This window comes from Melospiza melodia, chromosome 3 (genome assembly GCF_035770615.1).
Source record: "Melospiza melodia melodia isolate bMelMel2 chromosome 3, bMelMel2.pri, whole genome shotgun sequence".
Lineage (NCBI taxonomy): Eukaryota > Metazoa > Chordata > Aves > Passeriformes > Passerellidae > Melospiza > Melospiza melodia.
Window position 1 is genome coordinate 898,210 of NC_086196.1, and position 144,179 is coordinate 1,042,388.

General features: G+C 40.4%; 2 protein-coding genes and 1 long non-coding RNA gene across 6 annotated transcripts; 1 reads left to right on the top strand and 2 right to left on the bottom strand.

Moving 5' to 3' along the window:
- Positions 1 to 17,815: 17,815 nt before the first annotated feature.
- LOC134416646 (uncharacterized) lies at positions 17,816 to 20,242 on the bottom strand. Its single transcript, XR_010027305.1, has 2 exons — positions 19,703 to 20,242; positions 17,816 to 18,361 (listed from the first exon to the last, which is right to left on the bottom strand). It is a non-coding gene; the product is annotated as an uncharacterized LOC134416646 (long non-coding RNA).
- A 9,638-nt stretch (positions 20,243 to 29,880) lies between these two features.
- On the top strand, positions 29,881 to 45,169 carry MRAP2 (melanocortin 2 receptor accessory protein 2). The gene is made up of 3 exons (XM_063150599.1): positions 29,881 to 30,046; positions 35,258 to 35,357; positions 39,217 to 45,169. Exons 1-3 carry the CDS (start codon positions 29,920 to 29,922, stop codon positions 39,566 to 39,568), a joined length of 579 nt encoding a protein of 192 aa, XP_063006669.1. The 5' UTR covers positions 29,881 to 29,919; the 3' UTR covers positions 39,569 to 45,169.
- CEP162 (centrosomal protein 162) lies at positions 44,421 to 87,438 on the bottom strand. 4 transcript variants are annotated; one of them, XM_063150596.1, is made up of 28 exons: positions 87,315 to 87,438; positions 86,602 to 86,778; positions 85,668 to 85,771; positions 80,919 to 81,057; positions 73,390 to 73,542; positions 72,949 to 73,135; positions 71,949 to 72,001; positions 70,688 to 70,755; positions 69,657 to 69,687; positions 69,172 to 69,294; positions 68,257 to 68,448; positions 68,008 to 68,089; positions 66,888 to 67,152; positions 65,452 to 65,710; positions 63,644 to 63,786; positions 62,615 to 62,842; positions 61,861 to 61,995; positions 60,851 to 60,963; positions 59,968 to 60,073; positions 59,079 to 59,205; positions 58,010 to 58,173; positions 56,505 to 56,609; positions 55,244 to 55,468; positions 53,483 to 54,153; positions 52,515 to 52,656; positions 51,441 to 51,539; positions 48,515 to 48,649; positions 44,421 to 46,808 (listed from the first exon to the last, which is right to left on the bottom strand). In XM_063150596.1, the coding sequence occupies exons 3-28, from the start codon at positions 85,725 to 85,727 to the stop codon at positions 46,599 to 46,601; spliced, it is 4,215 nt and encodes a 1,404-aa protein (XP_063006666.1). In that variant the 5' UTR covers positions 85,728 to 85,771; positions 86,602 to 86,778; positions 87,315 to 87,438; the 3' UTR covers positions 44,421 to 46,598. The 4 variants fall into 4 exon arrangements, with proteins under 4 accessions (XP_063006666.1, XP_063006665.1, XP_063006668.1 ...); XM_063150595.1 differs by having other exon boundaries at positions 70,640 to 70,755; XM_063150598.1 differs by lacking the exon at positions 85,668 to 85,771 and having other exon boundaries at positions 70,640 to 70,755.
- Between the last annotated feature and the right edge of the window lie 56,741 nt (positions 87,439 to 144,179).

Here is a 144,179-nt window from a genome sequence, read left to right on the forward strand (position 1 = left end):
TTTATTGGACTTGAAGTTAGAAAAGGATCTGGTTTTCAGTTGTTGCCCATAGGTCACAAGTTATTTCAGAAGACTGTGGTTGAGAGCAGTCATAATTTGGTATCTACAGTGCAGTTAAGTGAAGGGACACTTTTCCAAGTTCCAGAGTGAACTTTCTGCTGAGATAAGCAGAGTTGTGTGTTTTCCCCTGGACTGGCTCTCAAAACAGTAGGCACTTTGAGGATTTTTCAAATGTAATTTAGGATTAATTGTCATACTTCCAAAAGCCTCAGATGTTCTTTGGAGTTTTGAATAGATCTGTTATTACTGATAACAGATCTTTGTGTGAGTAGCTCAGCAACAAATGGTCATTTGACTTCAATTTGCTAATCCAGATATGATAGAATTTGTTAAAAATGCCTGAACTGGATCTTTTAAGTTTTGCTTATATTGTTCAAATACTTGAAAGACTTGTTGCAGGTCATAAATTTTATAATACATTCCTAAAGTGATGGCCACCAGGCTGAGCATCTAAAATAAAGGTGAAATGTTTTTTGAAGGCAGCAATGCTCATGGTCTGGCTGCTTGCATTAGGAATTATCCCAGCCTTAATGCTGATGTCAAAATGGAGCTGCTGGCAGCCAAGGTTTTTTTCTTGTAATTAACCTTTTTGTGGTGAGATCAAGCAGACACAAGATGCTTTGGCTGGAGAGCAGGCCAGTGCAAAAGGATGTGGAGGTGCTGGGTGACAGTGGCTGAACAGGAGCCAGCTGTGCCCAGGTGGCCAAGAAGGGCAGTGGCACCTGGCCTGTGCCAGCATTGGTGTGGCCAGCAGGGATTGTCCCCTGCACTCTGCAATGGTGCGGCTGCATCTTGAGTGCTGTGTCCAGTGCTGGGCCCCCTGACTGCAAGGATGAGCCTGAGGTGCTGGAGCAAGTCTGAAAGAGGTTAACAGGGCTGATGCAGGGTCTGGAGAGTGCCTCACTCATATGAGGAGCAGCTGAGGAGGGAGCTGGGCTTGTTAGCCTGGAGAGGAGGCTCGGACATTCTCACTGTACAGCTGCCTGAAAGGAGTGCAAGCCAAGGGGGGTTGGCCTCTTCTCCCAGGCAGCCAGTGCCAGGATGACAGGGCAGAATCTCAGGCTGCGCCAGAGAAGGCTCTGGTTGGACATCAGGAAGAATTTCTTCAAGGGCTGTCAGGCATTGGAATGGACTGACCAAGGAAGTGGTGGAGTCGCCATGCAATGGAATGTTCAAAAAACAACTGGACATGGCACTTACTGCCACGGTCTAGTTGACAAGATGTGATTGTTCAAAGGTTGGACTTGATGATCTTAGAGATCTCTTGCAACCTAAATGATTCTGTGATTCCTGAAAGTTTTCTGTGTTAGTGTGTGAGCTGGTGCTCACACCAGGTGTATCTCACAGCAAATTGTGTGACTTAAAAAACAAGCAAGAGAAACAAAGTACTTAAAATATTCAGTTGACTGCTTCCAGTACTCAATACCGTGTTCTGTGGTTAGGTGAATATCAAAATGTTCTACACACAAAGCAATTATCTCTGCTCATATAAGCACTACCTTATAGCTTTTCTTTATTCCTTTAAAGGATGATATTGAAAGTACCATGACTGATCTTGCTGAGATACTTTCCCACTCTTTCATTCCTTGCATTACGTGTGCAAGGGGTGAAATGACAGGAGAAAAAAAATCATAAAAAAGTATTAAACACCTTGCAGTTCAATGCTTTTTTCTATTTGATCTCCCCAGAGCAGGATTTAGGTTGAAAACAAGATGTCTAAGATGAGCTGCCTGCAGCAGAGCTATGTTTCTGAGCTCTTTGTAATCGCTAGAATTCAAATCAGCACAGCCTGTGCAGGTCTTGAGAGCTGGTTCAGCTGTGCTGGATGTGGGATTAAGGATGCCCAGGGCCATTTGAAATGTTCAGTGACAAGCCAGACCTGTCAACATCATCCTTTTTGTTTGTCTCTCTGTTTTTCCTTCCATTTATGCCTGTCAGACAATGTTTTCTATACATCTGCTGCCTAAATCTGTCTCAATATCTGTGTCTTTGATCACTAGTAATGTAAATACTACTAATAAATAGTCACAATAGTACTGTGACAGTAGTTTTTTTTAGGTTTTGGTGGTTTTGTTTTTTAACTGCCTTTAGGCTTTTCCTGTATATGTTTTTTTAAAAAATATATCCGCACTCCTAAAGAGTTAATATATTATTTTCCTGATCTTCTTTTAAATGGTCCTATTAAAATAGCTGTTTTCACACAAATGGCAGCAAGAATAAGTTTACTTCATTTTGTATTCTACAGATATTTAAATCTACTTGGAGAAGGGGTTATGTAATTTTCCTAGGCTAGTCTGGAGAAATTGGGATTGACAAAACCCCAAACTCTCTGTACCACAGCCCTTTCAACTTCTTTAGCAGATATTATAAATATTAAAGCTGCCAATCACTGAGGGGTAAAAGAAATCATATTTTTACGTAGCTGTCCTAGAGTGTGTGATCAGTGGCTTAACACTGTAGTCAGAGTCCAGATTTACTTAGTTCTTGCCCAGAGTAAATGTTCTGTGGTTGTCTCTCAGTACAGTCCTATGAGTATGCAATATGCAGATTCTCTTAGTTAGCTACCTGCCTTTCTTTCTTGTTATTGGATAAATGTCATGTTTTCCCAGCTGAAATTTTAGGGCAGGCCTGCATGTATAGTTCCCATAGAAACATATTACTGTCTTCACACAAACTGGACATGCTGAGTTGCTGTGGCAACACAGGTAAAAAATTCTGGTAGGTGTGGAGAATTGTCAAGTCCATGCTGGCTGCCAAGCCTGAGCATCTGGCATCTGCCAGGAGCTGCTGCTGGGTGCCCCAGAAGGGAGTGACACGCTCCCTAGGGTGCAGATGATGGTGTCAAACCTTAAAATAGCATAATACTCCTCCCAACTTGCATACATTTCTGCATTTAATCATGAGAAATACGCTTCCCTTGTGTGTTTTGTAACTTCTCAAGGGATGCATTGATTCTGTTATTGATGATGGGGCATGTAGAGGTCAAAGAGGAATGTCCGGATTTTGTCACCAACTTGCAAATGTTTCTAACTGATTATGTACCTGGTGGTAATCCTGAGTGTATTTGCATCTTCCCATAGGAAAGGTGGTCCTGTTGGAACTATTTTCCCCTATTGGAATTAAGAAATCAGTTTAAAATGCAGTGAGATGAGGTAAGGAAGATCCACTTAGTGTGCATTTAAAAGCAAGTAAAACAAGAAGTTTGAATCAACTTGCAAAAGATACAAAAATATTTACCTGTCAGAAAATGGAGAGGTGGGAAAGCACTTGAGATTATGTGATAGAGGAAAAAGTGACTTCATGCTAGCTGGATTGTAGTCATACAAGAGCAGCTTTTGCCAAAGTCTGTAAAGACAGGTATGTTAGTTAAAGCACAGTATGATATCACCTTTCTGCTCACTGAGTCAGGAGTGGTGCCTGGCTCATTCTCAGTAAAGTGGAAAAAAGTTGCTAAACCAATTGACCAGCTCAGGATGGGGAGAAGGGGCTCATCTTGTTTCCCTTTTGGTCTTGTTGATCTGTGCTTTGAACTGTGTCCCTCTTGATCAAATGAAGGTCAGTGCAGAGCACAAAGTAAAATGTTGAGCATGAGCTCCATAGAAGATGAAGAGGAGACAAACCATTTTAGAGAAGAGCTACCTGCTTCAGTTAAAGTAAGGCCTTATGATGTATTTTATTCATATTAAAATAAATAAATAATTCAGCTGTTTTCAATGTGAACCTATAAGACTTTGGTTAACTTTTGAACTCATCTCCTAGACTCTATATTTGAGACATAACCTCTCAAAAACTCCACTCAGGAGACGTTTGATCAGGCCTTTGCAAAGGTGTTCTGCACAGCCACAGATAGTCAGTGAACAAGGGCAAGGGAGGGAATTCTGTATTGATAATATACCAGATGTTTGGTGTATTATTTTTCACACTTGTGTATACATCAGTTTGTCCAGTGGCACTAATCTCTAGCATAGCTTGCCTTGCTGTTGTCTCAAAATGTCTCTCTGCCCTACTCCCTTCAACCTAAGGTCTCAAACCACCTCATATGCATGAACCTATATTCCTTGTGTACTGCACAGGACTCCTGACTGGTGTGTGTGTGTGTCTTTGTCCCCTGTGCCTAACACTGTGCTCACCATTCTCCTGTGCTCCATGCTGCTCTCTTTCCTTTCCCCTTAAGCTGAGTAACTGAGGAACAGAATCAAGTTAAATTCAGATCAACCATCTCAAATTGCAGCTGGAAATCTTTCTGTTTCAGACACAAAGGTGGTGTGCACTCCTTTTTTTTTTTCTTATTTCAGTTTATCTAAGACAAGAAATAGCATCTCCCAGCAAAACACATCTTGTTAAGATTATAAAACCTCAGCACAGACCTTTAGGATGTGTTTAGGACATAGGAACACGGTGTCTTGCATATGTAAGGGAGACATTTGCCAATCTTGATAAGGCCTTGAGCTAGGGTATACCTTACCTTGGTTAGCATTTAATTCTGTGTAGCACTTCCTTACATGCTCTTAGAAAAATAAGAATAATTTAGTAATAAAATATGCCAGTGTATCTATAACTAAAAAAAAATAGCTTCTCCCAGCCTAGCACATAATTGCCTTGAAAAATAATTTTTAAAACATTCATAGAAAATACAGATCTGGCAACAAAACTTGCACATAAGGGCCAAACGTTTATGTAGTCTCTTTCTGATGATTAGTATGACTACTTCAAAATGATTACAAAGAAAAATTGAGTGCAGCTCCTTTCCTTTTTCATCCTTTGCCAGAAGTCAAGAAAATGCATGAATCCTGTGCATAACTGCTTACTTTTTTCAACTAGGAATTATAATTTTGTATATTCTTCAAGGTAGCAGAAAAAAAAATTAAATTTCTATACTACAAGCTAAGGACAATTAAAAAGAACTGCTTGAAATGAGTTTTCATCAATTATTAACCTTTTATTGTCTACAAGTAGTAAACACACTGGTTTCAGCTCCCTCAGCCTGTCAGTTGCCATGGAGAGAACTTAGAGTGAGCTCTACTTTGATATCCCAATATGTTCTCCAGTAAAATTGTTCAGCAGATTTAATGCTCCTAGTTTTGCCTGTAATGCATCATAGAGATTGGTTTTGTGGTACCTTTGAACCATGGTTGTTATACCAGAAGCCATAAACTGAGACCAATGGACAGCTTAGACTGTGGTAATAGTTAAATCCATTAAAAAGCCAAGCAATGTTTTAGAGCAAGGCACTGAGGTGTCCTGATCTGACGCACAAGCTGAAAGCACCAGAACTGTTTTCTTTCAGGCACTTTGATTCTCTGCATCAGTTTCTCCGGTCCAACTCTGAAAACGGTGCTATGCCATGGAGGTGGAACGTGCCTGTAGCCTTGCCTCTCTGCATCTGGCTGAGCTCCCTCTGGCAGTGTAAAGTGTGGCCTTTCGACAGTGGCAGGTGTGTGATTTTCCGTTTGCAGGTGTGGCTGTAAAGAGGTTCAGTCATCAGTGAATATCCCTGCTCCCCAAAACATAAGTGGATATAGCAGAATAGGCACGAGTTCCCTTGGATCTGGGGAACTGAGAAATAAAGGCCTGAACTGATTTCCTACCCCAGTCATGTAACAGCTGTATAGTTACCATAGTAATGAAAATGTTGCCCAGCATAAGAGAGAAATTAGCTGGACTGATGGACCATGCCATGGGTGGTTTGGAACAGCACTCGCTTCAGATTCCATTCACTGGGAATAATGCCAACAGAACAATGTCACATTTAATAAAACAGGAAAATAACAAGACCACAGTATGTCTCAGGTGAATAAATTGTACAGAAAAAGACACAGGATACAATTTTTGTTTGCATTCCATGCACAGTCATATTTATAATGGCATGCAGCAATTTTGGCAGTCCAGACAGCTTCCTAAGTGAAAGTGTGTTTGCTTTTATTTCTCCTTTCAAATAGTCTGGTATCACGGCACTGTTTGCAAATAAATTTTATGTACTCAAGGGAGAATGAGTGTGAGGCAAATTCAGAATTTGTATCTTGTTAGGCTGTGTACAGTGAGAGCCAAAGACAGTGGAATTTTACTCAATAAATAATTACATGTTTTTATTAAAATAATAAATAATTATTATACACATTTTTTAATGCAGTGGAATCTCTTCCTATTAAAGCTCTTTAATCAAATTCTAAGTTTGGAACAATGCTTGTGAATTGTGTATTGGGATGCTCACACAACCTGAACATTTGAAAAAGGAGCTGGCAGATCAAGACCCTGAGAAGTGGGATTTTCTGGAGGTGTCTGTTAACGTGTGTTGCTTGACAGGAGAGCAGGATGAATGCATCACTCAGGCACAGGTTACTTCTTTACTGTTAGGCATTGGAGGTGACCCTGCCGCTGCAGAAAGACCCCAGTGTAGGCTGGGGCTCTGTGCACTCTGCTCAATGCATATTGGGTTAGGAAGCAGGGTTCCTGTGGAGTTTTCTGACCTTGCTGGTCTTCTGTGAGGGCACAGCCTCAGCAGGACATTCCTCTTTCATGCTCAGTCCTAACCTTCTGCTCTCAGCTCACATTTAAATCTAGGTTGAAAATTTGGTATAGTGAAGATGCTTCAGTCTTGTCATATTTCTCTCATCAAATTGGCTACTTGTTCCCACAGAATGGAAAACTGCTGGCCATCCCTTGCCCAGTAATGGCTGGGGAGCTTTGCCAGGAAGCCAAGAATGTAAAAGCATGCAGGGCACCAGTGGTTTAGCCCACTTCTGTGTCCCCTGGTCATGCAGGGTGGACCTGCACCCTGCCAGTGAAGTGGCACAAACACCTTGGGAACCAAGTGCAAGTCAAAGGTTGTAGTAGAAAGAAGATGGATGAAGATGGGTGGTCTCTTGGGAAGAGCATCCTCAAAGGCAGCCCTGTTGTAGAGAAGGTCTTTCTCTAGGGCTTGCAAAAGAATTAGCCCATTAGCCCAGAGGAGACGGGTAATGCTTAGCAAAGCTGCCTGTCCTGTTTCTGCTGGAAACAAGCATTTTTCAGTACTTTTGCCGAGCAGCTGTCACTGTACTCATTGCTCTGTATGGTGGAAGGGAGGTCCAGCCCACCCTTCCTTGGCACTGTTTTCAGCAAGGGATGGGCCTGGCCAAACACGGCTGCAACCTACGTGCCAGGGCCTCAGCGCTTGCTTTGGCATCACGCCCTTGGAAAAGCAAATTGAGGTACAAGTGGCTTAGCCCACTTCTATGTCCACTACTCACCCATCCCCTTGGAACTTAGATGCTCCTGATCATAAGGTTTAGTGAGAGAGCTCTTCTTTCCAGCCTAGGTTTTTGTGTTGCAATGTGCTGAAAATAGTTTTAGCAGCAGTTTTGTCACCGGCAAGGAGAGTGTGAACTCCTAGGCACTGACAAAAACCCACTTCTGGCTGATCCTGTGATAGTGTCTATTTTGGTACACAATTGGCTGTATAGATGTCTGTGCTGGGAATGAATGTACTGCCTAGCCTGGGTGGTGGTTAAAACTGGAATGAAACAACAATGAGAACTGCAGTTCTTTATCTGAAGTTGACTTGCGCTCTTCAGTATCTGTCACTTACAAAAATGTCGACTTGAAAATAGTGCCTGCTGTCTTTTTATTAACTTGGGATGACTTCATGTGTTGGTGGAAATGAAGGACAGCAAACACTTTATTCCTTCTCTCTTCCTCACCTCAGCCTTTACTGAAGAGAAGAAATGGCAGCATAATAGAGAGACATGGGTGTTGAGGAGGACATGAACCTGACACAAGAGGCAATGTCAGAATGCCTCCGAGTATGCCTTGAAAAAATGCCAAGAACCAGGGAAAACAGACGAGCTAAATGTAAATGTTTTGACCTGTGAGTGTTATTCTACTGACATGTTCACAAGGGTGTTTAGAGATGGGAGTGTGATGGCTAAAGAAGTGCTTGAAAAAGAAAATGAAACCAGCATGAAATTCTGCAATGCAGAAATCCAGGGGTGATGTCAAGGAGCAAAGCGTTACCTTTTGTTTCCTTTGATATCAGTGAGCCCGAGGTCAGGCCCTGAATGCACATTCTCCTGCTGTCACCTGGGCTTGCAGGGGATGAACATAAGCAGTAAATGTCTTCTCCTTCCTTGCTTCATATTGGGAAAAAAATGTTTGGCACAGACAGAATTTAAGTGCTAATTTGTTTCAGGTCTCCCCTGTTTCTCCAGTAAACATGGTCATTTTTTCAAGTCTACATTGCTGTTGAAAACAAATCCTGAAACTGTTTTTTAATAAAATCTACATCATCTGTGAAAACAATCTGTTATGAATTGAAGAGGTATAATTACCACAGTCACTGTCAGAATTGCATAATTTAAATCCTTTATCCCTTTCTTCCATGGAAGAAAAGGAACTAATTATTTCAGGGATTCCCATTATTTAGGAAGAGCAAGATTCTTAAAAGAAATTAATTTCTTTGGTGACAAGTGACTTGTCTCATCCCAATGAGCACTGCAAGCTTGTCTGTGTGACCCCCAGGGAGATGTGGGTGTGAGGCCTTTGTTTCAGCTCCTGTGTTAGCTAAGGGCAGGCATCTGAATGTATATACTTAATTTGCAGAAAAAAGTCTCTGAGCACAACATCTTCTAAAGCAGAGTCTCTGCTAGTGCTCTGAGGTGAGAGTAAACCATGTCCTCCTGGATCATTGGCAGCCAGTGCTGCTGGGGATGCATGTTTAGGCTGACAGATGGAAGATTTATTTACAAAATATGTCCCATCTTCCTTTCAGACATATTCATGGATGTATTATTTTATTGCCATTGCCAAGAAATTCCGTTTTAAGGACCTGGAAGTCTGTGGGGAGGATCTTGTGTGTCCTGCCTGCCTGATCATTGGCCTCTTTGTCTCTTCAAGGATCTAAAACATCTTTATTTTGCCTAATGACTAAATTTCCTGGCAAGCTGTCTTATATTTATTCCAATTACTGTCTCTGTCTTACATGCTTCTCACTCTTGGTAAGGTACTTTACATAACAGAGCAAATGTCTCAAGACTTGTTTACTCTGTTCTTTGCTTCTATAGTCGGCCATCAAAGAATTATCCTGGCACTATGGACCTATCTTGTCTGTGCAAGTCACTTTCTGAAATAGCTGGTAAAACATATTACCTGGCTGCTGTTGCCATTAGTTCTGTTAAAAAAACCACCAACTAAGTATTTCAATTGTTATTTTATCTGCTATGCAGCATGATACTCTTTTAAACCATACTCTGGTAAGTTGGCACTGAAGAATGGCATTGTCAAGAAGTTACCTTTTAGCTATCTTTTTCTGTCCTCTTTAGACATGAGATATTTTTTCCAAAGTGATCATTGTCCTGTAGTGTGGAATACTTGAAGTGTCTCCATTGAGTTTTGCTGAGCTGGAGCTCACTGTTCTGTCAGTCTGGTCCTCAGCAAGCCTTCAGTGACAAGGTGAACCTTAGCTTGGGGTAGATCCTCAGCAGTCACAGTTTTCCCAGAGCTTACTGCTAATTTACTTAAGTTTTCCCAGAGCTTACTGGATCTGATTTCCATGTTTCCTCCCCAGCTGTCATCTTAACAATCTTCTCCAGAGTGGAAAAGGGTAAGGACAAAACAGACCAGTCTCGATAGGAGGTGGGATGTGTGCAAAAAAAGGCTGAAGAAGTGAAAATGTGCCAAGACACAGCTTTTTTTCAGCTAGTTTTATATAGAATCATAGAATGGTTTGCATTGGAAGGAACCTTAAAGATCATCTAGTTCCACACCCCCATCAAGACTTTTCTTTTTTGTTGTGGGTTGTATCCTGTGGTTATTTCTGATACTTATGAATCTGACATTCCTTGTACATTAGGCAGACCCAAACACTGTCCATTAAGTTGGTCGATAAATAATCAAATTCAGCAAGAAGACGTGCACAAGTGCTCTTTACTGTTAAATTGGATATAAAATCTTTCTGTATTTTTCTAATAACTGAAAACCCCGAGTTTAGGATGGGAAGATTGTAAGCTGTACAACCTACCCTATTCCTTTTTAAGTTATGACATCCATAACAGCAGGGCTTATCTAGAAGTAAGCCTAGTGTTACTCTCTGCTTTTGGGAGGGTAAGAGTTGAACTTAAACACTTCTTCAGGAGCTGCATAGCAATGGAATTTGCTTGCTCTCACATGGTGTATGAGCCTAAATTTTTCCTTCAGCTTCTGATAAAGAGCATCTCAAAACTGGGACAATCCTTGTTAAGCCTGCTGTAGGAAATGGAATTTCTTCCATTCCAGGTGTTTGTTTTTTCAGTAACTGCCATTGTTGATCCACCTTCAAACAAAAGCATCAGTGAACAGGAAAGTGTTCTACCTTAATATGTAGTGGGGGTGACAGAAAAGTGAGATGCATGAATCACTTTCCTTGACTACCCAGAAATCAAGCGTAGGATGTTCAGCTCCCTCCCGCTTATGGTCAGGGGGAGAAGGACAGGAAAGGGCTCCTACAGGGGATGTGTCAATTGCAGAGAGATGTTCCCACCAGACCATGATTCCCATCCTTCCCTCCACTTTCCCTGGACTGATCCTGGCTGGAATGCTCTTTATTGCTTTCATAGCAGCTCATATGGTGCTTTGCTTGGGTTTGTGACACAGAGTGGTGATGACACAGTGATGTTTTAGCTAGAGATGAACAGTATCTGCATGTTTTATCTGCAGATGAACAGTGTCTGCACAGCATCAAGGCCTTGGTTTCTCTTCTTGGGAATAGATTGAGGGTGGGGAGGGCACAACCAGGCAGATATCCCAAACGAAGCAAAACGATATGTCATGCTCAGCAATAAAATGGACAGAAGGGTATTTGAAGAGATGAGCCATCTTTTTTTTTTTTTTTTTTTTTGCTCATGGCTGGCATCAGTCGACTTGTGGGAGGTGGTAAGTTAAGTGATTGGTTTGGTTTGGTTCAGTTTATTTCCTTTCTTTCTTCTTTCACTTCTCATTTGCTTATTAAGCAAATTTTATCTTGCTTTTGCTCCTCTTTTCCTCTTCCCCCGCTCCACTGTGGGTTGAAGGGGGATGCAAACGAGTTGTGTGGTGCTTAGTTGCCTTCCAGGGTGACCCACAACACAACATTTCTGCATTGAGAAGACAGCTCCGCTTCCAGTCAAGCTGTGTGAGTTTCTGAAGCCTTGGTTGGAATGGTAATTGTTAGCACATTTATATATAGCAGGTCGCTGAGGCCACTAAAGCAAAGCAGCTCTTACAGGATGGATCTTAACAGTGAATGCAGTAATCAGCTCTCTTTGGTCAAAGTCAGAGAGCTTCTGAAGATGCACAGGCAGGAGCATCTGGGAACACCGGTATGAGTCTGGGTGTTCTCCACAGCTGTCACAAGAGCTTGCAAAGCCCTGGTTGTCCTCTGGTGCTGCTTGGGGATGACCAGCTGGCCATGCCAGTGTGTTGGCCAGGCCCATGCAGCAGCAAGAAAGAATGGTCTCAAGCACCAGCAGCATTGGGCTCACGGCTTTTCCAGTGTCATCTGGCTTTGGTTCCAGGCTTAGCCATGGACTGCTTGGGTCACATCTCTGCTAGGGGTCCCCTCAATCTGCTTCAGTACTCTGGCAGTAAGAGAGTGTTACAGAAAAGCTTATTATCAGGCTCAAATAGTGATACACACAAGTAGCTTTCTCCCATGCTTTGAAGCTGACTTGCCCAAATTGGATGATAGAGAATGAAGGATGAAGGAGAGCTCTTTGTCTCTTTTCCCCTGTACAATGATAAATGTTCCTCCTGTGGCTTCATTTTTAAATTAAAGCAATTTAAACCCATTGTGCTTTCCCTGCACCTTTATTTAATTTTCAGCCTCTTGGCATTTTGCTTTCACTCTTCTTCCAAATTTGTTATGATTTTTCCTGTCTGATTAAATTATTTTAGGGCTCTACTTGTCACTTGTTTATTGTCTAATTCCCTAGCTCCCTTCACTCTCCTACTGTTTAATACTTAGTACACATTGTATTTCTCAGCTTTAGCAATCTTTTCTCCATCTTCCTTGGCTGTTGTCCAGTATTTTGCTCATGAGTAGCTTTCATGACATAAATTCTTCCCATTGTTATCCATCTATTACTGCGCCCTGAGTGGGTCGCTGGTGGTGAGAGAGAGACGGTGAATCTTGTTTCTTGATCAGAAGGCTGGATTTATTGATATATCATATACAATACATTATGACTATACAAAATAGAGTAAAGAGAGAAGTTTGCAGAGCTGCTGCTAGCCTAAGAATCGATAGAAAGAATTTACAACAAAGTTGTGCCCAAGGACTGAGTCCCTGGCTTACACTTTGTGATTGGCCCTTAATTATAAACAAGAAGCATGAGCCAATCAAGGTGCATCCCATTACATACCGCAGCAGCTGATAATAATTGTTTACCTTCTCTTCGGAGGCCTCTGCCCTCCAGAAGACGCAGAAATCCGAAAGAAAGGATTTCTGTGAAGAAATGTCTGCGACATCCATCAACTTTGGAAAGCTTCGAGTCAGCTTCTCAGCAAGGGAGCAGATTGTGCCACCAGTCCTGCACTTTTCAGTACTAGCTAGTAGCACTGTGAGTGGTTCAGCCACAGCATTTGTTTCTTTTCTGATACCAGTTGTAAGTTTTTGATAATCTGAGAGTGGTGTTTTTAACCATGAGGTTGTGCTGGTATCTCCACCCTTATGTTCTCCTGACATACCTTGCTTTTGTGCCCTTATTGCTTCTGTGAAGATGGTAAGAAAATTGAATTCAATTATGTTTTACTCCTGTAACTGACTTGTTGGTTGGATTTTTCCCCCTCCTGAAAAGTCATAGAAATATTTGAAGCCAAACAATATGGCAGGATACTCTATCCACAACTCACCAGAATATACTATCTCACTGCTCATGATGGAGGATTTAATCATAGTGACAAAGGTAAGAGTTGGGAACAAGCTTTTTGTGCACTTTTATATTTCCCCTCAGGACTGATAGCTGGGGTGTTTTCCCTGGACACAAAGTGTGAACATGTTTTTATGCTTTGTGTTTCTCAAATCTCCTTTTGAGCATCTTGCTATAACATCCCTCCCCTCCCATTTGCCCTCTATCTGCTTCAGGACAGAGCTGCCCCATTATATGGAATTGTACTCTGCTTCCTACTATGAAGCGTCAAGATGAGGATTTTTTCTTGGATGTTATAATCATAGAAACATAGAACAGTTTGGGCTGGAAATGACCTTTCAATGCCATCTAGCCCAACCCCTCTGCAGTGAGCAGGGACATCTTCAAGTTGTTCAGACCCCATCCAATCTGACCTTAAAACCCCATTTCCAGGGTTTTACCACCCTCATTATAAACAACTTCTAAATTAGATATAAGGATTGTTGTATCCTACAACCTCAGAGGACCTCTATCACTCTTCATAATCATAATGGAGTTATCAAATATATACAAGAACTTGCTTACTAGGAGCTTAAGTTACAAGAAAGATATATGGATATTATAAGTTTCATTTTCATTCTCTCCCATGTAATCCAAAAATTGTTCTTGAAGACACAGAAAGGCAGCAAGAAGTTAATAATCAGCTCTTGCTGGAGAGAAGCACTGCAGCATTATTTGTGTCTCTCATGAGGAGGCTTCAGGCATATCACTTCCACTCACACTGATCATAAAACCAGCACTGTGAATTGTTTCACATTTATATCCATATCATGCTGATGCCAATTTATGACTGTTATGTTCTTTTTAAGTACTAAAATCTAATTTTGTTTTGATCTGTACAGATAAGGTCCATTAGTTTCATTACAAGGTGTACAGTACGATTTCAAAAAGCTGCCTATTATTAATATTACTGAGCTGTTAGAACCTCACTCCATTCTCAAACACCACCCTAGCAAGAGGAGTAGCATATCAGGCCTATTGTCACTGAAGGGCTTTATCATATTTGACAGTTTAAACATACTTGGTGTTCTCATTTTAGCTTAACTTTCTAAACCATTTGCTTAATTACAGCATGTTCTTGTAGCACTTTGTTTTGCTCTTCCTGGGAATACTTGTGCCCTGTGTTTGCCCAGACTCCAGGGAGGGCTGAGTGCTGCTTGAAGCTGGTGGCACTCACCTCTGCCCTTTTCTTTGTCCCACTGAGTTTCGTTTGAGAACAAGTTGTCAGTGGGGATTTCAGGAACAGTGTGGACTTCAAAACACAGTGCGGCTTGGGTTAGGCCTGGCAGAGTCATTAGACTGTTTTTGACCTAAGGGAGCTCAAAAGAGTTGGTATTTCTCTGACTAAGAAAGATTTCGGATGGACACCAAAAACCTTTTCTGAGTACCGACCTATAAATTCCATACTCACACAGCCTCTGACCCAGGACTCTCACTGAAGCAATGCTACCCAGCAATGCTGTAGAGAAAAACTTTTCCATACTATAAAATAATCTTTGAACTGTTGGAAGCTACAACTGCCAGACCCTCAGGGAAGGAAGGCCTGCAGGTTAGCAAGTTCAGCCTTTTCAATTTACCAGCAAGACCTTTTTGATGGGGGCGGCCTCATTTAAAGGTGAAGGAATGAGTATAGCTCACCTAGTTGCTGGGGAAAAGTCCTGACCTCCTGTCCTTGTGCTGGCCAGAAGGATTCCTGTATTGATTGTCCTTGTTCTCCATGCTCTCCAGCCACAGAGATTATTTGGCCTCTGGAGCACTTTAAGTCTGATTGTGCAGAAGATAAAAGAGCCCGAGACCTTTTCTGTGACACAGGAGGCAGCTCAAACCACTCTGTGGAACTCAAGAATTGGATTTGAAGCTGGCCTAAAGTTTTGAGACCTCTGAATGAAAGGTATTTTGCTATACAAGCAGCATGTACTTAAATATTAATACCTATTTCCAAGCTCTATCCTAGCTCAAGCAGAAAGATTATTTCATTGAAGAAATATGACTTAAGAAGATTAGATGTTGTTTGTAGTGCAAGAATATCTTGCTTTATCAAGGAAAACTTTTCAAAGCTGAAGAGGGCTAAAAGCCAGTTACATGCAGATTTCAGGGAGCTGTGGTTTTATACAAACTGTGTGTGCAAAATTATTTTTTTAAAACAGCAAGCCCTTTAAAGAGCTATATTTTCACTGGAGGTTAAATGAGAGATGTTCTAAAGTTATGTTTAGTATTCAAAGTGCCTAACAGAAATGGAAACTCTTAAAATTTTAGGAGTCTCTGCTAACCATCTTGAAGAAAGCAGTCAATTCCTTCCCACCAAGAATCTTTTCTGTCTATAGATGGTGGGTCACTCTTGGTTGTGTATTTCTTCCATACACTCACCAGTGCTGGTGCTATGTGACAACTGTGCATGTCTTATATCCAGGGGCTGTTCCTATAACATACTAAGGTCTATTTAAGGGGGTCCCCAATCCCATGATGTTTTAAGAAGGAACATCCTTAAATGAATGTTGTCACTGCAATGACTGTTCAGTATCTAAGCTCTTTATGTTGGACTGTAGCTGTATTTGTAGAAGTGGGTATGTTGGTCTATGAATTTTGAAGAAACCAAACTGCTGCTGTGCCATAGCAAGGAACAAAGACCTCCTTACAATACAGTCATATTGTCAGCATTTTCAGAAAAGTGCTCCTTTTACCTCTCTCATGGCCCTCAAAGTGCTTACTTTCACCAGAAGAGTCTGGCAAGCATCCTTCAGTCTGTGGTTTTCAGTATGCAGCACAGTCATGAAGAAGAATGTTGGTTTCTGCCTACTTCCCATCCTTGATTTACCTTTCCAGATCTATTCTGTAAGGAGTAAACTACTTCTCTCTCCTTTTTTGGAGCTACCAGTCTTAGAGCTGTATGTCTCTCTAATATCAGCCTCTGCTTTACAGGTTTCAATCATATATTCTTTCAAACCATTTACAGATTAACATAAATCAAGTTAACACCTCATTCAAATTGCACTTGGCTTTGAGGATGTAGGTTCTCCTTCAGACCACAAGTACTGTGTGCATGTTAGTCTGCCTGTCTGATTATATGAGTTTCTCCTGGTTTATCTAATAAAAGAAATTGGCTCCCAGCAAACAATGCCCCACAGAAGGCAGTGTAATAACTTTTTATGGCGAGTTGCCTGGTAGTTCAATGACGTGATTTCTGAAGCGGTGCAGACCTGGTTGATCGAGATCCTCTCTGCAGCAGTGAATACAGGACTATAAATCTTCTGTGAGCAAGCATGCCTCTGGCAGAAGGTGATCCCTGATGTCAGTATCCTCCTCTACTATGGAGGAGACAGCAGGAAGGAAAATATGACAAATCCTAGGTTAGATTGGAGCTTCACAACCTCCCTAAGGGTTCAGCATAAAATGAGAGCCTTTATAGAGGACCAGAGAATGAATATCTGAATGTCGTCTCTCTCATATCTAAGGGATCGTGGAATTATATTCATGTCCTGCCTTTGCAGTCTCCAGCTGTCTGATCACATCCCATTTACACACTCGTGATATCCAGCAGTTGACATGACTTACCGATTTCAGTGGGTGAGCGTGGCCTTCTGGAAAGGCTTTGTGTCACGTAGCTTACCAAATCTCAGTGACATGGAGCACATTTCTGTTTCATTGCTTACTAATGCTGGGCTTGGCAGGCACTGCAGGTTATTATGATAAATTATGACAGAACTGTCATCTGCAGGATAAACTAGGATATAATGCCTGTGACTCATGAGTAGTTTTGTTGGAATAAGTCTGCTTCATATACAACACAATATTTAGAAAACAATACCTGGAATTTATCAGAATGAAGTCTGCCTGTCCCTCTTCCCTTGTGTGGCTTACAAGATTGAACCAGAAGCCTTTAAAGGTTTTTTCCCCTCTACTCCTCACAGAAATAGGAGCTGTTCCAGGAACAAGGCTCTTCATGAAATAGGGTGTAAAATGATACCTCAAAAGAATTCATTCTGTGATCAAAACACCAAGGAAAAATAATGCTGTGCTAAGGCATTACCAAAAGGACCAGATGAGAGGATCTGTACAAGGACAACCTTGATAGGTTGCCACAGGTGGACAAAAGATCACAAAGTTTGGCACAGGATGAATCAAATTAAATTAAAGCGAAGACTGCAAGCACTGTGGGTGACTTATTCTTTCTTTTCAGGATTTAAACTTTTCTGGAGGTAAATGTTGGGGAAGTTGGGACAATTATCCAAGAATCTGATTATGGATATTTGCTGACTGTCAGAGAAACTGTTTTAACCCCTGAGAGTAGAGAGGTGAGCTTATTCAAAGCCTGACTAGCACCTCGTACTTTTAAGGGAAGTAGGGTATATCTAACAAGTATAAGTCAGTTTTTAAATTGGATTATGAAAGTGCCATTTCCCCATTGTTTTTCTGCAGCTTCCACTTAATATTAATTCCACCTTAAAATTATCCCTTGTGAAAGTGATATCACTGCAATGATATGAACACAGTGTGTGAGTTATCCACTTTTTATTAATTATTTATATCTGCAGATTCGCATCAAACTTGAACGTGTGGCTTCTGTTAAAACTTCACTCTGCATCCATAAATGTTTTAGTCTAAGCTTCTAATTTAGTTTCATCTTGACAGGTATATAAAATATGCTTTCCAGTTGAATATTATTTCTTTTAAAACGTGACAAACAGAGTTTGAAGGAAAATCAGAATCCATTTTTGGCAACTTAGAACCCTGAATTTGTAAGTACCACTGCCTGTCAACAACACCGTTGAAAGTCAGCTTGGACAGCTGGTTTGTAGATCTGCAACCTTGAAAAGTTTTTTTGAGAGTGTAGTACAGAAAAATGACGAAAATTCAGAAGCTTGTTTCTTTATATCATTTTTATTAACATGCAAATGCAACCATACAGCTTTATTCTTATAACACAGTCCTAATTGTTGTAAGTGGTGCAGGAAAGCTCCACTCTTTCTTTCTGTTTAAACCACCACAGATCTGGAAGGAATTCAAAGCTTTTAACTCTGTAGTAATGTTCCCTTCAAGGCTGTTGTTCTGTTGTTGCTTTGTTGGTTTTTTTCTTTGTTGTCAGTTCTAAATCAGCTGCAGTGAGTGGTGTTGTTTACTTTCCTTTGCTTTCTAGGTGTCTGCCAAACGTCAGGCAGCTGCTAACTACACACAAATCTAAAGATTTGGGAAGTGAAAAGGACTGGTGGAATGAATTCCCGCAGAATTTGTGCTCTAATTGTAAATGCAGTTTCTGGCTGCGTGTCACTAAACGTGGGGCTGGTGCTGCAGCTGCTGCAGATGAAGCTCCATCCTCATTCTGCTCAGCCACAATACGAATTTCTGTGCTACCTCTCCTCTTCCCCCAGCTGAATTCCTTTGCATTTTAAAAATTCCCACTGCTGTCCCTGTTAGGAGGAAGAGGCAGTAATGATGAGCGTAAAGAGTCAGAAAACCAAATGACAGGAGGAATGGAAAAAACATTGTGCAGCACCCTTATCTACACTTGCAGTTGTGCACCTGCAGTTCCACATCTCATCAGGCAAGAATATTGTGTTTCTTCTGCTGTAATCTCATCTGCATTGCTATTACTGAACAGTCATTAATTCTGCATTTTCACTAATAAGAAATGTTAGAAACAAAATTTAGAATCTTTAGAAAAATGCTACAATTCTGGTTCATTATTCTGTGGTTTGGTTTTGTTTGGCTTCTTTGCATTTGGTATAAAAGCTCTAAAATATTTTCTTACAGGACAGAGCAGAGATGTGTTGGAGGTGGAGTATTGGCTACTCAAGGCTTCTTCTTTTTAGAGAGAATTTGAATGCCAATTATTTTTTAAGGCTCAGAAAAATGAGCAAAAGCGTGAGTCATTCTGTGTTTTCAACAGCAGTGCAAATAGCAGGAGATGGGAAGTTCCTGACTTGCCATTGTGCTTATTCACATTTCTGATTACAATCATGAGCATGCATGAGCATCAGTTCTGTGCTTTTGAGAGGAAGATGACAGTATTGGTAGCTTTTCTGATCCCTGCTGGAGAGGGACAGTACAGTCCAAGACCCAGGTCCTGCCCATAAAGAACAGATGAAGACAGTGCTAACAAGGCTCAGAGCACTGGCAAAGATCCACCATACCGTTAAAGGGTGGGTATTGCAGGGGGCTGGCTGGCTGCTTTGTTGGATTGGTGATGTTTCAGACTTGTTTCCTAGCACTGGATTGAAAAATGAAGCCATGTGATTCCTTACAACACTTGGTTTCCGTGAAGATGATTAAAGGCCATAAAGATGATGAAGAGCCTGGGTGTGTGACTAGGGGATCCGTGATCCCTTAGCTTAGAGAAGGCTCAGGGAGCTCTTACTGATGGGGATGAAGACCTACGGCGGGAGCAAAGCAGATGGAATGGGATTGTTCTCAGTGGTGTCCAGTGACCGGACAAGAAAAAACGGGCATGACTTGGAATAATAGACACTTCCATTAAACATGAGATTTTTTTTTTTTTTCCAGTGAGGGTGATCAGGGTTTCTCAGACAGATTGTGGAGTCTCCATCTTTGGAGCTACTGAAGACCCAACTCATGTCCTGAGCAAAACACTCTAGGACTTATAAGATGACCTAGCAGGCTTAGATGATCTCCACGTCCTACCAACCCCCAGCGAGTCTGTCAGAGCAAGCTACAGACATTATGTTCCAAAAGGTCCCTTTGTTTGAAGAAGCAACAATTCATAGGTTTGGAAGTCCAGATGATTGGTTTACCTCATCAGTGTGCATAAGCATCTAAACAGGGATTTCAACAGGATGGAGCCAGGCTCTTCAACAGGCAGAAACTTATGCACAGGAAGTTCCTCTTGAACATGAGGAGGAACTTCTTTACTGCGCTGGTGACCACACACTGGAACAGACTGCCCAGAGAAGTGGTGGAGTCTCCCTCACTAGAGATATTCAAGAACCATCTGGACGCAATCCCGTGCAACGTGCTCTGGGATGACCCCGTTTTAACAGAGAGATTGGACCGCGCGATTTCACTTCCAACCTGATCCATCCTGTGCTATGGTTCCAGAGACCCGAACAGGTCCCTGAAGATTTAGGGCACTGCCCTCCACCTCCTGGCGGCTGAGACGGCACCTAAACAACCCTCATTGCTCCGCGCCAGCTCCCGCTCGCAGACTCCCCTTGTGCAAGTGCGCGGGCAGCTCAGCCCCCAGGCGGGAACGGGGGAAGGGGACGCCATCCCTCTCCCTCCAGAATCGATGTTTCCCCTTGGATGTGCGAGCTCCGGCCCGGCCAGCACACGCAGGTGTCGCTCCCCGCCGCTGCTCCGCCCGGAGCTCGCCGCTCCCGCCCCTCGACGGCCGCGCCCGCCCCGGCCCCGGCCCCGCTCCGTGCCCCGGCCCCGCTCCGTGCCCGCACCCGCACCCGCGCCCGCCCCGGCCCCGCTCCGTGCCCCGGCCCCGCTCCGTGCCCCGGCCCCGCTCCGTGCCCGCCCCGGCCCCGCTCCGTGCCCCGGCCCCGCTCCGTGCCCCGGCCCCGCTCCGTGCCCGCCCCGGCCCCGCTCCGTGCCCGCCCGCCCCGGCCCCGCTCCGTGCCCCGGCCCCGCTCCGTGCCCCGGCCCCGCTCCGTGTCCGCCCCGGCCCCGCTCCGTGTCCGCCCCGGCCCCGCTCCGTGCCCCGGCCCCGCTCCGTGCCCCGGCCCCGCTCCGTGCCCCGGCCCCGCTCCGTGTCCGCCCCGGCCCCGCTCCGTGTCCGCCCCGGCCCCGCTCCGTGCCCCGGCCCCGCTCCTTCCCGCACCCGCGGCCGGTCCCTCCTTCCTTCGCTCGCTCCTGCCCGCGCTGCCCATTGGAGCGGCAGCGTCACGCGGCCCATCCGTGCCGCCCGCGCGGGCCGGGGCAGCGCGCCCGCTGCTGATTCATTGGCTCGGCCGGAGCGAGCCCGCGGCGGCATCCCCGGAGCTCCCGCCTGCCTGACTGCTCCCGCCCGCTCCAGCCCGCCCGCTCCATCCTGACTGCTCCAGCCTGCCCGTCTGCTCCATCCCGCCCGCTCCAGCCCGCCCGCTCCATCCCGCCCGCTCCAGCCTGCCTGCCGGCTCCATTCCGCCCGCAGCGCTGGCTCGGCTCGGCTCGCCGGAGGGCTGCGCCTTTCGGCCGGGACCAAGCGGCGCTCTGGGATCTGCCCGGGCGGACGTGCCCGCTCGGTAAGCGCGGTGCGGGACCGGCGATGGGGCGGCGGGTGAGCGGGCGGAGCGGAGACGGGCGCCTCCATGTCCCGCCGTGTGTCCCTGCCCGGGGCTGGGTGTTCCCGGCCAGGCGGGGCGGTGCGGGAGCCCCTGCAGTTCAGCCCGCGGGTAACGGGTGCCCCAGGCCGTTCCGAGCCGGGACAGGCGGCTCCCGCCAGCCTTAGGGTCTGAAGCGCTCTGCCAATTTTTTCTTTCATTTTAAATAATAATAATAATAATAATATGCAGGAGGTGGCATTGTTCATTTGGGTGATGTGGAGAACGTCAGCTGTAGAAAAGCTTGTGTCTCCTTTCTGAGTTTCTAACGGAGTGATTCCTTCTGTATTCAAAAGCAGAACAGCTGGAAAGCACACCGGCTGCTGAGCATTTGAATGGGTTTAACTGAACCGAAAACGTTTGAAAAAAATATGATTAGGGAAAAAAAACAACAAGATAAGTTTGTTTTGTGTTTATTGTGGGGTTTTTTGCCTTTTTTTCCCCTTCCAGGTAACATCTCTCTTCCTTTGTGCTTTCAGACTGAAGTGATGAACATCTCTCCTCCATACAGCTTTAGATTACTTCTCCTGCTCTGTCTTGCCTTCTTGCCTTTCTCTGTGTGCTCTTCCCTAGTCTGTTGATTCTCATACTTTCCCCCTGCCCCCTCCCTCCCTTCCTTTTCCTTTAACAATCTCTGTTTTTAGCAGTTGTCATCCCAGTGGTTTCTTCCTCTGGCCTCAGCCTCAGTTGGCAGTGACTGGTGTGTAAGTTCAGGGCCCTCTCCTGACCTGTCTGCCATTCTTTCTTTGCTGGAAACAATCACCTCAGTGCCAAGCTCACAAGCCTTCTCTCTGAGCAGTCCCTGTTCCCTGACATTTGCCTTTTCATCCTGCCTTGTTTGGCACCTGAAGCTGCACAGTGACTGCAGGTGCAGACCCACCACGGGTTTGGCCCTTCTGTGGCAGGGGCACTGGCAGAGATGGGACAGCAGCGGCAATGCTGCCTCAAACCGCCCCTGCAGGGCTGGCTGGGCTCTGTAGGAGGGAGCACTGAGGCACTTTTATTTCCAGGGCTGTTTCCCAGCCCACTGCTCTGTCTTGGAGGGTCTCCCTGTTTTGGTCTGTTCCTCTCATTAGAACTTTGCCAGAGGATGTGCACACAGGGGTGCAGAGTTACGTAACCGCTGTGGAAACAAACAGATTTTTGGTTTCCACTCAGAGATAATCAGGTAATAGTCCCCAATTCTGGCTGCTTTTCTTGTCCATTTGTGGCTTTCTGTTCAGGTTCTGAATCAGAGAGTCCAGATAATTTTAACCACAGGAGTAAATGCCTGGAAGAATGCCAGGGGAATGGCAGCTTTTCATTGACTGAGGACAGCCTGGCTCCATTCTTGTCAAAATAATGAGACATTCTGGGTGTCGCAGTCACAACCAAATATATATAAAATAAATCAAGCTATTGCAAGACATTTTTTTTAAGGAAAAACCCCCCAGAATATTAATAGCTGGACAAAGTAATTTACTGCCTACTCTTTCCCTGGTCTCCCATGTACACTTTGCCATGGAAAAGGTTTTGAGTGAAACACAGATTATACACTTGCAGCTTGTTCAAGAGTCTAAATCAAATTTAAAGTCTTTGTACCTATAATAGCAGCGCTTGCTGGCAAAATTATACCACAAATCTTATTACAAAAAAATGAAGGCTTTATTCTGTGTACACACTGCAGTGGGTTGTGGTTGTATTGGTTCAGTGATGTTTTCTTGTCATCTAGTTACTTATTTATAACACAGAGACATGGCAGGGATAAGAATGGGAAAATTCAGACATGTGCCTGTGAGTTGTGTACTGCTGTCTGATTTACCTGAGGAGAAATTTGTATTTGAAGTACCACAATAAATTGTTTGCTTCTTCAGCAGTGCTGGAGAGAAGACTTAAAGACTGGGGGAAAAATCCCCCAATTCTTGTTTGAAACAATCCCAGATCTGTTAGACTTTGGATGAACAGCTCCATTTCAGTGAGTGCCTAAAATTGTCACTGAACAATTAAGACAATATTTCTACATTATGTTGTAGGATAACTAAAAAAGTTAAGAAAATATTTGTCATGTAGGTGTGGACATTTTAAAGAAAATCTCTATAATTTTGTTTTATTCTTCTAACTTCTTGAGGAAATGTAATATGTGATTCAAATGAAAAAGCTCATATGTTATTTTGCATCTGAAAGATTATGGCTTCCAGTGTCAGAGCCCAGCTGTGATGTACCCAAGTGTGGGAGTAGCTCTGATAAATGGTCTACCATACCTGTGGTGTTTGGGCTTTTTTCATCCCTGCCAGCTGGTTTATCTTGCTCTGGCTCCAGCAGAGGCTGGGAACAGAACTATATTTGCAGGGAAAACATTGAGAAGTGAAGAGGCGCCATGGGAAATGCGTCGTGTCCTGCGCTTCAGACCAGATGAATGCTGTGTGAAGATTAGGGAATTATTTTGTAACGGAGAGAGAGCAAACTGACATTGGCTTCCACTCTGCTTGTCAGCCTCTGTGGTGACTTTTTCAGTGGTGCAAAGCCAAAACAGAGCTGTGAAACGAGGCCTGATCGCTCCCATCCATTGTCTGGGCTGTGCAGCAGCAGCAGCCCTGCGTTCATCTCTGCGTCTGACACCAAGGGAGCCCAGGTGGTTTTAGCTGGCAATCACTGCTGAGTTTCCCAGGAGCGATCACGCAAGGGCAGTCCCTTCCTTCAGTCTGCCCCTGTCACAGATGGTTGGTTTACGTGGGGCTATTTGAAGCACGCCTGGGTGCCTCTGTTCCTGGGCTCACTTGGGTTTTCTGGCTGCACACAACGCTGTGCTTCCAGTGTTTCTTCTTGGCTTGCAGACTAGGCAGTTTGAGTCAGTCTAGTTTGGTAACCCTCTGCACTGAAATAATTTCTCAGTGAGTTTTTTTTTGCTTTCAAATTGAATACCATCTTTTAGTTATTAAAAAATGGCAGTGTTTGTTCTGTTCCTCCTGCAGAGACTGTATTTTTGTTTGTTTGTTTGTTTGTTTTGAATAGGTTCTTACATGGTACCAGAAATAGGAGGTATTTTAAAAGCAACTCTTACAGGTAGGTCATATCCTGATGGAGCCATTCCAATTGAGCTGCAGTGTGCTGATCAGTAAGAGCAAATGGAGAGAGCTTTCCTTTCTCTCTGCTCAGAATAAGGTATTGGATTGACAGACTTCAGGCTAGAAAGGAATTCAGAACATTCCCATCTCAGCACAGAGCTTTCTGTGAGAATAAAGCTAATAAAAATTAACATTTATTAAAACTTGCTTTACAATTTAATCTTACCTCATTAGTAGATAGGCCAGGGCTATTTCACTTTCAGGGTTTTCAACAAATCAGCCTGAGAGGTTAAAAAATGGCAGTGAGAAACGTTAAAATAGGCATTATTATAAATAGCTAAGGGAAAGGCAGCCTTTCTCTTGGGAGATGTTGAATATATGTATATATACTATTGATGTCAGCATTTATAACATTATAGGACTGAACAAGGGTCTGTGCTTTAATGCTTACTGATAGGGCTTCTTCTGGTCTGGTTGGTCTTGAGGGAGTTTGGGTTTGAGGCTGCCATACCTGCTCATCTAAGAGGAGGTTGGCTTTTAGTGGGGAGAGGAAAATAGGCTCAGTACTGTTGGTGTAATCCTGCCCTAGATGCAGGAAATAAATGGAATTATGGCTGATCTTTAATACTTTAGAAAATGCCGTTTCTTAAGACTGGCTGCAGTATCTAAAACTCTTGGTTCTGGAGTTAAGCTTCAGTGTGTGTTGGGAACAAGTCCCAGCAGCTCCCACTAACAGTTCCATGTCCCTTTACTGTCAGTGCAGGCCTGAAGATTTTAAGAGAAAGAGGAATGCAGTTGTTCTGTGATACCATGTTAGGTATAATTCATCTGCCCTCTCAGACAAGGCTAATGAGTGGGCTTGTGTAGTATTTGCTTTATTCATTTTTAGAACCACACAGTTATCATAGCATGGTATTATTTCATATTAGTTTCTGCCTTAACTTCCAGGTGGCGCCTACTGAGTTGGACTGCTAAGTGGGCATTATTGTTTGATTATATTGTTACTGTCTGTAGGAAAATAGTTGGCAAATCTCTTTAGCCTTTATTAAATTTCACTTTGAATTCATAATGTCATCCCTTTTTAACTAGGTACAAACAGCAGCTATACAGTTAGCAAGCAAATTGTATATAATGGTGTGGAGTTTGTGTGGGGTGCATAAGAGAAGTTTGTTGTTGGAGTTTACGTTGCACAGTTATAGGATAATAAAATGCATTTTATATGATGTGTAATATGGTGGTGTGAGGCACAGATGTCTGTAACTGTAACCCCTCTTCCTTAGTTCACAGTTTAAACAGTGATTAAACCAGCTTTTTTCCTTTCCATTGTTATAAACTCCTTTTGTGGTGAATCCAACATTATTCTTGTTACTTCAGTGCAGCAGCTCAGACCTTGCTGTTTGTGAACATCAGTAACAAACATAACCACTGTTAAAATTGCACTTTCTTTTTTCTCCAAGAAAAGACTTAGGTATCAGCGTTGGCATTCATGATTGATTTTTAATTGTAAAGTCAGTTTTCAGGTATCTTTCTTCTTCTTTTTTTTTTCCCCTAAATTTAACTCATTTTTATCGCTTGCTTTCTTCTCTTTTATTGCAGGTGGAATTGGGTATTCCCCTGAAAAGATCACAAATTTGAACTCAAACCCTGCCCACCTAGGGTACTGAGAGTTAGCAAGAAACAAGGACCCTTAGGTGAGTGTTTCCTGCAGACTTTCCTGTCCTGTCTTGTTCAAAGCCACGTGGCAGGGCTCTAGAAGAATGGGGTCTGTACTGCTTTTCAGCTGATGCAGTGCAGCAGTGTACAGAAGTTTGTGGTTGGTTTTCTCCTTTGTTTTTTTCTGTGACTTCACCTCCTGGTCTTTGGGATGGAGTAGAAAGGAATGTGGGGGTGGCTGACTCCCTTTTCCCTCATGCACGATGTTGGTGCTGGTATGAGAACACAAAGATATGGGAACAGCCTGAATTGTTAATTTCTCATAGCCTACAACTTCTGGGTTAACTGTACTGCCCAGCTGATGCGCCAGGGTGTAGTGCTAAGCTTTCTCAGCCTGGGACTTCCCACAGTTTGAAATGTTCCTTCTTTTTTCCCCTGTGCGGGCCTTGGGATCTTCAGAGATTGCAAGCGGGCAATGGTTTGTTCATTTTTTCTTTTGAAAACCACTGAGTGCTTAGAATCTGTGGCACTAAGCAGAGCAGAAGTATGTGGAAAATAGATGTAGTTTGTGACTGAAAATTCACCAATCTCTGTGTGTCTACCATACTGGGAGTTTCTCTTGCTCCAGAAGCAAACAGTACATTAACAATCCACATGTTGTTTTGTTTTTGTGCATGCAGGTCAGCTTTGGAGGGAGTCGCTGCAGGTTACAAGGACAGTTTCAGACTTACACAAAACCAGATATACCTCTGTGGTCTCAGTGCTGGAAGCCATGAAGTTGTGTTGCAGATGTGGTGTGTGTTCAGTTTTGCTTTCCTTTTGAAAGGTAAGTGGCTGAGAGCCTCATGCAATGTATCAGTGATGTTCAGATTGGAGAAAATAGTCCAGCAGCGTGGAGTTTGATATCCTGCTGCTGCTGTTCAAGGGCATGGGATTTATGCAAACACAGACAGCCAGGCTAGCTTGCCCAGGTGCCACTGGCAGCTGTCAGGCCAGCTGAGACCTTACAGACTTTCATACAGATTATAAACAAGTTCTCATGAAGGCATAATTCAGCTCCAAGAGTTGCAGTTGGGTCTCCATGAGGAACATCTGGTTACATTGATCTGCAGAGAGCAACCCAATGCTTCAGAAGAAAGCCCTGAGCACTTGCCCTTTTTAGGATGCAGTCCTGCCTAAATTTCGGCTTGGCAGCACTGAACACAAGTCCTGCCTTGAGGTTTCTCAAATAATCAAAGTGAAGCTTTTTGTTCCTGACTTGCTCCTGAAAGAAGAGAGCTGGAGTGAGGAAAGCCTGGCTGCATCCACACACATCAAAATCAATGGAGGGGCTTTCATGTTTGCCTCAAAAGGCTCCTGTACCTTCCAGAAAAACCCTCAGCCAAGTCAGTTAGAGGAGGTCCCTGTGAGGCTCCGGAGCTGTGGGATGAATCATGGCTCTCTGTGTCTCACAGAAGAGTGTCTGAGAGCATCTCCTGGAGGAGTTCCTTCTTAAAGGCTCTTACCTGAATGCCTGCATGACCTGCTGCAGCCAGGCAGATGCCCCTGAGAGGCTGCAGCCCTGCCAGCTCAGCCTGCCTTGCTCTTCCCAGGAGATGCAAGGTCTAAACAGCCACCTCTTCCACTGTGCTGGTCCTTGTACCACCATGCTAGGCTGGCTTTCCAAGTAGAGTAAAAGCTTTTCACATGTTTGGGGCTGAGTTTTTGGAGCTATTCAGACAGACAAATCTTACAAGTGAGCTGAAACTTGGTTTGGAGCAGTGCTCATGCTTAGCCCCGCTGGTTGATTTAGAAGCATATTTATGTGTCCTTGAAAGCACAGATTAGCCAGAGAGGTGGTGAATCAGCTTTTGCTAGCACCTCTCCCTCTGGCAGTGGCTTGTCTACAGTGAAAGCAAGTCTCCACATGCATGCAGTCAGTGGTGAAAGGCTGGAGCTTCTGATCCTAACCTAATGCTATTAGGACACATATTCTTTGTGTCCTGGAAGTGGCTATCCTCCCCATAAATCATAAATGGACACTAGTGACCAGAGTGGGACACTCTGTGTGTGGCCCAGTCTGCTTTGAGGTGGGAAGAAACGCTTAAGGTGGAAGAAACAACATTTTTCAGATTGTTCCCATACTCTATTCTGAAGTTTTCTACAAGTGGATTTCAGCTCTTTTTGCAATACTAAAAGGAGGGAGGAGACAATGGCCATTCTTGATGCCGTGTGAGGAATATTGAAATGAAATGCTTTATTGGAAAGTTATAAAAAAGAAAAACAGCCTTTAAACAAGACTAATGTTGTCAAGAGACATGTCATCAACAAAACTTTGAGGAGAAGGGGGAAGAAGATGGTGGGAACCCTGTGTGGCTCCATGTTTTGTCCCAAAACAAAACACAGGGTCTTGTAACAAACAACTGGCAGAGCTGAGATGGGAGCAAACCAGGACAGGGATCCTAGGGTCTTCTCTGTGCCACCTCCTTCTCCCAGAGGCAGCAGTTGCTTTAGTTGATTAAAATAAGAAAGCTTCTGTCTAAAGCTTAATCAGGCATTCTCTCTTTAATTTGAAGAAATGGAAAAACCTAGGAAGAACTTTACTGTTACAACACAGGCACTTTTAGTTAGACTTACCTCTTCCTCTCTGTCCATTTTGAAAGGGTTGGAAGTACAAGATGGGAAACATCCTCAGCCATGAACTGCACTCTCAGTGATATCCATGTTTTTTTTCCTTCTCCTCTGTGCTTCAGGCTATTTGATAATGCTGGAGGCTTTCTAAATGGCTAAGGGGAGGGTGAAGATAATGTGGTGAAGCTTCTTATCCTGATCCGAGAATGGGGTTGGTCACTTCTCTCCCCAGCCCACCCCTTCACCTTTCTTGCTGTCAGGTTGCTCATTCTGAAAACTCAATTGGTTTGGGTTGAAAAATAGATCCATTTATTGTTTTAAAAGATTTATAACTTGCCAGTCAAGTTTTTTGGCATGTGTTTAAAGTTCTGAACATTGTATTTAAGTGTGAAGTTTACTGCCAGCATTTGGTCATGGTAAAACAGCTGCAGAAAGAACTATTTTACAAATTTGAAATGCTGTTCATATTGCCTGAGTGAAAGTGTTTCTTATTTTGTGCCTGATTTTTTGTTCTTTATGATGGCTCTCCGAGCACATGAAGCGTTAGTCAATCCTGCTCGGGTTTAATTGAATCCAGAATTACCCAAAGCTCAGCTTGCTCTCACAAAAAGTATTTTGAAATATGTTTCAATTTGGGTTTCCTGACTCCAGCTACTGCAGCACGTTTTGTGCAGAGATGGGCTTTCTTTTGGTGTGCATAAAACTGTCTCATATTCTGAAAAAAATTACTCTGCAAAATGCAAGACTCCAGTAGAGAATGGTGGTAATGACAGAGATATCTATCAAGATAATTTCATCATGCTCAGCGTTGCTTTGCAGTTTTTTGCTAGTCTGTGAGGGAAATCATTCCTGTTTTCTTTTCCTTCTGTAGTGTCATATTAAGCCCGTTTATCAGCATAGAGAAATTTAGGTTGGAAGGGACCCCTGGTGGTCATCTGGTCCAACCTCCCACTCAAAGCATGTTTGACTAGATCAGGTAAGCTTTTCCTTTTATCTAATACGAATTTCTTGTTGTCCAATTTTTGTCTATTCCTTCTTGTCCTCTTACCGTGCACCTCTGAGGGGAGCCTGGCAGTGGCATCTCGGCAGCCTCTGAGTGAAGGCAGCACTGAGGTTTCCCTGCAGCTGTCCCTTCTCCAGGCTGAACAAACATTTAGGCTCTTTTACCTGCCTAAACATCTTGGTTGCCTTTCTGTGGGCCCCGCGGTCCGTGTCTGCAGTTAGGGGAAGGAATGGGAGGGGATGGGGCGGCCTTGTCTGAAGAGGCAGCGCTGCTCTCGGAGCAGGGGTGGGGAAGGGATCCAATAGATGAGAAAGAGCAAAAACCCAGAAGCTGTGCTGGGTGTATCTCCATTAACACATTTCATCTCCACAGGTCTGTGTTTGCTGAGGCGCAGGATGTCTGCCCTGAGGCTGATCTCTAACAGGACCTCCCAGCAGGCCTCGTCCCACTCGGATTACACCTGGGACTACGAGTACTATGAGTATGGCCCTGTGTCGTTTGAAGGCCTCAAGGCTCATAAGTGTAAGTTCAGTGGAGACACAGTTCGTGCAGCTCAACTCCCTGTGTTCCTGTTCTTCACTTGTGACTGCATATTGTACAAAAACACTCCTCTCCTAATTCCTAGGAGTCTCTGCAATTAGCAGTGTCCCTCTATTAGATCATCATTGTTGTTTATTATTCTGTATCCTTTTGTTGACTTGTACATGAGAGAACCATGGATTTGTTGGCTGTGGTAGGAATTTGTCAATACTGAGGAATATCTCACTGTCAGGAAAAGTTAGCAACAGCAAATACAGATACACTGCTGCTTCTGGTGACTACTTGTTAGATCAGTGTTGCTTTGTTTTGGTTCTGTTTGTTTGTATTAATGGTAACATTTGATTCTGTTAATGGTAAAAAGGCAGTGGTGGGGAGCCGTACCTGCATTAGCTGTGTTTGGTTTTCCTGATAGAAAATAAATTTTTGGTTTTTAAAACGTTGAAAATAAGAGAAGAATTTTCTCCTTATGAACAAACTTGCCATTGGTACTTTCTTCATAGGAGGAGTGTGCTAAATTCACTTCTGTTAATACTGGAGTTGTTTTAGAGTAACAGCAAAAAATGGAAAATGGGTACCAGAAAGATGAAAACTGTGGATTGGAACTTGGAGAAGGTGTAACTAGGACAGGCTCATACAGCTGGACTAACATTTTTCTAAAAAGTAGACAATGGATTTGATGATATTTCCTTTTAGAGGAGATGATTGTGAAGGACAAACAGTAAAAGGGAGGGGGAAAGTAACAGAAACCGACTCAATTACCTGATGTGTCTTGCAAGCACTTTGCAGAAGAGAAAAAACCCGTCCTGTTTCTTTGTTCCTGAGGCAGATACACTGTGGAACGGTTTGATTCCCAGACTTTAAAGCTCTGGGGAAGGGTTCCCATCCAGTGCTGGAGCCCTGGTCCAGGATGAATTTCGTACTTTGTCTCATTTGTCCCAGTGAGCATTCAGCCTGGGAAGAAGTAGTGCCTGCACTGGCAAACAGCAGCCCAGAAAGGAAAATCTCCCTTTCCTCTACACAGTCAGAAGGTTTTGGGGAGGCTCTGCAAGGGATAGAAGAAATTTGTTGAAATTACTAACATGTTTGAAAAAACAGTAGAGTAGAATTTACTTTTTATTTTTTCCCCTCAAAAAAGTCTGCTGATTACTGTCTGTATTTTTACAAGTGATAGGTAATTGAAAAATGTGGGCTAGCTTTCATCGTGTTTTTAATTTATCTTCCATTCTTACACTTAATCAGAGGTTAGACCTGATTGCAAAGATTACTGGTTGCAAAGATCAGCTGGAATGTTATGTAGACTTCTTCTTTTCATCTCGGCGTCTCAAACAGCATGATGGGACAAAAAGGTACAAATGACATCTGCCTCTGGATTGCAGAAGGCACAGCTGCGAGTCAGGTCTTGGATTGCCACCAAAGTTATTGCCATGCTGAGCACGGCAGCTGAGCTTCCCCGTCTGCTGTTCATAGAGCAGAAGGTCCTGAACAGGTCCAAGAGAATGGGACAGATGTAAAAACTGCTTTTCAGGTGGACTTGATGAAAGATGTCATTAGTAGTACTTGAATCAGTGATCTAGGCAGTCCCTCTAGTTAGGGTGGATTTTCTTTAGTTTTTGTTTGTTTCTTTGTTTGCTGTAACTGATAGATTGGAGTTGCCTCTGTTTCCTTCACTGTTGTTGCATGCATTCTCCAGAGGGCAGAGTTTAATCTGCTAAAGGAATAGTCTGTGCTGTGCATGGGATGATACTTCTTGACGTGGTGTGTTCTTGTTCCAGCTGAGCTGGGATTGTTGTGAAATGTGGAGGCAATGTGACCAGACGTGAACTTCTCTGAAATCCTAAACTGGGGAGGAGGACAGGAGATTAAACAAGGGTTGTATGAGGAGGGAGACCTTGAAAACTTACAAAGAAAAGGTGTCAATGAATGCTTGTAACTTATGTTGGAAAGCTCAACAGGGAATGGACTCCAGCAAAGGTGATTTGATTTTAATATAAAGAAATTCAGAAGCCTGTTTTCTGAAAGCAGAGAAAAATGTATTCAAAGTGACCTGTGAGAAAAAGGATTGACCAAATAATCTACCAGACCAAAAAAAAAAAAAAATAAAAATGCCACAGTGATGTTTCAAATATATGACTGCAAAAGGAGAAAAAAAAGGCAAAAAGTATGTTCTGCTGGAAAAGAAGTGAAGGCATGTAGTGGGATAGAATATAAGAAAATAAAGATAGCGTAGAAAGTAATCTCACCCCTAAGGAGTTGCAGCTGGGCCAATTATCAAAGATTAGGAACAGGCCTGACTGTACCAGGCCAGAGCTGTAACCAATGGGAAGAAGATGCTACAAAAGAGTGGAGTGGCTGGGTGAGGTGGGAATTGGGGTTGGTGGGTGGCTTTGTGAAGAATGGAGAGTTCATGCTCTGAGGAGCTGCCCACGAGAAACACCAAGAAGGTATGGAATTTTTGTGATAAGGAGACAATGGTATGGAACCCCTGTGATAAGATGAGAACAAAGGCAGGAGCTAGAAATCAAAAAATCTGGAAAAGTAGGGACCAAATATCTTATACATAGAAGCTTTAGAAAGCAAATAGACAAAGATAGTGAGGAGATACTTGTGACTGGCAGAGATAAGAACAAAATGACATTTTGAAGCCTCAGCATGTTAGTTATGCTAGTGAGAGGAAAAATAGGTAGCAGTGATCAGAGGATTGGAACTGCTGCCAGGATGTTATGAATCTGTGTAATGAAGAAAAGAAAGGTCAAAACTGCAACTTGATAATGCAAAAGTATCGTATGAATATCTGCTTGTAACTTTGGGCAGCATAAATGTCCTTCATACCATATTTTTTGAACAAAAGTTAGGTTATGTCCTGTTAATTTTGAATAAGTGTTTAGAATTTAGTAGGTTTGAATAATTTCCACTGAAGTGAGTGAGACCTAAATCAAATATTGAAGAGAACTCAGGATACCTGCTTGAATTTTAAATTAATTCAAACAATGTAATTTATGCAGCAGAGAGTTGGAAGTGTGTCGGGGGCACAGTAAAGCAAGGAAGGTGTAGCATTAGGCTCAGTAAACTTAAGAATTCTGTTGGGAGCAGGGGCACCAAACCAACCAAAAAAAGACTTGTTATTCAGCACACAATAGCAGGTGTGATTTTTGTGGGGAGCAGTAGTTTACTGGAGCCTTGACTTTCTTTTTTTTCTTTCTTCCTTTTAGTTAAGTTTTGCAGCTTGATTGAAATAATCTATGTGCATATTTTTTTAGTCATCTTGATTGCATTTTACATTCTGGTTGTTAATGCAGCTGCACACCATCCAAGCATATCTGACTAACTGGAAGGTACTAGTAGCTATAAATGCTTAAATGGTATTTTTTAAAGGCAGTACTTATTTTTAGATTAAATCTTCAGGTACTACCAAGTCTAGTAGGATCAGCTATTTTGTATTAGGAAGGTAAGGTACATCTTTAACCAGTGAATACAGGCTGTGCTTACAGAATGATTCTGAAAGTAATTTAGTGCACATAATATATGGAATTGCAAAAAAGCTCATGGCAGAATGCTTTAAGCAGAAAGGGGTATTAAAATCTCCTCACCTCCATCACAGAGATCTATAGTCAAGCCACATTCCAGTTATTTTACACAAGGTATTGAGAGGGGAAGATATGGCATAGGAGAGATGGAATGAATATTGCAGTGGGAGCCTTGAAACTTAACCTCCTTAGCTACCTAAGAGAGGGATTAAGGAGAGACTTCATTGTGATGGAGTATTTTCTCAGGGAGAAAATCTCAAGTTGCAGCAGGCATTTTGACTTTGCAGAAAAAAGAGAGAATGGCTTGAGTTGATTTCCAGTTTCCACATCTGCCTTTTAGCATGGGAGATATTCCACAGTGGGAGCATGATTAGCAGCTGGGGCCAAGCACCAGGTAGGATGGCTGATTCCTTGTTTTTTCAGTGCCTTTAATTAGTCCTGTAGGAAATTCAGCAGTGGAGTGCTGTGCCTGCTGCACTGGGTCAGACACTACAGCCAGTGAGATCTGAGGCTTGGTAGGGGCTGTGTCATGGGAGCTGAGGGTAGGAAGGATTCCCGACCAAGCCTTCCCTCCTGAATGTTTGTATGTTACTGTTTTCTATCTTCTGCAGTGCAAGTGGTGAATACTTGTGTAGGTAAAGAACTGAAATGACAGGTGAAAAAAACCAGAGTGCTGATGGGTCCTGGGCCAGGTAATATTGAGCGCTGGTGCTCTGTAACTTTGGTCCATGCTAATCAGTTGGTTGTGTCTGGAAATATTTTTGTTCCACTTGAACCTCTCTAAATCCAATTCCTGGAAACTCTGAACAGCTTGGAGCAGCTGTGGACCCACCTTGAAGTTGTAAGTGGACATAGATTTGTTCTTAGTAGGGCTGGCAAATTGCCTACATCCATTTGCTGTAAATGAGAAGAGCAGTTGGAGTTTAAGCACACAGGTAAAAGGCCCTGCTCTTCCCAATGGCTGCTGTATTTGGCTACTGCACTGGTTTTCCTATTGCTTAACTGCTGGTTTGACTTTTTTGTCTAAATCTGTTGTGCTCCTTTGACACTGTGTTGCACTTTTCTGTACTTAAGTTGGAAACCCAAATTGAAAATTATTCAAAAACATCTGGTATCTGTTGGTTATTGATATTTATTGAAGTAGGAAATGGTTTTACCTGTGGTTCTGTTTCTTGCAGAACCCTCTGTCTTGCCACTTAAAGGTCTTCCTAAACATATTTTGTCAAAGAATTATATTTAAATCCAGAAACTTAATGGTCTGGGGCAGAAATAACTTAAAATAGCAAGAGTTCAGTCCTACAGAGACAGAGGATTTTGAGGAAAATCAAATAATCCTCCCTTCCTAGTTCTAGCACTGAAGTTCCAAAGCTTGGAAATGGGCCTGGCATCACAGAGGGAGCTCCTCTTATTTTCCTTACCAAGAGAATTGTCTTCCCTCTGTTATCTACTGTCTGGTTTGCCTAGATATCAGTAAGATTTGGTCTTGAAATGAGATTTTCAGTGGCAGCTTTCTGTTTAAAAATAGATAAAAATAAATTCGATTTTCCCTTTGTCACCCAGAAATAAGCTGCAAATTGTTTTGGGTTTGCACTCATGCTGCCTGTAGAAGGCAACTTTTTGCAAGTGCAAGTAAAATATTGATCATTTTGTTTCTTTTTCCTTTCACCAGATTCCATTGTGATTGGATTTTGGGTTGGTCTTGCAGTTTTTGTCATCTTCATGTTTTTTGTCCTGACCCTGCTGACGAAGACGGGAGCACCACATCAAGAGTGAGTCTGGAAATGGGAACAACAAATCCAGGCTGCTGAGTGTCACAGCTGGGCTCTCGCAGCCCCCAGACCAGCAGTGACAGTGCTGGCCCTCCACCACCTTGCTACAGTCTGTTCTGACCAAACAGTGCAGCCTGTCTCCATTGCAAGAAATTCTAGCATTTTCATTCTGAAAGGTCGTTTTGGGTGGGCTGCCAAACAGGTGCCTTTAGTGGCATGGTTCTAAGTAGGCTCAAGTTTTCGTGGAGTGATACTGTGAATATCAACAGAGTAGGTACAGATAAAATGCAGTGCAGATGTTGAGTTTGGATGGTTTCCAAATGTTTGTTTGTTCAAGTCCCAGGATAGATTTGGGTAGTGTTTGCAAAATCTTCCCTTAACCCCTGAGACCGAGTGTCAGTTTCTGCTGAGAAATTGCAATAGATGCTGAAGTAGAGACCAGCTCAACATTTCTTTCTTTCAGGTTTTTACTCTTTCTGGCTGATAAGTATGTGCAGACCATGCCTTGCCTCAGTGGTTTATCTGCATTTGCAGAGGATGCAGGCTGCCAGTGTCCCTTCCTCTGACAAACTGTGAGCCCACATCTCCTCTCAGGCTTGTGTGCCATAAAGTGGAAATAAAAAGCCTCTCTGGAGTGTGAGATTGCTTGCAGGCAGGTAGCAATGATGAGAAGATGATTGTAAAAGGCAATTGCTGGTGCTTATCACTTCCTAAAGCAGCGTGTCTCTGCCTCCTGGAGCCCCTTTGCTATTTAATCACATGTAAATGGATCTGGAACTCTGTGTAATAGCACATCTCCAGGACAGGCCCATGTTAGAGATGGCTGATGGACATCCTCAGCCTCCTCTGTGCTCCTCAAGTTTTGCTCCTGTGAGAAAAAAACAGAATCAGAAGAATCCAGTTTACCAGAACTGATGTGCTGGTGTTTTTGCTTCCCCTACAGAGTGTTATGAAGTAGCCAGACGTTGGTCCCAAACAGATTTAAAATCCCTGTAATTGTTGGTGTGCTGCCTTTTCACAAAGATCTCACTTGTTAGCTGAGCATGAGTCTGGATCCCATGTGGACAATCTGAAAGGGAAAACATGATGAAGTCAAAAATACAGTGATAGAGACTATAGAGAGAATTTAATATGGATATTTGCCAAAAATTTTACACTTGTAAAAATTTACTTTCAGGTAGCAGAGGCCTGCTTGATATCTCCCACTTTTTTCTGCTTTTTACATCAATTTTCTCAGAACACTGTCCTTAAGAGTTTGTGAAATGTCCACCTTTGGTCATCTTCTACACCCAGATAATGTAATCAGGATTCAGACTTGCCTTTCTTGAGACTTCCAGAAGTCCCTTCTACACCTTATTATAATTTTTCTTCAGTTGCTGGAGTGAGACCAATTATTCCTTTTTATATTTGTTATGGATCTGTTTGCAGCTTTGGGAGCTGTGTGCCTGAGTGCTTGCCCACTTGCCATGCATGCTGAGCTGGCACCTTTAACAAATTCGAGCAGCTTTTTGACATTTGGTAATGAAATTCTCATGGTACTGAACATGGATCCTCTGGGAACATGCTAAGGGCAGGGAATACAGTTGGGTTCTCTTATTCTTGGTACATGTGTATAAAAACTGGAGAACAGCTACCTGTAAACCACTTGTTTTAGTTTGCCTGCACCTTCTATTTCCATGCCTGAACTGGATTCTTCGTGGCTTGGTGTTTCATTGGTGTGCTGCCTTGAGCCCTCCTAGGAAATAGGAAATAGATGTTAACAGGATTCCCAGGTCCCTGACTTCAGGAAGGCTGTTTGGCTGCTCTTTGAAGCACCATTAATGTGAGAGATTAGGTGTGTCTGGGCTCAGATGGATGGATCCAAAGTAGAATACTCTGATTTATTTTTTTTTCCTAGTGGTAGGCTTTTCTTGGCTCAATATAAGGGGCCATGATAGGATGTACTTTTCAAAATTACACAAGATGTTCAGAATTAGGTACATTCTCAGACCAGAATGGACAGGGTATGGATGGGGACTGGCAGAAATTTAAAGAAGTTATGGAAATTAAGTCTGTTGCATTTATCTTTTGTTTCCTTGCATGCATGAGTATGTGTGGAACATTAGCTATTGCAACTGAAAAAAAAAAAATTGGCAATATCTGAATTTCCAAAAAAATGTTTTTATTCATCACTAGGAGAGGAAAGCATGCCATGTTTGTTTCTGCATTTGAACACATCCTTAAGAGCACATTTGTGCAACAAATGCAAGAGATCACGCAACCGATTTGTAGAAAATAATGGCTGGTGTAATCTCAAAGCAGTAAATGTTAGATAGCATTTTTTTTTAAAAGATACCTGCTGAGGAATTATTGCAGATTGTAATGAGCAAGACTATGCTAGTTTCTAGTCTAGTTTAAAAAAAATGTAATGAAATTGCACTCAATTTCAAAGATGGTGTTTGTGAATTTCAAAATCCAAAACCATCGCTGTATGTTAGACCATGTCTTCCCTGCTCATGAACACAGGTTTATACTTCATTATATAGCCTTGATATTCTGAGGCATTGTAAAATTTATTTTACATCTTCCATTGAAGTTAGGTTGCCATTGCCAGTCTTGTGTGCCCCTCTGCATGGTCAGCCTTGGCTCCCTCACACTTCACTGGGTTATGAAGCCCCTTCCACACCTATGAAGTAATTCTGCTCCTGCCGTGGATGCATTCTAAACTTTCTTCTGCAGTCACTTCTTCCTGGGCTTACAGTGCTTGTCCTTCTTTCTGTCCTTATTTGCCACTTCTGTTGCCTGTGCCACCACACAGGCAATTTGCGAAATTATATATGAAACTTAAACTCAGAGTGGTGCTTTTTACTGCATTATAAATACATAAATGTCAGTTTTCAGCTCAGAATTATTCCAGGCTGTTTGGCCCCTGCTGTGTATACAGTAGATTATTACTTGGTTACTGGTCAGTCTTACAGTAATTGAACATTATTCTTCTACCTGGTTCACTTTGAAATGCAGAGTGAGCCAATACAGTTTTGACAAACGAGAGAACTGCTTTGATTTCTAGGCTGGTGGAAGTGATTTTGTGAGGACAGCATTCCCCCCATCATGTAATGGAAGTAAATTAGCTTTTGAGAGGCAGGGATCTTTAACTGTGCCTGAAAGACTAATGCTAGGTATCCTGTGAAAATTTTAGTGGGTGGATTTCTGAAGGTGCCATCTGAGGCACTTACCTCCCTCTGCGGGCTTGAGGAAATGAAATTTCACTGAAAAACTCTTCAGTGCTGGGTGGACCTTTAGGTGTCCAATTATCTGACTCCAGCATCATTTGCTACACCTCCAGATGTAAACAGTATGACTTATTAGTTCTTAAAAAAATTCATATTCTGAGAACATGTTTCATTGCTCACTCTCTGAATATCTCTACTAAATGCAAATAACTTGCATTTTGTGATGATAGCATGTAAATTCAGCCTGACAAAGAATGAATCTGTAGAACTGCTTTCTTGCTTGAGCTCTTCTCACCCCCAACTGCAAATGGCTCCTGCATGAGTCCATGCAGATTGGTGCTGGCTTGAGCTAAGGCTTATAAAGAAAACTGCCAAAAAACACGTTAAACTGTCCTTCCTGGCTGCTGGGATTGTTAAGACTGCCAGTGTCTAAACCAGTCTTTAGTTCCAGCTCTCCTGATCTGGAAATCTGAATGTCACTGAATAATAAATAAAGAATAAGTAGTGCTGGCTTTCAAAGTCTGTGGTAGATAAACTGTAGGGTTTCCTTTTCTCCTGATCATAATGGTTCCTGAAACCAAGCTACTTGATAAGAATTCAAATAGTTTTACTTTTGTGTTTACTGCATTTTTCTTTTTCCTCTATAGCAATGCAGAGCTTTCTGAAAAAAGATTTCACATGAAGAGCTTTGTGGCAGAATTTGGAAGACCTCTGGAGTCTGAGAGGGTCTTTTCTCACCAAATGGCTGAAGAATCCCAGTCACTTTTCCATTTCTGCATTAATGAAGTGGACCATATGAACAAAGAAAAAGAGAGCCAGAAAGGTCCAAGTCTGGAGGGTAATACCCACTTCCAGGAGGTTCCCAAGAACAGTGCAATGTTTGAGGAAGACCTACATTGTCTTACAAAATTTAACATTCCTAACTTTGTGAACACTGAGCAGAACTCTTCATTAGGTGAGGATGATCTCCTCATCTCAGAGCCACCAATCATTTTATAAAGCAAACTGGTTATGCAATCTTAACATTGGATCCTTGACTGAAGAATCCTTTACTTTAAGGTAAACATCTCCATTATTGTCCAGTTTGAAGCCTTTCTTGGCCTCCTGCTCCTTTGACAGAAAGCATTTCAGACCTGTGCTTTTTATTGTATGTAAGAGTGGCTGTACTGATAGAGCTGACTTTAGCCAAGAAGAAAGACACTGAATGCTTTATTCTGATGCCTTCTGTGGTCTAAAACTTCTGCCCAGTATTATTTTTGCTTTTTGATTTTATTTTTTTTTTTTTTTTGTTCTTGCACTGTTCTTCATTTTTTAAACAACTACTCATGACCAGCTTCTGAAGGATAATAATTCACAAGGACTGTGAAGGCTGAGCCGGGCATTGGGAGGTCTGTGAAAATTCATTGGCCAAGTGTAAATCTCCAAGGAGACTGAAGAAAGGAATAAACAGCCCCTGGGGATGCTCTGTAGTTTCTGCTGCTCCCAACAAGGATGCCTGAAGCTGAGCACCACAATAAATCCTGCTTGGGACTAACTTCACTTTCTGATCCCTAACTGCTTTTTGGTGCAGGTTAAACCCAATTTTACAAAGCTTCCAGAGGGAATACCTTGCAAGTGAAATTGTTTGGTTACAGTGTTTACAAAATGCTATCACCACCTGCTGCTGAGCAAAAAAAATTGATGCCTGTAATTATAACTCAGAATGACACCTCAGCAGCTGCCCCTGATGACGTAAATTAGTATTCTACACACAAACTGTGATTTGACTCCTTTTTTTTTTTTTTTTTTTTTTCCCTGCTAGTTGCTGATGTGAAATTCTAGTTCAGTAATTACAGGATTCAGTAGCTAAATCATAGGAAATAAGAAAAAACCTATTTTTCTTCTGCCAATAAAGTTACTACATGCAAATGGTGGTGGTATGTTAATCTGGAGTCATGTGTTGCTAACAGGCTGAACCTCCCCATGCTTTTTGCCTTTATAAAAGGTCATTTCTTTATTATTTCTTTATTCATTGGCCACTGAAGTGCTAGCAGGCTTTGAGCTGAGAGGACCAACTCCAAAAGTACAGCTAAGCTATGCCTGCTTCATCTTCTTTTTGTCCTCAGCTGGGCTAGTGTTGCAACCCCAGCTGTTCTCCAGTGAAAGATTTGGTAAGGATTTGAATAGGTATAGTTTCAATCTTTATTTTTTTAGAGATGGAATTAAGTTCTGAACCTTTGAGAGTACTTAAAATTGTATTTCAGCTTTCTTCAAATGACTGAATGGTTTTAGAGCAAGCATGTAAGATGCAGAGGTACCAGGTTCAAACCCTTTGCTGGATTTAGAGTGTGCTCTGCAGGAAGTCCTTAATTGAAATGAAAAAGAATGGATTCCGGACATGCCTAACTGGATTTTCTTGAAATTAACATGCTTTGTATCCAACACATCTGTGTTCCAGATTAGAGACCTGCTGATGCATTCTTCAGTCACTAAAATGCTGATTAATTCATCCCTTCTTCACCTTACAAATAGGAAAGAGTGAATGGGTTGAGCATTTAAAGAATACAAATTGTGTAGGAAGAGTACAAGGAAATGTTTTTTGTTTTTATGTCCCATGCCCTTATTACACACCACTTACAGCACAATTTCCTGTTTTCAAATGTGATTTTTGCAGGACTTGCTGGTGTTTAAAGCAGCAGGATTACACTTAAAACAAAGCAGACACTCTTTAAGACTAGCAGGTTATTGCTGAAAATAGTTCCCTAAGAGTGAAATGAGCCCTGCTCTGAATGAGCACAGCTCCAGTAAAATGTCTCCAGCGCAGAAAAAGCCTTGTTTCACAGGAAGTGCATAACTACACTTTCCTTTTCCTGAATTTGGGAAATCTGTCTCTGAATATGGCATCTACTTCCTGCTGAGGCACCTCAGTAACTATCGGCTATCTGATGGTTAAACTTTGCAGCTCAATATTGTTCTTGCTAACATGTTGTGGGACTTGTCCTAATGGGGTTTTTATAGCTGATTTCTGGATGTTAGCTGCCTTCAGTAATGTTTGAACTATTATTTTTCTTTTATTTTTTTATTTTATTTTTTCCTTTGCTGTGCTTGAAAACAGCAATGCTGCCCGAAGGAAGGGCAAATCTATATGGAATCCATCTCCTTTGCAACAGAGAAATTAAGGGTATTTTTAAGCCATTTAAGACCATTTAGGTTGGAAAAAGACCTTTAAGATCATAAAGGTCCAACCATTAACTCAGCACTGCCAAGTCCCCATCTAAATCACCTCACCCTGTGGCACAAGGCTTTTCAAAGCCTCTAGGTAGGGACGGTGACTCCCCTGCATCCCTGGGCAGTCTGGGGGGAAAAATTCTCAAAAGTTTCACAAGTTCCCAAATAATGCAGACGGGGTTTTAGGAAAAGAAAATGCTGTTATTCCCTGTAGGCTAGCCTATGCTTTTCTTCTGCTGTCTTAAATCTCAGTGGCTTTTCTTTGGGTACATAACTACTACTTTGGGGAGAAAAAGGAAGCATTCTGCATATGGATATTGGCAATAATGCCTAGATGAAAGGTACTAGATAAAATGACCCAGAGATGACGCCAACTTAAATTACAACACATTTGAACTCCATAGTTAATATCCTTCTGCAGCATGTATTAATCCTGTGGAGCTATTTAAGTGTTTGGTTCCTGCTTCTGTTCTTTCCTGATGACAGATCTACTTTTTTCATCTTATCCCCCTTCTATATTAAAGTCCTTCATGCTGCTGTTCTCAGAAAAACAACCTGCCAGTCCCCACTGTAGAGCTCCCACGCCACTCCAGAGACACTGTGGCAGCAATATCTGATTCAGACTTTTGCGCTGCCTCAAAGCAGAGCCAAAGGCAAACGCAAAAATGTTCTGCAGTCTTCAGAAGCAGCTATTTTAAGGCTGTCCTTCCTTTTTTTTCCCTTTTAAATAAAAACAGACATATTTTGCCTCAGGGGAAAGGGCAATATGTAACCTGTTAAAGAAATCATCTTTTCTCAGAAAATCAACTCATTGATGCACTAGAAACAGAATAGAAAGTGTTCTAATCAGAGTAATCTTCAAAAGGAGTACTTGGAATATAATGGTCTTTGAAAATGAAATTTTTGTGAGTTTTCTCAGTGCTTGGCCTCAAGCCTCTTCTCAAAACTCAATACAAATGCATCGCCTGCAGCAGATTTAACTGCAGAGATAGAGCTCCTCTAAGCCAGCTATATATGTTTGTTTGCCTAAACATGTCTTGTATTCTGGAAGAACTTACTAGGTCAAGTTATTTATCCCAGTTTTCAAAGGTAAATACTTGCAAATGATCTTCTATATAAACAAGTTTTAGTTGTGTATTAAAAAAAAAAAAAAGGCAAAACCCCAAAACCTATAATGTAAAATCAGTAAATGCCTGCTCATAGAGAAGAGAAAGAGAATGGTAGAACTGTGATTGTTTCCACTCCAATCCAGAGCCATTCAGCCTCTGAGACTACCAGGTGAAGTAAACAGGATATATTTGTAATAAAATTAAGTATTTATGCACCTGAGCCCTGAACCTTGAATACTGTAACACTGACATTTTTGGCCAATTTTTAGCCTTGGATATTGACAGGTAGCAAGGACAGCAGAGAAGAACCTTCTACCACACATTCTGCAATGAGAGCAAGAGAGGCCTGTGCTTTCTTATTTTTGGATGAGAGATAGGTGGTTAGCTATATGAAAAGCTACTTTCAATTCAGATTTATCACTGCAGTTCTGTTCAAGAGCCAGGGCAGCACTTGATACATGACCCCCTCATTCCCTGCAGAAGTGGATTTGCACAGCTAGTGCTGGTGTCTTTGTCCTTTTTCCTTGTACTTTCCAGAACAGGTTAAATATGGGACAGAGGGGCAGACTTGAAAATGTATTATGTGCTATCACATAAAGTCTTCATTCACAATAACATGTTGAATTTGTTAATGAACAATTCTGACGTGTATTTCAGAGAACTTGAAATGGAATACACTGCTGCCTCAGGTGCCATGATGAAATCTGATCTTTTTCTGCACATCATGTTTCCTCTCTTGAAGCAGTGTAGGTCACTGAGTCACCTAGCCAGCTGTTCACATGATTTCTTAAAAACTTCAAACAGGACAATTCAAATTATTATACTCCAGCTCTTTGCTGTAAACAGATGAAGTCCAGCTAAGCATTAGGCAATGTTTTACAGATACTACATTTAACTCTTTAACTCCATCCACTATGCCTCCTGGAAATGCACGATGAAACAGGATGGCACAAGAAGAGGAAAAATATACATGAGGAGTATATAATTATGTAACTCCTTAAAAGATCACACTGAAATCCTCAGAGAGTCAGTAACAACTTTAGAAGAGAACTTAAAGCTTGCACCTTAATTCTCTACAAGGACACCCAAACTGCAGCCACTGAAGCCCACAGAGTCTGTCTCAGTGCAGAGTGACCACTTCATGGTAAATGCCTAAAAACTGAAGACCATGCTTCAGTGAGTGTACAACTGCATAAATACTTGTAGGAAAATGGTATAAACCATCTCATAGCTTACAGTAATGGTAAATAACACTGTCCCTGCTCAGTAAAACACGCTCAGAGAGAGAATTTAATTCCAGCTATGTAAGAAAGCAGCAATTGCTGAGAACTGACTGTAAGAATTGTAAGAAGTGTTTGAACGAACTGCATGAACAGTAGGGCAACCCTCTGTTGGTGACTTAAGCACCACACACGTGAGAGAGTTTCCAGTAACTAGAAATGCTTCCTCCAGGATTCCTGTCCTAGGAACCCCCATCCAGGACCTGGCCTCTCTGGGAACACAAGGCTTGCAGTAGCTGAAAAAACATCTCTCACTTCAGGTCACACAGTTTAATACAGTATTACACACACAGTAAATTATACAGGAAATAAATTAGTTGAAATGATTCAATTTTTGTCCTTTTCCTTTGCAAAACAGACCCAAATCAAGAAAATCCATTATATTTATACATAGCTGATATTTTATATACAAAGCATTTTTATATTTACACATTTTATGAATGTAGACTAATACTTTGTCAGATGGAGACAAAATAAAAATACTGATAATACCTGAACGTGAAACAATCAAGATTACCATATTAACTGGCAACTGACCATCCTTTTAAAATATCTATATATATGTGTATACAGGCTCATTTTATGTTTGTGTATGTGCCAAAAAGAAAAAACCTTGCACTTAAGCACTGTCTGTGTCTATATGGTATGATTTGTTGTACTCTTTTGTTTTTTATGCATGCTATGCCACATGCTTGTATGAGAGAAAATGCAGGTTTACTTCTGGTCCCTGAAGAATATACTACATAAATAGACAAGCACAGACCTGAAGTATTTCACATCTGATTTAAATGCTAGGTTCAACCAATACTGCAGGTTCTCAGGGGTCTAAGGAGTACAGTCTAGCTTTCATCTTCTCTTTGCCCTAAATAAGTAGAGTTGATTGAGATACAACCTCAATATATGTGCTTGGGAATTCTTAAGGACTCGCAGCCACTGAAACTTCAAACTAATAGTGTACTGATTCATTGGGAAAGCATGCCTTCCAACCACCAAATAGTTATCATCATCTATTTTAAATTTCCTTTATTTTTAATTGCTGCTTCTTGCTTTTAGCAGCAGGTTTTTCATTTATGTCAAGTGCAATAGCCATGCTCATCATCCGCCGCAGGCTCCTCTCTGGAGCAGTGCAGTTCCTAGGGCTTCACAGGTTCCTTGCACTACATTTCCTGGAGTGATGAGTCTTCCTTCCCTCCACTGGGTCCATCTCTTTCGTTAAAGAAGAGACCAAAAGTGCAGCACCCTCAGCTGCACATTTGTGCTGCAGCAGGAACTGCTCCTGTGTGCCAGCTCTGCAGCACAGGTGTGTAAGTGGCAGGGCCCGAGGAGAGGGAGAAAGCAACAGCCTCCAGCATTCAGGGTGTTCCCTGCCATGATGCCTGTCAGTTCAGCAGAAAGTCACTTCCCTGTTTGGTGTTTTCGTCTGGTTTTCGGTTGGGTGTTCTTGTTTTTTTTTTTCCTTTTCTGTTTTTTTTTTTTTTTTATTTTTCCCTGGCTCCTTTCCTAGCTTGCTCAATATTTTAACTCTAAATTTCCCCACCTACACATCCCTGAAGTCTGAGCTTTATCCCACTGTCTTCACATCTGACTGGTCTCTTAGCCTGTCAAGATCACCTAAAGAGGTACTTACTATGTCAGATCCTGAACAGCCCATTGTACAAACCTTATCAATACAGCCTCCCCTTTTAAAAGGGACACCAATAACTACACTCACACTGTATTTTATAGTTTTTTTTTCTGTATTGGCCCTGTAAGAATTCAGCCAGACCCACTCTGCCATCAGTCTTACCAGCACAGCTGGAATAATCTGAAAAGGAAACAAAGAACAGCTTGAATGTGAGCACCACCAGGAATGCCTGCTCTGGTCCAGCCCTCCAATCATTCACTAAAGTGGAAAGAGGCCTCAAGTGAAGGAATATTATATGAATTGGAGGGAGAGAAGCAAATGTTGGAAAAATACACTTTTCTTGCCCTATGGAATGAAATACATCAATGAAATGTAAAAAATGCAATACATCAATGCTATACAACAATGCTATATAACCGAACAGCTTAGTACTAAAATTTTCACAAAGGAATCACTATAAGTTAAGTTAGAATCACTATAAGTTAGAAATCAAACTTAAAAACATTCAGGCATGTTCTACAGTCTGTGAAAAAGGAAATTTTCAATGGTAGTTGAATTTACAGAATAACCTAAATATTTCTATTATTAAAAAATTATGTAAATTTATTACTAATAAAATAGAAGACATACATTATGACTAGAGTATTGCTCATTGCAAATCTGCCTCTGGACATGAGAGATTCCAGAGAAGAGCAAAATGCAATGCAATTTATACGTGGTGCAATAATGATTTTCAATAACATTTCTATACCATAACTTTGAATATTAGAATTCTGCTGCTCTGTTTAACTACTACCTAATCATGCCTTCTAACAGCTGCCTGTCACTGTGAATCCAGTGGAATCAGGTGCAGGAATCACAACCCCTTGTTTCTGCAGTTCACGTAAAACATCGAGAATTGAATCCAACTCCATTCGGAATTTCTCCAGTTCCTGATTCTTCTCCTGGGCCAGCCTTCGCCACCTCTCAACCTCCTGGGTTTGCCTTACTGCAGAAATGTGCTGTCTTAGTTGGGTAGCCTGCAAATTAGAAGAAAGCATTGTGATTTCCCATGCCAATACTCAGCCAGTGCTGCCACTTGGCAAAAATCTGCCACGTCATTTTATCTGATGCTCAGTCTCAAAGCTGAATGCTCACATTAAGTGGAAACAATTTGTTCTGAATATCACAAAAATCATTCTGATAGCAATGAATTCCTTTAAATATTTGCATTAATGACAGAAGGGTAGAATTGATTATTGACTAATGAGCCCCAGGAGAATTTAATTTATCCTCCCCAAAGCAGCAATTAAATTTGAATATTTAAGGCAAAGCTGAGCATATAACATAAAACCCTCTATAAATTAAAATTAATTTTTAAAGTTTCCACTTAAATGCGGTAATTAAAATAATGCTCTGCAAAACAAAATAAAATCTGAATGACATGTTGTAGCCTACTACTCTACTTTTAAAAACCACAAATTCTATGAATTATCAGAAAATGTCCTGTAATCACAAAGATCTGATGCTGCTGCAGATAAAGGTATGAATAACTTTAATGAATCCCGAACATAATCCTATTAAGTTACACAACATAAGAAGTATCATAAGATATCAAAAGCTCCACAATTAATTTTAATAGATCCTTTAAAGAGAGATTATAATTATCATATTAATGATAGGCCACAAATTATCACATTTGCAGTTTGATACTAAGGATAACCTGTTAACTTCATGCTCATTAATTTCCTTTTCATTTTGATATAATTCATTTGGGCAACTGTTCAATGCCCCAGTGCTGATGGTTAATGGAGAAAATCTGGGACAAATCAAAACCCAAAGCATAATACATAACAAGGACAGGAGCACCACAAAAAGATGAAATTGTTTAGTACTAAATATGTATACTATTATTTCTTAAAAAAAAACCCAAACATGACAAAATATCTTAGTAAATACTATTGGTATTCAGTGGAGCTATATCACAGAATAGGCAGCACCAAACACTTCACAGAAATGGTAAAGACATCCTCACATCATATAAAAGCAAATTAATAGCAAAAAAATGAACTGTATTACAGTCACCTTTAGCAGGACAGAATGTGAACAAAAATAACAAAAAAAACAGTGGCAATAGGATTTATTTTTAATCCAATGACTTGTTTTATGCATGGGTCTTTTTTGAAAGAAAATAAAGATCTGATATAGGAATGTACAAGAAGAAATCCTTCTACAGCAAAAAAAAAATCTGTACATTAAAAGCATATTCCTTGAGATCTGGTTTTAAAATTTAAAATAAAATAAGATATTACTATACTTTTAATGTAGCTTTTCTGAATAGGGCTGCAAGGACTAGATAATCACAGTTCCATTGAGGAATATATCATAGGTTAGACTCTGCACTCCAAACTCTTTGTCAGTTTTCAGTAGGTTGCTTTCATTGTGAAACTGAAGCATGAAATAATGATATTGACTCCAAAGGTTTGTCTGGAGTCCAACCCTCTGGGACACCAAGAGCTCCTTAGAGCAGGCAGCAAGGAAGTTACCCAAGAAATCCTAATTAGCACAGCAGGGTCAGACCAGCACCTACACTCACTTGCATTGGAGGCAAAGACAAAACCATGGCTGCATAAAAACTACTTTCCTCCTGCAGTGTGAGCTAAATAAGCCTGAATAAATACAGCAAAATTACATTTAAACCAATAAATTGCTCTTGAGAAGTAAATGCAGCTATGAACTGGTATACCTTTTGGATCTCATGCTCCCTTTCTGCATGTCTGCTCTCTATATGCTTGATTTTCTTTTCCAGGCACAAGAAATGTTTCATTTCAGGACTCTGGCTCTCCCTAGCCTCTCTCAGTTCTTCCAACAATTTTGTCACCTACAGTCAAAAAGAGAATTGATGAAAATTGTTATAATTGTGTTAGGCAGTGTATAAACCAGATTCCTTTAAAATGTATTTAATTAAAATGTTGTTTAATTGTTACATTCAAAAGCTGTAGAAAAAAAGACATAAAAGAGCAATCTCCTTTGTTCAAAAGCTTTAACAGGGACTCGGGGATTTATGTTAGGATTTTTCATTTCTAAGAAGTAGCTTGAGGACATGAAAGTCTAGTCCTCTCTGATAAATCCAGTGCTATTAATAATGTTATGAAGGGATTGTGTTCTGTCACATTTTTTACTTCATACAACAAAAGTTAACAGAGAATATGATTAGATGTTCTTACACTTTCCCTTCTCACACCCAAGATAAAGACCAAATATAAAAGATACCAATGTATTTCTAAGGACTAAATTAATTAGATATGCTGTTGAGAGAGATGATTACAAGCCTGCATGTAAGCTTAATAATTGCCTGGTAAAATAACTTGACAATGACTTAAAACTGATTTCCTAATCCTCCAGAAATTCAGGGAAGTTTTCTTATAAAGCCCTACTGGTTTATTCTCATTCTTTGCCTGTTCTCAGTAACTTGATACTCCTTCATCCAAAGTATTTTTTGGTCACTCTTAATGTATATAAGTAAACCAAAGTGACAACTTTGATATCTTTATCCTTTATGATAGTCCTTAGCTTCCCTTAGCCAATACATTTGAGAGCTGCTACCCCTCTTCAGGCACTCAGTCATCCTTGGCTCTCTGCTGTGAATTCAGGTAGCTGGCAGCTTTGTGTCTTCATAAGATGTTATCACTCTTACTTAGAAGTGACTCTGAGGCAGCTTACTATTACTTACACATTTCAAGGTGGCTTTCTAAAATAACAAGGCCTCTGTCAGTATGTTTTTGCCTGTCCATTACTCCAGCAGACAAAACTTTTCAGCCACGTTTTTCAGAGGAGCAGAAGTCTTAGTTTCAAAAGATCTGTGCAAATGAGTGTCTGCTGCTTGGCTGCTGAGTTGCTCCACTGAAGGGAAGGGCTGATGTGTGGTCTCAAGTATATAATTAAACACAATTTAAAAATCATAGTGGAAAGATCTCATGAGGGGAAAAAAGCCCCAGGAGAAAAGAGGCTCTGTGTATTTTGCCAGCGACAGAACCACGTCAAATACAATGCAGTGCTATGTGCAAGCTGTTAAGGGAAGGAAGCACTCAGTTAATGGAAAACATCCATTAACAGCATTTCTGAGATTAGTATTCAAATAACAATCTTCCAAGAAGCCACAGGAAAAACTGCCTTTTTGGATGTTACCACCATTTTAGACACAGGACTCAACCCTATTACCAGTGAGGTGCTTTCCCCTATCACTGCTATTTTCATTTGCAGGTCTGGTTGTCTTCTTTTCTCAGCACAACTTATTGAACCGTTTAATGCCAAAGATGTATTTTAAAAGCAGCACAGAAGTTGTGCTAGAGGGCAAAAGCAAGGCATAGACATTTCTCTCTGTACAGTCTTGCAATGATTTCTGTAACAAAGACACTCCTTTCTTTACATTTTCTTAAATACCAGCACCTTGAAGTTGGCCTCTGCCATGTGGGTCAGACTGGATGATCTCTTAAACCATTACTGTCAATAACCTGGAAAGCAGTCATAGAGGAAACAATAACATTTGTCTCATTGTACTCTTGCTCCGTTTTTCCAGGAAGAAGTATTACATAAACTGACACCACTGGAATGAAACAAGCTTTGTAAGGAAAGCCAACATCTATATGAACCCAAAGTCTCAGCCCCTATTCTGCAAACATAGAACTTGTTTAATAGGACACCTTTTTTCTCCCCATACAGACCCACAGTTTTATAGAAATACTTCACAACAGAGGTGGAATATTGCACATGTAAGAGAAATACCTGGATGAGTAGCAAGATTAAGATTAATCACTTTTAATAACCCTTGCAAGTTAAAGTATTACCAAAATTAAGTTAAAATAGTGATCTTCATACATCAGGGAGATGGTGAATGAAGCACAGGCACAATGCTGAGACAGGCTACATCCTCCTGAACAGGAAAGGGCAACAAAGACTGGCACTACTTCAAGAACAAAGAATGCATAGCCAGTGATTCTGAAAGCTTGAGCTAAAAGGTGGACAGCAATTTGATCCAACATTAACCCAAATGCAAAGATAAGAACAAGTGTAAATTTTAGATTATTTGCTATTGAATGAAGTAGAAGATTAGAAAAAAAAATCAGCCTATATACTTCTCTCAAAACCCATTGAATTTCACAGATTTTATAGTTAACTCTCCCTTCTTAAGACACATTAAGTTTCAGAGACAGCAGAGGAGAAAGCCAAGAATACAATTGCCTAAGTCAGTTTTACAGCAATGGAGGATGAAAAAAGAAAAGCTTTTGAAAACAGTAATAAAAAATCCCCTTAATTAAGAGGAATAAAGAATAAGTCCTGTGGTCTATTTACCACTACCCACCATAAATCTCAGAGGATATGAAAACCTGGATTAACCTACTGATCAAACTTCATACAAATGTCAGACATTTCAAACAAAATAATAATAAAAATATCAACATCAAAAAAGGTCAAAGTTCTGCATTCTGTTCTGTGTTGTTCTCCTGGTCACACTAGAGAAACTTTGCATTCTCAGGGATAATTGATGTAGAAGCAACTGGCAAAGATTTTGTTTGTAAGACTTATTTTACTACATATTATTTCAGGCTTGACATGAATTATGATGAAAACTCTTATTAGACTGAGGTGCCCCCATTGAAATTTAAATATACCTCTTTTTGCAGGAGTTGCTCTCTTATCTGTGAAACTAAAAGAGCTTCTTGATGTCTCTCTTGTTCACCAAGTTGTTCTTGAAGATGTTTGATTAATATCTAAAAAAGGTTTAAAAATATTTTGTCATTAGCATATACCCCCATGAAAACATGTGAAAACCAATGCAGGAGAAGTACAGAAAAAAATAAGCAGCACTGAGAAATTGGGGCCATTCAGCCTGGAGAAGAGAAGGTTGTGTGGAAACCTCACAGCAACCTCCCAGTATCTGAAGGGGCCTACAGGGAATCCAGAGAGACTCATGATCAGGAACTGCAGTGATAGCACAAGGAATAATGGGTACACATTAAAATGGAGGAAGTTTAGGTCAAATATTAGGAAGAAATTCTTTATTGTGAGGGCAATGAAACACTGGAACAGGCTGCCCAGGAAGGCTGTGGATGCCACTGTTCAAAGCCAGGCTGAATAAGGCCTTGAGCAACCTGTTCTAGCAGAAGGTGTCCCTGCCCATGGCAAGGGGGCTTGTGAGTATGATCACAAGTATGTTCAATGATCTCTGAGGTCTATTGAACCCCTTAACATTCTATGATTCTGTGATTGCAGCACTGCAGGTGTAAGTGCTGTGTGCATTAACAACACTGCCTCCAACACATGTGTGTGCATGGGCTGTTAAATAGCACACATATACCACATATGTAGTATGTGAAAACAAGCCTCAATCTTCAAGTTACTCTCCTCATTTTTAAATGTTAAATAATCTGAATGAAACAGCTCTTTCTACCCTTTATACCATGTGTAAAATAGCCCAGAGAAGTGGTGGAATTACCCTCCTTAGACATACTCAAAAGCCATCTGGATATAGTCCTGGATGATCCTCCTGAGCAGAGCAGTTGGACAAGATGACCTTCAGAGGTCCCTTCCAACCTCAGCCATTCTGGGATTTTATGAATACTGTGGCACAGGATGATTTTTGAAACAACAGGTCCTACCTCCAAGAAAGTAAGCTTATAGTAATACAGAAAGAAATAACTTTTAAGATACATCTATATGTAAGTAATGTATCTACTATATCTTACCTCCTGTGCTGAAATTCTGTTCTTTAGTTCAGCTACTTTAGAAGTAGAATGTTCCTTTGCATGCTGGCAAACAATCTTCTCAACTTCCCTCTGGTGGGAAGCTTTCAGAGATGCAATGTATTCTGCTGTGTCTTCCTGTATCCTGAACAGAGCAAGAGAAAAGTGAGATGTAGTAGTGCAGCTACAGACAGTTCTTCAAAAATGCAGCAGCTTCTCACTTGAACACACAAAATAACCAAAATGTTAAAGGCAGCAGATCTTGTATATTTCATAACAAAACCTTGCAAGACAGGATCATCATTACTTCTATTGCTCTGAAGGGAGAAAAGGGTGGGAAACCTACAGTGGTGGATATGTGCATCATCTAACTAGAGGCAGTGAGGATACAAAAAATTCAGTCAATCATCTTTGCTGGTTCCTCTTATTAAAACAGTGGCAAGAGAACACATGCTTTTTAATCATAATGCAGCTACCTTCTTTCAGATATCTATTTTAGAAAAGAATGTGTTGTAATCTAAATTGCATGTCCATTTCTTCTGCTTTGATTGTCAAGGGATGTAAGGGAGACTAGGTAAAGTATAAGGTTTCTACTGTTGGCCAAGTAAATTCCACTGAAAGCACACTCCAGGTTTGAAGGAAAGAACATGGACCAAGTATTAATGCCGTACAACACAAAGCATGTAAGATACGATGATTTAAACTGAGATATTTTCTTAAAAGCGTAAGAAATTGTAGCATTAATAAAAGCATTAACATAGGTTTGCCTGTGGAAAGAACTGTGACAGTGCACTGCTTTTAAAAAAAACCCAAAGTAACAAAAGAACTCCCAAAAGCCCTCCCAAAGCCAGAAACAGCACAAATGAAGGTATAAGCAACCTTCACACATGGCTGAATGCTAATATGCTACTTCAATCCTATGTTTGCCAACACTTTAAGAAGGTTTTTAAAGGAATATGTTGAGCATTTACCTTCGCATGTTGCTTTCAGAATAAGCCAGAGCTGCCTGAGACTTCACCCGCTGCTGGCTCATTTCCAGGGACAGTTTCTCCAGCTCCTCTTTCAGATGGGCATTTTCTTGCACAACTTCCAAGAGATGAGAATCAGAGAAGGTATGTGGTTGCTGTGTTTTGTCATCATTGAAAATGCTTAGACAGGCTTCAGTGTTGTTGGAATTCCTTCTATCTGCGGCTGAGGTATTCTTTTTCACGACCTCTGTAGAATTTCCATTAGTGTTTGTTTTATTTCTCAAATTATTATCAGACAACATCACCATCCTTTCTTTTTGAAGTTTCTCAACAGTTTTTGTGAGGTCTTGTATTTCTCTATTTTTGGTGACCAGTTCTTCATTTAGTTTTAACAACCTGTCTTTTGTGCTTCCTTGTTTCATCTTAGAGTCCATGGAATCTAAGTCTTTATTATCATTTTTGCTTCTGAGTTTTAATTGGGAATTTTGACTTTTAAGATTTTCAATTTCTGTTTGGAGGTTTCCAACAGTGATCTGATGGGTCTTCTTTAGATTCTGAAGCTCCTGCTCAAGTTCTGCAGAAGTGGCTTTATCACCATTCAGTTTTGGTGGTTCATTCATAAATTCATAGGCAAGTAGTTGCTCAAGCTCTGCAAGTCTTTGTTCATACTGTATCTAGGAGGGGAGTAAAAAGTAGGGACAAAAAAGCAGTTTTGTAAGTGTACTGTTATTATTAGCTCTTCCTATTATTCTTTAAAGTTATTGCCCTTCTGAAGAAAGACTTCAGAAGACAAAATACGAATCAGGATTACTAACAAACTACTCAATCAGTTCAGAAATTAGTGAGTGAAATAATTAAGTCTGCTGTAAAATAGAATTACTTGAAGAATTTACTACAAAAGACTCTAATCACTCTAATGGATGCAAGTAATTATGGGATAGACAATTATATTGACAAGAAAATATTTCATTTCTATGCAACTGAGTTCTCTTCAGATGCTACCAATGTTAATTTTGTCATTATGTACTTGGTATATGTCAGCTGGCAAACATTCATGTCACATGTTCAAAGCTGTATTTCACATTTTTCAAAACATCCTAAATTTTAACAGAACAGATCTTTCTTTTTATGTATTTCTAAGTATGAAGAAAGAAGTATGAATTCAAAGAGAGACACAATCTTTCCCCCTAATGAGCTGAGGAAAACCAAATCTTCTTAATAGCTTGGATGGCCTTTGAGGAAAGTATGATGAGTGACTTATGGAGAAAAGGTGGAACAGCTGGCCAGTGCTTTCTTTTCTTGCTCATTAAGCACCTGTGCAGTTCACCTTTTCTCAAAAGTAAAATTCCAGACTTCCAGGCTTCCTAACCCAAGTCTTTAGGCTCACTATCATGTAATTTTTGGACAATGTTCCCTGCAGAAATGCTCAGCCAGTAGACCTCTGAAATCACAGCGTTTGGTACAACAAGGAATTAGAGAAGCAGCTCTACTCTGACCCACAGGGTGAAAACTACTTATCTTAATTATAAGAATTAAATTATTATGCCTTGAGAATATGTCCTCTTCATTTCAACACTACCCTAACAATTTCAATGCTATTTTTATTTATCTTAGGCGCTGAAGGTACCGAAATTCCGGTTCTGAATTCTTTGAATAATTTTTTTCCCTTGAATGTGGTCTTTGCCTTCAGTTTTAACCACTACCCTCTGTTACACTTAGTTGACTTGTGACTGTTACTTTCAAAGCGGACTACTCAACTTTTACCTTTATTTTTTGAAACTGTTGTTCCATGGCACGAAGGCTTTTCTTAGCTTCATCATCTTTACCTTCAAGTTCTGTTTCTAATTTCTTTATTCTTCTCTCCAAAAATTCAACTGTGTTTGTTTTAGCTGAAAGATCATTTGTTTTCTCAGCAGCAGCAGCAGCAAAAATCAAAGCAGGCAAAGAATTTGGATGCCTTCTTTTTAGAATTCCTTCCATTTCTCTGATCTATTCATAAGAAAATTAAGTCAAAGGTTAAAAATAATAAAGTTCTAATAGAAAGGGAACAAAAGTAAGTGACAGAATGTTAACAAATTTCATTCCCTTAAGGTGGACGAATGAAAACCTTAGATGCATATATTGAGACTTACTTTATATTCCTCCCATTTATGGTTTTGTTTACAGAAAAGCAAGACTCATTGTCTCTTACTGACTAACTTACACATGATCTTAAACACAATATTGCTCGGGTCTTCAGATTACCTTATATCAATAGTCTAAAGAAAGTCAAAAAACACGATTTAAGAATGGCTTTTAATGCTGTGAATATGCTTTTTTTCCTGGATTTGCATTCACATTCTACTTTTCCAACTGTTAAGGATATTTCATAGCAATATCGGAATTATTCTCCCAATAACACATTAGAGGTCTTTTATTTTGTAGTATGCAATCATGTAAAACTAACACTTTGCATTCAGCATTAATAACAAGTCCCTCTCTTATCTGTAGATAAGATATTCATATCAGAATTCTGCAAAGGCTCTTGCCCATGACTCCCACATCTCTAACCAATGCAACTGCTACCTCCTAAAATTCAGGAAGGCTCACTTCCACTTGATGTTTTTTTAGTAGAAATATGGATTTTAAGGTCTCCACTCCCCCAGTTTTCATGATTCTTGTATGAACCCAGCAGAATTTAAGCCCCTACTCTTGAATCAACTTGGCTGAAATTCATCATACTGTTAAGGAATTACTGAATGTGGACAGGAGTCTTAGCAAGCTTTGGCTTTTGCCCTCTTGCCCCTTTTAAAGAAACTCTGAACAGTTATTTTAAAAGATTTTAAAAGGGATACCAGCTTGTTGAATATAGTAGCAAGAAGATTTACTTAGTCTAAGTAAATAATTACTCTTGTGTTGATGAGTGTCCAATAACATGAGTTACTTTATCACAGAACTTCATGCTATACTTTATCCTTATCAAGGCACTTTAAGAGACTTTATCTGAAACAAAATTTAAATGAGAGAGAGTTCTTTTATTGCATACTTGTCGCTCAAGATCCTGAATTCTTTTAGCATCTGTTGCTCTGTCTCGCAAACGTTTCTTCTGTTGCACACACTGATCTCCTGCATCAGCTCTGAGCTTCTCAACCTGTCCAATTTATGAGAAAACAAACTGAAACATGTATTCAGAGACACTGTCCTGTAGTACAAAAACATTTCAAACACACATAGTACAATGGAAGTATGCTGCCATTTCAAAACTCGTAATGGTAATTTCTGTACTAACTGATTCTTCAGACTCTAAACCTCCATGACAGCTTCCTTCTCCAAAGCAACTGAAACTAGATATGGAAATCTAAAAGAGAATTTCAGCTCTGGGACACTCTTGTCTTTATACCAGAAATACTGGTCCTTTCTTTCATACTGCCAGTATACAGGCTTGATTAGTAAGCTGTCATATCAGGAGCTACAGTGCATTCCATGATTTCAGGATGAGTTTAGGAAATGGTTTGTGATTTGCAATGCTACACTATGCCATGAGATACAGAAGCAGCCAAAAGGCAATGTTATGCCTAAATAAAAGCTGAGTCCCAGCTGAGAATGAGGGCCTGGCTAACTCATGTTCCTGCATTCCTGTGATGCCTGGTCATGAGGACTCAAAGCTATAATCTAAAATTGAATTTCCTAACTTTATTAGCCACTATGATCTCTGTACAGGGATATTATATCCTGGATATTTAAAAATATTCCTATCTTGAATTCTCTCCCAGATTGGTAATATTACCAAGTCATGCTAAGTCATGCTTTTATGCCAGCATTTTATAGTTTGACTGATTTGATTATTTCTGTGAAGTCACAGCTTATGGTACCAGAATTTTTAGACACCAGTCCAGCCCAGAGAAAATGCCAATAAAAATATTTTCTTTCACAGGAATGGTATCTTGAACAAAGGTTGATATGGTGGTGTCTGTCCCTGGCTGCTCCTTCAAAAACATCTCCATTCATCTGTGATCTCTCTAATAAAAGATCATAAAAGATTCCAAGATCAGTTGTATTTTAACACTGGTAAAATGTTTGGGTTTTTTTGTAACTCCCAAGTCTATTGTACTGACAAATAGACAATGCAAATCTCACCAGTATTCAAGATTCATGTATTGATTTTGTTTAGATTTCAAGTGTTTTGGGTTTTCCCCCCCTACCACAGTAACCAGGGAGCTTTTCCTAAGAAAGAATTTAGAACTGGTACTTAAGAGAATAAAAAAGTGTTGTCTAAGTTACTATGGAGAAAAAAGGAGGAAAAGAGAATGAGAAGAAAGGTGTTCCTGGTTGTTAACATAACAATATTCTTTCCCTTAGGTCAAGAAATGTGAAGACTTTAGGGAAGCATGTTACTTTTGTTCCCAGAAGCACTGGCAAGATGTCCAATAGAACCAATCTAATATACCAAAAAAAGTAATTATTATGAAGGAAATAATTACATTACACTCATCACTGGAAAAAGAAACAATTTTCAGTTCCAACTTCTTACATAAAGCTAGATATTATCACCTCTAGCCTTAGTTTCTCAATTTCTTCTCTTGCATCTCTAAGACGGGCTGCATCTTTATCCAGAAGATCTTGATTTTCTGCATACCACTGAAGTCTTTTTTTTAAATGAGTAATTTCCTGTTTGTACGATTCTTCCATAACTTTAAATTCATAAGACTTCTCACCTACAAGAATAAAACATTCTTAGAATTGTTTTATTAGTAATTATGTATTGAAGAAGTAATTAGTCAACACTGTCTTCCTCAGCAGATTTCATACATTTACCATTTTTAAAACACTGTTACTGCAGTAGTTTTAAAACCAGATCCTAACTGGGATTTTAAAAGCAACAGTATTTGTAAAAAAACCCTGTATTTTTCTCATACGCAGCAATACTCAATGGCTTACAGTTCACTACAGAACGTATTTAAGACAGAATCTCAGGGAGATCTGTTCTTGATCGTGCTCTAATAAACAGACCTTCATCATCAAGATGAATGACAACATAGAATATAAGCTTTGATGTTTATTGATCATACTCCTCCCATTTAGGGATCAAGCATTTTCAGAAGAGACATGGAGGTAAGTATTACTGCACTTAGCATTTGTGATGCCTGACACTGGAAATGGGAGAGTCCAATTTTGAGCGTTCTCTCATTAATTCAAACTGGAAAAAGCTCTGATAAGAATGCTGAAAAAAGTCCCAAGGTGTAAGTTATAGGCAAAAAATGGGGAAGAACTAAATAGGAGACTAAGATGTAACACAGTAAATCTTTTCTTTTGAACAGAGTTGTCACATAATTGAAATAATTTTTTTTTCCACATCCAGTGAAAGATTGGCAAGAAATCAAACCTAACAGGTCACAACAAAGAGTTTGGTTGGATACAGGAAGATACTTTCTAACAGAGTACCAAAAGTACTGCAGCATGTCCTTGACTGTATGCTTTTGTTAGAAGTTTAGACAGTATTTGTAAATGGTCTAGATGCATTTCATTAAGTAATACTTTAATAAGAACAAGCTTTTGTTACATATTTATTTACTGAAATGCAAAGTAAGCAAAATTATTCAACAAAATGAAGGTGCTTTACTTGATGCAGATGCAATCTGGACTTTGGCTAAATCTCTCTCTTTCTTGGCTTGTACCAAGTCTACCTCAAGAGCTTGCTTATCTTGTTTTAGACGTCTTATCTCTTCTTGTAATTTAGCTTCTTCTTTCTAGGTTATAAAGAAAACAGTAAAACATGAAAAACTAAACACATAATATCACACAAAACCCCTGAGCATGCTTTTTCATCACACAAAGATTAAATCACAACAGTGTTACACCCAACCACAGCAACAATGAGGTATTTTAATTTTGGTATTATTGTCAGGCCCTGCAATAGAAGACCATGGGAAAACATAAGCTAAGCATTAAAAAAAATCCAAACTCCAGATTTTTTAAGCCTTACTTAACTGCCATAGAAGTAGAAAATCTCTGCCTTTTGAAAGGGTCAGTAAAGAAAATGGCTTGACTTACTTCTGAGACTGAAGACTGTAGGATAAGTGGTCAAATGTACTGTCCAACAGTTCACCCTACTACATTCTACTTCTTGCCATTTTCTGCAGGCAGTCTCTCTTTTTGCTACACACAAACACTAGGAAACTTCAAGACCAAGTAGGACAAAAGGTCTTGGTGCCAGAACCACCTCTAGAGATGGAGCCCCTTGGTCCTAGGTATGCACAGGTACAGCAGAAAGCAGCTGGGGGGGCTGAGATTTTGGGAGCAGCCAGTTAACAGACCGAGTGTCTAGGCATGTACATGTAGGTGTGTCACTGCTAGTGAGCTCCTATCCTGAACTGCTAAGCAGGCCACATCAGGCCCGTGTTGCATTGGGCCACACGTGCTCCTTGTGTTTCCAGGGGTATTAGTTGTATTTCTGTGCTACATGCAAAGGCACTACGCTCTGTTATCTTACAGGCTTGGTATATACCTACCTGTGCTACTCGAAGCTCTGAAATCAATTCTGTGAAACTCTGATTTCTGGCTGGTTCAGAATCCTGCATGACTCGTGACTGGTTGTTAATCTTCTCTAGCTTTTCTCTAAACAACAGAAAAGCAGTTATGCAATGTGGTGATTCAGCATACTATCAGTGGCCACTGAAAAACAAACACAATCCCCTGCCCCCCAAACTGTAGCACACAGTCAATCTGAGCAGGTTCAAAACAAAAAGATAAACAAACATACACAGCATTTATACACAAACAAAATTCACTGTACGGTGAAGTCTTCTCACCTCACACGAACTAGTTTATTTAGACTAGGAAGGAAAGGGAAGGAAATAAAGTTCTACCCTGCATCAGTGGAACTCATTTACAGGCCTCTCCATAGCAAAGATCTGTAGATTAGGAGTACACACAATTGCTAGGTTGTTTCTCCTTACTAGCACAGGATGCAAATCTCACAGGACCAACAATGCAGGGAATAGAATTGTTTCTCCACTAGCAGAACCTCTTGTGCCCCCTGATTTACTGTGTGTCTTACAACAGCATCAAAACATCTTAACAACATCAGCAGAGCCAAAATATCAGAACAAGTGCAGTGTAATGTATTATGTATTCTGATATGAATAAGAACACTGAAATATTTCCCAAGTGGAAGTCTCCAGTCTTCCCACAGGTTTGCAACACCATCAAGAAAACAAAGAATTAAGTGTCCATAATCAACACAAATCAATTCTCAAAAGAAGAAACAAGACCACAAACCTGAGAAACATCAGAAAGCATGCACCTGATAGACTCTGCAACGGTTCTTCATTTAAAAAAAAAAAACAGCAGAAAATTCTAGAGATTTTAGGTCAGATATGCAAATGAGCCTACCTTAACTGTATTAATTCAGACTTTAAACACTGATTCTCCTTAAACATTCGTTCCTCATTTTTTTTGTTTTGGATTTGTAGCTCTTTCATTTGTTTGTATAACCTCTCATTTTCCTAAGTTGAGACAGACAAAGTTAAAGAATATTCACAGATTACTGTTTTTTTTCAGTTATAAAACAATTTTCTATGAATCACATAGTTTACCTGCTGAAACAGTGGAAGAAAACACTGAATATTTAATTACTGAGCTTCTAAAATGGATATCTACTTTCACTATCTGCAATCTCCTCCAAGTGTCTGCTCACTCTGCAGGAAGGAGCTAAGACAGATCCTCTGCTCACTACCCCAACTATATTCTAGAAACGTGTTCAGGGGTGAGTGTTGATAGATCAGAGCTCAGCCTGCCCATGCTCCAGTCCTGGGGACACAAATCATCATTGTCTGGGACGCTCACAGACATATGTTGGAAAGACACTGTGTTTATATCAGGGAATCATGCTGAGCAACAGCTGGAAGCTGGTTGAGCTAACCACTGGATTTTACAGCTGCAAGTATTCAAAAGGATTATCAAGCCTGAATTATCTATTTCTCCACTTGACTAAGTAATACAAATCAGGCATGCTAATAAGGTTACCTTGAAATCTGCTGCTCAGATCTTGAGAAAAACATTTTAAAAACCAAATTTTTTCAGATTTCAAATGCTGATTAAAAGTACTAATTTTCAGCTACATTTGGGAAAAAGTTTGTGGTTCTCATTGACCATAAAGTTCTCAACTGTAAAGTTACTGATTTTTACAATTTAGAACATTTATATGGATCTGTGGAAAAACTTAGTCCAAACTAGGTGTGTGAAAGACTTTTTAAATCTGCAATATGTTTGCCTTTCACACCCAAATTTCATCCACTTTTCAGAAAACAAGATACCTTTTTTCAACAGAAAAGTAGTAATCATTAAACAATTTTGTTTCTGAAACTGGACAGAACACAGGTCAACATGATGTGTGGTGTTACCTGTTGATAACCTTGAATAATGACCTCTTGATCTTCAATCTCTTTTTGTATTTGGGCCAGTTTTTCCTCAGTTATAGGAATTGTTGCTGCATGGGTCCACCTCTTTTCTTGGGTAAGCTCTTCCATACTTCTTAGCTTTCAGAACACACAAACAATAAGAAAGTTTTGTTAGCAACATGGACTTTTCTACAAGACTTACAAGACTGTGGTCTCTTGATTATGGTATGAGAGCAGACCAACGAGTGGCTCTAACTGGAGTTTTACAGAAGCATTATGAAAGAGAGAATGTTTGGGAAAAGCTAGAAGTTTCTGTTCTTATGTCTCTAGACAGGAGGGTATGTTATGATGCAGGGAGTTATTCTCACCAAGGGTATAGTGGAATAAGTCTGGGAACATTTCATACAGACAAAACACAACACTGAAAGATGCATCAAGAACTATAAACAATATCTCAGCATATAGTACTTACCAGTAACAAGTGGTATCTGTGGGAGTGAATCAAATCTTTGCAAAAACTTGCAGCAAGACTCTCAAAATAGCAAAGTAAAGGAACTCAGGATAACATGGTTTATCTCCAGGAAAAAAAAATCATGTCTTACAGGCACTAAATGTAACAGCAGGCATGCATTACAGGGTGTCTGTGTAAATTTGGATTTTCTCCTCATCAACACCTCATCTGAAGTAACATTGATTCAATTTTCAGAAGCAATGTTTCCTCTCTTCTATAGGCACAGGATACAAGATGATAAAGTACCTTACTCTGAAGAACATAGTTTTCCTGACCCAGACGGGAGAGCTCCTTCTCATGCTGTGTTTTCAGTTCTACTACCTTGGCCTCCATCTCCTTCTCTTTTTGTGAAAGCTTGCTGGCCAGCTGCTGAATCAAATCCCGAGCTCTGCTCAGGTCCTCCTCTGCTGTTTGTAGTCGTTTTAACAAATACAGCTCTCTATCACAGCTTTTGAAAGGGGAAAATGATAAGTCCTAGGGCAGACAATTCAGGGAAACATTACACTGAGCTGATCGTTTAGCAGAACTCTGCTCATCAGCTTTGTTTAACTGGTTTGTCTAGCTCTCAGCAACAACACAAGGCACTTGAAAAAACAACCCAAAATACAACCCCCCCCAACACTTCAATAGCAAAACATCCTATATTCATTGTAATGAGTGACCTCATTTGCAAAATATATACGAGGAAATCAAGACAAAAAAATCCAAAAAGAAACAAATACATCTCATACGACAGCCACTATATTGCTACCATAATTATTATATTATGCATCATCTTACTTTTAGAAAAGCAGCAATGCTTTAGGTATTCAATGAATAGCTTTTTTATGCAGTTGATAAGGGAGAGGGAGAAATCATTATGGTACTGTAAATTCAGTCATCTTGAGAAGTCAGAAGGTACTATTAAATATTTAATGCAATGCAAATAGGAAAAATCCCTGAACAGTAGTACTGTTTAAACATTCATAGCAGAATATTATAAGTAGAAGTTATATTTAACCTTCTTTTACAATGAAATAGTAATTCTTAGAATTTAATAAGAGACTTTAATTATATAGACCCACCAAAGCAACAGCACTATCCAAGCAACTGAAAAGCAGTATAATTATATTTGCATATTTTAAAAGCAAAAAGTAGTATTCGACAAAAGGGAAGTCTTCAGTCACTGTTTCAGTATTTTCCAACCTTGTGATAATTGTTAAAAGCCTTGAAAAAATAGGCTTGCAAGCCAAGTTGTGCATGCTAATATTAGGAGCAACACTGGTTATTACTCACATGGTGATATTGCTTGTTATAATCCTCAGCCTGGTGTCCAAGATTACTAACAACTGATTGGCCAGACAAAACTCTGTTAATACTTCCCTCCAAAGTTGGTTCATTTGCTGCAGATCTTATTATCCTAGTAGCAAATAAGGCTTCTTCATTTAGGCAGAAAGTAAAATAGAACAAATTATATTCAGAATTTCATGTCCTTTAAGAAAAATATGTATTCATGTGATCCAGCCTGTAGGTATATAAAGTATTCTACAACCTGAATTTTGAATGAAATATAGAAAGTTGAGAACAATGATATACTACGGAAAAGCTGGAGGGTTTTTTTTTAAGTAAGGAACTGATGACAAGATGAACAAAACCAAAGAGAACAACTGAAACATGCAGCTGGATAATAAATCCTTCACAAAACAAGGTTAATCTCACTCCTCCACTTTGGAAGCAGCCAGTTATCTAAGTATATATAAACACAAAATATTTCAAGCTACGGGGAAGATAAGACACAGCAATTTTCAAAACAGACTTTGGAGTGCAGACAGTATAGAAAGAAATGCAACGTTTATTTGTTGCATCAAATAAATGTTGACTGGAGTAAGAAATCAGGCAAGATCCCTCCAGAGTCACTAACATACATGGAACTGTTCACATCTCAGCCTTCTGACAGTAACTACAACTGCCATTTCAACTGCTCCTGCTTAGGAATGTTACACCTGAATAAAAACCCCACCAGACAATGACTCCTTTCCAAATCTCATGCCTTTTTAGTGTCACACACCCCTCAGAAAGGTACCCCTTAGCACTGATGACTTGGTAATTGCTTGATTCAATGCTATCCTCCTCCTAGCTATAGAAGAGGCCCCTGCAGAATACAGCCAGGTGAGATTAATTTTCTAAAATCACATAAAATTGAACTAACATGAACAGTTATAGCTAGAGAGGGAAGAGCAAGTGTGAAAGAAGCCTGTAGTCTTATTTTCTCAGTACTTGTCATTCACTTCACCACCTTCACCAGGCTGTAAATCCTCTTCCTCAGGGAGAGACACATCAATGTACTGAGGAACTGAGGTCCCTCAGTTCAACAGCTGCCACTGAAGCACCTCCCTAAGACAGGTGAATAATCCTGAACTGCTTTTCCTGACACTCCCTGCAGGGCTTTTAAAAGCCCTGCATGCTACAAGTGCATTAAGCCTGGGTACCTGTAGTGTTACTTGCTCATGCCTCAGGGATAGTAAACATTGTCTGAATTGAGCTGAATAAGCTTAAGATGAACTATCTCGTGAAACTCTTTGGGCTTCACCCCAAAATAAGAAGTTTCCTTGCAACCCAGCTTTCACAGGATTACATTGGTATTCTCCTTTCCATAGTGTTTCCAAGAGACGTGAACAGAAAATAGGACTTCCTTTTTAGTACCTCTTTTGTACTCTAGGAAAGCAAAGATCAAAAGAAGCTCAGAACAGGAATTCAGCCTCAAACATATAAATTAGTGAGTCAGCAAATCTTTGCATTTACTGTAATGAAAAATGTCAACTTGTAGATATTACTTTTTGAACACCAGCTTTTTTTACTCTTTCGGTCCTGCTGGTGAATAATAGATGTCTCAAACATAGTGGTGGTAAATGTGAGTGGAAAAAAGATTCATATAAAAGTCTCTCTCACAGCTATTTCATGCTAATACAGAAAAAATTCAGTATTTAACTACATTTGAGTTTAGATGTCTCTATGACATTTGGGGTTTTTTTAATGTGAAGCATAAAATGCAAATCTCTCTGGCTCTTAAACTCAGAATCAAAACTCTCAAAACTTACAATTACCTTTAGATTTTGCTCTATCTGCAGGACTTTTGGCTTTCATAGAGGTCTTTTTGAAAGCTTCTTTTGGTGTTTTCTTTTCACTGACTGAAAAAGATTGCTTTGAAAGTAAACTGGGCTTCCCATAGCCAGAACTTCTAACCAGTCCATGAGGACCATGTGACGGTTTCTTTTTATGTACAGGTGCTGGACTTCTAATATTCTTTGGTTTGGTTGACATTGATTCTGATCTTTCATTCTTCAAGGAACAAGACCGAAGAGCCTGTGACAGAGCACATTGGTTTAAAACAAGTTTTAGGCTCTGCTGTAAACTGAGGGTAGCATTCACCAGTGAAAAACACAGAACCAGTTACCAGAATTACACAACAATAAGACTCAGGGTGATGGCAAGCATTGTTTTTAAACAAATTAGTAGTAAGTAATTTTGCAGAATTGTACTACTTCAGAACTACACAAGGCAAGTACTTTGTACTGGCTCTATTTAATTGATCTGGGCAAATGTATCTTTATTTTAATTGTACTGTACATTACAGGGTCTTTTGCTTACCAAATAAGGTAGGTCATGACTAAAGGCTAATAATCACAGTGGATACAGAAACCCAGCCATGAATAAAGGAACAGTGGCAGGCAGAGGAACTCTGCTAAACTTGATCATCAAAAACAAAGCACACAACTCCCAAGGCTAACAAATGAAAAAATTTAACCTGTTTGCCCTAAAGGGCAATGCACCAGGATAAATCAGCCAAACCTCTGTCCCTACAATGCCTCACACACACAAAAGATGATTGCTTAAAGGAATGTGAAGCTAATTTAGGGGATGCAAGAAGAAAATAATTTGGGGATACAAGGAGAAGATTTGGGATTACATAAATCTTGTCCTGGGATGTCTGAGATGATTGCAAGAATATGCAAAATTTACAGGATCTCTAGGGAAATAACAAAATAGACGTAAGAAACAAGTCTGGGAAATAGAGGAAAAAAACAGATTAAAAAAGCTGGTGACATGAGCAGGTTGCTGGTCAGCACACTTGTCTGACCCAGCTGGACACGGACCACTGCAGCCCCTCCTATATTCTTACTGAACTGCATTTCTAACTGTTCTCTCTGTACAAATGCTCCCTGTTCAGAGCCTGTTGTGCATTTACACGTGTCCCTCCAATGCTCACGTGCTCAGAGACATCACTGTCCTGAGCTGGAGACATGGCATTGCAGCAGCCTTCCACATGTTGGGCTGGGACAAGAAGAATCCCACTGGACCCAATGTACACTGGATTTGGTGACCTCTAACAGTAGCAATGGCAACATGAGAATTTCAAGGAAAACAAACACAGTCTCTCAATTTCTTAACATCAGAGCATAATCAAGTGACAGGCAGTCTAAAAATACATACCTTTAAAAATTACTTCCATACAACAAAAAATCTGGTTGGTAATACTTACTTTTTTAGTTTTGTTTCCTTGTGAAAGCAGAGAGTTTTGTCCTATTTTTTCTCTTAGTAGATCAGGCTGCACTTCACTGGTCTGAATTTCCTTCTCAGTCATCCTCTGAAAGTTACTGTCATTGATGCTTGTCTGTAGAAAGATGCTTTCTTCTCTGCTAAACTTTTCAACTAAGTTTTTCTCCCAAGATGTATTATTCTGGGGGTCTTCCAAGGGTGAGTGGCTAATGAGGTCATTGTCTGTGCTGCCTACCAGTTTCACAGGACTGCAAGAAAAGAGAAGTCATATATAATAAGACATTTGCCTTTTGCTTTTCTATCACTCTGGAAAAAGCAGGACATTTTTTCCTTACGTATCAGCTGTAAAAACTGCCTGAATTTCAAAGAGCTACTAAGCCTCTTTTAAGACCCATCTTGCAGATTTAGTCATACAGATTCACTCCCATGCTGTGTAAAAAGAGCTGCTTCTCAGCAGCAACTGTTTTTGTAGAGGTAGCAAAATTATCTACAAGATAAACACCTGTAAGCCTGCAATTAATGCTAATTAAAAAGTGAGCAGTATTTCTGCTGAGTGCAGTTATATGATAAGCTCCCTGAACTCATCTGCTAAGCATAAGCTGTATTTCTGACAGTTGCCAGGCCTGTGCTGTCTGCTCTAGACAGAACAGTTGCAGCAAATAAGGGGGAGGTAAGGAGCATAGGTTAGTAAGAATCACAGCAGTGAGGTTTGATCTTAAGAGAATTTGAAATTAAGATTATGGAGTTTGGAGAGCTAGAATAGGATGTGGGCTGAAATGCTTGTATGGGGAAGGGGAAAGAGCAAAAGACTGGGAAGGCAGAGATCCTAGCTGTGAGAGTGATGAACACTCCTCCAAATGATTTGACAAACATTGCTGCTTATTACCTGAAGTAAGTATGGGAATCCCTGGTCTAAACCTACTAACACTGTATAATTAATTTAACAGTTCACTGCAAATGCCATAATGCCTATGCAGGATATAACAAAATTTCAGTATGTAATTAGAGAAAGATACAGATAAGTTATTTAGTGAGCTATTTTTCACAAATTGTTAGCAGCTTTAGATTGCTACAAGTCTTAAAATGCATCTTGAAATAAATACCGTTCAGGGTCCACATCAAAATTTCTGGTATTAAACATATGTCCTGTAATTGTTTTCATCAATTCTTCCACAGTAGGTAAATCTAAATTATGAGAAATAGATACAAAATAAATTAAAAAACAGCCTAGAAAAAAATATTTGTTACAAGGACAACATTTAAAAATGTTTCATAAATGGACTATTATAGATATTACTGGTTCACTCATTTTACAAGCTTGTACAACACATGCCTTCCTTTGAGCTATTTACCTGAACCGACAGTTGACATGTTTTTTGCACAGATGTCATTATTTTGTGCAGTGCTTTGCCCTAAGCCTTCTGAGACTGCCACTGCAGAACGGTGCAGCTTCTGCTCGCCAGTGTCCCCCAGGGACTGATCAACGCGATGATATTCCTGGTATAGCGCTTCCATGTCACTGCTAGCTTGTCCATAGGAAGTACCTGAGAAAAAAGCAGCCTCATAAGACACACTACTGGATTTTCTGTTTTGGGAAACAGAATCCCACTGGAGCCTGCGTTTCAGTTACTGCCTTGGTCTATTATGTGGGGAGAGAGTGATATCACGTGGGGAACAGTGATATCATGTGCATTAAAAAATAATTAAAAATCTAATTTTTCCTATAAAAAGAAACAGTTGCCAAGTTAATTAGTGCCTACTAAATTATCTCATCTACAGTTTGTGTTCCTCTCCCTCATTCTCCCCCATCTCAATATTTTAACAGTACCAAAATTAACAGCTTTTGTTAAATGACTATTTGAACAGGTGCCATCACAGCCATAATCTGGAGGTAAGTGGCCTGTACTGTTGTGTGAAGTTTGAAAAGAGAATGCATTTAATAATTCAGTTCAATGCTGTCAAAGAAGAATTTTAGATATGAGAAATAACCAGAGGTGATGGTATTTAAATATGAAATTGCAGCATCAAAAACTACTTTTCAATAACCAAGTGTTTGGCAGAAACACCACTATTTCCTGAAGTATTTCCTCCTGCTTTCAAGATTTGTTGGCAAAAGACAAGGGCTTCATGTTCCCCAGTAATCTAAGAACAAGTGAGTTACCTATTTTAAAAAGTCACCTATTTTAAAAAAGGAAGATTTTAGGTTTTGAGTTTTGTTGTGTGGTGGGTTTTTTCCATTTTTCATCTTTTTCTAAAGTACCCCTTACCTGCTTCATTCATTTCAACTGCACTGACTTCTTCAGGCTGATCATGTTCCCCTGGAGCTACATCTGATGCTTCAATGGCCTTCTGAAGCTCTACAGCAGAATCTTGTGAATCAAGCAATACAACTAAGAAGATAAATGTTAAAGAAAAAAAAATTCTCTTATTTATACTTCAATTAGAAGTATACCAGAGCTTGATGTCTTAAGCATACAAAAAATACTACATAGATTATTTTATTGCCATTAGTGGAAAACCAATGAACTCTGATTACAAGTCTGAGTTCTGAATAGGTGTAATAAATATAAAAATACATTGATGATCACCTTGAAGTGTTAATATGTAGATTATTTTAACTATTTAAATTCAATGTATTTTCAGTAGAACACAATAAAATGAGGTGAAAAATATCAAAATAGTAAAAATCAAGTAAGCAAGTTTCAGAAAGTTCCATTTAATCTTCTTCCACTGAACAAAGTTTATATTTTACCTTTAGCCAGCATGCCAGTGTTTGCTTCTTCCTAACACAAAAAAACCAAAAATCCAAACAATTACTTTTTGAATATTCAGGGGAAAAAAACTGGACAAACTTTAGAAGTTGGTCCAATACCTAAAAACAGTTTTTAGAACTTAGAACTAACCACTCATTCATTCTCCAAGAATATGCGCTTCTCTGAAGTCCTCCTTAGAATGCCATAAAGTTCTCAACATCCTGTACTCTATAAATCTTTTCACAGGTGAATAGAAATGAAATGCTCCTCTGCATAGAGGAGCATTTTTGCACCTTCCTGGTTCTCTTTTATTGTAATTTGAGAAACGAAAGTTAAGTAGCAGTAAGGACATTATTTACAGCTCCATTCTAACTTTTCAAACATTTACTAGAAATACCACTCTAATAAATTTCTTTAAAAAGAACAAAAAAAAAAAAAAAAAAACCAAATAAATTTACCTAGTGAAAATGATTACATGATGGTCTATAGACTTCTTTTGAAAAAAGCCCAAATCTGAATGTGTGCTCCAGGGATGCAGCCATGTGCTCCAACCACATGTGCTACACATGAGAAATAAGCCAGCAGTGCCCTCACAGCTCATACATACAGTGAAGATTTTTGGGTCCTCTGTCCAAAGGGCTTCTCTGCACACAATTAACTGCAGTAGTCTGTGTCACTCAAAAGCTCTGAGAGATTAGACACTACCCATCCTGAGGCTGAGTTTCCACCTGAGCTCATAATTTGTGCACTTCCATCTTCATTTCTTAACTCAAAGGAGGAGTAAGCAGGAAACCCTGTGAAGAACTTGACCCCTTCTATGACCTAGCACAGGGAAGTGCATATCCGTAATAGAAAGATACAGTCTGAGAGCCACAATATTCTTTCAGACAGTATGTATCATATAAAGGTTTACTATATTTAGTTACATATTGCAGAGCTTTTAAAATTCCTGCAAGTAACAGAAACATTTAGCAAGCTATACCTGTTCTTGAAGACTTAAATCAACTTCTGACATGATGTTTTGATTCACCTGATCTCCTTCAGTTTTAAGAGCAGGATTAGTATCTGTTTCTTCTTCAAAATCTTCACTGTAGCTACCTAAAAGAGTAAAAGTAAAGGTCAAACAGAATGAATACTCAAGGAAGATAAAGCACTAAGAGACAGCTACTTCCTTTTCCCCAAGGCCTCGTCTAAGAACAGCTACTGCTAATGTTACTCCTTTTACAAAGGCAACAGAAAGTTTCCAAAAGTGAGTGTGGTACTAAAACTACAGTGAAAGTCACACATAATATCTCTAAATTCAAAGGAAGCTGCCTTGTGATCAGACATGCTTTGTCTCAAGGGGTACTTGAACTGACCCCTTTTATTCAATTACTCTCTCTCACTTAGGGGTGCAATGATGCAATTCCAACCCTGCAGATAAAGTACTCTGTACATTCACTTAGACAGTTTTGAGGCTCAGAATCTGTAATTTGGCTTCTTATGACCTGCTCTGGTCGGCCAAAAGCCACTCTTAAGACAAAGCACTATTTAAACCCAAGTGTGTCAGAGAATGAACTTTACAAGCAAGCCAAAGGCTTTTCCTTCAGTTACCTAGATCCTTTGACAAGTTTCAGTTCTCTTTTGCTGTATCTCTCCCCCTCAGCTCCTGTGGTTTAACAGGCTCCAGTGTCTGCATTATCTGTAACACTTAAGCCTAGAACCCTTGCAAAACACTGGATCATAATGTGTTCTTTATGTGTTTATGGTTTACAAATACATCCTCCTTATGCTTGGGAAATTCAATCCTGACAACAGGACCTCTCAAAATTTCAGCTGAATATATACATTTGAAAATACAATCCATTAAATTGCATGAATACACACTATCATATGACAGCAATGAAGCATAAAATAAAGAGACATGACAAGTGAAAGACAAATAAGCAAGAAATGTAGCATGAAAATTTTGTGGGGAAATCAGGTAAGAGTAATACTGCAGATTACAGAGATTAAATTCAGGTATGAGAAGATGGCACAAAATACAGATGACAAGACACTGGAGTAAATCAAATTTCAACATCAGAGGGTTTTTTTTCATTCATGAATGATGCAGGATTTTTACTACTTTTTTTCCCTTTTTTTGTCTTATGGCTTACAATGGATTAAAAATCCACTTCAGAAAAGAAAAGCACAGAAGCAAAAGTAAACACCTTAATCCCTCTGTATGAATAACAGCTGCACAGTCATAATGCAACAGCAGCCTAAAAGGCTGATGTAAGAACTACAGGTGAAATAAAATATTGTATTACCAGATTTCTCTTCATGTGCAGGTTCTTCTTCTTCTTTTTCAGCATTTTCATTTCTGAGAAATAAAACGAAAATTCTACTCTCTTTTTGGACAGCAAATAAATATACTTCTTTTTCTTGGAACTCTGCACTCTGATATTTCTTACAATTATTAATAAAAGAAAAAATTGTAATTTGTCCAACAAACCAAATCAAAGGTAAGAAAAGTTGTAAAAGTGTCAGAAATTATTAAAATAAAGTATTTCACAGCTAAAATTCTCAATCTAACTCTTAAAAACACTCCCTTTCTGCATTCTTTTCAACATTTACATTAACTTCTCAAAAAATATTTTTACCATCAAGGTTTGCTTCCTATTCTGACCCGGTCATTTTGGATTAACAAAATCATTTTAAAAATCACCCACCTCTCCTTTCTTTCCCTTTTTCCCATAAAACAGAAGTTTTGCCCTTATCTAAAGCTCTCCAGAATTCTGTTTCTCTAACCATTTCATATCAGAAGTTGCCTCTGAACTCAGCATTTTCACCAAGAGCAGCCTGAACTTCCCCTTCATCCATTTCTCTTACAGATGTTGGAACTTATTTTCACATAACTGATTATAAATGGGTTGCCCTAGTCTATGAAGATTAGGTATCTTTCCTCTAGATTCATTTGTAATATCACATCTGAAGTGACACAGAATGTTTCCTGATCTATTTTCTTGTTATTAACAGTTGTTACATCTTTGTTTAGTTACTCTGTACAATTATGAATGTTGAGTTGTTTCTACTGAGTTATGCCCAAGACTGTGGAGCTACATCCACTCATCACTAACTCATGCTCTCACTTTTATTTATTAAGCTCATTTCTTCCCTTGTCTTGAAGAAAAAAAGCAAACCACAATAAACAAAAAAAAAACCTGTCTGAAATTATATACAGGATATCATCCAACAAAGTCTCAGTGGCCATACCCACCCACATGTGCCCACTAATACAGTCCACAACCTTTCTTCCCCCTAAATTACCGTACAAATGGTGCAAGTATGACAGAATCATTGGAATCCAGCTCTTTATTTAATCTTGAATAATCAATAGTAGAGGAAGCTTCTCGTTCAAGCTTGGCAAAGAAGATCTCTTTTTCTTCTTGTTCTTCCAAGGTATCCAATCCAACTCCTACAATACTTTGATTAGGCCCAGAAGCTAAAACTGAATCTGAATTTCAAAAAAGAAAATAAATTGTGTCTGTGCTGTATGTGCACACAGAATAGCCAAAAATAGTTAACAACAGCTACAGACAGACTTATAAAGTACTAATGGTATCAAATCACTACAAACTAGTACTAGGAGACTTCAGTTCATGACACAGCTGACAGAAGCGAAGAATCCCATCTTGAAATGAATTAAGGTAAAAAATTTAATAGTAACTTATTTAGATTTAGTTAACTTGATGGGCTCTCAGTTCTCACCATTTGTTTCCAGGCTGTCTCTACTCAGAGATACAGCATCTCCATTACTTTTCTCAAGCTGCATCTTTTCCACATCCATGTTTTCATGGCCTTCTCCCACAGGCTGTGAAGTGTTCTGCACCTTGAGAAAGTTTCCATTGGCTTCAAGCATTCCTAGGAACAAAGTTGCAATATTCTTGACTACCATCTAAAAGTTACTTGCATGACACATCATTTTTCTAGTCTCCTGCCAGAACCACCAGTTTTAATCTCGCATTGCAGCTGCAAAGATGTGCAGTCTCACAAGTCGCATTCACCTAATTTCCACTGATTCTACATGCAAATCTCGTTTAATTAATTAAGCTATTAAAAACATTATCTTTCTATCCTTCATATTTGCACACACACCTAAGGTTCAGCATGAGTCAAATGCACCTGAGTTACTGTCACATTACTCATGAAAGACAATCTCACACACAGACCCTATACAGAAATTGATATTTCTTTCTTAAAACCCAGCCCATTTCATTTGATTTACTACCTCAGATCACCATAGATTTTTTTAAACTTGCTAAGCCATTGGCTTGGCAGCTACATTTCATTTGCTGCTTAAAGGCTGTAAGGAAAAAAAACAGTAATCAAAGTCTCTTAAAAGTCACTGATGAACACCCAGTTATGCCATTCTACACATTTATGCAACTACAATTTGTAGCTGCTCTCTCCTAATTGCAATTTCACTGTTGTGAGGGTTCAACATCACCTTAACAACTTTTTGCTGGCTCTCAGGCAGAACACTGCCATATCTACTTCCTCACGGAAGACTAAAAACCAGATATCGCAGGACACTCCTAGTTCAAAAACTCCCTTCTGCCTGCAAAACACACACGTTTATACTCAGATTCTGGATAAGTTCTCATTGGAGGAGGGACAGGAGAAAAGCTGCTCATGCATTTTATCAAATGACACATGAAATTATTTAGCAGTTCTCACAGAAGGGAACAGAAACTAAGTCTGTTTTTTCCAACATGAATCCTCAGTTGGTAACACTCAGAATTTTTCATCCTGGCCACATGATGCTGAGATGTAGCTGTGTCCTTGTACTGAGCACAGCAGAAGGGGTGAAGACACTGACGACAGCTCATTTCCTGCTGCAGGAGACAGGAGATCCATACATCAATTACACAAAATCAGTCTTCCATGTGCTGACCAAGTGCTTCAGCTCTGAGATCTTCCTCTGTCCCCTACACAAGCCCATACAAGTCCCATTTAAAAACGCCATACTTGCCTATATCATGACAATGGACAATCCCTTCCCTTTGGTACTAAAAATACACTTAGGGTGAGGGAAGGTGGGAAAGTAGGAGCTTCAACACCTTTTCCCTCCCTACTGGGCAGCCCTCAGCATATTCATTCTGATGGTAAGAGCCTCCTTTTTAAAAAAACAGAATAGGTTTATTTTCTGGATTTTAATGATAAAGTCCCCTTGCATGTCTTTTTGGGAGGCTAAGCGCAGAAGATTCCACACCTTGGAAATCCACATCCCTGTATCTAACCTCAGCTCTGTCCTCAATAGAGTTCTTACTGACTTGCCCTGCACGCAACAAACAATGTCAGAGACACTGTCTAAAAGGCAAGCTCCACATGCACAAAGGCTAATGCCAATATAAATACATATTGCTACATTGAAAAGCAGAAAATGGAAAGCTCAAAGTGCTGAACAGAAGTAAAAAACTACAAATAGCCCATTTCTCAGGTAGCCAAATGCAGTAATTTAACGTAATTTACTCAGATGGCGCTCTATTCTAGTTTCCAAGACAGCAAATAGGCGTCTGTTTGCAGCTGGGTGACAGGTTTTTTGCAGAGCTTTAGATTAGCCAAACCCTCATCAGACCTCCAATCCTGTTTTTGAATGAGAATATATTAGCAGAATATATCAAATGCTTACTGCAACTGACCTCCTATGTAGAGATTTGCAAGAAAGGAGAAGGGATTATACAACAGTAAAAAAACCCAATTAGAATGTTTAATAAAACAAAAGTTTAAAGAAAACATTTTCCTCTGTTTTTTTAATTTAAATCATCTGATATAGAGTGAAATTTCTCAGCAGATGTACATTGATCTTGAAGGCTTCACAGGGTTTATGCAAGCTATCTACTAATTTTAAATATTTTGCTAGTCAGGGTTTGAGTCAAATAAGAGTTTTTTTAAAAAAGCAACTTCCTTAATAATCTGAAAATCTAATACTGTTTCTGCAGCCATTAAACTTGGCAACTTAGCCACTCTCAACACCCACACACACTACTCACTGCTAGTGAAGGCAAAAATATTTGTTTTCTCTCATCCTACACAATCTGAACTCTGGGAAACTTATCAAACCTGGAGAAAATATCAACTCATATTGATTTGAGTCTCTTCATTGTGTTTTTGTGTTTGAACAGTCCCATGGATTTCAGTGAGGTTAGCAAGAGCCATTTGTTTTTGCGGGGTGGGTACCTGTTACTTCTCTTAAAAGCTTCTTAAGTAGTTATCTTGAATGCCAAAGATTTCACTACCTGTATGTTTCTAAGCAACATTTTGTAAGGCTAATGATATATGGCATTCTTTTTTCAAGTACACCCACTTGAAATGAATTAAAATAAGAACCTGAGTTTCACTTTGAATATTTATAATGACCATACTTGCAGAGAAACATTTAAAAACAAAGGACTCAAAGTGATTGTAACAAACATCTACCTCAAAAAAGTAACTTATTTTTTTCCTAATCTGACCAAGACTGTCAGAATTGAGTTATTTTACCTTTTTAATACCATATAAAATACAGTAAATTTGTTACCCTCAGAATTGCATGGACTGTCAGAAGTGAGGGCTCCTTCTTCTTTGTTTAAGTATGAATCTTTCTTGTCCTTGTGAAATTTTTCCAACATTTTGGATTTAGACAAAGCCTTGCTGCGAGATGCACTGGAAGATTTAGAGGGAACTACTTCTAAGTGTACAAAAACATTATAAAATTTAATGCACAGTGGACAGGGAATAAAGAGAAGAACAAGATGTGAGACTTCAAAGTGACATTTCTGAAAAAGTAATACAGTTCAGTTTCTTGTACACTGAATTACTTCTGATTTTCTACCTGTAAGTAAAAACTAAAGTTAATACTTATAACTTCTGGAAATAGAACTACTCTTCTCCAATCCTTTTTTTCTTATTTTTAAAAAGATTCTTGATACAGGTATACTTTGTATTCAATTGCACTGCTCTAGGAGCTCAATAAATGACGTGAAAACAAAGAAAACTAGTAAAACTACTTCAACAGTGAAAGGTTTTTACTATGAGGTTTGAAAGGAAGCATGTAGGTTGGTACAAAGAAAAGTGGGAAAACAGAGGTACATAAGTATAAATTACTACTGTCTTTATCACTGTCAGATATAAGAACTGCATTTGTTTGCTCTAACCCTTGTGGGGACCTGCTCAGCAGCAGAGCAAATTTCATTCATGTTAGCAGAATTAAGTTTTAGATAACAGCACCTATGCTGAAAACTGCTCTCATGATCAAAGTGTTTTCAGCATACCATCTATTATAAATAATGCAAACACCTGATACCTTTTAAAAGAGCAATTTGAAATAAGTACAGAGGTCCTCATATTGCTCATATTTAAAATATTAACCCTGATTTGAGAAATAAATTAATTTTTAGTATTTATCTCCCAGACATAGATGCTTTACACCTATTCTATGCAAATGAGACTTATGAAAACATATACATACATTTTCTAGACTGCACATACACTCCAGAAAACTAGCATAGGAGATGTTCTATAGTCTACAACCTATATCACCAATGTGATCCAAAGACCAAGTGCCAAATATTACATTTTCATGGCTCTCCAAAACATTACTGATCTGCTTGAATTTAACACCAATGCCACGCTTACATCAGGACAAGTTGATTGCTATTGTCTTTTATACAGACAATGTGTATGTGGCAGCTTGGTCAAATGGACAGTTTGCCAAGGATTTTCTACAGGAAACACACTAATAATACAAGGTTGATACTGAATAAATATATCAAAACATATTGAATCAAATACCAGACTGGGAATGGGGACTCTTTTGTTCAGTGTTTTCCACTACTTCGGCATGGCTTTCTGTCAGTTTCTTCTCTTTCCTCGCTTTAACAAATTTTATTTGAAAATCTTGAAAAGACAAACAGCAGGAACAAACATGCAAGCAAGACAGGACAGGAATTCTTAGTATCCAATTTATTTTTATCATTTAAATGACAAAATCAAGTAGAAAGGACATCACCTAGGTCTCCAACCTGTCCAATATGGAAGACAGTGTCTTGAATCATAATTTGCACATTTCAGTTTAAAGCTGAAGAGCAAACAGTTTAAACGTGCCTAGAATAACTCATGGAGTTATTTTAAAATGTACTTTATACTTCTCAGTGAAACAGGCTATTAGTTTAACTCTCTATCTATTTCCTGGCACTTCTGCAACAAGATGCCTTGGGAAAGAAAAAGAACAGACAACAAGTAAGTGTAGAGCACATATTTAATCTTCTTCTCTTTGTCTTTCAAGAAAGTGTGATATAGATAATGAAGTAACACAAAATCAAAACTCAAACTGCAAGCAACTTATCAGCTTGGTGTATTACACAAGCTAATGATCCAGACTTTCTTCAGATAACATTATCTCTAAACAGTCACACCCAAAGACATCAACTTATACATATGGATCATGCATTTGTAATGAATGCACTGCCACACTGTGGGTGAAGGTAAAATTTAAGCATTTATATAAGTTTGATTCATGATGATAAAACAACTTTTAAAACATTAATTCTGTTAGCTGATAGTCTATTGACTATGTCCTATCTGCAACCAACATGAAGGGTCCAGCCTAGAAGGACACAGAAGGGCCTCCAAAAATTTTGAAGCATGCTGACATTACACTTTCCTGAAATTAAATTCCGCTTATTTTCATGTTTGTTAGCATCACAGCAGTGTTATTATTTTCTCCCATAAGAAACTGTTTTGCTGTTTAGGAGATGTTTACATATAACCTTACAAAAAACTACAAGTCTAAATCATCTTCTCAGTCAGCCAGTGCAGTAACTTACATTGCAATGTTGCTGTGCCATCATCCACTTTTAATAGGACAACACACAACATACACATGCTGAGAATATTAGACATGGCAAAATGGTATGTGACAAAGTACTTGGAAGCACACAAGAAAAACAGAGAGATACAGAGAGGAGAACATGAGCAGTTCTGGAAGCCTATCCACACTGAACTCCTTACAGTCACCCAACCTGTCATTTTAAAACACCACAAATATGTCCATATGAAGTAAAATCATAGCCACATAAAACTGCAGAGGAAAACTCAATTTATCCCAAAGGTGGCCAAGCGGTGGTCTCTGCAAATGGCTCTCTTTTGACTCTAGGTTAATTGCCCTACAACTAGACCCTACCTTGCAGAAGGAGATTCATCATAGCATGTATTTTGCAACTGATACCATTTACACGTGTCCAGTGTGACAAATGCATCCCTTTCCTCATGGGATGCCACAACCAGGAGATCCACTTCACGCCATGGAGTTACCACCTTCTTGCTAAGACAGAAAGAAGGCCCTCTAGCAGGAATTAAAGGCCCCTCTGCTTGGCAGTATTAAAGTACTAGGTGGGATTATAGCTTACTGCATATGCTCCATGAGTGTGGTATTCTATGCAGAGCGGTGACAGAGCAGTAAATGAAATAAAATGAATAATCCACCTGGCAAAAACACTGCTCAGGGAAGAATTCTGTGCACAGATCTGGCACACTTGGCGTTCACTCCTATATTCTCAGCTTTGGTATGTCCAACTGCCAAGATGTTGGATCTTGGGACTCAAACTGCATTACACACACATTACTTTCAACTCCCTCCAAAAAAAACCCCAAAAAGCAGTCCCTCATCGACAGTATGAATATGAACAGGCTAGCTTCTTTTGCACGTAAATTGATTCCATACTAGCAAAACCGGGTAGGCTCAGCCTTTGAATGTTTTTCCATTAAATGAGAAGCTTTTCTTAAGAGAGACGTTGAAAAGTTTACCAGGTATTTCACACATCAGTAAATTGTAGGTAAAGTCCTAATAGCTTTACCTCTAGTTAACCTGCACAACTGATAAGATATTCTTAATTTTAAAAACAACAGTGGTAGAAATTGTTTGGATAGAACATCTCAATATAATCACATTGTTTCTTGTGACTCTGTTTTTAATTTTACTTAATCCACACAGGCACTGTTCTCTAAAACTTGTAATCACCCTGCCCTTTAGGAACCTATTTCAGTGTGTTTTCTACCATAAGTATCAAAGTTGGGTTGCCTCAAGCATCTCAGAAAAACCATGGAAACATGCTGAGCTTCTAAAGTAATCAGAATTTTCTTTGAATATGTAGAAAAATGAGGTGATGATAACCTCTTAATTCTCACATTGCCCAGCAAGAACACTCCATCCTTACATTATCTGAAAAGCTGTAAGGAAAACATCATATCTCATAACCACCTGATAAGAATTTTCTCATATCCATGTGAGTTTTACATCAACATCTTAAAAGGCCAAGACAGACAAGAAGTCCAGGTAGCACCTATTAGGATTAAACCTAAATGGCACAACTGCTGACTAGGATTGGACTCCTCACTAAGATGACACTGACAGATAGTCTTAAAATCTGAGACTATCAGCAGTATTTTAACTGTCAGATGAAAAAATGATTTTTGTAACTTTCTGTTAGGGTCCACTTGCAATTAATACGAATCATGAAAATTAAGAAACCACCAATTACTACAAGAAGAAGAGGGCAAACAAACATCCTGTGGAAACTCACTACTATAGGTTTTACTATCCAACAAGAAGATAATGTAGAAATTAAAAAAAAAAAAAATAGAGGTGGAATGCTTGCAAACAATTATGTATTTTCTTCCAGGACTATGTGACCGTGTCAATACTGAGCCAGCAATCATGTCATCACAGCCCATTTTGCCTTGAGCCACAGTTCTTGGCAAGGGAAATGCTGGGAATACTGAAGACATACATCTTGGTGTTGAAAAGTTTTCTTTCTTTGTGCTTTTCCAACCTACTACAAATATTGCAGTTAGCATGTTTATACAAACTGGTCTTTTTCCACTACAGTTTTGAAAACAGAAAGTTACAAAAAGTCAGTATAAAGAACAGGTTGGCTACAAAACACATATACCAATATTTCTGCCAGTTTGTAAGTTATATTTTCTAACTATTTTACTATTTATAATGTGCTTATTTTTTACAAATTTGATTAATTCAAAAGCTACAGAAAAAGCCCCATCAAACAGCTTGCATACAACTTGAATATAAACCATTAAAAAATACAATTCTATTTGACTTTTATGCTTTACAAACTTGCACTGTAACATTCTAAAACACGAGTGGCACCAGCTTAATCTCAAACCAGGCCTAACATGCAGTATGAGAAAGGACTAGCCTGACCCCCTGTGGCCAAAACATTGCAAAACTTTTAATTTACCACCATCATCCGAGTCTTCCTCAGATAACCACCAGGGCATTGAATCCTTTTTCTTTTCTTCTTTTTTCCTGGGCTGTCCCAATTTCTCAAGAATGCTGGACTTTTTCTTTGAATTTCCAAGTGAATCATCTGAAAGAGACTGAATAAATTGCATACAAGATTAAAGAGATGTTTTACATGTTTACATTGTTTCAGCCACTCAATTCTAGACTTCTGAGTCCAGATGCCTCTCATTACTCCCCACTGTTTGCCGTTCTTGTATATGCATGACAAAACTGATTAAGGAACAATAACTATATTCGTATGGAATAATACTGTATATTTTAATAATCCCACTGCCAGAATTTGGATATATTAAAAGTGGATCGCTTCAGAGAAACTAAGTTCAAATGAACAGCAAAATCAGCTCTTTTTCAATTAGTTAAGACGTGTAAGAACCAAAACTCTGACTATATCCCTGAAGATAATGAGGTAGAGCAGAAACAATTTTACCTTATCCTTGCTTTGTATGCCAACATTATTATTAATATTCTAAAAACAAATGTGCACTAGCAACATTCTGGCTGCCAGCAAATCAGACTTCAGAAATTAATTTTATACTTTGTATTCATGGAATATAATAGAAATGCCAGAGCCATTCCTACCCAACTGTGTATTAAACTTTCATATGTGTTAGTCATCCATGCTGATTTTGACTGATGGCTCGAATCAATGGAAAGAAAATCTGAGTATGGACACCATATGAATTTAAGTTACTGATAAGTAACAGGAAGGAAAAGACAACTAACCTCTGCTCCTTTCTTTTAATAAAGCTCTTTATGGCCTACAGCAGGCTCAGAGTCACAATTAGCTATCCACACAGAACAAGGAAATATTCATTAATCGACTGCACTGAATCCTTATGTTCTACATATTCTTTGTGCAGCAAACTGGGGTTAAGGGGAATGGAATACTTTTAATCTAAATTTTTAGCTACAACTGTTAAAACCAATTGTCCTAAAGTGTCTTAGAGAACATGGTGCACAGAGTTAGTAAAAGCCATAAATGGTAAGAAACAAAGAATTCACATATGAAATGCATCACATGGGAAAATTTCAAAAGCTTCGCTTTTGTAATAGTCACAAATAAGAAAATCTGATAGTATAAACCCAGCATTAGAGGCAACAGGATTGTGGATACTTAACATGGAAAACACAAGGGTATGTTTTATTAAAACAAGCCTCTGCAATCTTCTGCCTCCTATTACATTAAAAACACTGCCATAAAAGCCTACTTTTACTATATGACTAAAATTTCAACTTCTTCATTCAAAAATCAAATGCCAATTATATAAAACTATAATTTAAGGAAAAATAATTGTAATAAAATATTCTTTTTAGTATCTCTGATGAAGAACATCTTTAGAGCTTTCAGTTTCACTAGAGAAAACTAAATGTCTGTCATACATCTTAGAAAGAAAGAAGTGCTCAGAGCCTTGCACTTTAAAAAACCCACAATTTTAATAAATTATGAAACTGCTTGACAACAGGATGTATTGCAATTTCTCTCAGTTGGCTCTGTGACATTGAACGAAACAGCTTTAGATTTCTAATAAATATCCCACTAATAACAATTTCCTGACACTAGTCACAACACAAGCACTAGTGCCATTGTCCCCAAAGGTCAGACTGCCTCCTGCTAGCTGGAAGCACTGACAGGTGCTTGATGCAAGCAAACTCTGTTATCACTTGCTGTTTCTTTTACAACTAACAGGATCCTCTGCTGTGCAAGCAGAACTTCAGTGAATGCTCACTCTCCTTAGTGGATTGTAACTAAAGAACCTGCAACTCCCACAGGCTGTGCTCAAATTCTGGAAACTTTCCATGTCCAGCCATCTTGTCAACTGCTGACAGTAAAGGTGCAGCAGCTGGGAGAGAAACGCTGACACAAAAATACTGGTGTATTTTCCCCAACATATCAGTTGTCTCAACAGCAAAACTTCCAGATTTTTTTCCTTTCCTTTGAAAAAAAGGTAAATCAGTCAATCATCAATTAACTTTTTGGACTCGTAATGACTTCTCTGCACCAGTAAGTGGCACCAATTTGTTCTTTCCCCTCCTCCATAAGACAACCTCTCAGCCTTTCAGGAACACAAACACACAAAAAGTGTCAGTTGTTTAATCTCAACATTGATAAAAGCCTAAAGAGGCAGTTTTAAGAACCAGAACATCTACAACGCACATCATCAGCTTACCACCTCCTCTGCATGTGAAAGAACGTAAAAAAGATTGGTAATACAGAATTTGATGTAAACCACTCGGACTTTCATGACCAGCTGTCCTAATTAATCCATGAAACCAGTATTTTTCAATTATATAAGTCTACTCCAAAATATGCTTTTATTATACAATAATATGTTAATCTATTTGATCTTTTAATAAAAAGTTAAAATGCTTCTCTAACGTGGCTTAATGTGCAGTGTTTCTCTTCCAGATACAATTCTACAGATATTCTAATAAGGATGGTATAGCCTTTCCTTTTGAAAGTCTTCCTTCCCAAGTATCCATGAATATCAAGTAGAACAACGGTCAACTGAAAATACTAGAAGCAGACAATAGCTTTTTCACAACATTGCATTGAGTCATCAAAAAAGGGCAATTAATTCAATTAATTGAAGCACTGTGTATTAGAAAGACTTCCTCACAATAGCATATCCCAAGAGAATGTCACAGCAAACACTGAAAACCTGGAGCTAAACCAGTATGGCAGATGATGCTCAAGGGAAATCCAGTTGACAACAGGAGGAAGCACACCAAAACAAGATCCTGATGGTGAGGAGTGGATGGAAAGGAACACAGACAGTGGAGGAGGAAGGATTATGGGAAGAATTATGGATGACAACAGGGTGTCTTGGCAAGGGGCTTGGAATAGGCATGACCAGGCAGAGGGAATAATTAAAGGATTTATCCTACATGCAGTCATTGTTATTACACATTTGTGTTTCCTTCTGTATAATAATAGTCTAGAAAATCCACTGATAGCTTTTAAAGTTCTGTGTATATGCCAAAAGACTTAGTTTAATCCTCCTATTAGACCTGCATCATCCAGCTGTATATACAGCCTTTCTTTTAACTTCATATGTTTTAATCACAAACATACATACATAGACTCACCCCAAACACAGATTCATTAAGAGTTATTTAAAAGGGAAAAATCCTGCTCCGTTTCCTTTTTGAAAGATTTGCTTCAACAATATTAAGTCTGCCCCAAACTACTGAGAAACTGAATTTACTATTCCCCACCTGCTGCGACACTCTCAACACAAACATCACCTACAGACAGGTTTCAAGAAATGGACCACATCAGTTTCTCATCTTTCTAGTATTAAAAGGCCAAACACGTTTTATAAAAAACAAAAGCAAGGAGAAGGACATAGCAGAAGATGCCTGTGTAAAAATAACAGAGGGAAGAGAACATAATTGTTATCTGGGTCTGTATCTAGCTAGCAAAAATCACAGTGCATATTTTTAATAACTGGATTAGCAGTTTGAAAACAATTTTGGATTGAAATTATAAAAAAATTAAGACATGAATTGTTGAAGTTACATTCTCTGGGACATTCCAAATGCCACTTAGAATAATTCAACAGTTATATGAATTTTTTTTTATGAGCATCCTCAATGTGGGCAATAGCTGAGGGGGAAGAAGAGTGTGTCAAATGAGGAATGGAATACTAGAAGCAATCACATGAAGAGTTTTGACAGATGTGCATAACAAATAAAAGAATAAAACTCTTTTCTCTTCACCAGAGCAGCTCCCTCTGTAACAACCATAAGTAAAGAATTTTGAAGGAAATGCAAAGACTAGTTTTCTAATTTTACTAACATTAATAATTTCAGTGAGTTCAAGAGTGCTAACTTAGTTACATCATTAAATTACTTTTCACAAGTCATTAAATTGTAACACAGCCTCTACTTAAAAAAAAAAATTCATGCATACATTACATATAATAGAGACTCCACAAATATTCTCTGCCATCACTAGGTCTGCTTATATACAAAATTAAATTCTAGTGAAGGCCTTATGTAGCAGTATTTATGTTCTAGGGTTACCACACCGTGTTCTGACAGACCAGAGGGCAAGTTCTGAAATAAAAGGTCTATCTGCATTGAAAAAAACATACCTAGTCAGGGCATTTAGATCATGTCTGATTATTCTTAGATTAAGCCACAACCCACAGACTTGCAGGATTTTGCCAGTACTCAAAACCATGAAGCACCATGAGGAATTAAAGGAATCTAATTCAAATTTTCGAATCACTACAACACGCTTCATTTTATACAAGAATTTTTAAATATAATTCAGTGAGAGTAAGCACTGCACAGAAAAATACAGAAATTTTAAACATGTAGCTTGTGTTTGTATACAGGCAGATTTTTTTTACCTCATTTCCAATTATACATCAATTTGAAGCTTCTGGTACTAAGTAGCACCAACAATAAAACTGAAACAAAAATCAAGAACCAAGGGCTCTTTCTGAAGATACAACCAGGCAACGACAAAAATATTTATTTAATTACAAAACTCTTCTCTTGATATCTATACAGCAAAATAGTATGAATTTAGCTTAGCAATTAAGACCCATAGATAAGACAGCTATGTTAATTATGTGATAAAAGGAGAGCTGAATCTTACATTTCATATTCTTCCATACTCAATTTTCCCCATTTTTAATAGAGAATAGGCATGTGACCTTGCTCTCAAACATACCTCTTTCAGAAACTCTTCAAACTGCTCATCTAATTCTTCCTTTGAAAATCGATGAGCCATAATTTGCAGCTGGATTTTACCTTCCAAACAACTGAGTCTAAAAACTAAAATTTAAATTGAAGTTAATTAAATGCATTCTGAAATTGATGTAACCTAATGATTTTCTTGAATAGAGCTATAAGGAAAAAAACCCCAATCCATAACTTGAGAGATGACAAACACCATTCTCCCATCCCTTATAAAACTATTTGCTGAATGAGACAATCAGCACAAATGTACCTAAATCACCCAAATTCCTTACAAGCAAAATACTCATTTCCAAAACACCAGCTTCAGCATTTAAACTTTGAGGGATAAATAAAATCTGATTAACTTCATCATCTTTACATTTTTCTTCAAAACTCAGCTCTCTTAGCAACCCAAGCATTTTGCTAATAATCAAACGAGAATCTAATGCAGTAATATTTTCATTTTAAGGGTTTTTAATTCCTTTCTACGCTTCTTTTCCAACACTGGGAACATCTGGCACTGTTAGTTTTGTTTCATCATCTCTGCTGTGCTTTGGATTTAGTAAACAATAAATACATGCAAATCTTTTTAAGGTTAGGGAATGGCATTTGGTTTGATCTGCCCTGATGGAGAAAGCCAATGACATTTGCACCCCTCTCCTTCCCCTAAGTCTGCATCAACTTCTCAGGTACAAAATATGCCCAACAACCAAAAGGCTGCAAAGCTTTTGTGTATCACACTGCTCAACACATATGGCTGCCTTCAAAACTGCAGATGTATGGCAGCATTAAACTACACTAGCATCTTCCAGCCTGAGAAGTGTGATGTAAACATAAAAGGGCTAAACATTTGCAAAAGTGCTTTTACCATTAAATAAAACTTCTCCCAGTATGGAGCCCACTCAGTACACAGGACTGTTACCTACCTAGTAAATTGATTTTGACAGGCGAGTTGTGACAACTGTTTCCTGCTTTCACTCCTTATCCATCCATAGACCACCCGACACCTTGGCTTTGGCAGTTGAAAAAAAGAAGTTTTATAGCAGACTGGCCAGGCGTTGAATTCAGCACGATATCCTTATGTAAGCATTTGGACAATATCTCTGAAAACATGGTAAGGAGATTAAGAACGTTACCTCTCAGGGCACACATAATCCAGCATCCTTTTGTGCTTTCACATCAAAGCACACTCGATGTTAAACGCAGGATGCTTTAGCAATTTACTAACTGTGCCAGCTACTTCAGCAGGTGGGGAATATTTAATTCTAGCCTTGCCAGAAAAAACAAGTGATTCTCCTGACATTATCTTTACTTTTTCCTACATTACAATGACGGGTTTTTTCTGCCTACCCCCTAATTACATCTTTTATAAAAACTAACAATATGTCACTTAAAGGACAACAAACATGTTTACAATTTCGGTAACAGAAGATCACAGGCAAACATTAACCTTAACAAATATACTTTTCAGCCATATCTTCAGACCTGGCGGCTCACAAATGACTTCGTGCACAAAACAAAGGCGGCACTTGCTGGGATATATGCTACAACAGTGCGCAAAAAGCGGAAGTTTTGAGGAGGTATGGCTAAACCACGGGGACGGAGGGAAGCTTAAACAGCCTAACACATTTCACGTAACCTTTTAATCATGCCAGCCGCGACCTGATCTTCTTCCTCCTCCTCCTCCGGCTCTCCCTGGAGCACACGCGCGGCGGGCGCAGGCCAGGGCTGGGCTCCAAGGCCCGACGGGCGCCCCGGGGAGCAGCGGGAGAGGGAACTGGCCGCGGCTCGGAGCCGAGCGCTGCCCGAGCTCTGGGCTCTGGGCTCTGGGCTCTGGGCCCGTACCTGCACCGCGCCGGGCCCCGCGCAGCCACGGCCGCCCCGCTCGCCGGCGGCGCCGTTACCCGGGAAACCCTCCCGGCCACCGTCCCGCCCGCCAGCAGGGACCGCGCCACGTGATTCCGCCAAATCCACCCGCTTCCCTCGGCTCCGCCCGCTCCGCCGCAGGACACACGGCACCGGGGCGGCCACGCGGGACGGGAGGGGACGGGCCGGGGTGCCATGTCCGCCGCGGAACACGCGAGGGGACGGGGACGGGGACGGGGGCGGGGACGAGCCCGGGCGCCATTGACGGGGGGCACTGGCGGAAGGGGCCGGCCTGCGGAGCGGCGCCCCCTGGCGGGCGGGGGTGGTGTCCCTGAGCGGTCAGGGCGGACGGGGTTGGGTCCGAGCGTTCAGGAACCAGCCTGGGGCTGGGGGCATTTCAGTGTCCGAGCGTTCAGGAACCAGCCTGGGGCTGAGGGCATTTCAATGTCCGAGCGTTCAGGAACCAGCCTGGGCCTGGGGGCATTTCAGTGTCCGAGCGTTCAGGAACCAGCCTGGGGCTGAGAGGTTTCCATGTCCGAGCGCTCAGGAACCAGCCTGGGCCTGGGGGCATTTTGATGTCCGAGCGTTCAGGAACCAGCCTGGGGCTGGGGACATTTCAGTGTCCGAGCGCTCAGGAACCAGCCTGGGCCTGGGGGCATTTCGATGTCCGAGTGCTCAGGAACCAGCCTGGGCCTGGGGGCATTTCAGTGTCCGAGCGCTCAGGAACCAGCCTGGGCCTGGGGGCATTTCAGTGTCCGAGTGCTCAGGAACCAGCCTGGGGCTGGGGGCATTTCGATGTCCGAGCGCTCAGGAACCAGCCTGGGCCAGGGGGCATTTCGATGTCCGAGCGCTCAGGAACCAGCCTGGGCCAGGGGGCATTTCGATGTCCGAGCGTTCAGGAACCAGCCTGGGCCAGGGGGCATTTCGATGTCCGAGCACTCAGGAACCAGCCTGGGCCAGGGGGCATTTCGATGTCCGAGCGTTCAGGAACCAGCCTGGGCCTGGGGGCATTTCGATGTCCGAGCGCTCAGGAACCAGCCTGGGGCTGAGAGGTTTCCATGTCCGAGCGTTCAGGAACCAGCCTGGGATTGGGAGGTTTCCATGTCCGAGCGTTCAGGAACCAGCCTGGGGCTGGGGGCATTTCGATGTCCGAGCACTCAGGAACCAGTCTGGGATTGGGAGGTTTCCCTGTCCGGGTTCAGGAGCCAGCCTGGGATTAGAAGGTTTCCCTGTCCGGGTTCAGGAGCCAGCCTGGCCTCACATCTCACCACCTCAGCGGGCACTGCAGGCCCTCAGCTGCTCCAAGAGCCCGCAGTCACACGGTCGGAGCAGGTTTCCTTCCGCCTCCGCCCCAAGCGCTTCTCCAGAAGTTGGGCAACTGATCTTCAGGAAAGGCAACAAGAAAAGGGTTAAAAGTGTGTTTAATTCCCTAATGCAAGGGTCAAACTCAAAGCATCCCTTCTCCCTTTTTCACAGAAATCCCTTTCTAAAGTTTTTCTAATGTTTTCAGCCTTAGATGTCGGCCGTTGTGCTTTTAATGCATTTTAGCACATCTCTGGAAATGTTTAAAACACGCAGGGAAATTAATGACCCCTGTTTCCCTGACCACTGCCTCTCAAATAACCACAGAACAATTGCAGTCTGTGCTTGCATGTGCTCTCCAGTGAGGGTCTGTCAGTTGTGTTTGTTGTGAGAGTCACGTTGTTTCAGGAATTTTTATGCCAGCATTTAGTAAATGGCAAAATAAAACAAGTTCACTTAAGAATACAAATGGACATTGTTCTCACATGCACACACACACACACACACTCACACGTTTTGATTCTCTATTCAGCAGACTTGGAACGAAAAGATTTTGAAAGGAAGTTTTCTTCAACAAGTGTTGGATCCTCATTGCAAGTGAGAAACCAGTTAAAGTCCTATTACTGCCTCTCATTTCCTGTTAGCTTGAGAGATAAAGACAGCGCTTCCAATATGGCCTTTATGTATCCCAGATTTTTTAATGCTAGCATAAATTATAGTTTAAATTCAAAGAAACAAAGAAATACGGCCTCAGTATTTTTCACACAAGTCTATAGGAATTACTTTGCTAAAGGTGCTGCAGCACTTCTTTCAATCAGGCCTATTGTCTGCAGATGCAGTATTATGTTTCCATTTGCAAAGTATTTTTTTCATCTTTATGTGCAACTTCTGCTGCTGTCTGTGGGAAATGTGGGAGCTGATCAAGGACAGAATGCCCCCATAAACTAATATACTAGAACAATTTGTTACACACGACAGCCCACTGATGGTGAAAACATCAATTTCCAACATTTACTCTTTTCTCTTGTGGCGTGAAAAAGCATGGAGTGAGGCACAAGAATTAAAAAAGAAATATGGAAATTAATTAAAAGAATGTCAGTCATGCTTCATGCCTTGATCCTGCTCAGATTTAAGCCAATGCAAATTTTACTATTAACTTCAAAGTGATAGCTGTGACATCATTCATTGATCATGAGAGTTACTTCATATATGATCAAATAATCACATCAAGGGCTCAGTCCTTCAAGCTGCTAAAAACTGTTGCACATTGAAGCTTTTCTGTTTGCTGAAATATGTTCAAAGAGCCTTGTACAAAGTATAGAAAAATGTGCAGAGGGATCAATGCTGTTGGAAACCTCAGTGCCCATATGGGAAAGAAAAAAACCTAAACCACTCTTGATGACTGTGGTGGAGAGGAGGCATTGCCTGGTGTTGAAATGTCATCCAGTGCATTCAAATAAAATGCACAATAGCCACTTAAAAGATTTTCATTTCCTTCTAATGCCATCCAGTTGGAGCAATTTTCTCAAGAGCTCTTAACAGCAGAACTTAAAAAATGGGAGAGTGGGGCTAGCCATGAATTTCAGCCAGGAACATGGCAATTTGGGAAACAGTGCTAATAAGGCAGAAGGATGGGTGCAAATGCTAGAATAGATCCTGCTGGACAGAGCCCCAAATTATAAGGTAAATTTCAGGCTCTGCTGACATGGGTGGGAAGCCTTTGTTGGCTTCTATGAAACCAGATTTTCCTGCTGTAGTCATTAGCTTTTCATTTAAATGTGTGGCATATGCGCACATAGTACATGTTTTTTTTCGCTAAACAGCAAAAATATGAGGCTTAATGGTTTATTATAGTAATTTCCAAAGATAAATGGCAAAATTAAAAGGAATAAAATATCCACACTTTTATTCTGTTGTCTAATTTCAATTTTGCATAATCCATAAAAGCCTATAGGAGAAAAGATACCAAATAAAAACCAAATAAAAACCGAAAACCTCTCCCACATTCACTTTGGCTGAAGCATTGCATCAGATAGTATTTCAGTTCTGAGCCTACAAATATGTGAAATACGAGATTATGGTAATAAATATTTCACCATATTCTTGGTTATGTTTTTTTAAGGGTTAACAGTTTCCTACTGAATCAAAAGAAAGCAAACAGTGGTGGACTAAGAAGTTAAAATTGCATTCTCTGTGTATGCTCACCGGGATGAGACTTCCTTAAGTGACGATAAAATAAAAGCCCTCTCCAGTATGCACATCCGAAAAAAGAAAAGCCTTCCATAATTAGAAATTGCACAGAGAACATAAAGAATCATGTGGAACCATATTCCATGTGAGAGAAAGTGGTAGTCAAATTAGGATTATTTATAAAATAGTTCATATAGCTAGAATTGTAGTTTAAAAGAGCATTTTTAATACTTTCACTTTTGGCTCGCTGCGGGTCTCATTTTGTTCTGTCACTGATAGCAAGTCCTCAGATCCCAAGGGTTGAATTTTTGGTTGATTCAGTTACAGTAGCCTGAACTCAGTGTCTCACTGTAGGGTTTTTTCCGTCATGAATTTTCTCCACGGGCTGAGAACTAAATTCTGTGTCGTGTTTCAGATTATTCCAGAGACTCAGACTGGTCACAAATCTTGTTTCTTCTTGCATCCTTTGAAGGGAGCCGCAAAGTTGAGAGTTTGGAAGCTGGGCTGTTGCTGGCCATTTCCTGTTTTCTGGAAGTTAGCAGACATGCACTGTTTCTCATGGTTTTTGAAAATGGATCCTCCCTCTGGCTTATTTGTGTAAATGTTTAATTGCCTTAATGTTGTGCCCTGTACTGCCAAGTTTTCAGTTTCTGTGGAAGAGTGCAAAGTTGCTGTAATTACTGGCTGCAGGAATAAATCCTTCACCATCATAGGGGAAACTCTCCTACCGCCAGCAACTGTAAGGAATTAAAAATCCTTTCAAGAGGGTGATTGTTTGCAGTCAGTAATTAAAGGTGCTTATCACTCTCTCAGATTAAAGTGCATTTTCCAATGTTTAGCACTGCCTTTTCTTTCTTCTCCTGATTCTCTATAAACCTGTTGGAAAACATTGCTCCACTTTGTAATCCAGCTAGTGGAGCAAGATCCCTTCTGTTGCTTTTGTGAAGTCCTGGGAAAATTATTGTGCAATGACGGTCACACTTTTAATTTACTCTAATGATGCTGCCCTGTGCCGACTGTAGGTCCCTCTTTGCCTGTGAAAATTCTCAGTTCTTGGCATCAGGCAACATGTTTACAATTTCTACTCTGTGGGACTGGAGAAATAACTTGGGTCACTTCCACCTGAGATCATTTGAAGTGTAAACCCTCATCTGCCTTGAATATTCTCCTTTGCATATAGAAAGTTTTGTAGTAAGTTTTTCTCTTTGTGTGAAAACACACTGCATGTGTTCTGTTCAGAAAAAGTCAAGGTAAATATTTTTATAAAAATTTCTTGGTGGCTTAGGAAAGATCAAACCCAGAAAATTCTGCAGAGAAAAATTAAGCATTCTGATTTATTAAAATTTTTCAGATCTTTAACATCCTTCGTTGATCCTGACAACATATCTGCTTAGCACTGGCGGGAATGTTAGCTTTGCATTTCAGATTTTCACTTGGTTATTTTTAGTTCTTCTGAAGCCTGGGAAATAAGAAATATAACCGCTTTGAACAGTCTGAAAGAGCCAACTCTAGCAGGGCCTCTGAATCTGATTAGATAAAACAACAAAGAGGTTCTGTTAGGGCAGAGGCAGGAAGAACTAAGGTGGGTGGCAATATCTGTCATAACTCAGGGGAAATGTAGCCTCAAAGCACTCAAAAGTGGGTGAAAAAATAACATAAGCAATAGACAACTTTCCCACATCTTAGGTCACTCTCCAAATGCAGTTTGAAGAACTTTCTCTGTGCTCCACTTTTTTTTTTTTTTTTGTATTTTTTTTTGTTTTTTTTTTTTTTTTTTGTATTTTTAAAGTACAATAAACAGCACATGCATGTGTGTTTATATTAAAAAGCTGATTTAGGGGAACATCGTTTCTCTTCACATAAGTATCTGAAGAAGTACAGTGTGGCAAGTGCAATTAGATTTGTTGGTACAGAAACTGTGTAAGATTTTAAGGGATAGATTTGCAATTTTCAGTGTTCTCCTCGGAAAGTTGGGTAATTTAGGGATGGACACAGGGGATTTTTCCACTAAAATACAACTAGTCATAGCACCACATTTTATCATATTGTTCAGAAAAAGAATCAAACTGTTGTGTTTAGTGCCAATGGGAGGTGTTCAGTTTTTTGAGGGGCTTGATTTAAAAATTACCTGTTATTGGAGGGGTGGAAACCTGAAACACCCACTCAGCCAAGGATTGTGCTTCCCTTCATTCAGTGTAGGATGCATATTTTGGGTTGGACGAGACCAAAAGAGAGATTTGTGCACTTCCTCAGAAAAATCAGTCAAAACGTTTGCAAAGTTGCTGTGCATCCACAATGTTGAGCTTAGTCTATGTCAAAGGCTGGGAGTGTTACCTGTTTGAAGCCCACTGCTAAGTGTGCCCCAAATTAGTCCTGCAGCTGAGGAATGTTGTGCTTGTTCCTCATATTGGAGGCATATGAGAAAAGTCCTTCCAAACTGCTCTTTCCCCTGTGGGTAACTGTGGCATTCCTGCAGTAACTGCAGGTCTGTCTCCCTCCTGTGGGACAGCCGTGGTGTGGAACAGGAGATGCATCCCAGTGTGATAACCACTGCTACCCCAACACCAGTTTGCACTGGGGGCAGGTGTGGAACAGGAGATGCATCCAGGTGTGATAACCACTGCTACCCCAACACCAGTTTGCACTGGGGGCAGGTGTGGAACAGGAGATGCATCCAGGTGTGATAACCCCTGCTAACCCAACACCAGTCTGCACTGTTCCAGGGGCTCAGCTGAGTTAAGGGGCTTGTAAGTGGTATTTTTCATCAGGCTAAAGGTAGTTACAGTGTACATTGGGGCAGGAGAGCTGGAGTGTGAAATTTATCCCTATTACCTTTCTCCTCAAGTTTCTTCTCATTGTAATTTCATTAGAAAATTATCTCCTCCACAGTTTTTAATTTTCCTTGCTATCACTCTGTGAGGTTCAGTCTTATATTCCTGCACAGGGAATTGAGCATCAGATCTTAGAAGCTTGAGGGGGAAAAATCAGATTCTTGCCAGGAATTGTTGCCAATACAAGTTATGCTTCACCAGCTGATCTCTGGACTGTCCAGGTGAATGTATAGGAAGACTTTTTCCCATGATGAATGGAAAAAAAGATAGATAAGTGGACATGGATACCCCGTTTTGTGTTTGGCCAGTGGAGGAATAACCCCCTCACAACCAGGTTCACATGTAGTAACAAAAACCCTGGGATGTGTTAACTAGTATTGATGGGGAGGATAGGGTGACTATTACAAATCTGTTCTCTGTGAGAAACAAGTTTACATGTTTTGTCTACTTAATGTAGCTGTCCCACTCGTCATCTTCTCACTCGTGGAGACAGAGGGCCCAGTCCCATGCTGTTTGTGCAGATGCTGTTGGTACAGAGATGGGGGAAGAGGAAGTCAGGGAAATCTGAGGTCTCCTTCTCTGCAGCACATCCCCAGCTCTGCTTGGAGACATTTCAGGTAGGTGCAGGTCCCTCACCTTGAGCACATTTCTAGCACGATGCCTTTGTTGCCTTGTGCTGGTGTAAGGAGTTTTCATTCTGCACCAGGTTGTGGCGAAGAACATTCTGCACCAGGTTGTGTGAAACAACTTTTCTGAAGTCAGCATGTGACTAATGCTTTTTTTGGTTTAATTTTTCCTTACCTGGAAAAAAAGATAATCTAAACTGATGTTCTGTGTATGTGAAACAAGAGCCAGCCAGATAGGGACTATGGAATAGAAAACCTCACTACTCTGGAATTCAAATCTGGACAGACAGATTTATTTATTTATTTATTTTCTCTATAAACAGTGCTTTAGGGATATGACCTGTCATTACTTAGAGATTTCCAGCAGTGGAACCTTTGGTGTCTGTCTACCACCCACCTAGTACCAAAAATGCCAAGAGATCAGCTTGTCATGGGACTAAAATAGTCCTTAATGCTTGGCCTCAAAGGCCCATGACACCTGTTCTCCTGTGTCTTCTCTTTCTCTCCATATCTACCCCACTAATCACCTATTAGCTCCTAAGGTACCAGAAATAAACACCAGCACTCCCTGGGCTCAGACAGTGTATATTAAGACCTCTGAAAACAGCCTTTTGCAATCATTTGTCTGGAAAATAATACCTAGCTTAAGGATTTAAAACCTACTGAGGTTTCTTTGTTATTTCAGGCTTCTGGGAATGGCCATTTTCTTAATGTGATAAGAAACTGGGAAATGTTTTCAAAGAAAAGACACTTAGATGTGTGGCCTGCCTGGATTAGCAAGGCTGGAAGCTGCTGTTCCACGAATCCCTTAATTTGACAAACCTTCCCTGGCAAGTTGCTATATTTATTTAATTGAATATTAGGCTATGATTTTTACATGCATACTAAAGGTATTTAGGTGTCATAATTGTCTCACAGTGTAATAATATTTGAAGTGATTTAATTTAAAGTTGGATAAACTTGGACTTTTTGTTCATTTCCTCCACTCTGAGGGATAAAATAGCATGGTGTGAAAGCCTTTTAAGATTCAACAATATTGTTCAAGCTTAGCATCTGCAACTAATAACTATATAACTTTGAATGAAAAAAAAAGTCTAATTATCATGGAAAAGAGAAGATGGTTGACTCATCTTCTGCAGTTTGGATTACATGTGTGGGATTGTGTTTTGGATGGAGCACTCCAGAATAGCAACACTCCATCAAAAACACAGTCATGCACCTGTACTCCAAATGGCTGAATAAGGCAAAACACATGTCATCTGAACACTGTGAATCAAATTAAAAAAAAAAAAAAAAAAAAGAAAAGAAAAGAAAAGAAAAGAAAAGAAAAGAAAAGAAAGGAAAGCTGGAAGAGAAATAAAGACAAGTACCATAACATTGGTGTGTTCTGAAGAGTTGTTTCTTTAAAGCTCCCTGAGTGATTTATTTATCACTAAACCTCTGTTCGCAAGCCATGTTTGATTTTGCTCGATGCTGATATAGACACTGAAACTGGATATTATGGAAAGAGCTGCCAGCAACTGTTTGATCCTGATAAATTACAATAACAGGCACAATTTACAATGAGAAGCTATTGCTGCTTCTGGCTCTAATGTGTGATGAGGTTTAAAATGTGGTGGGCCAAAATTCCCTTACCTGGTGGCCCCCTCAGACCATTTACAGAAGAGCATTTAAGAGAGCCACTGAGCAGAAGAAAATTACATTCACAGCAAGGGCCAGGCCCAATTTTATATCAAAGGTGAGCATGTGTGTGTGTATCTGCCTGCATTTGGAGTGAAAGATGTGGGGAAAAGAAGTGTGTATAATCCACATGTTTGGAAACTTTTGTGTTAACTGAGCAGCCCATTCCCTGGATCCTTCTACATGTGTGCACACCCCCCAACACCCCCCACACCACCAGCCCTCACCACCCCTCTTTATGCCTGCAATGCATATGTGTTGTGAATATTGAACTATATGCTCTGGGAAGTTAATTGATGACTGGCTGCTTATTTGATCTTCACAGTGTCAAGTTCAAAATGTAATGGATGATAAAACCCACCCAATAGCTGGGCTTGGAAAGAGGTGCAAATTCAGAAAAGTGATATGAATTAGAATCCCCTGCATATTTTCTTTGCAGTAGCATTCCCAGACACCTGCCTCTCATTTCAGAAACTTATACAAGCTACAGTCCAGACCCAGGAGAGAAAATAAAGATTTCTTGATGTATTTCATTGCCTAGAAACTTTTGATAATCTTGTCAGGTGCTGTTTTTCCTCTTTAGGGAACTTTGAGTCTAATCAGATTAACATACACATTTTTAATGATGTGCCAAAAGTTAATTGTCATTGGGGCTAATGAAAAATAGAGTGAAAGGGATGCTGGAGGAAAATGAGGAACAAGAAAAAGATATCGACTACACGTACATGAAACTGTTTAATCTCTGATCAGCTCGCATTGCTGGTGCCTCCTGTAGTGAAGTACAAGGGTAGAAGAGACAATTTCATACACTTTACATGAGGCTTCGGAAAGTCTCTAGGAGCAGTGGTGATGTTCAGTGTCTCTGACAGGTTGTTTACTTGACTTCTGAAGGACTGTAAAGCACCTCACCTAACACTGGATTCCTGTCTCTGGGAAGTGTTCACCTAACCAAGACTGTATCATACCTCGCTTGCCTGACCTCATCTTCTGTTAGCTGCCTCATCCAGCTGCTGTTAGATTCACATGGGATGTGTCCAGAGATGATCAGGAGAGGTTTTTCTGTATTTGCAGCATGTTTCTCCCTTACTCCAACGTATGTAAACACACACAAACAGCAGAAGCTGTCCCCAGTTCCATATCCACAAGCCTACTTTTTCTGTGTCCTCTGCCTTTGACAGGTGAAATTTCCCATTGCTTTATTTTTCCTCTCTAGTTTTCCATTAAAAACCCCTATATATATATTCCACTAACCATTCCTCTTTTCCTTGGAAGAAATGTATGTATGCCTACCACCCCTTCTCCCTGCCACTGCTTTCCCAGCCTTTATATGGGATCAGTATTTCCAGGGTCATCTGCTGGAGAGAGGCTGGCAGAGTTGCTGCATGTCTTTAAAGAGTGAATGTGTGTCCATGAACACACACGTGTGCACACACATGCTCTCATGTATAGGGCATTTCGTCCCCTGTCTCCAGGAGTGAGGGGTTCCCTGGATCACAGAGAATGAAGCAGAAGGGGTGAACATGGGCTTGTGTCTCTGTAATGTGGACCCAGTTTAGCAAAGGCATAGTATGAAATACAGATCTGGAATGCAGAGGGGACAGGCGTTGAGGACAAAAGGCACACACTTTCCCCTGATTCTAAACATAGACAAATGTTTAATGTCAGTATCTATGGACTCTGTGTGAAGGTGCAAACTACCTCAGAAAAGAAGCTGACAATAATTTCTAAAGAGGTGCCCATTTCCATGCTGCTGGAAATTTTCTGCCAAGAATTAGGTTGGGTAATTCCAGGCCAGGGTCCAAGTTTACATGCCTACCAGGGGAGCATACATTAGAAATTGAAATTAGATATGACAAGCTGATCACAGGAGAAAAAAATGCTTAAGTCAAAATATTTTGTAAGAGATCAGCCTGAAATTAGATTAATGGCTGCAAAAAGTGGTCTGAATATTCAAAATGAGGACATCTATGGGAAATGCCTTAAATAAGTATTTTCCTTTCAGAGCAGACTGTTCAAATTGCCAAAAACGAGCAGAATTTAAGGGATTTGTTTTCTCCATCGGTCCCACAGTGAAAGAAGAAGCATGACTGTAATTTCCCTATACTTCTGGGCAGTGTGAGTTTTGTATCTACAGCTTGGTGGTCTCCCAGCATAGATAGGTCTGATCTTATGTCCATTGGAAATACTGTGGTACTGGGACAGGTAACTTGTGTGACCATGACTTGCCCCCTAGGAAGGCAGCTGTAAAGATGTTGCTTTCCCTAGTAACTGGTTCTGGTCAGTAATAACGATTACTTCTTTTGCTAAAAACCCTAATTCAGCACTGAAGTGTGTTTGACTTGAGCCTTCCAACTTGTGAGACCCCCTCTGTTAGACTAAAGAGCTCAGAAGTGCAGCCTATTTCTTTTCTGTGGCAGCACCAATATATTGGAGCCAAACCACTTCTTCTTGACCAGCTGTGACTTAAAGTCAGCAGACTTGCAGTGGGGAGCTTCTGCTTCCATTTCAAACCAGCTTATACGAGAATAGAGCAGCAGGGTGCGCGAGCCACCGGGGTTCACCTTTCCAGCTGCTTGTGCGGGCCGGAGCAGGGAGCGCGGGCGATGAGAACGCGAACGACGAGCGCCAAGCGAGCCGCCACCCGCAGCTCCGCGCAGCTGATGGCCTGGCTCTCAAGGGACACGCTTCCACGTGTCCCTCCTGCCGTCTGTAGGCAGCAAACTACCTTGCATAGTTCGGGTTTCATCGCCAGCCGTGTTCACTGAGCTGTCAGAGATAGGCCTATCTCTAGAGGCAAACGCTAGGACTGGGAACAGGAATGCCAGCAGCGAGCACATATGGCAGTGTTTGTACTTTTAAGTTTGAAAGAGCTAGACGAGTTAACAAATACAGATGTTTAAAATCAGTAAGAGTGTTTAATGAAAACAAACAAAATACTGTAGTCTATAAAGCTAAACCTGTTTTCCTTTGGCTCCTTTTGACAAGCTGGGATTAGTGTTTTTCTGAACCTATACCCTTCTTGGCATATGGGACGTTTTTGAGAGACGTTAGTCCCAGCAGATGCTGGGTGGCACTTGGGTAGATGCCTCTGATTTTTAGTTAGTTAATAAATCAGCTTTTACAACCATGTGTATCCTATGATTTAACACATGCATAACAATAATACTGGATTAGGAAGAACAAACTGTTTCTGCAAAGGATATTTTATTTCTTAGTAATATTGCATACAATAAGAGCTTTTCTGTAACATAAACAAAGGATTCATGCTATTTTTTCATTTAGCCAGTGCCCTTCATCCCCATGGGTCAAATTGTGCTCGGAATTGCGTTAGTACAAATGCAGAGTACCTCCACTGAGCTCAGTAAAACTCTTTCCATTCACTTGAAGGGATGCTGCTTCAAACCTCATGCAGCCTGCTTTCCACAGGCATCAACAGCCACTTCCTGCCTAGTAAACTGCTTAAGCGATGTTCCCTCAATTAAAACACTCATGTAATGCTTTGCAAAATAAGAAGGTTAAATAGCGTCATGTTGCTTTCCTACAAAAATCTTTTTCCTGCTCTTGTTTTTGGAAGGAAAATTTTCTTTTTAATCTTTAAGCTCCCACTGCAGATATGTGCTAAGCTACTAGCACACATGACATCATCCTTGGCTTCAGCCTTTGAAAGTGAAATGGTATTTAAAAATATGAAATTCTGGTAGCAATGTCAGACCCAAAGTTGAAGTTTAAAACAAAACTGACAACAAAATCAACTGCCAGGAATCAGACTATTTTTTAAATTAGACATCTATCATGTCAACTTTGAGTTAATCTCTGGAGCCAGCTCAAGAATGGATGAGGTAATATTTGCACATGTTGTGGATAAGATAGAATGAAAATGGATTTTCTCTCTCTTTTTTTTTTTTTTGGCTAATATGCTACAAAGGTTATGGAGTCTGATGGTTGGAATCACGAGCTGTGATTGAGGGGTTATGTGTGAAGCAGCGGATTAGAATGGCTTTAATATGTTACATGATGATCTCTGAAAGATCCCAGGCTGTATACAAAGTGTGGTGAATAGGGGCACTTGCAGGAGGTAGGAAGATAGGTGATAAGTGCAGGGTTGACATAATTCTGGAGAAAGCTCTCAAAGCCAACACATTTAGTGGATAAGTTTAAGGACTTGGTCTCATTGCTTTAGTTCTGAGTGCCAGGGGTTGAGGCTTAAAAGGGAATCAGGACTTGCTGACAGAGCCAGCTAAAGATGGCTGGATGTAAGTTATAGTGCATGAAAGAAAATGAAACATTGAGTCATAACCTATTACAAGACCAACCTCTTTTGCTCTTACAGAAACTATCTGAAAATTTGTTTTTGTCTGTGTTAATAGTGCTTAAAACACATGCGAATTACAGCTGGGAAAGGAATTTCACTAATTCCTGTTTTCTGTGCTGTTTGTGAAAGCTTTTCTTAGCCTTTGTCCATGCTGTTCTCTAAAGCATATTCCTGGCAAAGGCCTACATTGCTTGCTCAGCGTTTGTACCCAACTGCTTGTGAAAGGTCGTCACGTGCAGAAACTCTCAGAGGCCTGGCTTAGGAAGTATGGGGCTCAGGTGGCTTATTCCATCTTGTTCTTTTTTAGTGGTCTCAGTGGTCTTTTCTATAATCTTGGCAGTTCTGGAGACCAGCTAAGTTAAATCAGTTCTTTCCAAGACCCTGCCCAGAGGTCCATGCTGCAGCCTTGTCCATAATGAATAGCTATAAATTGCTAGTCCTTTGATCTGTTTCTCCACACCACTGGAGTAGCTTTGCACCTCCTAGAAGTGTTCAGGAGCAGAGGCAGGAGAGTTCTACAGAGTAGGACCCCACCCTCCACAGGCAGACATATGAGGGTTTTTTGGACCTTTTGTGCCAGTTTCCCTTGGGGTTGTCAATGGAAGAGGACTGAAGGACATACAACAAGCAGGAAGAAAAAGATGTGTTCCTATGGGAACGTGAGGGCTAGGAAAATAACTGAGATGTTGAATCAGAGCAGGAAAGGTCTATTCCACAGCCATCTCTATCTCTTTTGAGAGATATGCAGACAAGAGATTGATTTCAGTCACTAATGTCAGGTTTACAAGTGTAAGAGCCGAATTTTGTCTCAGGCATTTTTGCTGTGGGCAACTGTGAGTTTGTTACCATCTTCTGGAAACCCCACAGTCAGGGGTGCTGCAGTCCTTATTCACAAGTGACCATTACATAATCATCTCCATTCATATCTGCTCTCCAGCTGAACAATAGGTCTGAAAATTGATTAGCTGTGTTTAGGGCAAGGACACTGTTCTGCCTAAAAATGCCAGGGGATGTTCAGGTGAGAACCAGCAAAATGTGAAAGAACTTAGCCATGACTCCACCAAGGAGCTCAGCTTCCTCCAAAGGGCACCTAACTTCTTGTAGAGCAGGGCATAGAGCAGGACACAACACAGAGTATTTTCACAGCAGCTGCTATTCTGCAAATGGATAAAGAAGTAAAATCATTAAAAAAAAGAAACAAACGCAAAACCAAACGAACAAAAACCCCCTGTTTTTAAAAGTTTGTGGTTTTTCAATAGAATACAAAATGAGTACACAATATTCACTACTTTCAAAAGAGAGTCAGTGGAGAAAATCTGAACTAACCATGACTAGGACTGGGAAGGAATGGAAGTGAAAAGTTTGGAAAAACTTGCAGTTCTGTTTTTTTTATTTCCCTAAGAGTCTTGGGTTTTTTTCTGTGTTCATTTTGATTTGTGGAAAGCTGTTTACATGACATTTATGCTGTATACCTCTCTGTGAAGAAAGTTATACAACATATGTGTTAGTCTATGCAGGTGTTTATAACTGTAAATGTTACTTTTGTAGTTTGCCAAATGGAAAATGCACCCAACGGCATCCTCTTGAACCTGTAAATAAACTGTTTTCCAGAGCAGCCATCAAGCACATCATGAAAGGAAATGGCAGAGCAATTCCACTGACAATAGCATGAGAATTATTATGAACCAGATGTGAAACAATACAAATATTAGTGAAAAGAATAGTTTCTGTCTACCCGAGCATGACAAAGCTTCAGGAAACGCAGGGATACGGATTGGATGTGCAATGAAAATAAGCGTGTAATTCTCTGACTGGAACTGCAGGCTGAAATTCTTCTGGACAAGCTCACAAATGATGTGTTGTTGGTATGAACACTAACCAAAAGCCACTCATCCCTTTGACTGGGGCCAAACTTGTCTTGCTCCCCATGGGTGAGGAGCTGTGGCATTCCACCTGGGCATCAAACCCACAGCTCCTTACTGCCCTGCAGCCACAATTCCATTATGGGTCCCTGTAATGCCTGATTCCAAAGGGACTTAGCAGGTTTACACGACAGATGTAGAGGATTTGATTCAGTGCTTCAGCCTGTGGCGTCTGGTTCTGCTTGTGAGGTTCCTCTGTCTGTGTGTGCCTCCCCAAGGCAGCTGGGGGCTGCTCTGGAAGAGCAGTGGTTTGTGCACCCTGTCTGCCAGACCACTGGGGATGTCTCAGACACACAAGGGCATTTGAAGGGCAACGAAACCTATTTTTGGGCAGCTGAATAATGTCCTAGATGCTTCACACAGCAGTAAGCTCCAGCAAGCTTGGATGTGGATATGAATGGCATAGTCCTGCACTAAGGACCATGGCTGAAGGCTGAATGTTCAGCAACACTGGCATTTCAGAAACAGAAGATAAGGTTTCACTCTGGAATTTACCAGGGTGCCAGTGCTAACATGCAAATTAGGTGGAATAATCATATTTTGTCTTTTAAACTAAGGTTAGAGCTCTTCCTAATCAGCAAACGAAGTGTTTACCAACTGACCAGGTTTCTGTTGAGACTGGGCAAGGGCAAACTGATGTGATTAAAATCTCACACTTTTTTTTTCTCTGCAAGTGTTTTATGTGAAACCTTCAGTGGCCCATCTGGCCTCAGCTGGTGGTTTTCTAAGTTGCCAGCTTTACTTCAGCATATTGTGATAGCATTATTTCAAAATAGCCACATCATCAAGTATCTTTCAAGATGTGAAATATTTATAAAAAGATATATTCCTGTTTAAGTTTATACAATCCCTGCCATCCTTTACCTACCAAACTTGTGTCATGTGAGCTTTTATTCCATTATTAAAAGGGAGATGTGAAGTCATGTGGCCATCCTATCACAAGCTTTTGCCAGCTGTAAACCTCATCACAGATCCTGTAAAGTACATTTCCACAGATCAAGTTACTGCCAGGGAAGACTTTAACAATCTTCTACCCTACTTTCAACCCTCAACAATTAGTATTAGCAAATGGCCCAGGCCACTGCCTGAATCACATATGATTTCTATTCAAGAAAGACAAACTTTTATTCAAACCAGACCCATAAGCTAAACACATGAGTTTCTCTGCTTAAAATAATGAATCTGAAGTAGTTTCTATCATTCATTTTAAAAATCACTCTCACATTTGAAATCAAGTTGGCTGTTTTCCCTTGTCTGTATTAGCCATCTGGTAAGGGTGACTTTTCTAACACTGGTGTCTAGAGCTAGGATTCATTCTTTAAAAAGAAAAAAACCAAAAAAACCCAAACCAACCATCTTCCCCTTCCCACTTTATTTTTTTTCACTTTTGGAGATTGTCCTCGTAATATGGACAAAACTCATGTTATCTTTGAAAAGAAAAAAACCTCTCCACACATGGCATAACTTCCTCTATAAGATTCTTAGTACATTTTACAGTCAAAACGTAGTTTTGTATGTGATGATTTAAGAAGGCACACACATGCTTTCGGGTCATTAAAGCGCATTGTAAAAATAATAGAGACACAAAGGGCTTATTCTCAAGAAACGATGCACACCCTCTTCTCCATGGAATATTGAAGATCTGTTTCATTTTTCAGTATAAGGCAAGTTCAAGATGCTATTTCCTTACCACATACCTCAGTGGTGCATGACCCCTGAAATAAAAAAAAGTGAGGGGATTTATATGCAAAAGAAAAATCTTGGCACTTCTTAACATTTTGCTGCTCTTCCTAAATAAAAGACCTTCAGAACAAATGCTCTTACTGAGAGCCTCATTTTCTGTGGATGCTCCCTGAGTGAGCCAGGGAGTTTGTCAGATGCTGCTTTGTAACAAGCTCTAGTGAAACAATGTGTGTTTAAAACCGCCCTTTGTCCCTACCTGATGACTGACTATTCACAATAGGTGCGGATGAGAGATGCTATGTGTGGTTCTGATGCACTGACTAACAGAATTGTAATTAAAATCTGAAAGCCAGATCAACCAGAATATATTTCCAATTAAGTATACCTCAAGGTCTCTTAACAGGTACTTTTTGGCAGAAGTAAGCTGTCTGTATGCTTCCCACTTCTTTAAAAATATAAACTAACTTGGCATACTGAAGCAGGGATCAATAAATTGCCTCTCCATGCAGTGCAATGTGCACAGTATTTCCTATAGTGGTTGTCTTGGCTTACTGGCTGTCCTTGCAGTGGTTCAAGTCTCTCCTCTGTGAAGGTATTGGCTCTCCCTGGATGAGTGAGTGGGAAACAATTCAGCATTTGCCACAAATCTTCCTGTATCCCTGCCCTGTTAACAACAGACTGCCTAGACAAATTCTACTATACAATCATAGAATGTTGGGGTTGGAAGAGACACTAAGGTTTATCTAGTTCCACCCCACCTACAGTGGGCAGGGACACCTTCCACAAGACCAGGTTACTCAAAGCTCCTCTGAGTGTGGCCTCTAGCACTTCCAGGGCTGAGGCATCCACAGCTTCTCCAGGCAACCTTTCCCAGTGCCTCAGTGTAAAGAATTTCCTCTTCATACCTAATCTAAACCTACTCGCTTTCACTTTGAAGCCATTCCCCCATCATATGATAATCTGAGAAAGCCAAGTGTAATGAAATTTGGTAACAGCAGTCCCTGCAGGTATTCCTGGTGGTGCAGCAGCCCTTAGTTCAGGTGCTGTGCCTGTGAAGGAGTCTGTGACAGTGTGGGAGCATCAGCACAGCAGCTTTCACGTGTCACCAGCCACTTGCCGAGGCTGCCCAGCAACACCTCCCGCTCTGCATCAACCAGCTGCATCCCCAGCCCAAGCACAGCAGGAAGGGGCACTGTGGGGCTCACAAGCACCAGTGTGGAGGGAGGAACAGCCCAGCCAGGGTCCTGAAGCCTGACAGTCCCTCTGTCCTCAAGCCTTGGCCTCCATCCTGCTGTGAAGGGTGTCCAGCAGCTGTTCATGGTTTCTGCTGGTGCAAAAAGGGGCTCCTGTAGCACAGCCTGGAGATAAGTAGCCAGAGGTTTCAGGCAGGAGGAGGTCAGTTTGGTTTCTAACTGAATGAGAACATGCCTCTGCCCTTCTAATCTGAATACTAAAGGATTGCTGGTAATAATATTTTCAACATTTTGATCAATGTTTGTAAGAGAGTGAAATATCTTTTATTACACTAGTCTGAAAAAGCAGGCAAGATTTCAGCAAAGTCTTCCTCAGGTCAGTAAGAGTATGCCTAGAGAACCATTCATGTTTTGTGTTTGTAATCACTTTTGTGGTAAAAAAATGTCCTAGGATGTAAGCATGATTGAAAGAAAACTGAAATTGCACAGTACCCAAGAAAGCTTTTCTGTAATATTTATCCCACTTAAATGAATTTTGGGAATCTGAAATTAATCATCAGTTTAAACTTTCATGAGGATTCCTGGTGAGGTATATTGCCATTAGCTCTCCAATTAGCAAGCACTTTGGAAGTGTTGTGAATATTAAAAAAAAAAACTTTTAAAGTGGAATAGTAAATAGACTTACTGTTCATAGAGATAGATGTGGCAAGAGCAGGAAGGACAAGCACTTGCCACCAGCTCTCTTGAGCTACACAATGGTTCTTTATTGAGCAGCCATTGCTGCACCACATTGTTTATTTGTGAGGACCTAGCCCACACAATCCTGCAGGAAGATGCTGTTTGACTGTTCTCACCATCATTGCTGCCATTTGCAGCTCCAGAGCTGTCACAGTTATGAAGGGCATTGAAGACCCACCCAGTGCACACTCTTAGGGAGGCTCTTCTCAGTCAGCGACTGCTGGCCCAGAGCATCAGTCCCACCTCCAGAGAGGAATCTGACATGGCCCACAGCCCCTCCTGTGCTCCCCTCAGCCCTGGGCTGAACTGGGAGTGCAGTATCACACACAGTGGCCCATTTTAGGTTGTGTCTGTCTAGACCATTTCCTTGTGCCTTTGGCTCAAGGGGAGCCTTTGCAGTGTGATTGCTGGAGCGTGCACTCGGAAATGTGCTGGGCTGTCTGCAGGTGATGCTCACGAGTTGGAGCTGCGTTGCGCGGCCTTTCTGTGGGTAACACGTCAGTGTACTCCCACTTGGGTCCTTTTCCTGTGGTCTTTGCCGGGACATTAAGCTTTGCTATTTGCTGCAAGGGCTTTGACAGTCTCGGTGAGCCCGGAGAAGCTGGGACGCAGGGTCCCTGCAGCCGGGCTGTCCCTCAGCTGTGCCCGAGGCGGCCCCAGCGGCCTCCGGGCTGCGGCCCGTCGTGGCAGTCAGCAGAGGGGGCTCCTGCAGCAGGGCAGCGCCGCCATGCCGGGCCCTGCGCTGCGCGACCAGCCCGACAGGCAGGATTGCTTTGTGAGTTATTAACCACAGCCCTCGGACACGCCAGCAGACTCACATCTGCGGACGTTTTATATAAAGGACAAGTAATGGGAGAAGGTGAGATCTTCAAAGTGTCTTGTAACCCAAGAAGGCCTGTACTGTATAAGCACAGGAGGCAGCAAGAGATTACAATAAGTTGTGTTTGTTTGGGCTACAGGGAGAGCTCCTGCTCCTTGGCCACTGTTTGATTCCCGCGGCCAGCACGGAGCCTTTGTCAGCAGCAAGTTTCCTGATGGTGATGCTGAAGGGAAGCCCTGGAGGGGATATTTCAGCTGTTCCTTTTTGGGTAGGCAGGCCATGGCCAGCTGCTGAGTATTTGCTGGCTGCCACAGGATGTGTGGGAACGTACAGGGGTGTATGGGGATGTACAGGGATGTTTGGGGGGTGGAAGGAGAGCTAGCATAGCTAAGGGTCGAGAGCAAGCAAGGGCTGCTGCCTGGAGGAGGATAAAAGTAGAGGGAAAAAGCAAAAAAATAAAGAGAGGAAAGACTCCAGTGGCCCCAAATACCCATGGACTTTATTGTATTTTTTGTTCCACACTGTGGTTACTTTTCTGGGCCTCTTAAAAATTGCATGTGTTCCTTGTGTGTATGTGAGAAGAGGAGGTTGCGGGGATGCTTTGAAATGGGTTTCTCAGGGCCTGCTGTATGGAGACAGTTTTATAACTTGGAGGTACCCTCAGCTTGATGATCTGGATGATTTGCTGTAGACAGCTGGATTCTGGGTACTTTGTCATCTCATTAAAGCCACTATTAATGCACTGTGGAGGTCACAAATGCTTCTTTCTGGCTGATGTTTTTCTACTCAGTTACTTGCTGGTGTCGAAGAAGTTTGGAGTGGGGAAAACAAGATTTTTTTTTTTCTTAAATAATTTTTGCTGTTAAAATTCTCACTCAGCATGTTCCTCTTGTCATGTTGAAAAAACCTAGTACAATTAGCAAGAATTTGGGTGTAGGCAATAATACAAAATAAATAAAAGTATTTTTGTACTATCTCACACTGTTAGCTCCTGAGGGAAACTCTCATAACAATGAGAATGGAAATGGACATAAATTAGGCTGTAACTACAGCTGACTAAATAATAGGTGGGGTTTTTTTGTCAAGTAAGTTGTTCAATTAATATTATTGTGGTCTTCAGTGGGGAGAAATTACTTGACCAATATTGCATTGTTTATTTCTGCAAATAAAGCAACATTGATAAATATGTGCTCTTTTGCCTGGAGTCACTGCCTGACTTTGCTTTTATATTCTTTGTTTTTAATCACTTCCTTAAAATGGACTTTTCTAAATGGCTTATATGTGTTCATTTTGAATAGGCATTTTTAAACCAGAGGAAAAAAATCACCCAAACTGCCTTCCAGACCCTTGTAATGAGCATGGCTTCTCCCAGTCCATTTTCCTTTTCTCCTTCTCTTGACCCATCTCTTCTATCTGTAGGGGTGTATCTGCACTTATTTTCTGTTTCTCCATATAGGTAGACCCAGCTGCTCTTCCTGGAGCCCTGTGATCACAGAGAGATGCAGAGTGTGTGTGAGGAGATGCATCTGCCCCTGCAGACAGGGCCTGTAGTTGGAAAGCTATTTCAGTAGTGACCTTTTCTTTTGCTCCACAGTAAAGCCACTGGCTGGCTCTCGGTGCTCACAGAACAGCAGCCTCCACATGCACTGAAATTGAGGTAAGTCAGCACTCGTGTGCCACAGCAGACTTTGGAAAGTAGCTGCAAGTCAGGGAATGTGTGATCGTTGGGAATGAGCAGGATTGTCTGGTGGATATGAGGAAGCTCAAGTCTGCTGTATCCATTGTTGCTGACAGCAAGTGCAGACCTTTAGAAAGAAAAAGCAAGGTGTAGTATCAGCTATTCCTTAAACCAGAGACATTTCACCTCCTGTTTATCTCAAATTCCTTGGATTATCTTCTCCAGTGGCACTGTTAACTTACCCTGCCTTCAAACAACTCTAAATCGAAGCATTTGTCCAAACTAATTCCTTTGGATATTTCATTGTACAGTTGAAACAGACTGTGTGAAGTGGCTTTTTGTTCCCTGGATTCACAGGATTAGCCAGGAGCAGGTATCTTGTGGGGAGTTATGAGAAAAAGGCATTTTAAACCAATGCAAACATGGAACACCTTTAATTCAACTAGTTTCAGTTTTATCCCACTTTCATAATGGATCCAAGCAGACATTTGCAAGGATTGTAACTACAACATTACTAAGTGGAAATGCAGATTTTGCATGCAGTAAAGTTTTCTGCAGTAGAATATCAGTGCTGGGTTAAATCACAGATTATGTGGTTAAAAGCATGTTTTCCTCCAAGTTACAGAATTGACCTAACCCTGGAGTACCCCCCCAACACCAGTGGAATTCAATGGCAAAATTCCCACGAACTGGGAATGGGCCAGTACTGGAGAGGATGGGATCCTTGAAACCAAAATCTCTCAGTCACTGCAGTATTCCCATTGAATCTGAGGAATTCACACACATCAAGGTTTATTTCATGGACTGCTATATGTGCTCAACAAATTGTAGGATTGACCTGCCTGCCAAATGAGTAATGCAGGGCTGCAGCTGCTTGGCTTGGCCGGATTCAGAGCAAGGCTGGTGTGAGGTGGCAGTCCTGCCCCAGGGAGTCTTCAGGCCCTGACTCACCTGTGGCAGCAGGGTAATGCTGCCTGGCTGGAGGGGGTCCTGCCCAGGCCGTGTGTGGAGGGGGCTGCAGTCTGATGGGGAGGTGCCACCACCCTCCCATGGGCATTGAGTGGCATTATACCCTGCTATATATACAATACCCTGCTAGTGGCATTGAGGCGGGCTGGCGTTCCATCTCATTTCAGACTGACAATTGTGGCTGTCTTGTCTTTCAGTTTACCTCTTCCAGAGCAGATGTTTTGTTTGGACTTCAGTGGCGGGGATGGAGTGACAGGGTGGGCGTGAAGTTACTCCAAACCTAAACCATTCAGATAGTTTTGGTGGATAGCACAGTTAAAATCCTAAAACACTAGAAATATTTATTGATCTGCGGACTTCTTAACCTTGTTTTGTAAAAAACAAATAGAAGGATATTGTGAAATGAAACATCCTATTTAATTAGGAAACATAGAAATATTTTTATGCAATATCACTGTGGACGATTGGCATTTTTAAAGATTTCCTAATATATAAGTGATTTATTTAAAGCAAAATGTGTTCATAAACTATGTGTTCATAAACCTCATGTATTTATAAACCTTATGCTGTCAAGTCTGAATTTATTAAAAAAATGCAACAGCACAAATTAATGCAATAAAAACTCCTTTTATTTGTTGTTCTAAAGTAAAAACAATGCCAAAGAACATTTTGATGTTCCTCATACATGACAAGTTCCTTGATCCAGCTGAAAGCTTAACTACTTCTAGCACTGGTCACATCTGTAAACAATGATATTATATAGTTAAATTTCATGGAAACACAGTTAGATCTTTGTCAAGTGCTTTGTTAGTGATGACCTGAAATCTAGCTCAAATTTTAGATAGATTTTGCTTGATACTTGCAGTGAATATTCCGTGTCTAGTCTGCAACCTGAAAATGATATTACTTTACATTAAAGAAATAAGCAGTCAAATTACAGCAAATTACAAATTACAGGATATTTATAAATAGAAAAAACCAGCCAAAACCTAAAATCTGTAACTATACTGTTAGCTATGGCTATACCAAGGGCTTTTCATTTGCCTGTTTCTCTGCAGGGCTGGGAGAGTCAGGAAAGCCTGGAAAGCATAGAAACCTCCACCAGAGTTTCATGAAAAATGCCTTGAGTTTTAAGGATTTGGGGTTCAGTTAGTATCTGGGGATCAATGACAAAATATTATTTTGGTGTCACAACCATTTTTTTTCCTGTAAAATTTTGTTTTATGCTTACTTAATATGAAAGAGAGTGACTGAAATGTTTTTGAATTTAATTCCATTCGGCTGTTGGCAAATTTTGTCTCCTGACAGTTGCAATTCTGAATGTTTGCATGCTCTGCATGAAATTGGCTATTTTACAAAAGAATTATACAAATCCTAGAATCCTTGGCTTGCAAATGGGCTGGAATGAATTATGACCTAGTTGTCATGTATAAAATTAACTAAAACCCAGAGTAAAGCAAAAGGCCTTCAGCAAGCGCTTTTCTGCTACTAGGCTTTTTCTGAGAGATCATGTTGAATTAACTGTTTCTTGAACTTCCAAGAAATGTAGTGACTGGGTTATTACAAAAGTCTTGGCTCTATGAAACTGAGATCCTTTTGTTTTAGGAAAACAATAGGAAGGCTTTTTTTTTTTTTTTTTTTTTTTTTTTTTAATATTAACAGATTCTCCTGGGCTAAGCAGTGTGATGCCTGTGCAGTTACATCATGGTCAGCAAAGCCTAACAAAGTGAATTAATTGATTCTAGTCCAAGTGTATTTATTCCTGGGTTCTTACACAGAGTTCCCATACATAGGAAAACTGAGGGGTCAACATGGAGCCTACGTGACACAAATAAAAATTTGAATTCTTGAGTCAAATGATAGGAAAAAATCCTGTATTTGGGAACAGATAAGAAATCTAACAGGATGTTTAATAACTGGAGCAACATTAGATACACTGTATAGATGAAATCTGTATTCTGGGGAATAGTTCTTACCACAACAAGAGATTATGTCTTTGTTCCTTAGAGACAGAAGGAAAGAACTGAGGATTATGTATCACTTAAATGTGCCACACACATTGTCTTTGAACACTCTGGTAAAAAGAATAGTGCTTTCTAAGGCCAAGGCTTCTTTGCTTAGTTGGATAGCTTTCAAGGAAAAAGAAAAAAAAGAATGAAAAATTAATAAAGGAGGGGACTTTTTACATGTTTCACATTACCTTTGTTTGTTAAGCTGGAGTATGATGTGTGGAAAAATTTTAAATCTTTAAGGCATCTTTTAATATTTTAGTTACCTGAAATATTAACTGATTTATTAGGTTCTATGATATTGGATCCAGGTCAGTACAGGAAATACTCAGCTGCAGTGAGTCTCTACAAAAAAATAGGTCAGACTATCCATATATCTTCTTATATTATTGGGAAATTCCTTCCCAGATAGCACTGTAAGTAGAAATGTGAGTTTTTTTTGCATTTCACCATATCCCCAGTGGTTGCACTGTGACTTCCTGCACATGCTGTTCCAATGCCCCGCTGTCCTAGTCCATAAAAGAGCTAACTTCATATTCCCCAGAATATCATGAAATATGGAGACGGTGATATTTTCCATTTTAGGAGAAGAGAATGTTGTGACATTCTAGGAAGAAAACCTTCTTGGTTACACATTTGTGGAGCCTTAGCATCTCAAAGGCAAAACAGCTTCTAAAGGGACGGATAGACAGTATAATATTTTTATGGAAAAATAAAAAATATTTTTGAAAACACTGTGTATTTATTTTACTAACAGAATGCAAATCAAATTCTACTACAACTTCACAGATGTCTGAATTGTTGTACAAAACCAAACTGTACTATTTGCTCCAGAACCTTCTTCCATTTCATGTTGTAGATGCACACACAAAAAAAACCCCAAGAGAATGAGTGAAAAATCTGCAATGTCATAGATAAAAATCTGCAAAGTTCTAATCAAGAATTGCTATTTCAGGTACTGGGCTTCGGGATTCTTATTTATCTTAGCCCTACTCACTACATCTGACAAGAATACCCTCTGATGCTCCTCTTGTTGCACCTAGAGGAAGCTGCAGCTTTCTGCTGCTGTATTGCAGCCAAAAGGAAAGAGCAACAGTTGGATCCAGAGTGCTAGAGCTGAAGAGCCCCACTGAAAGTCAAGTGCTTTTAACTCAAGCTAGTTGCAGCAGGTTGTTCTGTAATTTGCTTTTTTCCAGGACACTTCCTGCCAATCTGGGTCATGCTGTAGAATAAAGCATTGAAGAAATCTCAAACCTTTAGGAGTGGAAACATACAGGCATAGGGTCAGTAAGCCCCATTTGCCTCCAAAACCAATTTTTAAGTGTTTTTGTATTGCCTTGGATGCCCAAAGGCCTATAGCCCACCACAGGAAACCCTAAGTATGGGGATTTATGTGAAATTAGGCTGTCCAAAACCTGGTCCAAGGAGCTGTAGGAACTCTTCCATCTTAAGGATGCGCAGGAAAACAGTTTTTCTCCTGAATTATGAATCAGATTCAAGGTGCTGATTCTTGCCTTCTAAAAACAGGCAGGACCTGAGCTCAGGTTTTCCAGAGGACTTGCCAGAAGGTTGGGGAGGAAAGATCATGAATGACTGTTGGTCTTCACCTTGAAGACTTGCTGAGGCAGGGACCTTCCATGCCTGTGGAATAACCCACTACAATAAGAGAGGATCATCTGCACCTGACTGAAGATGAGGGTTTGTGTCTTTCCAAGATATCCAAGCTCCTTGTTGTACCCAAAAGCAAAGCAAAGGAAGGGCCCAACAACCAAATAAAGCACTGTCACATCCAAATAAAGCGCTGTCACAACTCTCGTCCAGACAATGAGCCAAATGTGACAGGCACTGCACTAAGGAAAGAGACTTCCATTCTTGCATGCTCTTGTGATGACCAAAGTTATGTAGAATATAACAGGAAAAGTGATTTTTTTCTGGCCTCCAAGTCCAGACCTTCAGCATATTTGAGGAGTTACTTTGCTTGTATCCTCACTGTGGCCCAGGAAATGTCCGAGTTCTGTTATATTTGCAGAGTGGGAGGACCTGATCTGTTGTTCACACATTACTGTCTGAAACACTAATTTATACAGTTTTAGTCACCATATCACAGGAAGAGGATATAATTTGTCAATTTCTAAAAGCAGAGCAGTAGGTCTTAAGAAGATCTGGTACTAAGAAAAAGTTACATAAGCTATCTTTTTTTTGTTTTGTTTTTACCTCAAAGGCAAAGAAAATCTTTGAAATGGCCTTGTCTATTAACTCAAAAAGATGAAATAAAAATATATATCTAAACTGTTGACCAGGTCCCCTACATTAAGTCTAAGTGTAGTTCCTTAAAAGAATTTGGTGTTTTAATGCCCAGATTCTGGATGTCATCTATATAAAAATGTTAGGATTAGTACTTGTTCAATGTGATGCGTGGGTCAAATGCCTATGAAACCAAAATCACAAAATTCAATAGGCTGAATTGGAGTCATATAAACTAAGAAACGATGAAGCTATATCTTAAAGACACATCCTAGTGTGTAATTTCAGTTATTGACTCTGGACTCATTAAGACTTGTACCCTTGAATATCCTTTTGGAGTTAGGTACTCTGTAACCCTTTTTATGCAGCATCTCCACTTTAGTTATGCAGAGCTTTGGGGAAGCATTTGTTTATTTGCCTCATTGTGTTTAATGTCTTCTAGGTGAGAAGTGATTCTATCCTGCGATAGATTGATGAGGTTTGGTGGGTGTAGTAGGGATGACTGCATGGGTAATGGGCTCTATTTATCCCATAATTTGCTGGATTAACTCAGCATTTGAAACCACCCTGTAAACTACTCAGCTCTTTTTTCTCCTTTCCTATTTAAGGGTATGGTCTTTCAGTGGAAAAAGGCCTACAGTGTCCTTTATCTCAGTGCTCTGTTAGATGTTTTTTCTCTAAAAGCTCAGATTAGAGGCCATCAAAGGGCTTGCCTGGTTCTTTTTAGATGAACTTTTATTATTATACCTCAACCAATGGAGTTGTGGTTACCTAATTCAGACAGCACAGAGTGGTTCTGCCTTGTACAGTTGGAGTCATATTGTTGGCTCAGGAGAAATGCAACCAAAACGAGTTTGCTCACTTCTATTTCAGGCCATGGGAAGTTTGCCCATTTGGGAAATGCAGTTAGCCAGTGCATGAGTTGTCATTACTCAGTGGTGCTCCATATGGAAAGGCTGGAACCTCTCCAGCAGCAGGAGAGATCTTCTGCACAGTGTCCAAGTCTCACACCTGCAAAGCAACAGCAGCTTTGCTCACCTTTCCTCTGGTGGAGACCTCGACTCCAGGCTGGCTCCAGGCTTGCTGGGTGAGCCTGCCAGAGGCCTCTGGGATGTGAAAGACTATCCCTCTGTCAATGCTAGCATGACTGTTTGCAACACATCCAAGGTAAGTGAGAACCCATGGTTGTTAGTAAGGAACCTATCCCTGTGGATTAGCTCTCCAGCATGAGACAGCTTTCTTTTCCAACCCAGATATCTCCTTTAATAATGTTGCCTCTGGATCAATCACTGAGAACATAGAAAGGTTATTTCTATTTCTAAATGGACATGCCATGAATTCTTATAGAAGAAAAGTCTCTGTTTTATCTCTTTCACATTGCCAGTCTTCCTGCTGTTTTAATCCTTGTGGAACAGAGCAGCTGTCAGAATGTGCATGTGTTCCACTGCAGTTGCATCCACAGTGACAACTAAAAATAATACAGGAGGGAGATAATTAACATATTGCTACTTTTCTCTTTGTACTGTGCTGCTTACACATGTATTTACTAACATGCTGCTCTATCATGGTTCCCATTAGTGTTGTAAAGTTTCCCTACATATGGACTTTAAGCTTTTCTAAGCACAAATTTGACTTTTATTAGAGAAACTTGATATAAGACAGTAATTTCAAAACTGACTTACTGCACACTTATTGGCTCAATTTGTGAAGTTTTATAAGATGCCATTATTTAATTCCCAGAGCATGCTTACAGCTGCTGCTGCTCTTCTTGGAACACCTTTTTGCTTTGGCAAAATTGCGTGCTGCAAGCCCCTCCAGTTGGTAAACACACAAACAGACCATTGAGCGCTGGAACAAAGTATTCTGTATGCTTCTGTAAGTGCTCCTAATGCCTATCTGAAGGCTTGAGGCAACACTTCGGAAAACCAGAGTTTTCTGTGTGTGACCACAGGCAATGGGTTATCTCTGGAGCCAAGGGTGCCTGCGTTGTGTTTGGGATGGTGAGTGCAGCTGGCAGTGTGAGCAGTGCAGACATACTTAAGCCAGTTTTGAGCAAGGTGGCTGGGGTATTGAGAGGAGGCCAGAGGCTGGGGCTGCAAAACCCAACTGAGAGGCTGGCTAAACCCATGGTCAGTGACCCACCTTGCTCTTGGCACCGCCACAGCCACTTGTGCACATCCTGTCACCTCCAGGTTCTCAGCAGCACTGCTTGGTTTGGCTGCTGCACAGAGCGTGGGGAGGAGGAACAGGGGGGTGCTGCAGAAAAGAGCTCTGGCCAGCTGTCTCAGCAAGAGGCATTGCTCCACACGTGTCCACCTCAGGGGCAGCAGCGGCTGAGCAGGGCAGATGTCAGAGCAGTGGGTGTTTTCTGGCCCCAAGAGGCTCCCTGCAGCCTTCCCTTACTGTGCCTGTGCTGGTCCACAGCCACAGGCTGGCAGGCTGGGATTAAAGGCAATTCAAGGGTGTCCATGCTTACACTGAGGCTCCCAGGCAGACAGAGGTGAGGAGTTGATGATATTTAGCAAGCATCACAGGGGACGTGCAGTGTAAGGCATTGTGCTAAGGTGTAAACCAGGACTAAGTAGATCATCACTAGTTTTTCCACCCTATGTCCAAATTTTCCCTTAGCATAAGGTTTAAAACTTTGCTGATGTTTGTTCTGTGTACCATCTCTAAGGCTGGACTGCTCATAAGAGGTCAGTTTAACCTCCCTGAGTGTTTGGTGAAGAGACCCAAACTGGGCTGTGAAGAGCCTTAAATTTCTTTCAATTGCTGTCATCTTGCAACTTTCACAACAGATTATATAGTTACAGACTGTCATCATAGGATTTCTTCTGGAATTGCTTCTTTTGAAGAGCTGAGCAAGTGTGGCACAGCATTACAGTGTTATGGCCTGCGGGAGCTGATAATGAAAGCAGAAACACTAGTGCTCCATAGAATCCTTCTGCCAGTTTGTTGATGTTGTCTTTAATCTTGCTCACCTATCTCTGAGGAACCTACAGTGACGACTGGTAGCTCATTCTTACTGTAGCTGATTTTGTTTTCCATATGTCTCAGCATTCCTACATCTGGTGCAAGAAACCATAGCAGAGCAAGCAAAACAATTACATTGCAAAAACCAAATGTGAAACATTCTCATGTGCACTGTTTATGTGTGTGTTTTAAAATGTGGCCATTTAGAGAGGTGTAAGAAGGCAGAAACCAGTCAGATTCATTTCAGTGGAGCAGTGCCTTCATTGGGAGGCTGGTCCAAGGCCTTCCCCTGCTCTCCAACCACTGAGAGCTCCAGGCTTTTCCAGAGGGAGATGGAGGGAAGGAGCCTGGTGCCTGAAGTCAGGAGCTCTGAATGTGGCTACATCTTCTGGAGCACCTCTAGCACCATCCTCAGCACAGATTTTTTTTTACTTAATATAACTTCTGTCCAAAATACACCTTTGAAACTGACCTGCTAAGATGCAATTTCAGAAAAGAGGTGCTGGTATAACTTTAATTATGCTTACATTAATGCTAGTGATTCAACTTTATTGGAACATTCAAACTTATTTCATTCAATATACTCATTTATAGAGTGCATGGTCAGGGTAACCCAAGTCTCTTGCTGCCCTAAGGGAAGCATACCTTATTTTCTGAAGCTCAGGGTAATTTCCTCCATAGACTTGCCATCCTTCCACCAGCCAATAAGTAAAGTATGATGGAGATTAAAAGCACTATTCAAGATATCAGGTGATAATTTGGCAATCCTGTGATGGGAACATAAGTTTTCACTGCTTATTAATTTGTTTCCTTTGTACTGATTCAGCCTATAACTTTACTGTTTGAATTCAATACCTGGCAAGATGTCCTATGAGTCGTTAAATTCTCAGGAGAACATGAACATGGTCTTGGCACTGCAAAAAGCTGAAGACCAGTCAGACACAGTGTCTTGTTTCTAACAGTGTTGGCAGCAGGCATGAAGAGACAGAATACTAACTCATGGCATGTAGAGCTTCACTCGCCTTCCCAGCCTTTAGTTATCAGTGCCTTAGTGATAGCTGACACTGTCATCCACTGTGATCAGTAACCTGAGATAGACCTATTTCCCATTAATCTGTTTCTTTTTGGACTCTGAAGCTTAACCACATGCAGTGTTAAAAACTTCTGTACAGGCATTTTAACCACATGAAAATTTCACAGGTGGCACAGTCCAAAGAGTAGGTTCAAAGACAGTGTAGCTACATCCAAGCAGTAAATAATAATTTCATATTTCTCTTTGCCATGCCACTTTCAATGCTGTCTGTTGCTCTGTAATACCCCTTTTCTGCTGTTGTTTTTTCCAAACTGAAGACACACAACCTATGCATTTTCTTAAATGGCAGATGTGCCAGTGATGCAGCGGACACGCCTGAGCCACGGGATGCCATTCAGAGGCATCTGCACAAGCTTGAGAAGTGGGCTCATGTGAACCTCTTGAGTTCCCAAGGCCGAGCTCAAGGTGCTGTATCTGTGTCAGGGCAACTCCTGATATCAACACGGGCTGGAAGATGAAGGGATTGAGACCAGCCCTGCCAGGAAGTACTTGGGGGTGCTTGTGGATGGAAAAAAAATGGACATAAACTTGCAGCCCAGAAAGTCAACTGTACACTGGGCTGCATGACAAGGAGAGAGGTCAGCAGGCCAAGGGAAGAAGAGATGGTGCAGTGCTGCATCTGACTCTGGGGTCCTCAACCCAGTGAAGTTATAGATCTGCTGGGGAAGGTCCAGAGGAAGGCCAGGATGATGAACAGAGGGCCCAGAGCACCCTTCAAATGAAGGAAGGCTGGGAGAGCTGGGGTTGTTTGACCGGGAAAAAGAAAGTTCTGTTATTGGGGCATTTCAATACTTAAAGAGCACTTATAAAAGAGCTGTGAAAATAGAATTTTGGTAGTGTCTTTAGTGATAGGACAAGAAGTAAGGCTTCAAACAAAAGGGGGTAGGTTTAGATAATATATAAGGAAGACATATTTTTACCGTGAAGATGATAAAACACTGGATGACCTTTCCCTAGAAACATTCAAGATCTGATTGGACAAGGCTTGGAGCAACCTGGTCTAGTTGAAGATGTCCCTACTGTTGCAGGAGGGTTGTGCTAGGTCACCTTTAAATGTCTCTTACAATCCAAACTATTCTGATGATTCTATGTGGTTGTCTGGGTTGTCTGTCTTGGCATTTTCCCTTATTTTAGAACATAGATTCCCAACATTTGAGGACCTGGTCCAAAGATGTGTACTTACATATACACTTAAAATTAATATCCAGGACCAATAACTCAGATTTTTACTTGACTTTTTTCCATTGATATATTTTCTCTAGGCCTACCCAATGGTTGACTTAACACTCTAGGATATGTGCAAAGCAGATAATATGCATACATTTAGGACTACAGGCAATAAAACCCAAAGGCTATTTTTCGCCAATGGAAACTAAAGTGCCCTGGTGTCCCTTCAGCTTGCCTGATTATCTGATGCTTTGCCTGATTGCCTGATTTTTTTGGGGGAATAACCCAGTAGTTAACATTTACCAAGTGTGTAAATGTTTTCACAATGTAGGACTGCATCTTCACATTATGTGCTCTATTATGAATGCCAGTGCTCTTTTCAAGGAAAAGCGCTGTGACTTTTCCAAATCTCTTTGCCCACAAGTCTCCTGGTTGAACACCAAGAGCTTCCCCTGTCATTGCCTTCATTCTATTCCTACAGTCATCGTGCTATGAAGAGCAAGTATATTATGAAAGGGATGCTCATTTCCCAAGCAAAATCAAACCCTCTCCAGGTCTCGTGCTGCAGTCCTCTCTGTACTTACCCTGTTAGACCACTGTCAAGGGCTGCTCTTGTTTTTCCCTCCCAACAATGGTATATTTTGGCAGTCAGATCCCCACAGTGCAAATCCACCATCCTCAGGCCTACCCCCAGCATGCCGGTCATGCAGTGATTGTTTTCCGCAGCCATTGTGTTTCCACTTCAAAGCTTTGGGAAAACTCAGGAAAGGATAAACCTGGTCTGCAGAGTGCATGGACCACAATTTTGCCTGGGAAAGGCTGGTTGGCCCTGGAGGTTTTTGGGACCTGCAACTACTGCCCTTCTGTGTGCTTAAAAAGGCCTGTGGGCATAGAGCTGATTTAGTGGAAACTAACAGTCAGAGTTTAAATATGCTCTGATGACAGCTGACTTTACTTGTTAGAGGTGTTGCACAAGGCTGTTGCTAATGATTAAAGCAGATGGACAGGAGGAAGAAAGCAGAAAGCTCGAATGTGTGAGAGGTGAAAGGGCAGGAGAATTAGCCCAGAGATTTCCTGTGGTCTGTGGGTGTTTTGTGTTAAGCGCTAAATCAAAGAATTGTTTTTAATGAATGAAAGTGCTATACTTCAGCAACTTAATTACAGCTAGCCTTCCTCTCCTGCCACAGTGGGAGTGGGTATTATTTTAGATATACTCGTGGTGGAGTGTAAAATCGCCTTGCTTTACCTTTCTGCTGTTGTTGTGCAAACACTTAATTTGCGGGGACCTTGCGAACGGTGAGAGGCTGTGGAGCATCGCTCCCCTGAGCAGCAGACATGGAGGAGGTGAGGGGGAAGAGCCTGCTGGGGCTGCTGCTGGCCAGCAGCTCCCTGCAGAGCACATGCAGTTGTTGCATTTTTTGTACTGAAACCTTGCAGGGTTTCTCTTCACACTGGCCTTCACGTGGCTGTGCTGCCATGCCGTGTTGTGGATTTGGTGGCACTGAGCAGCTGGTATGGGCACACAGCCCCAGCAGTGTGCCCTGCCAGTGTCCCCATCAGGAGGAATGCAGGAGGGTTTGGGTGGCACAGGCTGCCATGCCGTGTTGTGGATTTGGTGGCACTGAGCAGCTGCTGTGAGCACACAGCCCCAGCAGTGTGCCCTGCCAGTGTCCCCATCAGGAGGAACGCAGGAGGGTTTGGGTGGCACAGTCAGCTTGTGCCCAAGCATCCAACTCCAAGAGGGACGTGCTCTGACAATGGGATTAGAGGGAGAAACAAGGCCAGGCTGAAGCTCTGAGGTACATTTTTCTCACCATCTCTTTCCGAAGCATAACGCATTGCATTTCTACATAGTCTCATTAGCTATATAAAAACCCTATTGATTTTAAACCCAAACGTAATCACTGGATTTTTTAAATGACACCCAAAAGGCCCTGATTCTACATCCAGTCATGAAAATGAACTCATAACTACATCATATTCTGCTTTACTTGGCCATGGTGATACCAAAATATTCTTCTTTACCCTCTAGTGACGAAAATATTAAATATATTTTAGTTTTCACTTAAGACAAATTGAAGTACAGTTATACTTCAGTATTTACTCCACCATCAACTGCATTATAAATTAAATTAAATTAAGTTAAATTAAATTAAATTAAATGGAGTCTTCTGTCAAGGAAAACATCTGCAATTCAAAGCAAAATTATATTTGGTTTGGTGAATTTTATGATTCAAACCCGAAAGGAAATGATTTTGTACAAACAAATAAGGAAAAAATGTAGTGCTACCTGCCCAAGTTCTTAATATTTTGCTGTTTCATATCTGGTTTTTTGAGTAGTTGGCTATGTATCTGCATTAGCTTCAAGATATGAATGTATTTAAATTTCAAATTACTTCTATTGCTATGAGAAAATTAAATCTGTGCAAAAATATTAGAGAAATGAAATGAAACTGCTTGCAACTTGCATTCTACAAAACATCTGTCTAGAAAACAACATTCCACTTGATGATTACAAATAATAATGATGATGATGAAAAAAGGAAGTGCTATAAATTTTGCAACACATGTGAATTCCAGAATGGCAGAATTAAACTATTTTTAAAGTCTTACTGTTGCTATTTTATTGTTGCTTTCACATGCCTATTCCCTGTAATTTAACATTTGGTATGGTAATTTGGTTTAACGTCTTCAATAAAAGTGTAAGAGTTTCCCTCTGTCTTTTTGGTTGAAAGACTGCTTATTTTAGGCAAAACCACTTCTTCATTCTGGAAGAATCTGTTTGCTGTGAAGAAATCAACCTTGACAAAATTGTAGGACCTCTTACATTCTGGTGAAAATAGGTGAATAATGATCGTGGAAAACCTGGTATTAAAAATCAGCATGATTTTCCATTTTCATATGTGCAGGCAGACGAAAGGCACAGATAAAATATTTTATAGAGTTTGGCTCAAGATGTAAAAAGAATCAAACCAAAACAACTTTTGTTCCTGTGAAGAAAAAAGAAAAAAAAAAAAAAAAAAAGAGAAAAATCCAACAACTTTTGTTCCAGTAATGTCTCTCCAGCTTTGATTTAAGCTTCAGTTTCATTCAAATTAAACCACTTAACTTTGTCTGGTTTGAGAGTCATAATCATACAAAACAACAATGTTTTGCCAAACAAAATAATTCAGCCCAAGTTCAGCCTAAATTTGTCTCACATTTTTCCGAATTCAATAAATATTTAGCAGGTTGGACCATGGTTTGAGGTTTCTAATGGATTCCCTGACTGTGTTTAGCCTCCTTTGATGGCTTGATGCAGAAAGAAAACACAGTTCTATGGAAATCTAGAAGGAGCTGACCAAGAGAGGCAGATGGAGATCTGCAGAGACATGTTGGTCTGGTCCTCCAGAATTGTTTAACCATTAAAATCCCTGTCTAACAGAGCACTGTAGAATAATTGGCCATGCACAAGGTAGTAGGCATTGCAGATATTTCTGTGGCTAAAAAATATCTACTAAAAATATCAAAATCCCCTGTCTGCCTGCTGAATGAAATGCTCTTTTCTGAGTCATGCAAAGTTTAAGTCCTTTGATTTCAGGCAGTATTTTCTGTATTTTTATTTGTCTGGATGGTGTTGTGTACGACGATGAAAAAAAAATATAGGATACTTTTAATTTCTACTTATCTTCAGGATCTTGTTGATATGACTGCATTTCTGTGTCTGGATATATATTTACTGAGTCTGGACACAATATTCCCTATCAATGGAAAGGTTTGTTGTTTGATGGATATTCTTAATTTGTTGAGGAGGTAGGGAACCATGGTGACCATGTGACTTAGAGATTGAAAAATCCTGATTTATAGCAGTACTGTGAAGTTTGCAACAGTGTCTTTCATTTTATAACTTCATCCTGCTATCCATTCAGAATTATTTCATTTTAACTTCCAAATAGAAAAGTCTGTGGTAAAGTAACATCAACTTCCCTTGAGCATAAGAATTGTGAAAGTTTCCTCATGGCAATTATGAGATTAGAGAGTGTTAAAATTAACAAAAACATGAAAAAAAAAAAAAAAGAAGTGTCATTAAAGTAAGAAACAATCTGAGACAAATTATGCTCATAGCTTGAATTGCATTTTAGCTTTTTAAGAATTAAATAATGCAATTTTTTTCTGTCAGGTTAAGGCAGTATTATTGCTACATTTGAGGGGAAAAAAATAAAGAAATGTTACTTTAAAATGTGTTATAATACAATTTTGCTTTAACCAAACAACAGTTAAATGAAGAGACACAATTGCAGCAGGGAAAATACTACAGTTAATATAAGTAGAAGTAGAGAGCTGATTTAAACTACTTTCCCTCACAAAACACACAACTGAAATAAAATTGCTCACGAAAATTAGTCCACGCTACTGATTGTGCTTGTTTTTGAACACTTTGGTTCCCACTTTTGTGCAGTTGTGAGGGACTTCTGCTGCATGTACTGTGATGCAGCACAAGCAAATAGCAGAACGGATATAAAGCTATCCTTCAGTCACATTGCACATAAAAACATATGATGGCAATTATGAAGGACAATGAGCTTGGACAAGGCAATATGAACAGGTACTTGAAATATCCAGGCTGGCTCCAACCCTCCTGGTTTTGTTTAAACCCATGCATTGCCTGTGCTGGGGATGCCAGTGGGACCCTAAATAGGGGAGAACTGATTTTGGGACTGTTGGGCATAGCCTGATTTATGTTCAGGCTCCAGCTATGTTCAGAGCTGTGCTTGCATTACTGGTTTATCTCTGGAGATAAAAGTAGGTGACAACAGAATGTATCTAGAGTCAAGATGAATTTTTTCAGGTTGCTGTATAAATCTACCATTTGAGCCAGGAAAACAAACAAAAAACCCCACTGTCTTTGCAGCTGTCTTTTGCAGCTGTCTTTGGAAGGAAGAGCTATGTACTAAGCAAATAAACTTTTTTTTTCCTCAAATGCTCCTAAAAGTCTGAGGCGTTATTGTCCTCAAATTATCAGTTTTCTCACTTGATCACAGTTGCCCAGGTCTTCATTCATCTCAGTTGTATCTTAAGTTGTAAGATAAATTGCATAGGCAAAGGCAGAAGAAAACTTTTGAAGCCAAGAGGGGAATCAAGAAAAATCATATTCAGACATTAAGAGAGAGTCCTGGCAATTTAAATTCTGCAAGCAATGAAGCTGTCAAAACAGGAAGCAAGGAAAAGGTGCATTTGAGTAACGTGGTCTAGTGGAAGGTGTCACTGCCAATTATGTGGTAGGAACAAGATGATTTTAAGGTTCCTTCTAACCAACTATTCTATGATTATACACTGCATATTTTGTTTGAGTTCCGAAATGGCATATGGAGGAGGTATGGGTAAGATTAAAGGAAATTGGAAGGTGCCAGGACCAAAGAGGGGAAAAAACCCCAAGTCAAGAATATGATTTTTAACTTTGTTTTGTATTCTTTGCTCTGGAAAGTAGGAGGGGTATGAGACAGTGAAAGAGCTGGTTTGGAGGAACTGATGCTCGCCAGAGGTTGCCTTTTGTGGCCCTGAACAGGCATGGTGAAGGAAAAGAAGCCCCCCAGACAAAGACAGAGGGTGGCAGAGCATAACAAGTGCAGAAAGCCCAAGGTGGAAATGAAGGCTGAATATGTCTGTTGAGACATGTGTTCTGCAGGGAAAGGTAAATTATGGAGGGGAGAAAGGAAGTGAACAAAAAAGGGAATAAAACGTGTTGAAGACTAGAATGTAACTTAGAAAAAAGGGCTCTTGTAGAAAGGGTACAGGATTTTCTACATGTAGCCTAAGAGAATTAAGTGTGGATGTGTGGGAGCCAGTCCAAGACTGTAAGTTAGAAAAGGGTAAGAAAACATAGCTGCAGGAGTGCTGAATTGAGATCAAGAGCAAGCGTCCTTACAGGTCACTGGAAAAACAGTGTTGGCCAGTCATTACCTCATTGTAACCACTGATATCTTCTACCCAAAGTGTAGAGAAAAAACATACAAATCTCAGATATCCTTCTGTGTGAATTCTAGATCTGTGATAAATGCTGATGATACTAAGTGAGGTCTTTTGGTCTGACTGGCTTCAGTAGAGAAATAGAGCTTTAGTTTCAATTCTGGCTTGCAATTACTTGCTCTGCTGTTTTATAGCATGGCTGTGGGCTTAGTTCCTAGTTGAAAACAATCCAGGACTTGTCTTACATAACTGAGGACAGGAGAATGTCCTTAGGCCCACAGCAGAATGTCCTTAGGCCACAACTGTCTGAGAAGTGACAGTTCAGTGTTCTTGTAGACTGTGCTGGAAGATGCTGGTTGTGGAACCAGCTACCATCTTCTTTCATCTTGACAAATTTGCAAAAACATCACAAGCTTGGGACAAAATGAAAATGAAGCAGAGGCCTGGACTCCAAATGTTCTTTGTTTCATGGGATGTAGTGAAAACAATGGTAGAAGCAATTGATGGGTCATTTTTTAACAATCGAATTTTACCATTTTTCACATTAATTTTCATAAATACTCAGTAATGTGACATGCAGAGTTGACTTGTGCAACAGTTTGCCATATCTGAAGCTATTCTGTTAGCCTGATCACTTCATCACTTGCACATCTGATAGACACAAACTGGGCATGCTGAATGTGAATCTGCTTTGTTCCTTCAACTGTCTCAGTTACTCTTCTCTCTTAACTCAGTTTATTAACCCTGTATTTCTTCCTTACTAGAAGATTATCTAAAGAAAACTTACTGCACTCTGGCTTCTGCCCTTGTAATCATCACGAACTTCTCATGTGCAGTGTCTCCTTTCCATGCTGGGCAAACTATACCTCATTCTCCAAGGAATCAGAAAGCCTAATGCATGATGCAACGCTCGTGGAAGAAAGTGTAGAGATCTCTTTCCTAAGCAAATCACTTCTTGCTTCCTTTTCCCAATATTTCCTGCAAGCATGGAGCTCCCAGTTCATGACTCACTGAGATATAAAGCCTTAAGTGTTTATTATTATTATCATTAACCCCAACTTTTAATATTTAAAGAACAGTAATGGTTCAAACCACTGTTTTCTCAGCAACAGTACAAATGATTGATATGTTGAAAGAAAGTGCCTGTGTCATAGACAAATGAAAATCTTGGTAGATGAGATGAGGAAATGTTCTGATTAAATAAACAAGAAGGCAAGGAAAGCAGAGAGTAGACATATCCTTTCTCTGAAATTTTGTGACAAAGCTCTGTTAGTAAGAGAAGGCAGCATGGAAGGCTTTTGAGAGCTAAGGGTCAAGGCTGCAGAGATGTGGCCAGTGTCCCACCCCTGCTGGACACAAGCCCTTGCTTATCAGCTTAATCAGACCCAGGTCACTGTTAGCTGAGAGGGCAGCAGGGACTTCATTCCTCAGCATCATTCTGTGTGCAAAGCTGAGAAGGCTGATTGCTATTATGGACTGAAATACACAAGGTATTAACATGAGCTCCTCCTCAGCTATCTTGTCAAAAGCTCAAAAAACAAGAACCCAAGTAGCTGTTTCTCACCTATATGCATATAGTTCTTCAGGTTAGCTGAAAAGCTCTCCCACTGAGTCCTTAAGGATTTGGGATCCTGTGGGTAGCCTACACCAGGTAGTCAACAACATCCACCCCAGAGCTAAGGTTGCCCCCCAGCAGGCTGTGGCTGACATACATCAGGATTGCTGCATGGTCTGAAGATGGGAACCACAGTGTTGGGGAGGGGGTGGCTGTGAGAGGCACCAGGTCCTGCACCCCACCCTCGGTAATGTCAGCCCATGACAAGTCTGGAGACAGAGGCTGCTCAGTGGCCTCATGCCTCTCCAGTGAGCAGCAGCTATTCCTATGGAAACACAATTTCCATGAAAGAAAAACCTCATCTCCCATAAAAATGTGCCTGCTTCAGGCCTTAGCAGTCTATGTCAACTCAGTCAAGTCTTTCATTATGTAGGCTTCATTTTCTCTGAAGGCTTCACATCAACCACTTTGCGAATGAAATAAAGCAGTCAGGAAACTTGGATTGCAATTTCAGTGTACATGGCATGTCCATTTGAGGAGCAAGGAGTCTACAGCTTAGGCTTTAAATCACATACACAGAATAGGATCCTTCTGCCATCAGACCAACCCCAGCAAATGCTCTTGGCTTGATTTCCAGAGTTGCTGAACATCTGTTGTTCTTGCTGATTTCAGCGCGCTGTGCAAAAGCTCAGCAAGAGCTCAGCAAGTCTGAATGTCAGACTGGCTGCGTGACATCCTGAAGTCTCCTGTGGTACAAGGAGGTCCACAGTGGGTTTGATGCTGGCATGAGACCAGTTGTTTCATATGTGGGAAGAAAGAAGCACTCATGCTCTGTGGCCAAACAGGCAATTGATGGAGGAAATGCAGCAGTGGCACAAAAAATGTGGTGCAAGCTGAGGCAATCATCACTCCAGCAAGCACAATGAACACCTTCTGGCTACATACATGGCTACATGTGTTATGCATTAGAGTTACACATGTTAACTATACCCATATATTTTTTCCTTCTGTAGAGATAGCCAAGCCCTGGTATTGAAGGCCAGTTGACTGACAGACATAACATGATCCACTGGATTCACAGGTCCATGGGCACAGGAGGCCCAAGATGACTGCAGAGCTGCTGACCAGTAGATTGACCTTGGGTGAGTTTCCTTCTCTGCTACTGCTGTTGGTCAATCCCTTCCCTGCAGTTGTAAGCTCCTGTCAGGAAACACCAGAAGGAGCTGGGGGAATAGAGGTAGCTTTTTCCAATGAGTGCTACTGCCTGCTGACAATTAACTTCACCTTAGGAGGGTCAGCAGGGTTGAGTGGGATGGCTTAGGAGGAGGAACAGGTGTTGATATGGAGTTAGTCAGGAAGAGAGACAAAGGGCAAGCACAGACTTAGAGATAGCAAAGGTGTGAGAAGCTGTGGGAGGACATTATCCAGCTTCTTGAGTCAAGGCAGGATCTTCTGTACTGAAACTGTATTTGACTGATGCATTTCTTCTTACAAATGCTGCCAGTACTCAAAATTGTGCAACCTTCCTCAGAAACCCCTTCCAGTGTTTAAAGATTTATGGATTTTCCTAATGCCTCAATACCTCATTCTTCTCTGCTCAAATTTAAGTATGTTACTGCTTGTTGCATCTAAACAGAGGTGAAAAAAGCAAGAATGGGTTTTTCTCTTTTGGCAGCTGTCCTTCAAAGCCTATTACTATTTCTCATCTCAGTTTTCTTTTTTTTTTTTCTTGCTAAGCATTATGAAATTTCTTGTCTCCCCTTGCTTTTCAATCTCAGCTTATTTTTATTGTCTTTCTCTGAGTCCCTCCCTTCACATCATTTTGAAGAGCTGCATCCAAGACTAGACTCAATACTTCAGCAGAAGTCCTCCAATCATGCCGTAGAGTGTATCACAAATGTCACTCCTATTTATACCCCCAGTATTCCTGTTTTCTGCAGTTTCCAGCACCAACAGCTCACATTTGATGTCTAAGGTATGGGATACATACCTTAGACCTCTTTCTGTGGGGCCTGCTGTGTAACAAGCTGTGCCTCCTGAGGAATTGAGGAATTCAGGCTGCCAGTTGCTGAGGAATAAAGCACTCAGAACAAACTAGAAAGCCAGGGCTTTGTCACATGATTCATTTTGAAATGGACCGTTATTTACTGAGCAAGAACTGGGGAACTCAGCGCAAATAAAACTGTTCTCCCGAGTCCATGGAGAGCTGCCTGGCCCCAAAACCAGTTTAATTCAACCTCTGCTAGCCAGGCCCCTGTAGCAAAGAAAGCTGCTGGAGCAATAGTAGCAGTGGCGGCAGCAGGGGAAACAGAAGCAGCGAGGTTTGTAGGATCTGGATGCTGGCCATACATCTGGGCAAGCCCATTGCACACAGCCTGTGATGCAAGCCCTGCGCGATGCAAACAGACATGTGCACTTAAGTCCAGCCTACATGTGAGCTTTTAGCAATTGGATCCCCTGGAGTGGCCCTCTTCAGCATTGAGAGACCACTCATTTCCGTGTTGGAGCATGATGGAGAAGGCCACAGCAAGAGTATAGGGGCGAGTCACAGGGTGTTCTCATCAGAAAGGAAGACTCTTTGGCCTTCTGGTAGACACTGACGCTTTTTTCCTTCACTCTTTGTAGTCTCTTATTTGGGCATTAGATTCAAATTCTAAAATAAATCCATATAGCGAAACACAAATCTCTCTGAATAAATAGTTTGAAGGGATATTTTGCTTTTTAACAGAGTGCTATCAATAATCAAATTAATGGCAGCATTTCAATTGTTCTGTTTGGAAAAACAGTTTGCAGAAAGTACTGCATTGCTGTACACAAAGTTCACATAGGTTTAAGGCTTACTCTTTAAGTTTAGATAAGACACAATCTCTCAATATGACTTAAAGAATACTGTGGTTAAAGAATACTCTGTGTGTGTGTGTGTGGGGCGGGGAGAGAGAGAGAGAGAGAGAGAGAGAGAGAAGAACATAGTACCTTTTATTTTCTTACTTTTAATAGGGCTATTTTGCGAGGCAGAAAAAAAATTGTTAAACTTGCCTTAATTGATTGTTTAAAGTACCATGGTGGATTTGTCTTTTAAACATAGCCCGTGGTTAAAGTTCCCGTTGCATTGTATTTGAAGTAGGTCCTTTGTGCTTTAAAATGAAAACTGTAAAACTTTTGGTGTTTAAGGCTTTCTGACTCCAAGTTAATTGTTTTCCTTTAATATGAGCAGATTAAAGATATTAAAAATCGACTGCTGGAGCACATAATTGTGGCCTCCCATCTATTCTTCTTGTGGAAATGAAAGGAATATTGCAAGAGTTTCTATTTTACAATACCAGAGGTGGCCATGCATTTACAACTCTATATATTCTTTTAGTTGAATTCTTCTAAACCTCAAGCCTGGCTAGCAGTTTTCTCCCAGACGATTTTCATTTTCAAAACATTCACATCCAATAAACTACACGAAACATAGTGTGAGAGAAAAAAGGGGACAGGAAATGGCTCTGTTGCATGGTTATTACATCCTATTGCCTGTGGGTTGCTTTGTTATGAGTTTTAACTATGTAAATATGACGTATATGACATCAGAATTTAATCTAAAGCTACTAGGTGGGAGATAGAGTGTGACTTTATTGTTAAGGCTAAAATCAGCTGGGTGTTGACAGGTCTCAAAAGTCACTGAGTATAAGCTTGAAAAGGAAAAGCTCAGACTGATAAGCTGTTCCTTGATTGACAACTTCAGGCTTGACTGCAAGTATTGAAAACAGTTGAGCAAATGGAGGGAAAAAAGTTTTATTTCATAAGAAACTACACTGGGAAATACAGGAGGATTTATAGGCTGACGTAGCACAAAAACCTAAGAAAAACAGGTGTGAGGTTTATAAAATCTGGAAACTGGGAAAGCACATTGTCCATGAATGATTTCCCCATTATAGTTTAATTAACCTTGCAAAAGCCCCTATGCAAATATAATGCCAGAATGGAGGGAAAAAAAAAAAAAAAACACTGGTGTCCACTAGCTTCGACTTTCAACAAATCATATGTCAACAGCTTATGGCAAGGAGGGGGGTTGAAAAAATGAGAAGAAAATAAGAGAAAAAGATTTCAGTGGGAAATAAATTCACCAGGGAAAACAACACACTGATTTTTCATCTTTCCAGTGAAGTCAGACCAATTTTTGGCACTGTAAAATCCATTATGGAGACAATAAAATAAATACAGTTTAAAGTAGCAATCATGGGTTGATTGAAATGTTATGATAGCTACACATACTATATCTTATCAAATATTATCCATGAGGAAGCATTCAATTCATTTTGTACCAATTATCATACTCTGTGCATCATAAACTTTTATTGCTTGTTATGGAATGCCACTCAGCCAACTTTTTCTTCAGATATTGCATCATCAGATTCAGATGGAAAACATCTTTTAATGTGGCAAAGTGTTAAAGAAATCTAATACTCTGGGGCTGAATGAAAATGTTAAGGTTCGTCTCCTGGATAAGAAAAACAATTTATGAATGCAATATTCATTTCCTGAGGTGGGCATAAGCAAAAACTTAATCTGAAACTTAAAACCAACATGTTTGCCTTCACTAGTTTCCTTAGTTTAACTCATTGATGTCATGTATTATGGTCCACTGCTAAGACCACATCTGGGAAGGACTCGCTCTTTTCAGCTCTCCAGATCACTTTTGCAGGGAACTCCTTGTATAATTGCTTGTGCTGAGATTTGAGCCTCAAGGGCCAGTGGATCAGATTTCGCTTTTAATATATTACTGGAGAATATCAAAATAATCTACTTGTTTAATCTTGATCATGCCAGCTGATTAACACTTTGACACCCTGAATCACAGATGTTAAGTACTACAGGGTAAGGTTTCAGTGAAGCATACACCCTATAATGAGGCTTTGTGAAGTTATAGATCTGGGGTTAATGTATTTACTTAAGCATTTGCAGTACACAAGGCAAGGCTGTAGCTATCAAAAGATAAGTTGGGCAACATTTGTAAAAAACACCACTTGTACGTGGGGGTGGGTGCTGAGATTGGCAGCAGCTTGCTGGATGGGATGGCAGTATGCCTCCTGGAGGAGGTGACAAAGTGTTTCTAATTTCTCTTTTAGGGGCTTCGTAAGTGAAGCAGGAAGAGGTGCAGTAATAACAATTCAATTTAAAAGGACACATGGAACAATGACTTGTAAGGGAATCTCAGTTTCTGATGAATCTCCTATGTAGACACACTGACAGTGGTAAACAGCACAAGTTCTCAGACCTGCAGTGAACACTTAGAAGCAGCTGATGCAGGGTACATCCCACAATGTCCTCAGTCATAGCTGGTACAGCTGAAGACCAAATTGAATTGAGTTTTCTGATGTATTGGATCAGCTTGCACAATTTGTAGTATTTGTCTCTTCATCCCATCAAAAGCCCCATTGATATCAGTGAAAATTCAAAAGTATAACTTGACACAGCCCTAAAAGAACACTTTTCTGAAGAATATTTTGATTATTTTCATTCTAAATTCTCATGGTTTTCACTTGGTAAGTTTACTGACACCAACTGCATGGTTCAGTAAATCATCTGAGGATCATAATAGGTGTAAAATACATGACAATATATCAAAGAAATGAGACAGTGGGCTTGACTCTGCAATCCATATTGATCTAAATACCTATTCCAAACTTTATTCATCTGGATCATACTTGGTTAAGAAGAAACTAGAGGCGGGAGGCAGTATATAATGGTCAATTTATCTAAATGTGTATGATGGAAAAGGGAAAGATCTGTACTTGTCTTCTTCAAAGAACTTTTTCAGGATTCTCTATCTGTCCTGCAGTTGAAGACAAAGCTGAAGTATCCTACTGTAGGAGACCTCTCTCTGAAGAATGGACAATATGTACCTGCAGCGGTTAAGTCTGACAGCCTGTCCACTAGCCTTCCCTCCCTGTGTGGAAATCCTGTATTGACATATCCATTTTCCCAATTTTGAGACATCTGAATCAGGGGACAGTGCGTAGGGCAGGAGGCATTGTCTTTCATACAGTGAGTGGGGGCCCAGCTGGGTGTCACTGTGTCTGCTGCTCCCACAGGAGGAGTGGGCTTGCAGCAAACAGAGGTCTCCAGCCAGCCCTGATGCCCCACTGAGCAGGTAAAGCTCCTCACCTGGTTGAAAAGCCCAGTGTATGTACCACTAAAAAGCCAAGGGGAGAAAAAACAGTGAAAGAGGGCAGATTATCTGCAGTGTCCACTGTTCCACTGGGAAGGAAGCACCCAGGATCCTGGGAGACCTGGAGACCACCAGCTGCTGTGACCTCTGATAGGCCCCTTCTCCCTGTCCCTGGACATCCCACCAAAACACTGCTGCTGCCATTCATTCATAGTCAGCTGAGGAAAAAACTCAAGAGTCATAGAGTGGCCACTTCAATTTCTTTTTCCACCGTTTTTGTTTAGCTGCCTGCAATAAAAAACCAGCAGCCTACTTCCAGAAGTGCATATTTCCATTCTGTGAAATACGAGCTGAGTCCTGAATCCTTGATCTCTCTTTCCCAACTAAGAATTCTTAGTTATTCCCAGTTTACCCAGAGAATTGGTTGGCATCTCTAATCTGTGCATGATACCAGGCCCTGCTTCTGTAATGCCTCTGACTCACCACTGCATCTAAGGCCTTTCTAAATAAAAAAACAGGACTCCAGATATCCTTCATTAAACTTCTATACATGACCCACTGCTCTCCTAGGGCTGCATTTGCTCTTCTTGATGACAATTAAGAGCGAGGTTTGCAGAACTCACCAGTGGATTATTTCTGTTCTTTTTGAAGATGATGGTATCAGATTTAAGCTAAATCTGACCATTAAAAAAAAAAAATTCTAAAAACGGATAAGCAAAAAACTACAGTTTCTTGAATATGCTGTTGAACGTACTCTGGTAACATACTGAGAACGCTACTGTATTTCCTTCACACAGAGAAATACTCTCTATCTCTTATTCCCACTTCAGTGGCAGGCAAAGACAGATTCCATGTACTAAAGAATAAGGGAATAAGTAATTTGGGGGTTTTTTCTTTCAATTTTTTTTTATTTGACTGTTTCTGGTCACAAATACAGCAAAACACCAAAGCCTTAATTGCAAAAGGGAAAGGATACAAAAATTTGGCTAGGTCTGTTTACCATCCCAAGGGCAATGATAAAGGAAAGTTACTTAGGGAGAACGAAAAATGTTCCCCATTGCATCTCTCAAACTCTTACTACGCTCTCAAACTTCTACATTCACTTTTTGAATGTATTTCCTCCCTCTTTATTAGACCACAGAGCCAGAACTCCCACCTCACACTTCTGGACTCTGGACTTGGCAGTGTCATAAAAACAGATCCATCAGCCGCCACCAGATCTGGTCCAACAAACCAGTGACAAAAGAAATATGTATATAACCAAAATTGGTTCCTTGGGCAACAAAAAAAAAAAAAAAGAAAATAGGGATGCAATGTACAGCACATATTTTTAAACTCTTTCTGGAGTAAGATTATTTTTTCCCGTTCAGTTATACTACAAATATGACACACTATATGGGAACGTTTATCAATGAATTTCATAATCCTTCTGACAGAATTTACCACTAAGTTGCTGCTGTTGTTACAGCTGCAGGAAGACTAGGGGCCTTGATCCAAAACTCAGTACTAAAAAAAAAATGTGGGAACTCAATACTAGGAATTATGTGGGAACCTCAGCCATGCAGAAGATCCAAAGGGGGAGAAGGGGGAGAAGAAGGATGTCTGTTTACCTCTGTTTGTGCCTTTCCAGAAGAGATGGAGGGGCACTCCAATTAGAACAACAGGTCAGAGAGCCTGGCATTTCTAACTGATGTGAGTTTCATCTGGGAATAAATACATTGGCAAACCATTTACTTCAGTAGCAAATTAATGTTTCTAAAGCAAATATTCCTGGCTGCCCAGGTGGTGGATCCAGCCTGTAATCAGCTGAGCAGAGCACACGTACTGCAGTTCTCAGCAAAGGCTGGGTATTGATCCCAGCTACTTGGGCCTTCAAGCACCAGGGAAAGAAATGAGTGGTACAGTTGCTCAGGCAGCAGAGGTGGTTATAGGGGAAATGTGATCACATTCGCTGAGTTACAGCTCAAAATTTTGTTGTGACCACTGTATTTTTAATGTGACCATCTATCTTCATTTTTGATCATTCATCAGTAATGTTCCCTCTCAACCTTATCTCACTCTTGCCAGTAAAAGCAACTTTACTTAATCCTTCTGCCAGGGGTTGTAAGGTAGTAACAAGGGCCAGGTGCAAGCAGCTGGGGTCGTCCAAAGTGGGTGTGACAGCTCCATCAGCTTCATTCCTGCTCTCTTTGAGTTCCAGGATTTCTGCATAACCTGTAGCTTGCTCTGGGGCTCAACTGTGGATCAAACCAAACCATCTTCTGCAAAAATCAGCTACAACACAGAGGAGAGAATGGTTCATGCTGAGGTCCCCTTGCCCTGGTGGGGCAGTGGGGATGTGAGCCCCCAGTTTCTACCAGCGGAGTTTCTACCAGCGGAGATCTGGCAGGGATTCCCAGAACTGCTTGGACATATTCTCTAAAAAACAGCTAGCATATCTGAGGAGACAGAGGAACTTAGCCTGGCATCTGTGCAAAATCAGGTCTCTCTGCTAATCTGGTGTGAAATAAAAGGATTTTGCTAATGGCGGAGGGGACCTGGAACAGTGTATGTGTATAGTTAAGATAACAGTCTCTGACAGTAAATATAAGGGAACTCTGTTCCCTCTCTCCCAACACTGTGAGTTAATAACAAAAAGTATTTCACTCTTGTCCCTTCTCCTTCCCCTAAGCCTTCCTCATGGTTGGCCACCAGCGGGTAGCAGCATCCCAAACTATGACACTATTAGCACATTTAAAGGGACCATCCTCGGGCACTGAGGGCAGGAAAAGACAGAGCTCAAGCTCTTCTTGTACTTTCCAGAAGAAAGAGGGTGGAAACCTTGCATTTCCTTATTTTAATAATATGTAAAAGCAGAGGATTCTTTTCACCTTGAGTCCTGTATAACAGAAATTTTGAGTACAACATCATAGTCCAATGAATCTGGTCAGCATATGGAGGCAGGTCCTTAGCCTTGCAACTTCAGGATTTACACTTCTAAGTAACTTGTTGAAAGATACTATGGTGGCCTCACCAAAAAAAAGGACTTTTTTTGGCAATATTTATTTTGCTCCTGTGCCATTTGGAGATGTCAGGACTGTGCACACATATCTTGAATTTTAGCTTTTTGTTACATACTACAGTGTAAGAAGTGAGATCAATGCACATTAGTTTGGTTTCTGTGGTGAATGCTGAAATGCATAAACAAACTGTGAGCATGTCAGCTGTGTTTGCTTAAGGATGTTAAACATAACTCTAGTTTCTAAGGACAGACATATCTCTTGTCCATATTTTCTTCTGTCTTCTTGTAGCTGCTTAGCTATTCTGGAATGGCTTAAACTATGTGAGGAAAAAGAAAATAAAGTGACACAAGAATCAAGAAACATAGGAGAACTGAGGAGATCCTGCTTTTTCCAAGTTGTGTACTTTTTTCAACATGAGAATCCTCATCATTCATTAAAAGTTATCCTCAAAAACATGAATTGGAAAACCAGTGGCTTATTCACTAAGTTTCTATCTATTGCAAAATGCAGCTGTAAATAGATTCATTTGTTTACTTGCTGACTAAACTTTGGTCAAATTCCGCTTGGAGTTACAACAATGTAAAGTTGGAAGGATTCCATGAATTTTCAGTGAGAGCAACTTTTCTCACTCCCAAAAGATCATTAGGTTCCTTCAACACTTATTCTTTGTTTTGCCAAGATAAAGATTCAGATGTTTTGATTTTACAGTTCCATTTCTAGAATGCAGTTTTTCTATGTTCTGGCAACATATGGCATGAATATGTTCTTTTCTATTTAATACAGGAAAATTATTCAAAAGTTCAGACTTGCTTTTAATGCTTTTTATTCCCTTGTAAATGCTTTAGTTTTTTTTTGATTGCCTTCTGAGCAATGTCAAAAGCCAGGACTGAGGGGAAAAAAAGACATTCCACTGAAGCATCTTCCTACTGAAGTGTTGGCATGGCTAGTAAAGCAAAAATTTGGGAAAGGACCATTTTCAATGTTCACTTCGTTGGACAACAGGCCTGCCTTGGTAAAGGTTACAACAACGAAATTATTGTACATATATTTGCTTTAATGCCTCTGTTGTTATCATGTTTTTTTAACAGCAGTGTTGGTTATTGCCAGATGTCCTGCTCAACAATGCTTCAGCACACATGGGAATGCTTGTGATGGCCAATCAAGTGAGCTGGCAAAATAGAAACAGATGGCTGTGGATGTGTGCTCTAACACATCTTTAATGAAACTGGGCCCTTGTGTAGATGATTACATTGCACTGATCACCATTTGCCTATCCTAGGTCCTGCACTTCCAGTTGTAGGCTGTCTAGTGTCCCAGCTCTGCATTACAAGTTGTTTATTCTCCTATTCTAGTTTCAGCTGCATGGGATACTAGCAAAGGATGGTCCAGCGCAAGAAAAACTGCGTGAAAGAACAGATGTAAATCAACTGTCTGGCTTGAGAAGTACACAAAATGGACTAGAAACATGCTAGTTATTTATTTTCTTTCTTTTACCTCTTGGTGGCTTTTACCAAGTGGCCCTGGAGCCATGCTTTGTTCAGCTGCCGTACAGATCTGGTTGTGGTCCAGCACTACAAATAGAACCAAACATCACTGGATGCTCTGTGAGAGCAGAGATGAGTGCCAAACCAAACCCTGGCTGTACAGCTTCCCTTGGTTTTCCTGGGACTCTTTAGCTAAACAGCAACTGGCTTCAGGTGCAATTAGATGGGCTCAGGAAATCTTGCAAGAAAAACTGATCAGTCAGTACCTCCTGCAAGGTAATTGTTTCTTCCATTCTTCCCTGTTTTGGCAATGAACTCCAAGTTAATTCCTAAACTCTGGAGACTCTGGGGGGAGAAACATGCTTTGTCTTATCTATAGGAAGGCTGTGTATGCTTAAATATAAAATAATTTAATTAAATATCATGTTTAAAACAAACACCAAACTCCAATCAAACATCCAAAACCATTTGATTAAGACAAATGATCAGTCTGGAAAGGTATAATAACTAAGAGGCTTTTGCATATGCATCTAAAATAGGGATTCAAGTGTTGTGTTTTTCCTTGCAGCCACAAGAGCTAGAAACTATAGAGCTGGCTGAGGTTTGGATAATGAAGGTCTCCACAGACACCTGTAGGAGGCTCACAGTACCATGGCAAATGCTGGATAAACACAAGATTAGCCATTTAGATTTTTTTCTCCTGTTTAGTGCTTTATGGAAATATTTTTCACAAACTTACTGGGAAGTTTTATGCAAGGGTCCCCTATGTAATTTTAAACTAATCAGATTTTTTTTTTTTTTTGCATTCCTTACAAATGAGCACGAGAATCTTTAAGCCTCACAATAACATTTATTTTCAGTTTATGTCTGACATAAGCTTGTTTTCAGCCAGACATAAATGGATGGTATTCTTTTAAAGCATGTTCTCAAACCCTCTTTGCGCTTTTCAAGTAAAAATGGCTCATGTATTTTTGGAAGAGTGCAAACAATAAAATGTCAGATTTCAGTTACTGCTCTTAATATATTTAACTATTCAGCATACTGTAATTTGCTCAAACAAAAGCTATTTCAAACAAAACCCAAAGGATGATGAAATAAATCTAAAATGTCAATCTTTCAAGATTTGGATAAGTTTTAATAACATTACAGAAATTCCAAAGGTCTCAATTTGGAAAAAACAATAATACCAAGTATAGGCAAAATTTTCAGGGGAGAACTGATACAGTTATTTGTTCTCTTAACTTCCATTTTGGAGTAAGTCTTTAAAATTTCGTGTATATATATATGAAATATATATGTAATGTATATATTATATCATTATAATATAATATATTAAAATATAATATATATATATCTATGTATTTCACATATATTCTTATGTGTAACTTTACTTAAGGAAGAAGTGGAGACACTAATTCCACATATACATAATTGTATTTATATCCTGGCCTTTTTTACACTTAAGAACATGACAGTATCTGCTCTAGTACTCTTCTGAGTTCCTTGATGTTCTCATCTGCTAAAACATAAGTGGTTGTAAGTGTTTTTTTCCTTTCCTGCAAGTACCACTACACTGGGTAATTCAGCCTAGACCTATTAATTAGATTTTTAAACCACAAAAATATTGAATCAATACACGAATAAAACCATCCATGGGTGATGATGATGCCCTATTCTGTGTAGCTGCCAAGGATAATATATGTTTTACCTCTGCTATTCCAACACATCCTCAAATAAATTAAATGACTGTACAGCTTTTTCATAAGTATCTTGGAAGCAGCATCACAGTGTCTTGGGAGGGCTTGAATCTGGTGGTGGATAAGTGGACTTTTCATGCTTTGTACTCAGCAGGATGCTGGGTAGGTTTAAATTTGCTTCTGAAAATATAAAAATACCACCCAATGAAAAAAAATAGATAGCAGAAAACACAGTAAACTCAAAGGATTTGATTTTTTTGCAATTCCAATTTTCCACATGGCTACAAGTGGTAACTCCTCAACTGTACTCTTGCATTCTGAGCCAGGACTGGAATCTGGGTCAATTCGCTTCTAAAGCATTATCCCAAATAATCCACATATTTTCTTCCCTGTCCTTATAATCTTCTCTCTTTACATGTTGAAACTGTAGTGCTAAGAGTTCCTTCTTTCTTCTCATTTTGTTTAATGTAAGGGAAAAAAAAATATGAAGAAAAATAGAGAATACTCTGTATTCCTATTTCACAGGGCTAATTTACATTTCTTCTGGAAGTTTTACTAGTTTTGACTCTGATGGCACAGAAGTTTAACTTTTATGTGTTATTGCAGAAGAGATCTAGATAGGTGAAGCAACGAGACATTAGCATGATTAATATATATTGACAGCTAACCAGCAGTGAGAACTTTTAATGAAGCTGAAGAGCTGTTGCTCAAAGTTAGGTTATGAGAAGAGGAAAACACTTCACGCCATGCCCATACCATCAATATAGAATGGGAATGTCAGTACCTAAGACATTTTCTCTTGTGTGGCTCGCTGGTGCTGATGCTTGAGCAGCTGCAGCTGCGTCAGAGGCTCCGTGCTGGGTTCTGAGGCATGTCTGGCACTGTCCTGGCCACACTGGCCCTCCTAGCCATGGCCTTTGGCTTCAGTTACAGAAACACACCTGGTCTGAAGGATAAATTTCCCACTTCAACCATGTGGGCTTCAGTCAGCTTCTCAGCGCAGCCAGAAAATGACAGCCTTCCAACATCACCTCTTGCACGGGCAAGTCAGAAAATTACTTGGTGTTTATATTTGTCTACTGCTCCAAAACCTGAACTTCACATTGTGTGTGGACAACCAAGTGACTGCTGGGCCCTTGACATTTGTGACCACCCACACTTGCCAGGCTCCTCACAGACACAGAGGTGTCCCTGTCAGGGCTGTGGACAGGATGCCATTTATGCTTCACTATTTGACCCAGTCCAGCACAGGATACAGCGTGACCTGTGCTCTTCATGTACTATCTGCACTAAAAACCAGCAAGTGTTTTTGGTGTTGCTGTTCTAAGATGGAAAGAACTAATGCTCTCCATGTCTATACTATTAACCAAACCAAGCAAAAGCATTGGCCACCTCTAAGGGCTCAGATTTTGGAGGGGTTTGGCCAAAGCAAAGGATGACTTCTAAATGGCTCTTTTTTTGAAAGTCATTGTAAACTGGAGGTCCTAGGGCCATGCAGCTTTGGCAAAGCTTCTCAGATGCAAGCTGCTGAGTGGCATCATGCATTTATCCTGTTTATATTGTTAAAAATTGCAACTTTTGTTATACATTATTTGTGTTTCCAAAACACTTAAAAGCTCTTGTGGTTCATCAGAGCCCTGACATGCGTGGCAGACCAAAGGCTGTGCCAATAGCTAATGGGTGCAAAAGAAAACTCATTTGGAAGAGTTAAATTATTTTCTTTAGAACTCTGTTATGGTTACCTTCCTTGTAACACCACTACCTCATAACAACACCTTAGATGCCTGGGATAGTGTTATGATGAGAGCAAGCTCAAGTATATTTATAACAAGAATAGGTCAATGGTCCAGAGGGTAGTTTCCTATTATGGGAGGTATAAAATAACTAAAATCAATAAATCTCCAGATCATAAATGTAGCTACAGTCTGGGCAAGGTTGAGAAAATTATTAGCAGGGCCTCATGATGTCTGGATATTGTAGCTTGTAAATTTATACATACATATGTGTGTGGTTATGTACACGCTTGCTATTCATCCCCCACAGAATTCATTGAAATGCTAAGAGGAATGTGCATTTGGTGCTCCTTTCAGTGCTGGTAAAAGAAAAAAAAGAAAGGGGAAAGAGAAAAAAAAGAGAAAATACCAAAGGGGAAAAAAGAAAAGAAAATAAGAAAGAAAAATGTAAAAAACAGGAAAAAAGAAAAAGCAAGAAGAAATAGAAAAGGAAAAAGTTTAAAAAATAAAAAGGAGCGACTAAAAGGGAGGAGGGAAAGAGGCAAGTGAAAAGAAAACCAGTAACTTCTATAAGGGCTTGTATCTTTCAACTCATGTTGAATTTTTTCATATAACTGACTCTAGAGGCATGACAAAATGGCTTCATGTATTAACCAGAGAACTGTATGCTTTGTGGTAATTAACTGTTGCATCTTGTTTAAAATAAATATTAAGTCTTGTCAACCATTCCCATCATTTTCACCTTTATTGTGAACTGCCATCTCATCTTACAATTCCCTAAATTTTATTCAAAGGAAATTACTTCATCTCTTCAAACTTCAGTTATCCATAGGTGTGTTGTTTAAGGCTGATGTATTCATTTAGGCTGCCTTTGTTATCTGCCAGGAGAGGAGGTAGCTCCAGGGAGTGTTTGGTCTCAAGTGTCTAAGTGTTGTTTTTTTTTTTGATTGTTTTTTCCCTGAACCCACCTCTTTCTTCCTGTATTGGTTATCTAAGGAAGCTTAGCTATTAGTCTCCTTTGATATTAGACTGGATAAATCTTTCCTACTGAGCCTAAATCTCTTCCTGTTTTGATGTAATCACAATTAATGGGACCTCCAGTAAATATGTAAAATGTAGCTGAAATGCCATGTTCATGCTTTAGTGAACCAACATTAATCTGTAGGTAATTTTTGTCATAGAATTGTAGAACTGTTTATGTTGGAAAAGACTTCTAAGATCTTCAACTCCAACCATTAACCCAGCACTGCCAAATCTACCACTAAACCATGTCCCTGACTGGCACACCTACACATCTTTTATATATAGTGACTCCACCACCATCCTGGGCAGTTTGTTCTAACACTTGGCAATGCTTTTGGTGCAGAAATTTTGCCTGGTATCCAACCTAGATATGCCCAACACAGCTTGAGGCCATTTTGTTCTATTGCTTGTCAGTTGGGAGAAGAGACTGACAGCCACTGTCCATCTGCTATTCAGCAATGTGGTGTAAGGGTATAACAGGAAAAAGCTCAATATTCTCAGTTGACAGAGCAGTTAAAAAATATGAGGTGTGGGAACTGTTTTCCACAGGCTGTTTGATGTATTTTCTAGAGATGAGCTCAATCTAAGTCTTGACTGAATTCAAATACTCACTAATTTGAGAAAAGTATGAGTCTTGTATTCAGATGTGAGCTTTGCCCCCCAGGCAGCTCCAAGACTGAACTGATTATGCTGTCAAAAGACATGACTGGTTTGGAAAGCCTTATAAAATTAAAGGAAAAACTATGGAGAAAGTCATGGTGCTCTGATGTAGCTGGCGATTCCAAAGCCATAGTGACCCATGTTTTTATTGTTTTTGTGTTTGCTAACCCCATTATTGTGTTCCTTTCTGGTTTAGATTTAAAAAGTTCTGTGAGAGCAGAAATAACAAAGCCTGGTGTCTTATAATTTCTGCCTAATGCACCCATATACTCCTTCTGCAGTTTTAGCACACACTCTTGCCTTTCTGTTCCTCTTGCTGGTGTTCATCCTTACATTTTCAGCAGTCCCCTATAATAAAGAGGTGTCCCCCCATAACTCTGCTAAACCTTTCCTACATACCCATGACCCTACTCTGGCAGTGCTTGTGGTTTTTCCCTCTGGAAGCAGTCTCTGCCTTGCCCAGAGATGTGGGAGAAGCCAAGCAGTCATATATCCTCTTTCATCCCTTTGCCAGTGCAAACTGCCCCATATATTCAAAAGTCACCCGGAGAGTGATGAACAGGCAGATGGAGAAGCCTCACCAGCAGAAATATCTGCAGCTATTTATTGGTTATGGCTGATATTTTCTACACCACCACAGTGTAGTAAAAAAATCCCTGAGAGAAGAAGATATGGGCAGATGCATTTCATAAGCCTGAAATATGCTCTCCTGTTTGCAGGGCATTATTCATTACAAAAAAATCATTTAAAAGATCAATGATTTTTAAAAAGGCTTTAGGTATTTGTCCTAACAAACTGTTAGCAGTTATAAATAAGGAATGTGTTAAAACTCTTGCCAATTATCCCAACCAATGGAAAGCTGTGTATGAGCCTGGAGAGGCAAGAATTTTTCTAGCTGGGGCATTTTTAAAGGAACTTAGTTTAACAAGGGTGTAGAAGAAAGCATGGAAAAGCAGCCAGAAAACTTATGAGTAAATGAAATACCTCAATGTTCAGAGCCTAAGCTGGTGTTTTTAGGAGCTGTCAGAAGATTTATTAAGTCTTTTAACTTTACTACATGCAACAGAGAAATTTAAAAATTATAGACCAAATCAGAGGCCATAAGGGGAGTTGGGAGAGCCAGCAGGCTGCAGAAACTGCATGGCCCTGATCAGTCAGGTCTCAGACAGTCAAGGATTACCTTGGGATGGCTGTTGCACTTCTCCAAATGGCAACAACAAATTCATAGAAATTATTGCATTGTAGAAACCTGGGTCATGTCCATCCGTGTCTGTTGGGGCTACAGTGGTGTCAGCAAAGAGAATGGGCCAGGTCCCGGGGAGTGGGGAATAGGAAATAGTAGCAGTCTAAGACCTTATTAAGTTATAAGTGGCCAAATGCTTCCATCAAGTCTGGAGCTGTCCTGCTGAAGAAAACTTCTCATGTGAGTGGGGTACAAACCATGCTTGGCACTCCAGTCCCAGGAAGAACACTACCAGGGTCCCACATGCAAAAGAAATAGAAAAGGTGTTTTCCACTTTGAAAAAGCATTAGAAGGGTTTGGAAGGTCGCCAAAATCACCAGGAAAACCAAAGAAAGAAAAGAAAATGGCAGAAGATTAAGAAACAAGGGGGACAGGGAAAAAAACCCAGACCAAAACAGTGGAATGATAAAGCAATGTAACAGGAAAAAAAAGAAGAAAAAAAAAAAAAAAAGAAAGGAGGTACTCCAGAAAGTACAAATGGGAAATGTATTTAAGACCATTTAATGTTGATTCAAAAACCTCAGTGAGCGAGCAGCAATAGTCTCTATAACAGTTGAGCAAAAATTAAAAAAATTATTAAGGAGGGACTTACTGGACATTCAAAAGAAAATTAGTGAATTCTGGATGAAAACTGCTGAATAAGGGGCATGAATCAATAGCCCAAGGGAAAAAAAAATACTGTTTCTTGGTTTTGCCAAACAACTATCCTGA

Bases quoted from the DNA above. Each gene is read 5' to 3' on its own strand.
- MRAP2 (XM_063150599.1), top strand. From the start codon at position 29,920: ATGTCTGCCCTGAGGCTGATCTCTAACAGGACCTCCCAGCAGGCCTCG. The intron at 30,047-35,257 runs GTAAGTTCAGTG...TCCTTTCACCAG, and splicing joins AGGCCTCAAGGCTCATAAGT to ATTCCATTGTGATTGGATTT. The intron at 35,358-39,216 runs GTGAGTCTGGAA...TTTCCTCTATAG, and splicing joins ACGGGAGCACCACATCAAGA to CAATGCAGAGCTTTCTGAAA.
- CEP162 (XM_063150595.1), bottom strand. From the start codon at position 85,727: ATGGCTCATCGATTTTCAAAGGAAGAATTAGATGAGCAGTTTGAAGAG. The intron at 70,756-71,948 runs GTAATACAATAT...TTACTCTTTTAG, and splicing joins TGCACATGAAGAGAAATCTG to GTAGCTACAGTGAAGATTTT. The intron at 60,074-60,850 runs GTAGGCTCATTT...TCTGTTGTTTAG, and splicing joins TCTGAATTAATACAGTTAAG to AGAAAAGCTAGAGAAGATTA.